The 132,220-nt window shown below is 42.4% G+C and overlaps 2 protein-coding genes, 1 long non-coding RNA gene and 1 pseudogene across 5 annotated transcripts; 3 read left to right on the forward strand and 1 right to left on the reverse strand.

Annotated features, from left to right (window-relative positions):
• Window positions 1-33,613: 33,613 nt before the first annotated feature.
• Window positions 33,614-45,897, forward strand: LOC122123122 (THO complex subunit 7 homolog). The gene is made up of 8 exons (XM_042697522.1): window positions 33,614-33,765; window positions 37,214-37,331; window positions 38,860-38,987; window positions 39,277-39,363; window positions 41,242-41,299; window positions 42,694-42,760; window positions 42,842-42,911; window positions 45,661-45,897. The coding sequence occupies exons 1-8, from the start codon at window positions 33,747-33,749 to the stop codon at window positions 45,726-45,728; spliced, it is 615 nt and encodes a 204-aa protein (XP_042553456.1). The 5' UTR covers window positions 33,614-33,746; the 3' UTR covers window positions 45,729-45,897.
• Window positions 45,898-59,825: 13,928 nt separating this feature from the next.
• On the forward strand, window positions 59,826-108,960 carry Znf75d (zinc finger protein 75D). Of its 3 annotated transcripts, none has more exons than XM_042697535.1 (5): window positions 59,826-60,171; window positions 63,092-63,623; window positions 66,837-66,963; window positions 106,929-107,015; window positions 107,266-108,960. In XM_042697535.1, exons 2-5 carry the CDS (start codon window positions 63,213-63,215, stop codon window positions 108,105-108,107), a joined length of 1,467 nt encoding a protein of 488 aa, XP_042553469.1. In that variant the 5' UTR covers window positions 59,826-60,171; window positions 63,092-63,212; the 3' UTR covers window positions 108,108-108,960. The 3 variants fall into 3 exon arrangements, with proteins under 3 accessions (XP_042553469.1, XP_042553470.1, XP_042553468.1); XM_042697534.1 differs by lacking the exons at window positions 59,826-60,171; window positions 63,092-63,623 and adding exons at window positions 102,387-102,821; window positions 104,435-104,639 and having other exon boundaries at window positions 66,894-66,963; XM_042697536.1 differs by lacking the exons at window positions 106,929-107,015; window positions 107,266-108,960 and adding an exon at window positions 78,461-80,063.
• A 4,790-nt stretch (window positions 108,961-113,750) lies between these two features.
• Window positions 113,751-115,278, forward strand: LOC122123127. Its single transcript, XR_006150323.1, has 3 exons — window positions 113,751-113,842; window positions 113,923-114,026; window positions 115,201-115,278. It is a non-coding gene; the product is annotated as an uncharacterized LOC122123127 (long non-coding RNA).
• A 2,194-nt stretch (window positions 115,279-117,472) lies between these two features.
• On the reverse strand, window positions 117,473-118,719 carry LOC122123131 (annotated as a pseudogene).
• Window positions 118,720-132,220: the final 13,501 nt, after the last annotated feature.

Genomic DNA, 132,220 nt, shown 5'->3' on the forward strand with positions numbered 1-132,220 from the left:
GACCAAAAAAAACCCCAAACCAAACCAAACCAAAAACCTAGAAGTGGTGCTGTAGCTCAAAGTGGTAGAACACTTGCCTTGAGCAAATGTCCTCAGGGACAGCACTCAGGCCCTCAGATCAAGACCCAGGAGTGACAAAAAAAAAAGTCAGAAGTAGAGCTATGGCTCAAGTTGTAGAGTGCTAGCCTTGAGCAAAGAAACTCAGGGACAGTGCCTAAGCCCTGAGTTCAAGCCCCATGGCTAGCCCTCCCCCGCAATGGTATTTGAGTTGGATTCAGTTCAACAGAGATTTCTAGATATGGGCTTGGCCAGGCTTTGGTTGTGAAGCCCTCATCATTTACTTGTAAGGTAGACATTGAAGGGTCCCACACATCCATCCCAGCAGACCATGCAGAGGCAGGCAGACACAGGAAAAAGGTTATTATAAGGTTTATTAGAGGAGCCGTATTTCCCCCAAGAGGGAGCACATGGTCTCCATCACCATCCAGGTAGCAGGAAGGGTCTGAGGGTTGGAAGTGAGGTAGACGAGGGAGGAGCCAGCTGTATGGCAGGAACTCCAGGGATGGGAGGGCCTCAGGTCTGGGTGGAGCTGAGGACCAAGTGTGAGCTTAGTACTAACAGACATGACCAAAAAGATGTTACTAAACAAAGCTGGGAGAACACTGTTCTGCACTGGGGAAGATTGCCTAGGCCAGGAACTGCTCTATCTGGACTCTATGCCCCTGCCATCCCCTGCCCAACTGGATTTAGAAATAAGAATGGAAGGGGAAAAAAAGTAAAAAATTGAGAGTACTTGTTTAAGTTTCAACTGCCCTGTAACTTGGATGCAAAGAGAGACACTGTCCCAACCACACAATACACCTCCCTATTATAGTGTTCTTAAATGTGAAATTCAGAAGTTGATTTTCAGTTGGTATCCCAGACTCCAAACATCAAACATGTTTGTTTGTTTGAGGAATCCTCAATTCTGTGAGGAAAGGTACATTGGTCTGCTAAGCTCCAAAGGCAATTTCTTGGTTTCTGTAATAATGCCACCCAACCCCTCTTTTTATGCAGTTCAAGGGCTTGAAATCAGGACCTGCACTGTCCCTGAGGTTTTTTTTGTTTTTTTGTTTGTTTTTTTTTTGCTCAAGGCTAATTAGTGCCACTTGAGTCATAACTCCACTTCTGGCTTTTTGGTAATTAATTGGAGATGAGAGTCTCATGGACCTTCCTACACAGGCTTGAGATGAGAGTCTCATGGACCTTCCTACACAGGCTTGCGTTCAATCAGGATCCTCAAATCTTAGCCTCCTGAGTAGCTAGCTTAGGTACAGGTGTGAGCCACTGGTTTGTCAGCTCCTTTAAGATTAAAATAGACCAAAGTTGGTTAGGGAGGAAATGTGGCAGGAGACAGGTAAATATCCAGTCAGGTAAATATTTTATATTTACATATATTTATAAAATATAAAACAGAAGACATAAAAATTATACATAAAATATAAAATATATTTTATTATACATATCTTAGTATGTTTTATAAAATAGATTTACATATCATACATCATGTATTTTATTTTTAATATATATTTATTAGATTTATATTTGTGTATTTAAATGTAAATTATCTTTTTATAACTTGTATATATTTAATTCAGTGCCATATCTTTTATACTACATGTTTATATAAAATGTTTTATAACTATTAAACACAAAATATTGTTTTAAATAAATATTAAAAGGCTAGAAGTTGGAACAAAGAAACTAACATAACAAGTAAGCTTCCAGCATTTAAATGCTAAGTTTCAAGGATTGTATAGGGAGCTAGCTATGGAAAACTACCCTGTCTTTGATATGATAAAAACTTGGGTCTTTCCTCTTGAATTCCTAGGGACAGAAGCTTCTCTGAAGAAAGGAAGCTCACCTATTGTCCACATGTTTTGGGAAGGCTTAGGGTCATCTCCATATTTTACAATACTAATTAAGGCCCATCTGGGCTAATGTGACCATTGCCTAAGGATTGGGGGCTGCTAGACCTCACTACCAAGTGTATTTATTTCCTCATCTTAGCTCCTTTGAGTATTTAATGTCCATGTACTGCAGGAAACTTTTTTCTCTTTTCTCTGTTATGCTAAAAGTAAACCTTGCTTAAAAGAAAAGAAGGAAAAGAGAGAAAAGAGAAAGAAGGAAAAATGGAAGGAAGGAAAGGGAGAAAGGAAGAAAGGCAGGCAGGCAGGTAGACAAAGATCCTTGTGGCTCTGCTGGTCTCCGTGTTTTTGTATTCAGTACCATACCCCTGTTATTTGGAAAATATATTAATACATACTCACATCTTGGAAATTTTCATTAATACAGGTTCTGTCTCTTATTAGTTGAATACATGGAATATTCAGTTGCAGTTATCAATCATGTTTGCCCCCAAACCAATTCCAAGAACATACCTTCTCTTATCAGTTTCTGGTTTTCTAAGAATACATGTTGAATACGATACTTTGTTCCAAATTTCTGTTTTTATTAACATGCCAAAACAAATGTTTTAATCTCCAGCATGGGACTTTTTTTTTTTGGTCCAGTTGTGGGGCCTGGACTCTGGGCCTGGGCACTATCCCTCAGCTCTTCAGCTCAAGGCTAGCGCTCTACCACTTGAGCCACAGCGCCACTTCTGGCTTTTTTCTGCTTATGTGGTGCTGAGGAATCGAACCCAGGGTCTCATGCATGCAAGGCAAGCACTCTACCACTGAGCCAACTCCCAGCCCCAGCATGGGACTTTTAACACTGAATTTACAACAAAATTCTCATCTCTAGCAAAGATATTTCAGCTCTGAAAGGATCAATGAAAGGATCTGTCACATCCATCCCAAGGGACCATGAGAGGCAGGCAGGCACAGAACGATTATTAGAAGGATTATTAGAGGAGCTATATTTCCCCCGGAGAGAGAGCACATGGCAGCGTCCACTATCTAGGTAGCAGCAGGGTCTGGAGGGGTTGGAAGTGAGGTACATGGGAGCTCAGATGGGTATGGGTGGAGAGAGGGAAGGACCAGTTGTTTGGCTGGAACTCCAGGGCAGGGAGGAGCTCAGGTCTGGGTGGAGCTGAGGACCAAAGGTCAGCATAATACTTAAACTCCATGCTCTGTTGTTTAATAAAAATAGGGGGTACCAGGCTGGGATATGGGCAGAGGTCGTTTCTTCTGGAGCTACTTCCTGCTGTAAAGGGGCAAAGTAGTCAGGGGTCCCTGTATCATTGCTTAGCCGGTACCGTCCAAGAAGCATCTGATTGACACTGGTTGGTAAAGGTCCTCCTTTTTCCATGGCAATAGTTATCTAAAATGCAAGACACAATTAATAAAAGGCAAAATTGCTGTTAGAAGCCCAAGAAAGGAAAGGGCTCTTGGCTACTTCCTGCTGGTCGGGGGCATCAAGGAATCCCTGGAGCTGGGGTCTTTAGGATCTGAGCTGGGTAAGGCAGCGCAGTGTAAGTGATGTCTCCAGTTGCCTATAGGAACAGGATGGCCTTGACTTGTTCGCAGATGGTATCCTGGCCAGGGGATGTTATCCTGTTGAAAGAGACTTTTGGAAAGATCAGGCAAAAATCTGACAAGGTGACAAGGTCAGTTAACATGAATGACATAGGAGAACACACATTGACAATGGGCCAGAAACGTTCCATTTGGAGGATAAGCCCAATTGCAGCCCATTACAGGGAAGGCAGAATAACGACTCGGGGCAAGGAAGGCAGGAAGTGGGTGTCTAGGTTCTTTTGGGTAACTGGGTAGGGGGAGTACCAGTCAGAAGCTACTATAGATACAAATAGCAGGCAACAACAGCAAGATCGTTAACTTTCTGTCCAGTTAGAAGGTAGACAGGTACGGTCATTGGGTGGGCAAGCAACTATTTCTCTTGATCTCGGGCTCTGATTAATTTGAAAGGGCAAGCATAAAGTGACTCCATTTAGAATGTCATCTCCTCTTACTCCTCTCCATGGTTTTCCATTGTCAGGACTGACTTTGTCCTGGCGGGTGTCTCAGTGTACGTTGATGGGATAGCTTGTCCCAGTGGCACCTACCGGGTTTGGACTCAAGGCCTGGGCACTGTCCCTGAGCACTTCTTCTCCAGGCTAGTGCTCTACCACTTAGAGTCACGATGCCACTTTCAGCCTTCAGCTGGATACTTAGAGGTGAGTCTCGAGCTATGTCTCCAGCCTGGCTCTGTGCTGATTAGCTGGGAGATGGAATTTTAGAGGGATTTTATTTTGTGCTCAGGATGACTTTGAACTGTGGCAAAAGGGAGTCTTTGTTACAAAAGACCTTTCAATTTGCAATTAAAGCCACAAGGAGACCATTGAGATAGAAGTTACCTATAACTTATTAATAATTGAGTAACAATTACTTGCCAACAACAAACTTTTAGTAAACAGGAGACAAGAACAGACATGTGACATGATATAATGACACCACTGGTCAGGTCAGAGGGGGGAAGGTCACAGAATCAAGTTGAATTGGCACGAAATCGAGTCAGCTCGAAATAGCAGCTGAGCTCCAACAATGCCAAGATGGTGGATCTGCCACATGGTCAATGCTAGAGAGAGCTAAAGATTTTGACAGTGAGGGTGCATTGCTTCTGACACACTGGAGCTTCAGGTTCCACCCCCACTACAAAGGCAAAAGGGGGGTCCCTCAGGGGAGTGGGGGTCTTGCAGAGGAGGCCCTTCAGGGGAGGGGGCCTTGCAGGAGGAGGCTGCAGAGGATGGGGGGGCTTCACATGGGAGGCTGCAGAGGGGGTACCTTGCAGTGGAGGTTGTAAAAGGGGGTGTACCTCATGAGGGAGGCCGTAAAAGATGGGGCACCTCACAGGGGAGGCCACAGAAGTGGGAGTGCCTTGTGGGGGAGGCCGCAAAAGAGTGGGTACATCGCAGGGGAGGCTGTAAAACATGGGGGGCCTCACAGGGGAGGCTACAAAATGGGGGTGCCTCTCAGGGGAAGTCACAAAAGAGGGAGTACATCACAGGGGAGGCTGCCTCGCAGGGGAGGCTGCAGGGGGGATGCCTCGCAGGGGAGGCCACAGGGACACCTCACAGGGGAGGCTGCAAAAGAGGGGTGCCTGGCAGGGGAGGCCACAAAAGAGGGGGTGCCTTGGGAGAGGCTGCAGAAGTGGATGTGCCTCGAGGGGGAGGCCGTAAAAGAGGGGGCGCCTCGAGGAGGAGGCCGCAAGAGTGGGTGCCTCGCAAGGGAGGCCACAAAAGGGGGAGCGCCTCATGGGGGAGGCCAAAGAAGTGGGCTTACCTCATGGGGGAGGCCACAAAAGAGACAGCACCTTGCAAGGGAGGCTGCAAAAGAGGGAGCACCTTGTGGGGGAGGCCGCAGAAGTGGGGGTACCTCGCCGAGGAGGCCACAAAAGAGGGAAGGGCCTTGCAGGGGAGGCTGCAAAACAGGGGGTATGCAGAGGAGAAATTTAAACTTAAACTCATCCATACTTTTACCTTCAGTTGGAAGGGAGAGGTAGAGAGACAGAGACAGACAGAGAGAGAGTTCTACCTGCCCAAGTGCTCACATAAGTGGAGTTTTAAACTTGGGGCCAAAATTGATTGTACGGAAATTTAGTTCTGTTCTTTTCCATGATAAGTGACCAGAGCCAAAAGCTAGCTGTGGAGCGTCCTTGGCAGTGCAATGTAGCTCAAACAAGGACCTACTAATGGGAAGGATCATCACCCCTCTCCACGGTGGTCCCCAGCCACGGAAGGTTGGGGGGGGGGTGAGATCCAGGCACTTGAAAGCCGGAATTCCTGTCAACTGGTCACTGACCTGGGGTAGGACTTAATTAGCCAGTGTTGGGCAGCAGGTAGAGTGTTTGGTTAGGAGAAAGTTACCTTATTGTTCCTCTGGCGATCAGAGTGTAGGATCTGAGACTAGGTCCAGGGGAAGCTGGTCGGACCCCCATCCGAAGTGGAGTGGGGAAGCAAATCCACCAGGGAACCTATCCCCGTAGAGCCACCAATGAAAGGATCCGTCACATCCATCCCAGGGGACAAAGCAGAGGCAGGCAGGCACAGGAGAAAGATTATTAAAAGACCTATTAGAGGAGCCATATTTCCCCCGGAGAAAGAGCACAGGGCAGCCTCCGCTATCTACGTAGCAGCAGGGTCTGAGGGAGTAGGAAGTGAGGTAGATGGGAGCCCAGGTGGGTCTTGGCGGAGAGAGGGAGGGGCCAGCTGTATAGCAGGAACTCCAGAGCTGAGAGGAGCTCAGGTCTGGGTGGAGCTGAGGACCAAAGGTGGGCATCATGTTTACAAACTCTGCCTAATAAAGCCTGTGATGCTCACGGAAGGACTAGCTTCAAGCACAGTTAACACTTTTACCTCCTGTGAATTTGTGGAATTACTAAAGGAGAATCAACAGCTGAAGGATTATAAATTTCCATAGGTTAAAGGGGTTCAAAGGTTCAAAACAAGCCATAGATATAGTAGACACTGTTTTAGGCGTTATGACAAAGCAACTTGTGATATTGGACCTTACAAAAAGGAATACATTTATTCCAACTTGATTTCTCCCCATGGCTGTTTTAGATTTTGACCCTTATGAGGGTGACCTGATGGAAGTTGTGTTTTCCTTCAAGACTGAAATGCAGGACAGGAAGATCATCTCTGTGAAGCCTCTGAGATACAATCACGTGAAAGAGGTATTCCCTGTGCATGAAGTATGGGCTTGTTATTTCCTGTACAGAAACTAGTGGTCCTTTGTGTCTTTCTTATCTTTCCTATAGTGATGTTTTCTGTTGCTCAGGCTTCTACCAAGTGTGTTGGGACAGCTAAAATAAAATAGAGCCTCTGGCTGAGCACAGGTGGCTCATAACTGTAATCCTAGCTACTCAGGAGGCTGAGATCTCAAGATTGTGGTTTGTGCAGAGCCTGTTCGGATGGATGATGCTTTCCTACATTAAATCTCATCATTTCTCATCACAGGTCTTCATTACCAGTATATATGGAAAAGAAGGGGTGGTGGACAGCAATATCTTTTACACCTTGGAGTCTCTGAAAGTTCCTGCTGGATACCAACCTCAAGTCCATGACCTTGTCAACGTGCTGGTAGTGCAGACTGCTCAGCCTGGCTTCTATTGGAGAGCAATCTCCATGACCCCAGTGTACATGGGATAGAAACCACGCCTTTCATTTTTCCTTTTAGGCGTAGTATAGGACCTCATTTAATGAATATGTTTAGGTTAGCCAAGTCAAAAGGAAATGTTAACTTCAATTGTTCTTGTAAACGTCCCTTGGGACCATGAGCAATCTTAAGGGAAATGCATTGTCAATAAGAAATGTTTTAAAGTTTCTCTTGATTGTAAAAAAAAAAAATAATAACAAAAACAAAAAAAAATAACAAAAAAAACCCTGAAAAAGCAGCCCTGCCTAAGGTAAATCTTGGTTTCCAGGCTCATAGTGAATTCTGTGCTGGCAGTGCTAGCTTTGGCCTTTGATCATACACCTGCAGAGACAAAGCATCTAACTCCAAGCACAAGGGCCAGCATGTTAATGGGCATGGTTTAAAGTGACAGTCTTTCTTTAGATTGGAGTCCGCCTTATGCTGTGTGTGCAGTGTTTCCTTATTTCCACGGCATTTTCCATCTCCTAACGACTCCTCAGTTTATGAAATTTAGTGTCTATCTCTGGCCCTTCTTTCCATGCTATTCATAATGTCAAGATGAGGGATATTTTTTCAGAGCTGCGTGTTATCTTTTCTTCATTAACTCAGCAGCAAGTACTTAGTATGGTGCCTGGCTGATACTAGGGCAGAGTACATGTTACTAACTTTAATAAATTACTTGAGCAGCAATAGAGCTTCTGTGTGCTTAATTCATTATCCAATCCATAATAATCAAGTTGTTGAGCATACCATGAAGACCTCAGTTTTTTTTTCCTAGTTGTGAGGCTTGATTCAGGGCCTGGGTGCTGTCCCTGAGCTCTTTTTGCTCAAGGCTATTGCTCTATCACAGTGCCATTCCAGTTTTCTGGTAGTTAATTAGAGATAAGAATCTCATGGGGACCTTTCTGTCTGAGCTGACTTCAAACTGCGATCCTCAGATCTCAGCCTCCAGAGTAGCTAGGATTATTGGCCTGAGCACTGGCGCTGGGCCTCAGTGTTTTTTTTAAAACAAAAACATAGCCATGTATGGTGTCCATAAGCCTCCGTGGGCACTTTATGGGAGAGGTGCCAGTCCATCTGCAGATTTGTATCAGGGCAAACCAGGGCCACTTGCAGGAAGGGGAAGTTGCTTGAGCTTGGGGAAGGATCTTAATAAGAAGTCCATGAATCTCCTTGATCTCCCTTAAGAAAACATTCAAGCCATGACCCTGCCCTAGGGGAGGGGCTATTTCAGAGCTTTGAGCATCACTGGAATGTGGCTTGTGGCTCAGCCCCAGTCCTGGGATTCATGGTGCCACTAAAAGCCTTTGGTTCTGAGTTTGCATTGTAGGTGTAGGTGATCCATCCAATCTTCCAGTGCCCCAGTTTATAATAAAAGAAGTCAGCTCAATATTTTGGTGTTTTCATTTGCTGGTTCACTCTAACTTCCCATTTGTGTGCCAGGCACTGTTGTAGGCATTGGAATTAAGCATAAGGAACAAAAATGTTAATCTCTGAGCTACTACTGTCCACAGAGCAGGGGGCAGAGAAGACTGCTCCCAGAGAGGACCTAACGCTCAAAGAGAGGACCTAAGTGACAATAAGGATTACCCAACATAGATGGAGAGGCCTGAGGGCTTGGGGAAAGACTTTATAGGAGTGACCATGTGTGTTAGAACACCTTCAAGTCAGAACTACAACCTATAGGACAAGAATCTAAAGAAAACTTAGTGAAACACGGGTGGTTCTTCCATATCTTTTCAACTCTGGGTCAGTAATATATATATACCAAATAACCAGTAAAACCACAGCGCTCTGTACTGTCATGGCTAGAGCGGCACATTCACCACCTCTGATAGACCGTGTTAATGCTAAGCATTAGTGCATACCATCTTCCTTCATGCTCATGCTAATCTGGACAGCCAGTTCCCGAGTGTCAGAGAAGCCAAGTCTTTTGCTCAAGGACACAACGCTAGTGGGTCACAGAAGCAAGATTGAAGAACAAGATAGCCTGTGTGCTGCTGACAACCATGGCCCCTAGCATGGTATGGAGCCGATTTCCATGTGGGAGATGGTAGATATTCATCAAGGGGAATTTGCAACAGACTAGTAAAAATTACCACCCTTGTTATATGTTAAATGCGCATGATTATACAGGACTGAAACCTGAGTACTTGGGAAGTTCCAGTAGGAGGATTCTGAGTTTGAATTACAGGCAAGTTCAAGGATAGCTTGTGCTGTATAGTGAGAGTTTACCTCAAAATAAAAAGGCAAAAACACCTGCCACAACATTCTTTTCAAAGTCTATTTCCAATTAGTCTCCTTTTCATAATTCTATTGTACATCCAATTCATTTTCCATTGTTTTGGTGGTACTGGGGTTTGCACTCAGGGCCCCATGCTTTTTAGCCAGATGTTTTATCACTAAGCAATGTCCCTTTTTGCTCTGGTTATTTTAAGATGGGGTCTTGTTGTTTTGGACCATTTCTGGACCATGATCATCCTATTCTGCATAGCTTGGATGACAGGCTTGTGCCACCATGTCCAGCTTCTTTCCTTGAGATGGAGTCTCACAAACATTTTGCCTGTCTGACCTGGAAACATGCTTCTCTTGATCCTATTCTCTCATATTGTTGTGTTGTAAGGTGCTCACCATCACTGCCAGCTACTGATTAAGATAGGGTCTTGAGAACTTTCTGCCAGTAATGGCCTAGAACCTCAGTCCTTTCAGTCTCAGCTTCTCAATTAGCTAGGGTTACAGATTTGCACTACCTCCCATTTCTTTTAAATGATTTTTGTAAGACATATCTTTTTTGATAAGAAAAAAAATCTATAGCTTATTGTATTACTTAAATTTTTTGTAACATCCACATATTCATTTCCCCAAAACAACCTTGTTGTTTACAAAAAATGTTCTTTCCTACTTCAAAGAACTTGTTTGTTCCTACTAGCACAATGGAGAAAGTAATAAGGTAGAAATAGAATGTCATTCAACCAGAGAGAACAATCATATTTTCTTTTTTTGTGTGTGTAAGGACACGGTGAGCAGAGGGAGAGGCAGCAATTATCCTAGTTTCGGTTGGGAGCATCAGAGCAAAGATGTGTCCATTGTACCTGCTCCTATCGGAGAATAGCACTTCCCCTTCTCAGTTCTGTGCTTCCTTCTGATTCCTGGCGTCTGCATATGACAGGTAGGCTGAGAATTTCATGGATGTTGGGGGTAGAATGATCTCCAGATAGCTGGTGTGGCCTGAGGGCACTGCCCTCTTAGATGTTGTGTCAGAAGAAGAAGCAAAGAAAAGAATGTCCTTTTGACGACATTCAGGACCCATTTCAGGTCAGTAGGTATAATGTTGAAAAACGTATTTGCTCTTACTCCTTTACCAATGTCACAAATTTGTATTACCAATGTGATCATCACCTTAGTAGCCTTGACAAAAACATTTGTTTGCAGAGGCCTGGTAAGGGGCAAAGCCAGTTGTGGAAATGGTCCTGGGCATAGTCTCCAAGTGGTATGTACTCTTGCCCCTAGGCCAGGGCAGAAGATAGTGTAAGGACAATTAAATGTTAATAAATGTATTACAGGGTTTGGTGGCAAAGGACTGTAACCTAGCACCGAGAAGGCTAAAGCAGCAGAATCAGGAGTTCCTGTGTTGTCTAGTGTATTTTTTTAGTCCTATCCAAAAAGAAAAATCTTTTAATGTGCTATATTGGGACTAAACATAATCATTATCTCCACAGATATTGAAATCATAAAGTAAGAAGAGTTTTATTACTATACTGGGGGCATCATATATATGCATTTAATATATAGTTTATTTAGGGTAATGAGTTACAATGATGTTCCAGTTTTCTTCATAAATCCTGTGTGATTAATTTGATAAGGCTGCAAGTCAGTCCCCTAGGAGTCTACAATGTTCCACACAAAGGCAAAGGGTTTCCTGTTTTTCCAATTAATTTAATAATTTAAAATGATTAGATAATTTGAAATTATTTAAAATTATTTAAATTTAAATTTAAAATAATTTAAAAATGAATAGAAACATATTGCTGGGTATTAGTGTTAAAGTTAGAATTTTAAGAGCGATTCAAGTTTATAAAAATTTAAGGGAATTTAATGTCCACTGTTTCTTTTTTTGTTCCAGTCTGGGGCTTGAACTCAGAGCTTCATGCTCACTAGACAAACTTTACAACTTGAGCCATGTCCCCAGTATAGTTTTGGTCTGTTTAATTTTGAATGTCACTTAATGATGTAGCAGTTGTGAATATTTATTTAGTCAGTTGTATGGCTTGAACTAGTGTTTATTTATTTATTTATTTAGTTGGTCATGGGGCTTGAACTCTGGGCCTGGACACTGTCCCTCACCTCTTCAGCTCAAGGTGAGTAATCTACCACTTGAGCCACAGTATCACTTCTGGTTTTCTGGTAGTTAATTGGAGATAAGCATCTCACAGACTTTCCTGCCCTGGCTGGCTTTGAACCATGTACCTTAGATCTCAGCCTTCTGAGTAGTTAGAATTATAGGCATGAGCCTCCAGCACTTGGCTGAAGCATTTATTTATTGATGGATTTTTTAAACTCCCCAAATCTTCTGTCTTTCTCATCTTGTATAGGTAGCAACTGTTCTTTTCACATTACTCAAGCTAAATATTTTTCTCTCCTCCAAGAATCCTGTTGCTTTTATTAGTCTACTTAATTCCATCATGAAAACCTCTGATCTACATTCAACATACCACTAGAACCTGACCAATTCCTTCCTCTTCTGTTACTACTCTTGTTCCAACTACCATTACCACTCTTCTGAATTGCTATTTATTCACTTATTTGTTTATTTTTGTTGTACTGTGGTCTCAATATGTTGCCCAAGCTGGTCTTGCACTCAGGCTCAACTGATTCTCCTACCACGTCCTCCCAAGTTGCTAGGAATATATATTATATACCACAGCACCTTGCCCTCCTCAAATATTCTAATAGTTCTTAACTAACATCTCTTAATTCTTCTGTTACTCGATACAGTCAGTTCCTATAACATATTTTATGTTGAATACATGTATGTATTTTAAATAGGCAAAGAGGCCTTCCAAAACAAGCAAGTATGGGTAGTTGCTGTTCCTCTGGCCTACTGTGTATTTGCATATAATGTTTCATGGAAAATTCTGTATACAGGGCTGGGAAGTTGGCTCAATGATAAGATTACTTGCCTCACATGCATGAGGCCCTGGGTTTGATTCCTCAGCACCATATAAGCAGAAAAGGCCGGAAGTGTCTCTGTGGCTCAAGTGTTAGGGCACTAACCTTCAGCTGAAGAGCTGAGAGACAGTGCCCAGGCCCAGAGTTCAGGCCCCACAACCGACTAAAAAAAAAAACAAAAACAAAAAAACAAGAAAATTCTGTATACACAATTGGAATGAGCAATAAATGCATAAGACTTTGCTGTAGGTAGTTTAAATTAATATACTGAGCAGGGTGCCAGTGGCTCACGCCTGTAATCCTAGCTACTCAGGAGGCTGAGATCTGAGGATCAAGCCAGCCTGGGCAAGAAAGTCCGTGAGACTCTTATCTCCAATTAACCACAAGAAAACTGGAGGTGGTGCTGTGGCTCAAGTGGTAGAGCGCTGGCCTTGAGCTGAAGAGCTGAGGGACAGCGTCCAGGCCCAGAGTTCAAGACCCATGATCAACAACAACAAAAAATAATAATATACCGATGCCAATGCTTTTTTGCAAGGGAGGGTACTAGGAGTGTTTCTCCACCCCCTCTCTCTCCCTCCCTCCCTCCTTCCCTCTTTTCCTCTCATCATCTTAGTTTTTTTGTTTTTTTTTTTTTTGAGTTGTGGGGCTTGAACTCTCTGTCCCTGCACTCTTCAGATCAAGGCGAGTGCTCTACCCTTGAGCCACAGCACCACTTCCAGTTTTCTGTTGGTTTATTAGAGATAAGAGTCTCACAGACTTTCTTGCCCGGGATGGCTTTGAACCACAATTCTTAGATCTTGGCCTCCTGAGTAGCTATGATTACAGGCGTGAGCCACCAGTACCTGGCTTCATCATCTTAGGTTTTTTTTTTTTTTTTTTTTTTTTGGTGGATCTTTGATTTAAACCCAGGAACTTTCATGTGCTAAGCAAGCAATCCACACTAAGCTACATCCCAGATACTTTAGTAATCAGAATGAGCAGAGCTTTGATATCCTCCATTTGTTGGAGGTATAATCTCTATGACCTTAGATTAACATCACCTGATAGAATTTTTCAGGAATTTGATTTCATGTAGAGGAACATAGGTGTATATTACCCTTACAGAGGGTATATACAATGTGCAATTTCATCCTCCTGCAGAATTTGGATCAAGCCTAGATCCCCTTGGATTATCCCTCAGCCCATTGAACTAACTCCAGTAACACAATCTACAGGTTACTCCCTGCTCGTCTATCACAAGTAAGATTTGGCTGAGCTTACTGGACATGTGCTGACATACTATGAGGCTTCTGATCCATCTGAGAAAAGAACAGTGGTGGGCTATCTTACTCAATCAAATGAAGTTAGACTTACAAGACACTGAAAAGCCTGCAGGTACAGTCCACTACATTGAGTTTGGGTTTAGTATGGTCAGGACACGGTTCCCCTGTAGTGCAATGTGATTTTGGCAAGAATTAGGCTCCCAGGCTTCTCTTTCAGAAACTAGGATAGATGGCTGTGGGAATCTGTGGCCTAAGATCCTTTTGGTGTATTCAGCAGTGTGTGTGTGTGTGTGTGTGTGTGTGTGTGTGTGTGTGTGTGTGTGTGTGCAGATCCTGGTGATTGAACTCAGGGACTGGGTGATGCTGATCCTGATTCTTTGTTCAAGGCTAGTGCCTACCTATGGCTCTACTTCTGACTTTTTGGTGGTTAATTGGTTATAAGATCCTCACAGACTGGCTAGCTTTCAACCTCAATCCTTAAATCTCAGCATCCTGAGTAGCTAAGATTACAGGTGTGAGCCACCAGACCTTGGCTTTGAGCAATATTTTTTATGGCTACAATAATTTTTTTCTTGTGTCTTCATTTGGTATATAATGCTTTGTATCCGTTGTTTACATTTTATATTTGGTCCCAAAGTTTCTGAATCTCAAACGATAACAGTATTTCTACAGAAGCCATTAACTCCACATATATTATTTCAACTCAGTGGGTGTCTAGAAGAGATCAGATATGTACTGATATGAATAGATTTGTCTTTTTAGACTATAGACTTTGGGATTGGTTTAGCTTGGACATAATCAGCAATTATGCTCACACAAGTAATCTCATAATTTCATAAATGACCATGTGAGAACTTGTCAACTGTGTATGGACTGAGTTTATGTCCTGGGCATAGCAGGAAGGCTTACTGGACTGTTCTGAAGGTAGCTCTAGTCTTGGAGCTTGAATTCATCCTTTAACATCACCCTAATTGACCCAATCTGTCTTTGTTTTACTAAAGTTTTAATTTTCTGCTGTGTCTCATTAATGTTCTGGGTTTGTTTTCTTGTTTGTTTCATTGGCAGTGAATGTATTTAACCAAGCAGCCGCTGAGTTTTCTTTTTTTTTTTTTTTTTTTTTATTTATTTTGGTCCGGTCATGGGGCCTGAACTCTGGGCCTGGGCGCTGTCCCTCAGCTCTTCAGCTCAAGGCTAGTGCTCTACCACTGGAGCCACAGCGCCACTTCCAGCTTTTTTCTGTTTATGTGGTGCTGAGGAATCGAACCCAGGGCCTCATGCTTGCAAGGCATGCACTCTACCGCTGAGCTTATGTGGTGCTGAGGAATCGAACCCAGGGCCTCTGGCATGCAAGGCAAGCACTCTACCACTGAGCCACCTTCCCAGCCCCCCGCTGAGTTTTCTTGAGCTAACTGCATCTTACTGCTCCAGAAGTTTGCTTGCTAATCTGGTAATCAGATTTTGTAAAATATTTGTGGTCATGGAAGACAGTTTATTAGAGAAACTCCCACATGGGTTATTGACAATTAATTCATAAATAATGAAGTTGGAGCTCTCCCATGGAGTATCCATAGCAAGACTGAAGTTGTCTGCTTCTTAAAAGGAGGAGAGTATTAAGTAATTATGAAGCTGTGCATGACATGCATAAGTCTTTTATAATGCTGTTGCTATTGCCGCTGCCCATGATTCTCCTGATTCTCATGGCTATAGAGAGGACAATCATTCATGGCACTGCTGTTGCACAACTCAAGCCTTTTTCACTCATAATCAACTTGCTACCATCACTAAGATTTCCTTGCCACCAATGGCCTATCATGTATATCTCAGCTTTATAAAAGGGCAATCTTCTTCACCTTCTGTCTCTTGCCAGATGCCACAGTGATGAAGAACCCTTTTGGTCATATGCAGAATGCTCTTAGGAATAACTAAGAGGCGTCAGAGACACTTATTTGGTAAAGACTTGGAAGAAGTCTGAATGGTAAGTAAAGCGTCTCTCAGCTTAATAGTGGAAATATAGCCATCACAGTCATCCTTTTCTCTTCCTTAGTTCCTTGGGGCACAGAGCATCTTCTCAGCACGTGGGTGGACCAGAGTCTCAGGACATACAGTAGACAAGTCTCCCCTTCCACCAGAGACAAGAAGAGAGACCAGACCTATTCCCCTCCACTACGTGCTGTCCACACTCTACATCTTGGGATGGGAACCTAGTTGGGAAAAGATGGCTGAGAAACCACATCCACACAGTGCAATGCCAATTACAACCAGAAGGTCACTCTCAAAGCAACCCTCCGAACTTTTTCAAGTTTCCCTGGGACTCTGATCTCAGTTGTTATTCTCATTGGAGTAGTGGGGATGAAGTACTGTCAGTGTCTCTAAAGAGAAACACATGTGCTGCAAAAGACTAGAGAAGAATCAAAGGTTGGGCCCAGGCTTAAGCACTGAGCTGTGGTTACTTTTGAGAATTGTCCCACATAAGAGACCATGACTGTGAGAGGGGTTAGGACTAAGGCTCAAGCGGTTTCCTGCAGGTACTCTAGGCTGTTTTCATCCAAGCTACCTTGGGGGCAGCAAATCCAAGAGACAGAATGGAAGAACTCTCTTACACCACCTAGTGGTGAGACCTGACTCCTGTATTTTTTTCCATACTTCTACATTTAATAACCATTGGCACATCCTGAAACAACCCTGATGAATGAGGATCCAGTTGCCAAAAACTTAGAAAGACTGCTGAGAGTTCTCATTTCTAGAGGTTTTCGGTAGTTAAATTTCTAGTGGTTAATTGGAGATAGAAGTCTCATGGACTTTCCTGCCTGAGTTGGCTTTGAACTGTGATCCTCAGATCTCAGCCTCCCAAGTAGCTAGGACTACCAGCACCCAGTTTGGAGAGATCTTTATTACACAGCAAGGAAAAGTCCACAACTTAAAATTCCCACATTAGCTGAACTCTAGGCCTGGGCACTGTCCCTCAGCTCTTCAGCTCAAGGCTAGCGCTCTACCACTTGAGCCACAACGCCACTTCCGGCTTTTTTTGTTTTGCTTATGTGGTGCTGAGGAATTGAACCCAGGGCCTCAGGCATGCAAAGCAAGTGCTCCACCACTGAGCCACCTTCCCAGCACACCATTTCCAGCTTTTTGGTTGTTAATTGGAGATGAGACTCTCATAGACTTTCTTATCTGGGCTGGCTTTGAACCACAATCCTCAGATATCATCCTCTAGAGTAGCTAGGATTACAGATGTGAGCCACCAATGCTTGGCTGGGTTTGTGCTTTCACACAGCTTTTTCTGTCACAGCTGGTGCTCTACCACTTAACTCACATATCCACTTCCACCTTATTGCTGGTTTATTAGAGATGAATCACTTGGACTTTTCTGCCCTGACTGGTATAGTACAAGTATCCTCAGATCTTAAGCTCCCACATACCTAGGCATCTGGCTTTTGGTTGTTCTCTTCTAGATGATATGAAGGTGGCATTGCTTCTTTAAGAATGTTTGTCTTTTTTTTTGTCAAAGATGCTTATTGTATCCTGTAATCTTCTTTCTGGAGCCTAAGTGACTATAAGGAATGGCTGAGATCAAAGAACATGAACACAAAGTATGTGTGTAGGGGGCAGGTTTGCATTAATTTGCAGGGCTAGCAAAAGTATCTTTTAAGTTACGTCTTACATTTGTACATGTTTGTGATATTTGAAGTAACTTTATCCTAATGAGTGATAGGTTCTCTAATTATGGTGATGGCCATCATTTGACACTACAGTTTTAATCACCTGAGTTACTTCTCTAATTGAAGAGACTGGTTACATTAATAAAACAACTCTCTAGGCATTGTTTAAAAAGGAATGATCACATTCTTTAAAATGAACAATTACATACATCTCCTTTTAAAATTATTTGGAATTTGAGAAGAATGCAAGCAGCATTTCAAGGGTCAAATCAGAGTATGTTCAATGGTTTTGAAATGTCTTAGTATTGGTACTATATTCAGAAAATACCTAGCTTCACTCAGTGGCTTTTTATTTTTTATTTTATTTTTAAAATTGTATTGTAAAGGTGATGTACAGAGGGTTTAAAGTTACATGAGTCAAGTAATGAGTACTTTTCCTTTTGAACAGTGTTGTCCTTCCCTCATTCTCTCCCAAATTTCCCCTCCCAAGTCTCTCCCTCCAGGCCCAGTGGCTCTTAATGTTTGATGTGACCTTTGCAATTGGAACAACTATAGCATAGGGATACACATGAGTATTTTCCAAAGCCCATGCGATATATGTTTACTATTTGTTAAGTTTCTTGCCTCTTCTTTCCTCCTACAAGAAATTTACCTGGGGGCTGGGAAGGTGGCTCAATGGTAGAGCGCTTGCCTTGCATGCCTGAGGCCCTGGGTTCGATTCCCCAGCACCACATAAGCAAAAAGAAAAAAGCCGGAAGTGGCGCTACAGCTCAAGTGGTAGAGTGCTAGCCTTGAGCTGAAGAGCTGAGGGACAGCGCCCAGGCCCAGAGTTCAGGCCCCATGACCGGACCTTCCCCCCCCCAAAAAAAGAAACTTACCTGCACCAGGCCAATATTCTTGTTTGTACTAAGCACTGATTAATGCCAAGCATGAAGAATGGTGTGTGGCTCATGATCAGTCCTCAACAAATATTTATGAATGCAATAATACAGTATGTAATGTAGAGAGATTGGATGGATTAGGTAAAAAATGAATAAATGATAGAAATGATTGGGAAATAATTCTATGAGAAATGACTGTGGGAAGTAATAGTGTCATAAGATACAAGGGTTTTATTTTTTTGTGCCAGTCATGGGATTTGTACTTAGTACCTGGGCCCTCTGTACTTGCACTTTTTTGCTCAAGACTGGTGTTCTACCACTTGAACCACAGCTCCAATTCTGACTTTTTGCTGGTTACTTGGAGATAAGAGTCTCACAGATTTTCCTTCTCGGGCTGACTTTGTATTATAATCCTAAAAATGTCAGTCTCCTGAGTAGGTAGTATTACAGATGTGAGGCATTGGCCTATTGCATAAGCCTCAACGCCATATTTTTGCATTCTCCCTATAGGTGCTCCCAGACTGAATGGGAGGAGCCAAGTTCCCCCGCTCACTGCCTCTGATTGGCTAGAGGAGTCAGCAGTATGCTGCAGTGAGTGGGAGTTGGGGGGTGGCGGACTCACAGTATGCGAGTTCACCTTCATAAGCAGTAGCGGCCGTGAAGTTGGTGCTGACAGTGAGGTGGGCTCCTGTAGGCTCCCTAAGAGACAGACTGAGCAGGAGCTGAAAGGGAGGGGAGGTGTCGTTGGCTTTTCTAGAAAGGGGTCTACCTATGGTCTTGCCTCATGGCGACTGAGGAAGAGGGCAGAAGGCCAGACTCTGGCTGTAAACGGTAATCTCGGGGCCACTAGAGAGGCCTTGTGCGTTTGATGGAAGCCATGTTGGCCCTGACTGGGCTCCTGAGCCCGACCTTATTGTTATTTCAGATGAGGGCGGACACTAACAAGGGGGCATCAGACTGCTGGAAGATATTCCCCTGCCATTCCCCATCTCCTAACCCTGCCCTGGAACCATTGGAGATGGGGGTGTGAAGAGTGTGGGAGTGTGGGTGGTCTAGGGAATGATCGCTGCCATCTTGAGAGTCCCCTATCCGGAAGGGAGAGGTCTGAGTGAAGCTTCAAGAGCTCAGCCAGCATTGAGTGTATACTCAAAGCCCTCAGCTTGGTTCAAGGCAGGGAGGAACTTGCATCAATACCTGAAAGTTGTATGTCTGGTGTGTCACACATTAACCTGCATTGTTCCCTTCATACTCCCCTCATGCGATGCCGTTTTCTGTTTCTGAGGAATCTAATCTGATGGTGATTTTGGTCTGGTCACGTAAAGGTCATGCTTGACACTTTATTTTAAAGAAGAGTTGAGTGTTTAAAAGTTTTTACTCCATCAGACTTTATTTCTGGGCAATTCGTGTTTGTCCCATCAGCAGTTTTTATATCATCTTTCATTAGCTATAAAGAAATGACTGCTTGAATAGGCATAGTGTTACTTGCTTAAAACAGTGGTGGGGCCCAAATTCTAGAAAGCCTAAGCATTAATGTTATTTTACCACTAATTTGACTTTCGTTATCATCATATAAATATTCTGATTTGGGGGGTGATGGTTCTTCTATGAAACTGAAGACATGTTTTATGTTTCTAATGTAAAAGTGTACAGCTTGAAAACATACCTTCCATACGTTACACCTGAGAAGGCATTTCCACTACCCATGTACACACCCTGTAATGAACTAGATGGGGTCTAGGCTGGGGTTCCTACTTGTAGCCATGTCTTCGAAATGGGCAGAGAAACTGTATCTTCCTTCAGCAACCAGTGTCCAATCAAGGGAGGAGATGCAAGTGGGAGTCCCAGGATGCCCTCCTAGAAGGATTACCCCAGTGTCCCAGTGCCACTGAGGGGACAGAGGTTATTGCTAGGTAAACCTTGTGAGCCAGTTTCCCAGATTCCTTACAGGCCTAGTTCCTCAAGTGAACTTCCTGTACTTAGGATAAACCTCCCAAATTTCCTCATAGCATGACATAGGCCTCCAGACACAGCACTCAGGGACCATGACACATGCTACTTCCCTGGTAGACTTAATGCAAGATTTTCAGTCAATTTTGGGTGGGCCAGGGTAGTTTCTGAGCTTTTTTGCTCAAGGCTAGTATTCTAGCACTTGAGCCACAGCTCTACTTTCAGTTTTTCTGCCTAGACTGTCTTTGAACCACAATCCTCACATCTCAATCATCTAAGTAGCTAGGATGATGGGCATCACCAGTAGCCATTGGTGAAAGGTTTTACAAAAAAGTTCATGAGACTATAGATCCTAATCTTACCATCATTTCTGTCTGACATTTACCATGGTACTATGGTCAACTTAATTCTACCTTCCTGGTTTTGATGGCCTCCTTACATTCAGAAAGACTGCCCTTGTTAAACTGCAAGTGTGTTTTCTGGTCCATATATCTGTAGGAGGCAGATGCTACGAACCTGAGATCCATGGAATTCTGCAGCAGGGCTGCTCAATGCTGAATAGCTCCCTGAAGTGATAGCTACTGAACAGCTATAATGTAGCTGGGCACTGAATACAGGCTATTCCTTATTTCCCACTTTAATGGACACATGCAGTGGTCAGTGGCTTACCTATTTGGAGGGCACAGTTCTAAAGTGTCTGTGGGTAGGTTTGGATATTTTGTAAGTTGTTTACATGCTGGATGGACACATATGTATATCTTTCTGGGAAGAGTCTCAATTGTTAAGTTGTTACCACTACTGTGGCTCCTGGTTCATGTTTTCCTCTATCTCCACTTAGGAGAGTACAAAGAGAAACATCTTGAAATCTGAGACCTAATATGCAAGTACAAATGGAAGTACCCATCCTGGCCCCCTTCGGGTACACAGGGGATTCCATGCTGCTGGAGTATGAAACAAACACTGAAATCTCCCGCCAGCTCTTCAGACAGTTCCAGTACACAGCAGCAGCTGGGCCTCGGGAAGCTTTCACAAAACTGTGGGAGCTCTGCTGTGAATGGCTGAAGCCAAAGATGCGTTCTGTGGAACAAATCCTGGAGATGCTTGTGTTAGAGCAATTCCTAAGTATTCTGCCCAGCAACATTGAGACCTGGGTGAGAGCTCATGGCCCAGAAAATCAAGAAAGACTTTTTTCCCTTATAGAAGATTTACAAAATCAACATGGCAACAGAGATTACAAGGTGAGAAAAGTTTTGAGTTTTTGTTCTCAGACCAAAACAGGCCCAAAGACTGCTGGGTCTAGAACAGATACTGTGTATCTGTGTCATTCCACATCCCCAAGACTTCTCTACTGTCTTTTCAATTTTCTTTTCAGTGGGTCAGTGGCTGTTAACCCTATCTGACCCTGTCCTCTCTCTGTCACACACATACTGCAGTATCTCCTCTGCTACCATTAAATGAAATTCACAGATGATAAAGCATTAATGTATTGTTCTATGGCCTGCATGCCAATGCTATTAATGGCCTGTGTATGTATATGCCTTGTAATCTCATAATTATTTTTTGTCAGTCATGGGGTTTTAACTCAGGGCCTATATGCTTTCCTTAAGTATTTCTGTATAAACACATTGGAGTCTGCCTCATCCAATAGTATCATGAAGTGTTCACATGCTTGTGTCTTTGCTTTGAGTCACTGTGATAGATCACTGAGGAATCTAGACTACATCTCAAGTGCTATCAGCAATGTTATTGCTTATCATAAAATTTCTCAAAGTGGCAAACAAGTCTTGGTAAAAAGATAAAATGGAGCAATAAATTCAGCTTTCCTCTGATATGGACAGGATTGTGTTCCTGGAAAATCTAAGTCATGCTAATAGGTACAAAAATGTTTTGTTCGGAAGTGGTGCTGTGGCTCAAGTGGTAGAGCGCTAGCCTTGAGCTGAGGGACAGCGCCCAGGCCCAGAGTTCGGCCCCACGACCGGACCCAAAAAAAAAAAAAAAAAAATGTTTTGTTTCTAGCCGGGCGCTGGTGGCTCACGCCTGTAATCCTAGCTACTCAGGAGGCTGAGATTTGAGGATCGTGGTTCAAAGCCAGCCCGGGCAGGAGAGACCGTGAGACTCCTATCTCCAATAAACCACCAGAAAACCGGAAGTGGCGCTGTAGCTCAAGTGGTAGAGTGCTCGCCTTGAGCAGGCCCAGAGTTCAAGTCCCACGACCGACAGAAAAAAAAAATGTTTTGTTTCTAACTGATTTATAGGATGTCATTCTTGGTAGGTCCTGTTTACTCATGTGAATGTTTGAAGAGAATTCCTCATTTGGTAGAGAGCATGAACAGCTCTGCCTTTTTAAGCTCTCATCTGCAACCCACTAAATGCCAGGAGCAATAGCTACCATAATATCCAAACTAGACTATGGTGGTGGTGACATTACCTTCTGTTCACAAAAGTTTCATAAGACCTCTGTTTAATTGCTGGACACTGGTGGCTCACCCATGTAATCCTAGCTACTGAAGAAGCTGAGATCTGTGATCACGGTTTAAAGCTAGCCCAGACAAGAAAGTCCACGAGACTCTTATCCATAATTAACTACCAAAAAAAAAGCTGGAAGTAGGATTATGGCTCAAGTGGTAGCATGGTAGGCTTGAGCACAAAAATTCAGGGATAATACCCAGGTCCTGAGTTCAAGCCCCAGGTCCAGTACAAAAAAATTTACTTTCAGTGTGCCTAGACTTTGAAGTGATGGGTTCTGGTTTTTTCCCTAGATCAACATAGATGATATGCTCCTTAAAGAACAGTCTGTATTGGAATCTGAATTCATCCCAGCAAACAGATGCATAGAACAACCTGTATTCCAGATAGTGGAATATGTCCAGGATCCTCCATTGACAGAGGCCAAGAAACAACAGGCAGAGCCACAGGAGCCAAACTGCAGTGCTGCTGGTGAATCCCAGACCATTGTGAATCCTGGTAAGGCAAGGGTTTACTTTCTGTGCTTTGTTTTTACTTGATAGCTCAAGAGCTCTAGGGGTTTAAATTGGGAAGAAAATGATCAGCTCTCCAGTCAAAATGGACCATTTGAAGAAAGGGGAGAAAGTGGAGAAAGAGGAGAAGGAGGAAAAAAATCTTTGGGAACACTAGCAAAGATAGGCACTCAGAAGTAGATGAATTATCAGCCTTATTCGAGAGACTTTTTTTTTTTTTGGTTACTTGTGGGGCTTGAACTCTGGGCCTGGGCACTGTCCCTGAGCTCTTCAGATCAAGGTGAGCGCTCTACCACTTGAGGCACAGTGTCTGGTGTCTGGTGGTTAAGTGGAGATAAGACTCTCACAGACTTTCCTGCCCGGGATGGCTTTGAACCACGATCCTTCGATTTCAGCCTTTTGAGTAGTTAGGATTATAGGCGTGGGCCACCAGCACCACACTCTCACTTTTTTTTTCTTGCTATTTCTAGTACATTCAGTAACACTGTTCTTGAATTATGTACCTCTTAGAAACTTGTGAAAGTGTTTGCAAGTTATTGATTTTCAAACCAGAACTGACTCCCAACCATTCCACATTTAGAGGATAAGGGTCTGCTATTGAGCACAAGGGGGTCCTCTCTTTGTATTGCTTTTGATGGGCTCCCAGTGAAGCAATCCAAAATGAGAAAGAAGTAGATCCAGAAGGCATGTGTGCTAGAAGGTAGCCTCAATTCTGAGATAACCAGTAGTGACTCGGGCTCTTCCCCTATTCCTTTCCCCTGGCCAGCACCTGCAACCCAGAAGCCAGACTGGAGTCTTCCACTAGAGAAAGGAGGAGAGCTATGGATAGAAAACCTGATGGACTTGGAGACTGGTAAGTGAGGGGTGGCTGCAATGCCTCAGAAGAAGGAGGAGAAAATGTAGCTTTCCTCAGGGACAAGAAGGGTGGGGATGCCACCTTTCCTCTGGGCATGGGGTATAACTCTTCTTCTTCCCCTGTCTCTAAGTTCCTTGAATCAGGGTGACATCTACTATTTCTATTTCTTTTCTTGGGTTTTGATTTGGGGAGGGGAAATGAAAAAAAAAGTCAAAGCAAAAGTCTAGAGTGGTGTGTGTGTGTTTGTGTTTGTGTGTGTGTGTGTGTGTGTGTGTGTGTGTGTACTCTGTTTCTGTAGATGGGAATTTCTGCCAAGGACCCAGCTCATCAAAACAATGTGGACAGCTGGATCTTCTCTGTGAAGAGCCCACAGAAGATATATGGACTGCTTGGGAATCACCTATAGAGCTCCCTAGGCCCTGCTTAGGAAAGAGTGTCCAGAAAGAGAGATTTGTCAGCAAGAGAGTACCCAAACAGAAGGTTCTCAGGGAGAAACCCTACCACTGTTCTCAGTGTAGAAGGTGTTTTGTTCATGCTAAGGAACTTGCTAATCACTTAATAATTCATGAAGATCTATTTTATGTGTGCAACACTTGTGGGAAAGGGTTTATTCACAAGTCAGAGCTGTGTGAGCATAAGTTCATTCACATAAAGGAGAGGCCCTATGAGTGTTCTGTGTGTAATGAGCGCTTTACACAGGAGGAACAACTAACCATGCACCAGAAAAGACATTTCGAAAGAAAACACTACCAATGCTCGGAGTGTCACAGGACTTTTTTGCATAGGTCAAGTTTTTCAGAACATAAGAAAACTCACACAGGGGAAAAGTCTCACAGGTGCCTCACCTGTGGACGGACATTTCTTCGGCGGGCAACACTTACTCGGCACCAGGTTACACACACAACAGAAAAACCATTTCCATGTGAGCTTTGTGAGAAAAGATATAGACACAAATCCAGCCTGAGGCTGCACATAAAAACACACATGGGGAATATACCATTCAAGTGTAGCTGTTGTCCTAAAAAATTCCTAAAGAAATATGACCTTGTCCTGCACCTTGCTGCACACCTTAGGAAAGGATTCTCTGCCAGTAACTATTAAGGGCAGCCCTTGTGGTGGGTCTTGGAAGAACAGCTTTCTTTGAGCTCAGTGCACAGAGGCCTTATACATTGTATTATTTTGAAAACTCACCTTCCAAACAATCTGAATACAATGTAGTTATTGTTATTAAAACCCATACAAACTGGTGTTCCTCTCAGAGGTGGAATCTCAATCCCAATAACCAAGAGAGTGCCCATTTGTTCTGCAGATACACAGTGTTTGCATGCATAAAGGTCTAACCTGTGAAAGAAATGCCTCCTGTTGCAGTCCTTCGGGCTCCTTGTTTGAGCAGTGGGACCTTCAGTCATGGACCATGGTGACAAGCACTTTGCTTGACTCCTGCCACAGCACACAGCACAATTACTGGCTTCTGTGAGCCTCTGTGTCATTTGAGACTCAAACGTGGTTCCCTTTTGACATGCGGACCATTTCAAGGAAATAAAGCCCATTCATAAGTAGTATGAAGAGCAGCACACAGCACCTGCCACATAAATACTGTGAACACTTACTTGGAGGTTACTGACATGCAGGCCCTGCCCTGGTATAGGTTCCTGTAAATATTAGTTTACTGTATTGCTTTTCTTTACTGTGAAGACATGATTATCAAGGTTTTGTTTTGCGTTATGCATAGCTTTGGTTACCTTCCATCAATCTGAAACAATGTTCTTGTTTGTGACTTTGCTATGGTTTCTGATGGCACTTTTCTTTTTTTCAATTATATTTTTCTTATCTTTAAGTTGTTTAAGGGGTTATAATTCAATATATCACTTTATGAGTACAATGCATCCTTTTGTTTTGAAAGGCCAAAAATTTTATTTCCCCTCAGTTCTGGAGGCTAGTTATTTTACCGACATTTCAAGGCTCTTGCATTGATACATGTATTGTGTGTATGAGTGTGTGTGTGTGTGTGTGTGTGTGTGTGTGTTGGTACTGGGGCTTGAACTAAGTGCCAGCATGCTATCCTTTAGATTTTTTGTTAAGGCTGATGAACACTTGAGCCACACCTCCACTTTCTGCTGTTTTTTGGTTTGGTTTGGTTTTGGTCTGGGTCTTGGTGTTGCATCTCAGGGCCTGCACATGGTCTTTGAGCTTTTTCCTCAAGGCTCATGTTCTATCACTTACCACACCATTTCTGGCTTTTTGGGTAGCCGATTAGAGACAAAAGAGTCGCACAGGCTTTCCTACCCAGACAGGATTCTTAACCTCCTAAGCAGCTAGGATTATAGGCATAAGCCATTAGCAACTGGCTCACTTCTGGCTTTTTGATGTTTAATTTGCAATGAGTCTCAGGAAATTTTCTGCCTGAGTGGGTTTAAGCCTGGATCCTCAGATCTCAGTCTCCTAAGTAACTAGGATTACAGATGTGAGCCTCAGGTGTCCAGCAATACATGTACCTTAAAATTTTTATTAAATTGTTGTACAATAGGATTTTAATTGCAGATGTCAGATTATGAGTACATTGTAACTCGATCACTGTCATTCTGCACTTTTTATTTCATTCTCTTTTTTCATCCCAAGTTCTAAATCATGCTGACCTTTTCCTGTTGTTGTTTTTTTATTCTTTTGTGTTTGGATTAATAAATAAGGTTTCTTCTATTTCTGTTCTGTGTTCATTTTGATTTGTGCACAGAAAAGAAGGGTCTGAGTCCTTGGGTGCATACTTCATCTCTGGTGCTCATGTAGGACCAGCGACAGAGATGTTGGTTGCCTTGCTCCTCATTGTGAAGGTTTACAATTTTGTGGTCTCTCCTTTGTGCATGTTTTGGGCACCATTTTTCTCTAGTCTTTTTTTTTGTTATTGTTGGTCATGGGACCTGAACTCTGGGCCTGGGCGCTGTCCCTCAGCTCTTCAGCTCAAGGCTAGCGCTCTACCCCTTGAGCCACAGTACCACTTCTGACTGTTTCTGCTTATGTGGTACTGAGGAATCAAACACAAGGCCTCATGCATGCAAGGCAAGCCACCTTCCCAGGTCCTGGGCACCATTTTTATCTATGTTAAAGGGCATTGTTTGGGAGAGAGTGAAGGAAAGGGTGACATTGTCCAAAAAGAGGAGTGCTCATTACTTGACTTAAAAAACTGTAACCCGGCTGTACATCACTTTTATAATAACAATTTTTAAAAAGGGCATTGGTGGGGCTGGAGGTGTAACTCATGTGGTAGAGTGCCAGTCAATATACAAAAGCATGAGCTATCAAGTTCAAGTCCCAGTTTCAGACAAAAAGAAAAAGAAAAAAAAGAAAGAGCATTTAATTTTTTTTTCAAATTATTCTTATAGAAGTGATGTACAGAGGAGCTGCAGTTACATAGCTCAGGTAAAAAGTGCATTTCTTTTTGGACATTGTCACCCCTTGCCTTACGCTCTCCAAGTTTTTCTCGCCCATCCCCACTCACAAGTTTTATAGTTCATTTTCAATAGTGTCTAGTGAGCACCACTGCTACCTTTGCCCTTTATCCCTTCATTTCTATGTCTCCAAGGCATTTTTAAAAAATTTTTTTAGAAATACTGTACAGAGGGGTTACAGTTATGTGAGTAAGGTAATGAGTACATTTCCTATCGAGCATTGTTACCTCCTCTCTTGTTTTTCCCTTACTATCCCTTCTCTCCCCATCTCCCCAACTCCTCCCTCCCCCCCTCAAGTTGTAAAGTTCATTTTCAACATAGTGTTTTGTCCATCTCATTGTTACAATGGGTCAACCTGTATCCTTATGTCAGCATTTTGTTATTTCCCTTTCCCTCCCCAAATGAGAAAAATGTATATACAAGATGCAGGACACCGACATCAAATACAGTGAAAACAGAGTTTATACTGTGGGAAAAGAACATAAAAAGAAACCAAAAATCACATAGTACATTTTAAATACATTAAAAACAATAGCAAGAAAGAAAAAAAATCACTTGTGTCCCTATCTTTGGGTTCATTTCACTTAACATCATCTTAAATGATCATACGTACATAGCCTTTGACCCTTTCTGCATGTCCTAGACTTATACTAGTTATTGCATATAAGGGGAACCATTGGACTTATGTTTCTTTGGGCCTGGCTTACTTCACTTAATATAACTTTTTCCAAGTCTTTCCATGTCCTCTGAATAACAAAGTTCAACTCAAGTTCTTGTCCTACCCACACTTTCACTGTTCCATTTGAGCACTGTCCCTTGCCTTTTTTGTTTTCATTATTTTTCTAATAGAGTCTTACTTTTTGCCATGGATGGGTCTTTCAATTTATGTGTGCTACATAACTGGGATGACAGTCACATGTCACTGCACCCATCATTTTAGTGGTGGAGATTAAGGCCTCACCAACTTTGTGCCTGGGCTAGCCTGGAATCATGATCCTCTTGATCTTAGCCTCCTGAAGAACTAGGCTTAAAGAAGATTTTTTTTGACAGGCACCTAGCTTTTCAGCTGGCAGTAAAAACAGAAAGCTTTTTTTTTTCTAGGTAGGAGAGGATTTGCTTCCTCAAGCCACACTGAGAACACTCAACATCAAGAGTGTACCAAGGTTGTTATTGTGGGGTACAGGGGAACCAAACCAAACCAACAAAACAAAACAAAAACAGGGGAATCAGGCACATGTGGCTTACCACTAGGTGACTGTCTCTTATTTGTTGCTCCTTATGGCATCTTGGATGGAAACAGCCTAGGGCATCTGCAGGATACGCCTTGAGCCTTATTCCTCACCCCTCTCACTTATGACTTCCTGGTGTGGCCTGAATATTCTTTAAAAAAATAACCACAGGTCATATTTAAGCCTGGATCTAACCCTTGCTTTTTTTCTACGAAAGTGCTTGGAGGGGCTTTATAATAATTCAGACTTCTGGGCTCCAGAAATTTGTCCAAAATCCTGGTGCACTTGGAAGTCACAAAGGTCTTGGGATTAGCACTTTAATAAGCTATCCTGGAGATAGCTTGTCTGCGGGTCACAGTATCCTTGGATTTGTTTCCCAGTTTCTTCTAAGAGCCCATCTATTTTTCACCACTTTCTACTGCCTGCAGAGGTTTGTAGGGTTAGGGATGTCTTTCTGCCTCTGCCTCAAGTCTTTTTTACCCACATGTTACCAGGATTTGTTGTTTGTTTTCTCTCCCCCCAACCCTCTCTCTCTGTGTTTGAACCCAGAGCTTTTTCACTCAAGGCTAGTGCTATACCACTTGACACACTGTTCCACTTCCGGCTTTTTGGTGGTTAATTACCTCCAATCAATCACCAGAAAACTAGAAGTGGTGCTGTGGCTCCAGTGGTAGAGTGCTAGCCTTGATCGAGAAAGCTCAGGGACAGTGCCCAGGCTCTGAGTTCAAGCCACATGACCAACAATAAATAAACCAACAAATAAATAAAGCATCTCAAAATCAGTGACTAAAATTCTATGTGCCATGTTTTGTACATTCATTTATCATTGCCTCTGTTGGCTTTTAAGTTATTCCTTTCTCCCTTTTAAAAATTTTCGGTTTTATTTACTTACAAATGTCTTTCAGTAATACTTAAAAACATTCCTGCAGGGCTGGGAAGGTGACTCCGTGGTAGAGTGCTTGCCTCACATGCATGAGGCCCTGGGTTCAATTCCTCAGCACCACATAAACAGAAAAAGTGGGAAGTGGCACTGTGGCTCAAGTGGTAGAGTGCTGCCTTGAGTTCAAGCCCCACGACGGACCAAAAAAGTTACTGCAATCTTTAGAAGCCAGATGTTTCTCTTCTTCAGATTTCTAAGCCTTTACCAGTAGTCTCCTTTTAAAAATGTCTGATTTAAGCTGGACACTAGCCTGTAATCCTAGCTACTCAGGTTGAGATTTGAAGATAATGGCTGGAAGCCAGCCTGGGCAGGAAGGAAAGAATGACTATGAGACTCTTACCTATGATTAAGGACCAAAAAGCCAGAAGTGACAGGGTGGCTCAAGTTGTAGAGTACTACCCTTGAGCAAAAAACAACAACAAAAACCCAAAAACAAAGAAACTAAGGGACAGTGCCCAGGCCCTGAGTTTAAGCTAGTACTGGCATACACACACAAAAGTCTGATTTGAGTTTTAGTGCTCCTTTTCCACCTTCAAATAAAAGCTGCTTTGTTGCTTAACATGTGTGCTTCAAGCTAAAATTATTTTTGCATGCTAAACAGTTTGCAGTTAGGCAAAAATCACCCAGAATAAGTTACAAAGTGCCATGATAGACAGTCAATACAGATGTTGTGTTTGAAGGAACTACTTAGGTCCCTGATGGTGATTCCTTCAGAGGAAACAGACGTGGAATAATGCTATTATCAGCTTGACCTTTTCACTAGAACAAGCCATTTTTCAATTTTCAATTGGGACACTCCAGTTACTTCTCCTAAATATCCAAGCAAGTCACTAGCTTCTGGGTTTTCTGCAATCTTCTTCAGAATACTTTTGGCTGTAAAAGAATTCACCATTTACTAACCTTTATACTTTCAAAATGATTTAGAGGAAACCTATACCTAGTGAAAAATGGTAATGGCAGTTCTTATCGGTGGCTTGTGCCTCCAATCCTAGTTCCTAAGGAGGCTGAGGTTTAAGGAACCCAGTTTGAAGCCAGATCAGAAAAAAAAAAGTCTATGAGACTCATATCTTCAATTAATTACCCAAAAGCCAAAAGTAAAGCTTTGGCTTCAATGGTAGAGTGCCAGCCTTGAATGAAAAAGCTAAAGGACAATGCCCAGGTCCTGAGTTCAAGCCCCAGGACTAGCAGCAAACAATTTAGTAACTTCTTTGGTAGTAAGAAAAATTACCCACCATATGTTTGAATATAGTCTTTTATCTTCACAACAACTCTGTGCTCAAAAATGCCATTTTACTAGTGAGGAAACAGAGCAAACAGGTCATAATTTGTTGGGATTGCCTAGCAAATAAATGCTTTGAAATTGCCACGAGGACCCAGGCCTTTCCAATACACCTACCTGCCTAAACATAAACTTAATTTTGTTTTGCAAAACAAAATAGATTAAAAGTTAGACTGGACTGGGTGCTGATGGCTCATTTCTGTAATCATAGCTACACAGGAAGCTGAGATCTGAGGACTGCAGTTCAAAGCTAACCCAGACAAGAAAAGTCCGTGAAACTCTTATCTCCAATGAACTACCAAAAAGTCAGAAGTGGAGCTGTGGCTTCTAGTGGTAGAGTGCTATTCTTGAGTAAAAAAGCTCAGAGAGCATACCTGGGTCCTGAGTTCAAGTCCCAGTATTGTCACAAAAATAATTTAGACTGGGAAGATTTTATTAGAACCACACAACTTGACCAATTAATACCTTCTCTGTAATTAAAATAAATCAACCATAAACATATTGGTTTAAATTTTATTCTTTTTCTTTTTTTTTTTTTTTTTTGGTCCGGTCGTGGAGCCTGAACTCTGGGCCTGGGCACTGTCCCTCAGCTCTTCAGCTCAAGGCTAGCGCTCTAGCACTTGAGCCACAGCACCACTTCCAGCTTTTTTCTTTTTGCTTATGTGGTGCTGAGGAATGGAACCCAGGGCCTCATGCATGCAAAGCAAGCGCTCTACCACTGAGCCACCTTCCCAGCCCCTTAAATTTTATTCTTAAGTAGTTGTACAAAAAGGTTACAATTCTGTAACTCAGGTTATGAGTGAATGCATCTTGCTCATCGTTCCCTCCCATTTTCTCCTTTCCATATCTATTCTCAATTACATAGTTCATTTTTAACATAATGTACACTGAACATAATGAGTACATTTCCTCACTCTTCCTCCCTCTACTCAGGTACCTCTCCCCATTTTTCTTCTTCCCAAAAAACATGTTCCTGCCTTCTGGTATTCACATAAATATAATTTGTAAAAGATTATTTTAAATGATGGTCATTTGTAGGTAGAAGAGAAAGAAATAATAAGAAAAGGAGAAAAGGCAGGACAGTTCTCCGAAGTCCTGAAACACAGAGGAGAGGTTGCAGAAGACATCTTTGTCCTAGAAGTGCTGCATAGCCTACAGAAATTCTTTTTTTCTACACACTATGCAATTTCAACCCCATGCCAAGTCATGTTTGTATGATGGGGGTCTGGTGAATTTGAGTCCCAGTCTCAGACCAAAAAAGAAGGAAGGAAGGAAGGAAGGAAGGAAGGAAGGAAGGAAGGAAGGAAGGAAGGAAGGAAGGAAGGAAGGAAAGAAGGAAGGAAGGAAGGGAGGGAGGGAGGGAGGGAGGGAGGGAGGGAGGGAAAGAAGGGAGGAAGGGAGAGAGAGAGAGGAAGGAAGGAAGGAAGAAAGAAAAAAAAAGAAAGAAAGAAAGAAAAGAAAAGAAAAGGAAAGAAAGGAAGGAAGGAAGGAAGGAAGGTTGGTTAAAATGATCATAGTCAAACCACAACCAGGAACATAGTTTAGCTAACACTGAAGGTAATTGGCTAAAGAAGGAAAAAAATACAACAAAATTGCTATAAATAATTTTGAAATAAAAATTCAAAACACATTCTCTCCTTTAGCGGTTTTTGTTCCAGTAGTTTTCCAGTATAATTCAAATACAATGAAAATCAAAAGGTTCACCAAACATGGTCAAAAGTAAATGCTAGTATGAGGTCACTATTCATTCCACAAATATTTATGAAGCAGCAATTTGGCAATAATTGAATTATGCACCCCAGAACACTCGTTGTTTTTCTTTGATAATGTAAAAGGGGGTATAGCAAGGTGAAAGTAGACTACTCCAAAGTTATGGTCAAAGTACTATTGTCAGAAATTCAGTCCCTGGAATTCAGTATGCCAATTTACAAATACAAGACCTGGAGTTGGTATTGCTTTTTGTCATTTGGGGGGCTTGAACTCAGAGCCTGAGTGGTCCCTGAGCTCTTTTGCTCAAGGCTAGTGCTCTACCACTTCGACTCACAGCTCCACTTCCAGTTTTAGAGTGGTTAATTGGAGATAAGAGTCTGAAGGAGTTTCTTGCTGGGTCTGGATTTGAACCGTGATTGTAGGTACTCAGGAGGCTGAGATGTGAGGATTCCAGTTCGAAGCCAGCCTGGGCAGGAAAGTCTATGAGACTGTTATGTGCAATTAAGTGCCTAAGTGTAGCTATGGCTCAAAGGAGCTAGTTTTGAGCAAAAAGTTTTGGGCTGCCAGACAGGGTGTGAGTTCAAGTCTCAGTACCAGCACAAGAGTAGGAGGGGGGGGGAGGGGGAGGAGGAGGAGGAGGAGGAGGGGGAGGAGGAGGAGGAGGAGGAGGAGGAGGAGATGATGATGATGATGCCAGGCACCAATGGCTCATTCCTGTCATCCTGGCTACTCAGGAGGCTGAGATTTGAGAATCGAGGTTCAAAGCCAGCCTGGGCAGAAAAGTTGGTGAGACTCTTCTTGCCAACTAACCACTCAGGGGAAAAAAGTCAGAACTGGAGCTGTGGCGCAAGTGGTAGAGTGCTAGCTTTGAACAAAGGAGTTCAGGGATAGTGCCCAGGCCCTGAGTTCAAACCCCAAGACCGGTGCACGCATACACCCAGAAAAAGAAAAAGAAAAAAAAATAACTCTCCCCACACCCCCCCCCCCCCGACCCCCGCCCTGGCCCCCCAGCGCTGCGCTAGGTTACCGCAGCCCTGATAGCTCTGCGTGAACTATCCGGCCTTGGGAGGAGGAACTCCAGATGACCAGTCACAACGCAGCTGTCACCGCCCTTGGGAAATGCGGCTTGCGCGGGTCCTGCAGCGGCAGGCGCTAGAACGCCTGCGTCGTAGCGGGCAGCGGCGGGCGTGGGTGCCTCCGCCTTGTAGGCCTTTTTACCCCGCTGCATTGTGGGAGTTTGACCTTCACCGCCACCGAGAAGACACGATCGGAGACGCCATGGGAACTTCCACGGATGGTGAGGCTCGCTCGCTACACACATCCGCTCCCGCTTCCCTAGGTCCTTATGGAGCGCTTCTTGGGCGCAGTTATCTCCCGAACTTCTTGGGTTTTTAGGCCCCAGGGCTTCTCCCCGGAGCGCTGGGCCAATATGGCTGTTACTCCCAGCCTGACGTCCCTCTCTGAGCCTCCTAGTCAGGCGCTAATGTTTCCGGCTGGTGTGATCCGGTCGGCAGGCAGTGGAGCATAGTTGCCAACGAGTTCAGGGCTGTCGTGGGACATCGGGAGTGATGGGCTTTTCAGAACTGCATGTTAAAAGAATTTACTGAGATGAGGGAATAGGCGAAATCGAGGTTTAATAGGATGGCATGTAAAAGGAACACAATAACAGGTCGCTCAGTCTGTAGTGTTTAATACCCCGAGTTACGCTACTTTTGATTGGCTCTTTTTTGGTGGACCTTATTGATTGGCTGTCTCTTACTGGATTGTGGTTAGCTTTGAATTTCTAGTGGAAACATCTCAGCTTAGTTTTCAATTCCATCTGGTCTCTTTTGGGAGATCGGCTAATCTCAGCATGTCACCCTGCCCTTGTCCTTTTCTTTCTTTTCTGTCGACTGTGTGTGTCTCATTTAAAAAGGTGGTGTGTGTGTGTGTGTGTGTGTGTGTGTGTGTGTGTGTGTGTGTGACCCCCACTGGGAGATCCTATGCCTCCCATCATATAGAGGTGTAGAGGAAAGGTAGTTGGGTCCCTAGAGCTGTACAGTTCTGAAGAGGTAGGTGCTACTTTAGTGGCAGCAGTTTCTCGAGCCCAAGGGCTACAGGTTTGCACTACACAGTATTGCCACCTGGAGGAATCTTCACGGAAAATTGGGAAAGGCCTACAGATAATGAGATGCTGGCCAACAGGCTTTGAACTAGGAGTGGATTGGAGGTGGGGAGGGGAACCTGGGGACACATTTGAAAAGGAATAGATTAGAATGGAGTACCCTACTTGGAGGACAATCAGGAAGTGTACTTAGGAGATTTAAGTTCAAACTAATGCAGGATAAGGTCACCAGCACGAAATGAGCACAATAGAAGGGATGTCTGTTGGGGGGGGGGGGGTGTCTTGTCAGCCGGAATGAATTGGAGAGGCACTGGGTTTATGGGCAGTTGTAAAGAAGATGATCTGTGGTCTGAGAGCAGAAATAAGGAAACAGAACGCTTTGGGGAAAGATGGACAGGCATAATGGGCAGCTACACAGAAAACCTGGGAGAAAGGAGGTCCTTTTACATTTGGGAAATGAAAGACTAGATATTGAGCCTAATTTGAGGAGAGGATGACTGGTAACTAACATACATACCCGTGGAGGAACTATTTCTGAAGAGTTGAGGGCCCATTGGGTCTCCACATTATGGAGTCAAACAATAGGAGGAACAATGACCACCCTATGAAAAGTACAATTTGGGTGATTAGAAAACCTTTCTAAGATTTGGAAAAAATTATATTAAATGAAGTAAGCCTAGCCCAAAGAAACATAGGTCCCTTATTTGCAATAACTAGTACATGTGTAGGACAAGTAGAGAAGGTCAAAAGCTATGTACATATGACCATATAAAATGATGTTAAGCGAAATGAACCCCAAGATAGGAACACAGATTTTTTTTCTTGCTTGCTATTGTTTCTAACCTATTTATAATGTATCATGTGATCTTTTTGTTTCTTTGTATGTTCCTCCCCCACGGTATAACCCCTGTATTTGATGTTGGTGCCCTGCATCTTGTATGAACACTTTTCTAATTAGGGCAGGGAAGGGAAAAAAACAAAATGTTTAAATAGGGATACAAGTTGACCCATTGTAACAATGAGATCTACAAGACACTATGTTTCTGGAGAACCGGGCTCTGGTGGCTCACGCTTTTAATCCTAGCTACTCAGGAGGCTGAGATCTGAGGATCAGGATTCAAAGCCAGCCTGGGCAGGAAAGTCCATGAGACTCTTATCTCCAATAACCCACTAGAAAACCTGAAGTGGCGCTGTGGCTCAAGTGGTAGAGCGCTAGCCTTGAGCTGAAGAGCTGAAGGACAGCGCTCAGGCCCAGAGTTCAAGCCCCATGATCAACAACAAACAAAAAAAAAAAAAAAAGAAAGAAAGAAAGAAAAAAAGAAAAAGAAAAAGAAAACCTTTCTGAGACTTGGAAAAAATTATATTAAATGAAGTAAGCCTAGCCCAAAGAAACATAGGTCCCATGGTTTCCCTTATTTGCAATAACTAGTACATGTTTAGGACAAGTAGAGAAGGTCAAAAGCTATGTACATAAGACCATATAAAATGATGTTAAGCGAAATGAACCCCAAGATAGGAACACAGATTTTTTTCTTTCTTGCTATTGTTTCTAACGTATTTATAATGTATCATGTGATCATTTTGTTTCTTTGTATGTTCCTCTCCCACAGTATAACCCCTGATGTTGGTGCCCTGCATCTTGTATATACACTTTTCTAATTGGGTCAGGGAAGGGAAAAAAACAAAATGTTTAAGTAGGGATACAAGTTGACCCGTTGTAACAATGAGATCTACAAGACACTATGTTTCTGGAGAACCGGGCTCTGGTGACTCACGCTTGTAATTCTAGCTACTCAGAAGGCTGAGATCTGAGGATCAGGATTCAAAGCTAGCCTGGGCAGGAAAGTCCATGAGACTCTTATCTCCAATAAACCACTAGAAAACCTGAAGTGGTGCTGTGACTCAAGTGGTAGAGCGCTAGCCATGAGCTGAAGAGCTGAAGGATAGCGCCCAAACCCAGAGTTCAAGCCCCACAACTGACAAAAAAAAAAAAAGAAAGAAACTCAGGAACAGTGTGCAGACCCTGAACTTAAGTTCTAGCACTGGCAAAAACAAAAACAAAAGGATAGAAAGTGTGGAAATTACCAGGTACTGGTGGCTCATGCCTGTAATCCTTCCTACTCAGGAGGCTGAGATCTGAGGATTGTGGTTCAAAGCCAGTCCAGGCAGCAAAGTCCCAGAGACTCTTGTCTTCAATAAACCACCAGAAAACCAGAAGTGGTACTGTGGCTCAAGTGGTAGAGCGCTAGCCTTGAGCTGAAGAGCTGAGGGACAGCGCCCAGGCCCAGAGTTCAAGTCCCATAATGGACAAAAAAGTATATTTTTTATATATATATATATATATATATATATATATTTGTGTAATGTATACATAACATTGGCCATTTTTTCTTGTTTTTAATCGACCATGTCAGTAATTTTCTTTTGAATGAGCAAGTTGAGTAGTGATATTAGTCTTCTGTCCTTGAATGTTACCAAGGACCAAATGGTGTTAGCATACATTGGTCACATGAAGGAGTTTCATTGTGATAATAATCCCATACATGTGCACTGAGTACTTTGAGTACCCCTGCTTTATATCGGCATTCCCCTCTACCCCTTTCAAATTGTCATTTCAATTCACATTCTTTCTTTCCTTCAGATGAAGTCATACGGAAGCGTCTCCTAATTGATGGAGATGGAGCAGGTGACGATCGGAGAATTAATCTGCTAGTGAAAAGTTTTGTTAAGTGGTGCAACTCTGGATCCCATGAAGAAGGGTACCTCATTTCTCTGTTGTTTCTGTTTTTATGTAGGAAATTGGGACCTGAACTCGGTATCTTACACTTGGGCTCATTGGCCATTGCTCTACCACCTAAGCCATGCTCTAACCCTGCTTTGTTGTTTATGTATTAGTCCTGTTGTACTTTCATTAAGTTTCTACAATATTTCCTTTGCCTTAAATGCCAACGGAATTAACTTTTGATTAGTCAAAAACAAACTTTATTTTATTTTTTTGTGCCAGTCCTGGGCCTTGAACTCAGAGTCTAGGTGCTATCCCTAGGCTTTTTCACTCAAGGCTAACTCCTCAATACTTGAGCCACAGGTCTACTTCTGGCTTTTTTGCTGGTTAATTGGAGAAGAATGTCAGGCTGGCTTTGAATTGGAATAATCAGATCTCAGTCTCCTGAGTAGGTAGGATTACAGGAGTGAACCACCAGTGCCTGGCACAAACTTAATGGCTTTATTTTATTTTCTTGGGGACAGGGTCTTGCTATGTAGACCAGGCTAGTTTTGAACTTACAATCCTCCTGTCTCAACCTTCCTAGAACTGGGATTACAGGTGAGTGCCACCACACCTGGCTAAGATTGTGTGTGTGTGTGTGTGTGTGTGTGTGTTTGTGTGTGTGCATATAAGAGAGAGAAAATAGAGAAAACATAAAGAGAATATGAATACTTGGGGATGGCAGTACTGTGATTTGAATTCAGGACCTTTTGCTTGCTAGGCAGATACTCTCCCACTTGAGTCATATTCCAGCCCTTTTTTATTTTAGTTTTTAATAAATCAGTTCTCCCCAGGGCCAGTGTAGACCATGATTCTCCTACCTATAACCTCTACATGATACTCATGCCTAGGTTATAGATTTACATGGTCTTCCTAATTTTCCCCATCCTAGGCTGGCCTCAAATGGAGATCCTACAGACTCTACTTGCTCTGGAGCTGGGATTATTATGGGCCTCTGTGTGTGTGTATGTGTGTGTGTGTGTTTGTCAGTCATAGGGCTTGAACTCAGCCTGGGTGCTGTCTCTGAGCTCTTCAGCTCAAGGCAAGCACTCTACCACTTGAGCTACAGCGCCACTTCCATTTTTCTGGTGGTTAATTGGAGATAAGAGTCTCATGGACTTTCCTGCCTGGGCTTTGAACCACAATCCTCAAATCTCAGCCTCCTGAGTACTTAGGATTACAGGCGTGAGCCACCGGCGCCCAGTGTTAATGTATGTGTGTATTTTTAACAGAATTTTTCTCTCATGTGGATTCACTTTCCACATAAAAGTGATTTATTCAGGAAAATAGTTGTTTAAGTTAAGCCTATTTTGATAAGAATATAGTCTCATCTTGCACTTATAACTAAAACGTTTTATAGCATCAAGTATACCATATTTAAATAAATATAAGGGAGAGTTATTCTAACTATTCTAGTTATTTGAAATATGATTTTCTGAAGACTTGTTATAATTTAATTAGCAAATCTTTTCCTGTCTTATAATCACTGAACTTTAGCAAAAATATTTATCTTCTTTCATTAGATATGGCCAGTACCAACGTATGCTCAGCACCTTGTCTCAATGTGAATTTTCAATGGGCAAAACTTTGCTGGTGTATGATATGAATCTCAGAGAAATGGAAAATTATGAAAAGATTTACAAAGAAATAGGTAAACAAACTTAATCAGTTTCTTTTATTTTAGTAGTCTAAAGGAAAAATTCTAACATTTTTCTTTGGTTAGTAAAAGAATGACAATTAAAATTGTAATAGAATCTATTAAATGTTAGCTACAGAAAAGGTTATTTGAATATGATATAGTGCTCTGGGTTACAGCTATTTCTCTAATGCCAGTTTCTATTTTGTTTGCAATGAAACTTCAATTTAGAAACACATTTTTAAATTGAAAACATGGAGATTGTATGTGTTGTTCTAATTTTTTTTAAACCCTTTTTATTTAGAAGGTAACATTGCTGAAGCACATAAAAAGATTGCTGAGTGCAAAAAGGAGATTCTTCAAGCAAAAAGAATACGGAAGAATCGCCAAGGTAAGGGATTGAGTTTATTGATGTACAAGTGATTTTATTACTGACTGCTGTATTCATTCAGTTTTTAATATTATGAAATAAAATCTCTGTTCAGTGTCCATCTATTTTATGATTAAGAATCAGGAGCCATGTTTAATTCTTAAACTATATTCTTTAAAATAGAGAAGGAAGGCTAAAATGGAGAAGGAACGCTATACTATATTTTTTGCTGAATTATATTAATGATCTAATTATTTCTTAGTATTAAACTTTTATTCTCTTCAGCTTCTTTATTTATTGTTTTATTTCTTTGTCAGTCATGGGGTTTGAACTCAGAACCTGGGCACTCTCCCTGAGCTGTTTTGCTCAAGGCTAGTGCTCTACCACTTGGAGCCATAGGCCCACTTCTGGTTTTCTGGTGGCTAATTGGAGATAAGATTGTCACAAATTTTTCTGTCCAGATTGGCTTTGAACCACAATCCTCAGATCTCAGCCTTCTGAGTAGCTAAGATTCCAAGTGTGAACCACCAGCACTTGGCTCTTCAAATTATTTTTCCTAAAAATGTTATAGTTATTCAGCAAAGGTGATTTATATAAATATATTAGACGTGGGTTTTGTTTGTCGGTTTGTTTAATGGAGCTACTTTTTTTTTTTCAAAAACAAACCCAGGAAGTTTTTATTAAATACAAAATAAACAAATAGTTATAGATTAATTAGTAAGAAAGAGGTTAAACTTTAGTTTTGTTCAAGTCCCTTTTGGTTTTCGATTAAGCGGTGCCATTGTTTACTTCATAGAAACTTCTAGAATGATTTTCTTTTGGGTAATTCTAAGGAGTTGAACTTGGGGCTTTGGAATTGCTAGTGAGGTGCGCTACCACTTGAGCTATGTCCAAAGCCCTTAAAGTGATTTTTAATGAAGGGGTATATTGCCCTTCCTATAATGTAATTCAGAAAAGTGAAATAAAAGCTGTACAATCACAACTTTGGCAATTATATGAAGAGAAAACGTTACTGATTATTTGGTGGTTGTAGGATTTTATGGCTTAGATTGTTTTGTTCAGTTCTGTTTTTTTTTATACTTAGCATGTTTTTTTTTTTTTTTTTTTTTTGGTTGTTGTGGGCTTGAACTCTGGGCCTGGGTTCTGTTCCTGAGCTCTTCAGCTCAAGGCAAGCACTCTACCATTTGAGCCACAGCGCTACTTCCAGTTTTCTGAGTGGTTTATTGGACATAAGAGTCTCATGGACTTAACTGCCTGGGCTGGCTTTGAACCATGATCCTCAGATCACTGCCTCCTGAGTAACTAGGATTACAGGCATGAATCACTGGTGCCCAGCTGAGCATGTTTTGTTTTTTTTTTGTAGTGCAAAAAATATCTAAAAAGATCAACTTTATTGAATATGCTGAGTTCTAGGACAATGAACTTCACACTAGTGAACTAATAATTAAGATGGCAATTTTACTTTCTCTTTTTAAATGCTCAATTTAGCCTTCAGGTAAAATGTGCTCTGAGGTTGTATGTGTGAGGTTACTAAGGCTTGAATTCAGGGGTTACTAAGGCTTAAATTCAGGACCTCAAGTGCATACTCAGTTCTCTTGGTCATGGCTAGCACCTCCAGCCCAACTTTTGGCTGGTTACTTGGAGATAGTCTTACAGACTTTTCTGTTCTGACTTGCTTTAAGCTGCAGTCTTATCCAGGATCTGTAAATGAGAAAACAGAAATGGGACCTCAAAGTCCCAGCTTGAAACACTTTGATAAACTCTCCATCTATTACTGTCTTCATTTCTTTATGTACTAGGAAAGTTAGTTGAGGAGATGTATGGTATTATACATTTTATATTAATAGGTGCAGTTTCAAAATAACCCTTTATTGCATAAATATTCTTTTATCTTTTCAGAATATGATGCTTTGGCAAAAGTGATCCAGCGTCATCCAGACAGGCATCAGACGTTAAAGTAAGATTAGAGCTTTTAAGAACTAATCAGTGTTTTTCATTTTTATAGAAATATGTAATGTGTGTCAAAGGAGTCATATATTCAGTAATATTGTGTGTGTGTGTGTGTGTGTGTGTGTGTGTTTGTGTGTGTGTGTGTGTGTGTGTGTGTGTGTGTGTGTGTGTCTTAGGGCTTGAACTCAGGGCTTGAGCACTGTCCCTGAGCTATTTTGCACAAGGTTAGCATTATGTTTTGTGTTTTGTGAAACTTTGGAAGCTGATTTCTTCTTAAGTTGTAAATACATACAATTTTCATTGAAAGTATATTTATTTTTTTCTGCCAGACCAAGGGCTTGAACGGGGAGTCTGGGCATTGTCCTTAAGCTTTTTTTGCTCAAAGCTAGCATTCTACCACTTAAGCGTCATCTCCACTTCTTGTTTTTTGTTGGTTCTTTGGAGATTCCTGCAAGGCTGGCTTCAAACCAAGATCTTCAGATTTCAGCCTCCAGAGTAGCTAGGATTATAGGCTAGGCTATTTTTCAGTATATATTCAAATACTGATGATCTATAGGTCTTTTTCTTTCTCCAACCTTGCTACATATTTGTCTAAAATAAATACATACAGTGTGCCTCAATAGGAAATACACAAATTCAATATATTCTGGGTTTTTTTTTGGTATAATACTAAGTAACAGAAAAAAAACACCAAGGACAAGTATAGTGGCTCATGACAGTAATCCCAGCTACTTATGTGGAGATGGGAAGGATTGCATGACCCCATCTGAACCAACAAGCATTCAAGAGGCATAGGTAGGAAGATCATGTTCTGAAGCCCACCTAGGAAAACACGAGAAAAAGAGATTAGAATGACAGTTCTTTATTTCTTTTTCAAAAAAGCCTTTATGTTAGTATGACAAAGTGTATCAGTTCTTAGATTTGTTTATTCTCTTAATTTTTTAAATTTAAAGGTATACTTTTGCTGGATGCTGTTGGCTCACACCTATAATCCTAACTACTCAGGAAGCTGAGATCTGAGGATCATAGTTTGAAACCAGTCCAAGCAGAAAAGTCTGTGAGATACTTACCTCCAATTGGCCACCAGAAAACTGGAAGTAGTGCCATGGCTCAAGGGGTAGAGCACTAGCCTTCAGCACTAAAGCTCAGGGACAACCCCTAGGCCCCAAATTCAAGCCCTAAAATAAGCAGAAAAAAAAACTGTAGTTTTAATGAAAATTCTACATATTTAAGATTTAAGAAGAAATAATTCATCAGCTTCCAAGGTGTCACTAAACATAATGAATTGTTATAGCTCAATATTTTTATTTTAATATACTGTTTAATAGCTACAGCATTTGATATTCATTGTAAATTCTCTTCCCCCCAAGTATCATAATATAAGAGCATATTTTTTTTCAGGGAACTAGAGGCTCTGGGAAAAGAATTAGAACATCTTTCACATATTAAAGAAAGTGTTGAAGACAAGGTATTTGTATATGTATGTTAGCATTTTTGTGTTTGTATGTTTATAGATCAATTTATATAATTATTTTCTTTGTTAATTCAGCTGGAATTGAGACGGAAGCAGTTTCATGTTCTTCTTAGTACTATCCATGAACTTCAGCAAACATTGGAAAGTAAGTAGAAATATTTCAGAACGCATGTTTACGAAGATTTTTAAAAGATTGAGGAGTACGATTTTTTTTTTTTTTTTGGTCCGGTCGTGGGGCCTGAACTCTGGGCCTAGCTGCTGTCCCTCAGCTCTTCAGCTCAAGGCTAGCGCTCTACCACTTGAGCCACAGCGCCACTTCTGGCTTTTTTCTTTTTGCTTATGTGGTGCTGAGGAATCGAACCCAGGGCCTCATGCACGCAAGGCAAGCGCTCTACCACTGAGCCACCTTCCCAGCCCGAGGAGTACGATTTTGGAATGTACATGTTGGAGAAAATATACCTTCCAATTCTGAATAGAAATATAATAATAACATTAGAAGATAGGCATTTGCTTAACTTTCCAAATACATGCAGGAGAGTCTCATTATGTAACAGTATGTAATTGAAGTTCATATCTAGTAGCTTAAGAAAAATCTGGAAAATAGGGAGATTTTCTTGGTTTTCTAAAGTTTATGCCTATAAAATAGTTCAGTACCCAGGCAGGAAATAAATGATCACTGTATAAAAAAAATTTGACACCAAGTGAATGGTGGATGCTTAGAAGAACTGAAGACTTAGTCTTCATATTAACTGTAGAAAATTTGAAATTTCTGTTACTTGTTCTCTGGTCGTTTACCTAAAAAAGCCTAAATCTAGATTCTTTTTTTTTTTTTTTTGGGTTGGTCATGGGGGTTGAACTCTGGGCCTGGGCGCTAGACCTGCACTCTTCTCTACTGCTTGAGCCATAGCACCATTTCCAGTTTTCTGATGGTTAATTGGAGATTAGAGTCTCTGGGACTTTCCTGCCCGGGCTGGCTTTGAACCATTATCCACAGATCTCAGCCTCCTGAGTAGCTAGGATTACAGGCATGAGCCACCGGCGCCCAGCTCCTAGATTCTTTTTTAGTGAAATTCAAATCTAAATGCAAAATTTAAATTTTGATGAAACTAATAACAAAAACAGTATTTTTATTATTGTCTTTAAGTAGTTGTACAAAGAAGTTCCCATTCTACAAAACAGTATATGAATACAAAGTGTCTGCCAACATTGTCACTCATTGCTCCTAACCCATCCTGTCTCTCACTTTTTTTCTTTTTTCTTTTCTAATGACAATATTTTAAAGGCAAGCCTTTATATGGACTGTTTACAGTTACGGCCTGCCATTTTGCCATATTTGCTTTGAATGTATTAGCTAATAGAAGATAAAAACATCTACTAGATACCAGTGGCTCATGCCTGTAATCCTAGCTATTCAAGAAGCTGAGATCTGAGGATTGCCACTCAAAGACAGCCCAGGCAGGACAGTCTATGATACTCTTATCTCTAGTTGAGCACCAGAAAGCTAGAAGTGAAGCTGTGGCTCAAGTGTTAAGAGTACTACCGTTTTTGACATAACGACTTGTACATCTCATTGTTGCAATGGGTCCACCTGTATCCCTTGTAAACAATTTTTTCCCTTCCCCTCCACAAATTATACCAACATCAAATACAGTGAAAGCAGGGATTATACCATGGGGGAGGGACATACAAAGCAACAAAGAAATCATTTTATAAATACGTTAGAAACAATCGCATGAAAGAAAAAAAACATTTGAGTCCTTATCTTGGGGTTCATTTCACCTAACATCAACTTATCTGACCTTTTCTGCTTGTCTCAGATATATACTAGTTATTGCAAATAAGGGAAACCATGGGACCTATGTTTCTTTGGGCCTGGCTTACTTCACCTAATATAATTGTTTCCAAGTCTTTCCATTTCCTAACAAATGGGGCAATGTCATTCTTTCTAATAGAGGCATAGAATTCCATTGTGTATATATACCACATTTTCTTGAGCCATTTATCTACTGAGGGGCATCTAGGTTGGTTTTGGCTGGGGGAGGAGGGGAAGGGAAGGGATGGGAAGGGGAAACAAGGGAGGAGGCAACAATGCTTGATAAGAAATGTACTCATTATCTTTTTTTTGGGGGGGGGGGTCCGGTCGTGGGGCCTGAACTCTGGGCCTGGGCGCTGTCCCTCAGCTCTTCAGCTCAAGTCTAGTGCTCTACCACTTGAGCCACAACGCCACTTCTGGCTTTTTATCTTTTTGCTTATGTGGTGCTGAGGAATCAAACTCAGGGCCTCATGCATGCAAGGCAAACGCTCTACCACTGAGCCACCTTCCCAGCCTTGTACTCATTATCTTGCCCGTGTAATTGTAACCCCTCTGTATGGTATTTTTACAATAAAAAAAAGTACTACTCTTGATCCTTGAGCAAAATTTCTCAGAAACAGAAGCCAAGGGGCCAGAGTTCAGACTCCACGACTGGACCCTCAAAAAACAACAAAAATAAAAAAACAACAACAAAAAAAAACAGAAGCCAAACCTTGAATTCAAACCCCAGGACTGACTGGCACTAAAAAAAAAGGTTAAAAATTGTTTTCAGCTGGGCGCCAGTGGTTCACGCTATAATCCTAGCTTCACTCCAGAGGCTGAGATCTGAGGATCGCAGTTCAAAGCCAGACCAGGCAGGAAAGTCCATAAGACTCTTATCTCCAATTAACCACCAGAAAACCGGAAGTGATCTTGTGGCTCAAGTGGTAGAGTGCTCACCTTGAGCTGAAGAGCTGAGGGACAGTGCCCAGGCCCAGAATTTGAGCCCCATGACTGACAAAAATAATTGTTTTCATGTATACATTAAACATGAAATTTAGGTGAAGTTAACTAAGGTTTTATATTTCTTTCTCAATTGCAGGTGATGAAAAGCTCTCTGAGGGAGAAGAAGGTGAAGAGACTTTCATGGATATAGAACCTAAGTCATAGACAGGCTAGTCATTCATTCCCAAGGATATTAAAATAGTTACATGACTGGTGTATGTAGAATATATATTCTTGAAATATTTAGTTTTGGCAGTGAAATATTTTGCTTTTTTTGTCGGTTGTGGGGCTTGAACTCTGAGCCTGGCCACTGTCCCTGAGCTCTTCAGCTCAAGGCGAGAGCTCTATGACTTGAGCCACAGCACCACTTCTGGTTTTCTGGTGGTTTATTGGAGATAGGAGTCTCATGGACTTTCCTGCCTGGGCTGGCTTTGAACCACCATCCTCAGATCTCAGCCTCCTGAGTAGCTAGGATTATAGGCATGAGCCACCAGTGCCCAGCTTCGATATTTTGCTTTTAAATATTTACATTTTATTCATATTCACAAAAAGAAAATGATTTTAGTATATATTTGGTTTTACTGAAATGTGGGGTTTTTCTATTAGTGTACTGGGGTTTGAGCTTAGGGCTGTGCTTGCTAGTCAGGCACTCACCAATATGAGCTTCAACCCCAGCCTGCATGTTTTATCCCCCTCCCCCACTTGCTTTTTATTTGTATCAGACATTCAATTCAGGACTCTGGGCTACCTGTTCTTACTCAAGCTTTCTTGCTCAAGAGTGAGCCATGCCTCCAGTCCAGAATTTCTTAGTGTTTCACTGAATTTGTAGTTTTCCAGATTTTTTTTTTTACTCAGGATTGCTTTGAACTGTGATCCGGAGATCTCAGCTTTCTGAGTAAATCAAGTTGCAGTCCTGAACCACCAGCACCCAACTTGTTTTTTAGTCTTGAAAGTAGGAAACAACATGTAGAAATGTTTTAAAGCTGCATGATTTTGTTGCTTAGTACTCTCGGTAGTTTTTAACTGGTAACATTGTTTTATAAAATAATTTAGACTATAAGAAGGTGGTATTTCTAGTATATACATAAGAAAGTTAAGTCCATGAATAAAACTCCTGGGGGACCATGAACCTATGAAATTATGTGAATGACACTTGTGATCTGTATTCCTTGTGGGGAAAGGTTCCATGATGTTAGGAATCATTGATATAAGGAGAGAAATCTTATGTATTTTAACTTAAGTGTTAAATACTAATACTAAATTTTGGTATTTAATACTTGCTTTAGTATGTAATACTGGAGAAATGTGGTTATTAAGTGTTTTGTTATGTTTTCTCTCTATGATTCCTTAAAATTCATTTTTAGTAGAAAAATAATGGAATAAAGAGTTGTTGGAGATAACAAGTTTAGATTGTCTTGCATAAATGATATCATAATCATTGTAACAAGTAAGCCAATGCTGTCATTTGTGATTTTCTGAAGTGTTGGTTGACATGTGCAGTCCTTGGTTAGATTCCATCCTCCATTTATTTTCGATTATGACACTTGAATGAATCATACTTTAATAATGTTCCATTTATAATTTTTTGTGCCAATCATGGGGCTTGAACTCAGAAGCTGGGTGCTGTCCCTAGCTTTTTTGCTTAAGGCTAGCAGTCCGCCACCTGAACCATATTTCCACTTCCAGCTTTTTGGTAGTTAATTGGAATTAAGAATGTCATGGACTTTCCTGCCCAGGCTGGCTTTGAACTACCATCTTCATATCTGTTTCCTGAGTAGCTAGGATTACAGGTATGAGCCAATGGGGCCCAACTCATTTGTTTACCTTGTCTGACTATCTAGTAAGTCATAGGGAAGTTTTTTTTTTTTTGCAGAATCACTACACCCTCTATAAGTTTCTAGTGTTCATTATTAATGAGAACTATGAGAACTATAAAGACTAGAGCCATGGCTCGGTGGTAGAGCTCCAACTTAGCAAAAGTACATTCCTAAGTTCAAACCCAAGTACCACAAAAATTATGAAGTAAAATTTGCTAATGTGGACTCAGAATTAAAGTCAATTTTTTCATAAAAATGGCCTTTTTTCTTCCAAAAAGATTGTTAGGCAGAAATTCCTTTGTTTTATTTTTTTGTGGTGGTCCTGGGGCTTGAACTCAGGGCATGGACACTGTCTCTGGGCTTTTTTTGCTGGAATCATAGCTCCACTTTTGCCTTTTTTGGTGATTCTTTGGAATTAAGAATCTCATAGACTTTCCTGCCTGGGTTGGATTTGATACATGATTCTATAATTTAGTCTTCTGAGTGGCTAGGATTATAGATATGGGCCACTGGCTCCTGGCTTTATTATTTATTTATTTTATTATTACTGTTTTTTGTACTGGTATTTGGATTTAGGGCAGTTGTGTTCTTACTTAGCTTCCTTGCACACAGCTAGTACCACTTGAGCTAAGCTTCCAGCCCAACATTTTGTTGGTTATGTAGAGATGGACTCTCACAGACTTTCCCCCCCATGCTGTCTTGAAACCATAATCTTCCATTTTCAAGTCTCTTGAGTAGCTAGGATTATAGGCATGAGCCATCAGCACTGAGCTTGCATGTTTTTTTTCTTTTTGTTTCATTTTGGCACTGGTAATGGGTCTTGAATTCCTGGGCTTGAATACTGTTGCTGAGCTTTGTCATTCAAAGCTGATACTGAATCACTTCTCCAGTTTTTTGAATGGTTAATTGACAATAAGAGTCTCACAGACTCTTGCCCTGCCTGGCTTCAAACCACTACTCTCTAAGCTCAGTCTCCAAGTAGTTAAGATTACAGATGTGAGCCAATAGCAGCTGGCTGCTTGTTTGTTTTGAGACAGGTTCTCTCTTTTAGCCCAAGCTGGGCTGGAACTCGTAATCTTGTTCCTCCCAAGTCCTGGAATTTTACACAGGTTATGTGCCACCATGCTTGGGCAGAATATTGTTTTAAAATGCCCTCATTGATTAATTCACTGAAGAGATTTGTTCAGAACTATTCATCTAAAGATAAGGATCTCTATCATTCCCAGAGAGGACAAAATTAGAGCAGCAACAGGTACATGGGAAATACAAAATTTTCAGTTTATATTTCAGACTCTTGGATATCCTTTAGACTTGTCTTGATTACAGAGTTTCTGCCCTTAGAAACTTCCCATGGTAGCTCAGAATGTCTTGGCCAGTAGCTTCATGGATTTATCAGTCACTTTCTGTGTCATCCAACAATGACAGACAAATACAAAGAAATTAAAAGTATTGGGGAAAACTGGTCTAAACCAAAGAGATGGTTGCAAGTCCAAAGTTTTATTCTAATTCATAATAGCAAACAAAGCTTGAAAATATAAATTTACTTCCTCATTTCTGTACAAAAAGCCCATGTTAATAGAATCTGCTTAATATTTATTAATATTTATTAAGCACAGAGCATCATCCTAGATGTCCCTATCAACTCTCAGAATGCCCTCCACTAACAATTCCATTTGTTTCTTTCTTTTTTTTTTTTTTTTGTCAGTGGTGGCGCCTGAACTCTGGGCCTGGGCACTGTTCCTCAGCTTTTCAGCTCAAGGCTAGTATGCTACCACTTGGGCCACAGCGCCACTTCTGGCTTTTTCTGCTTATATGGTGCTGAGAAATTGAACCCAGGGTCTCATGCATGCAAGGCAAGCACTCTACCTCTGAGCCACCTTCCCAGACGCTTGTTTCTTTTTTTAAATTGTTATTGTGAAGGTAATGTACAGAGGGGTTACAGTTACATAAGTCAGACAGAGAACATTTCTTTTTGGACAGTGTCACCCCTTTCTTTGCTCTCTCCCAGTTTTTCCCTCCTGTCCCCATCCACAAGTTGTGTAGTGCATTTTCAATAGTATGACTGCCGCATTTGTCACCCTTTGTCCCAACATTTCTGTCCCCCATTGCTCTCCCAAAGATATATAGGCTAACAAGACAAAAAGAAAAGAACAAAAACAGAAAACAAAGGAAAAAGAAAACCTCAGCTGGCCACCGGTGGCTCACGCCTATAATCCTAGCTACTCAGGAGGCTGAGTTCTGAGGATTATGGTTCAAAGCTAGCCCAGGCAGAAAAGTCCGTGAGACTCTGATCTCCAATAAACCACTAGAAATCTGGAAGTGGTGCTGTGGCTCAAGTGGTAGAGCACTTGCCTTGAGCTGAAGAGCGCAGGGACAGCGCCCAGGCCCAGAGTTCAAGCCCCCCTGACCGACAAAAAAAAAAAAAAAAAATTAAAAAAAAGAAAACCTCTTGTTTCCATTTTTGGAGTTCAATCCTTTCTTTTGCTCTTTTTCTTTCTTTCTTTGTTTCTTTCTTTGTTTCTTTCTTTCTTTCTCTTTCTTTCTCTCTCTTTCTTTCTTTCTCTCTTTCTTTCTCTCTTTCTTTCTTTCCTTCTCTCTTTCTTTCTTTCTTTCTTTCTTTCTTTTTTTGCTGGTCCTGGGGATTAAACTCAGGGTTTAGGCACTGTCCCTGAGCTTCTTTGGCTTACAGCTGGTGTTCTACCATTTGAGTCACAGTGATTTTTCTGAGTAGTTTATTGGAGATAAGAGTCTCACAGACTTTTCCCGCCCATGCTGGCTTTGACCTGCTATCCTCAGATTTTGGCCTCCTGAGTAGCTAGGTTATAGGCATGAGGCACTGGCTTTTGGAGTTCATTTCAATAAATATTATTTTGTGCTGGTTACTGGTGGCTCATACCCATAATCCTAGCTACTCAGGTGCCTGAAATCTGAGGATCACGGTTCAAAGCCAGTCCAGACAGGAAAGTTCCCATGAGACACTTATCTCCAATTAACCATTCAAAAACTGGAATTGGCATTGTGGCTCAAAGTGGTAGAGTACTACCCTTGAGCAAAAAAGCTCAGGGACAGCACCTAGGCCCTGAGTTCAAGACCCATGACTAACAAAAAATACCTTATATGATCAGATGAATATAGCTATTGGTTTCCCTCATTTGTTGTAACTAGAATATGCCAATACATCAATAAATTAACACAGTAGATGATAAAAAAATACAAAAACAAAAAACACGGGGACAAGATAAATTATACAGGTCTCTAAGCATTCACACATTGACACCAAAGGAGAGTATCCACTAACTATTCTTTATGTTAATTATTAATTTGTGTCCCACATCCAGGCTGTCCAAGTGACATATGTGAATTAAACCTGGATCTCTAATCCTGACACTTGGTAGGTAGAGGCATGAGGATTACAGGGGTTTTATTTATAGGAGTGAGGTACCTTAGCAGGACTTCAAGTTTGAGGCTAACCTGGACTACATAGTGAGATCCTGTCTCAAAAACAAAAACGCACACAAAAAAACAGCAAGAAAGTAGAGACTTGCTTTAGATGGATAAAGGAGATGATACTGAACCAGAGCAAGCTAGTAGGGTAGTACTGGTTCAGCAGACTAATTAATTAGAGATAAGAGTTTCCCAGGGACTTTCCTGCCTAGGCTGGCTTCAAACCTTGATCCTTAGATCTCAGCCTCCTGAGTAGCTAGGATTACAGGCATGAGCCACTGGTACCCAGCTTGAGCTTATTTTAAATTGAGCTAATTCTCTTTTTTGTTTTTCTGTTTCTTTTTTTGTTTTTTTTTGTACCCATCCTGGGGATTGAACTCAGGGCCTGAGCACTGTCTCTGAGCTTTTTTGTTAAGACTAGCTTGAGCCAAACCCCCACTTCTGACTTTTTTAAAGTAGTTAATTGGAGAGAAAAAATATAGAAGTAAACCTAAAGATTAATATTTCTATACATGAGGTAGACTGAAGAAGGAAACTTAAGTTTAGCCGTTGCTTTCTTTCCCCCAAGCCAGTTTGTTTTATATGCCTGGGCACTCAGGAATTCAACTATTAGGTGCTAACTGCATGAAGGAGCAATAAGCACTCCCTCTTGTGGTTATATGTAGGATCACAGCTTAACAGACTGAGCAACAAACTGGTCTTTGGAAATGCTTAGCAAATACAACTAAAATTTTCCTTTAAAATCTAAAGCACAGCTAACGATTTCTTTATGTGTCAGACAAGTCACTAGGTACACATAACTATTAACTACATGCAGATACATATATGTATATATATATGATTAGCAATTGTTTTGTCTGTAATTTCGTATGCTATTTTGAGATATATACCTCTCTCTGTGTATATATATACATATATATATATGCCAGATTTCATATTTTAATTTTTCCCTCATGATTCAAATGAAAATTGTCAAAGCAGTTCTTTAAATCACAGTAGTGCAACCTGGCAGGCAGCTTTGTCCAGCCTTCATGTGGTGAATCAGTATACTGAAACACTGACAGATGATGGCAAAGCTGGATAATTTTCAAAAGCACTTCATATTGGCTCAGCAGCAGATTACCAAAATAGCAATCACGAGGCCCTGCAATCACACACACACACACACACACACACACACACACACACACACTACATAGAGAAATACAATACTGTAAATATTAATGTGACATGACATTGTTGAATTAAAATCCACTTACAAGATAGAACAAAAGTCTTTAAAAACAATACAGCAGAGCAATATACATTAGAGTGTAAAATTCAAGATTAGGCTGGGCACTTGTGGCTCATGACTATAATCCTAAGCTACTCAAGAGGCTGAGATCAGAGGGTCAGTGTTGGAAGCCAGTCTGAGCAGGAAATTCTGTGGGACTTATCTTCAATTAACTACCAAGGGCTTGAAATGGAGCTGTGGCTCAAAGTGGTATAGCACTAGCCTTGAGCATAAAAGCTTGAGAACCCAGGCCCTGAGTTCACACCCCAGGACTGGCACAAAAGAGAATTTTGTCCATCTGCGTACTGGTAGATTCAGAGGATTGAGACTCCAGGCCAGCATAAGCAGAAAAATCCATGTGACTCTTTTTTTTTTTTTTTTTGGGTCCGGTCATGGGGCCTGAAATCTGGGTCTAGGCACTGTCCCTCAGCTCTTCAGCTCAAGGCTAGCACTCTACCACTTGAGCCACAGCGCCACTTCCGGCTTTTTTCTTTTTGTTTATATGGTACTGAGGAATCAAACCCAGGGCCTCATGCATGCAAGGCAAGCGCTCTACCACTGAGCCATTTTCCCAGCCCCTCCATGTGACTCTTATCTCCAATTAACTAACAAAACTCCTCCACACAAGTGGAGGTGTGGCTCAAGTGGTAGAGTGCCAGTCTTGAGCAAAAGGCCAAATGAGCCCCAGTACCAGCAGCCAAAAAAAAAAGTGAGAAAAAAACAGACCAGATAATTTGTGACACAGTTCATAGTTTGCTAAACTCTGACCAAGATCATTGTCTTATTTCCTTTTGTGCAAAGCATGTGACCCTAAATGAGCTGAAAGGCATCTGTGTCCATTCCTAGCAGGCCAGTTGAAAACAACCTGAGGAAACTAGTACTAGATACTTGTGCTTGTAGCTCCCTGAATTTTTTTTTCTTCAGTTGTGGGGCTTGAACTCTGGGGCTGGGCGCTGTCCCTGTGCTCTTCAGCTCAAGGTGAATGCTCTACTGCTTGAGCCACAGCTCCACTTCCAGTTTTCTAGTGGTTTATTGGAGATAAGAGTCTCACAGATGTTCTTTCCTGGGCTGGCTTTGAACCGCGATCCTCAGATCTCAGCCTCCTGAGTAGCTAGGATTACAGGCGTGAGTCACCGGCGCCTGGCAGCTCCTTGAATTTTTGTGTCACTTCTTTCTCATCTGGGGCAAGCAAATTTGTAACCCAGATTTCAAATTCCTGCTTCTGGTATCCTTATGCCAATTAATGAGGCCAGCATGGTACTCTGATGAAGGAAAGATGATCAAGGACCTGCCTTCCAAATTAAAGTTGACATATCCCCAAGGCAAAATGTTCAAAGTCTTGCTTGACTGGGCGCTTGCTCTAAGGAAACAAATGGATTGTGTTGTCTGCTATTCAAAAAAATGAAGGAAATTTACCCATCCCCACAACTGCTGTGACCCACTCTGTAAAGAGGTCACCTGGAATATAACAGCTGTGATTGAGTTCTCCTGATCAGACTGACTATGCCCAAGGTGCTCCCAGGGAACTTCCTTCCACATCAGCCAAGCAGAAGAACGAGATGGAGGTAGTGGCATGTGGCCCATGCACTTGGTAGAGGAATAGGCTCACTGAATGGCAGCTGGGAAACTAAACAGTCTTGTTGCGTACCAGTGGCTCAGGCCTGTAGTACTAGCTACTTAGGAGGTGGAAACTGAAGATTGAGGTTTAAAGCCAGCCAGAGCAGGGAAGTTCAGGAGATTTATCTCCAATTAACCACTTAAAGGCCAGAAGAGACAGCACCTAGGCCCTGAGTTCAAGCCCCAGGACCAGCACCCAGAAAGACACACACACACACAGAGATCTCCCAAATCCATGAAGCTATGTACTCATCAATAGGTTGTTAATTCATTAAGTAATCAGATTTGTACAGGGGGAGCTCTAGAGTGCCCCCTGCCCACTGAAAACTGGTGCATTAGGGACCAAGCCTTCAATACATGAATTTTGGAGGATATTTAAGATCTAAACTATAAGACAGAATGAGGTCTGGGCACTGGTAGCTCACACCTATAATCCTACCTACTCAGGAGGCTGAGATCTAAGGATTATAGTTGTTTTTTGTTTGTTTGTTTGTTTGTTTTTCTGGTTGGGGGGTTGAGGGGGCTTAAACTCTGGGCCTGGGTGCTGTCCCTGAGCTCTTCAGCTCAAGGCTAGCACTCTACCACTTGAGCCACAGCGCCACTACCAGTTTTCTGAATGGTTTATTAGAGATAAGAGTCACACAGACATTCCTGCCTGGGCTGGCTTTGAACCACTATCCTCAGATCTTAGCCTCCTGAGTAGCTAGGAATACAGATGTGAGCCACTGGCTAGGATTACAGTTTGAAGCTAGACAGGGTAGGAAAGTCTGAGACTTTTTTTTTCTTTTTTTTGGGGGGGGGGGGTCCGGTCGTGGGGCCTGAACTCTGGGCCTGGGCACTGTCCCTCAGCTCTTCAACTCAAGGCTAGTGCTTTACCACTTGAGCCACAGCGCCACTTCCGGCTTTTTTCTTATGTGGTGCTGAGGAATCGAACCCAGGGCCTCATGCATGCAAGGCAAGCGCTCTACCACTGAGCCACCTTCCCATCCCCAAGTCTGAGACTTTTATCTCCAATTAACTACAAAAAAGCTGGAGGTAAAGCTGTAGCTCAACTGGTAGAGTGCTAGTCTTGAGCAAAAGAGCTCAGGAATAGTGCCTAGGCCCTAAGTTCAAGCCCTAGGATCAGCCCTCTCCCCTCCAAAAAAATGAGGGCTATAAATAATAAATGCTTACTTGAATATTGTGGAGTGGTAGAGTAATCCTGCTAAGCAGAGGTGGAATGACTAGCAAGGCTCTGCAGAATGTCAATTTAGAAGTCATGAGCCAGTGCTAGAAGCAGGGGCATCAGGTAGTTGGTTCCTGGTCTACTCTGGCCCCTTGAACCTAGGAATTTCTCATTATACCACACTACCTGTCATTGAATGGACTGAGTAAAAAGAAGCCAACCATGGCAAGATTCTTTATGGCATCACCTATTCCTTAAAAATACCAATATTCAGCCGGGCGCTGGTGGCTCACGCCTATAATCCTAGCTACTCAGGAGGCTGAGATCTGAGGATCACGGTTCAAAGCCAGCCCGGGCAGGAGAGACCGTGAGACTCCTATCTCCAATAAACCACCAGAAAACCGGAAGTGGTGCTATAGCTCAAGTGGTAGAGCGCTCGCCTTGAGCTGAAGAGCTGAGGGACAGCACCCAGGCCCAGAGTTCAAGCCCCACGACCGACCAAAAAAAAAAAAAATACCAATATTCAACTCTGAGCATTGGTGGCTCATGTCTGTAATCCTAACTACTCAGGAGGCTGAGATTTGTGGATGGATGTTCTAAGCCAGCCTTTCCAGGAAGGACTGTGAGACTATTTTTTTTTTTCTTTTGGATCTGGTCGTGGGGCCTGAACTCTGGGCCTGGGCGCTGTCCCTCAGCTCTTCAGCTCAAGGCTAGCGCTCTACCACTGAGCCACCTTCCCAGCCCCTGTGAGACTCTTATCTTCAAATAACCACCAAAAAAAGCTGGAAGTGGAACTGTGGCTCAAGCAGTAGAGCACCTGCTTCAAACCAAAAAAGGTCAGGGACAGTGCTCAGGCCCTGAGTTCAAGCTCTCATTTTTGCACACAAAAAATGATCAATAGGGGCTGGGAAGGTGGCTCAGTGGTAGAGTGCTTGCCTTGCATGTATGAGGCCCTGGGTTCGATTCCTCAGCACCACATAAGCAAAAAGAAAAAAGACGGAAGTGGCACTGTGGCTCAAGTGGTAGAGCGCTAGCCTTGAGCTGAAGAGCTGAGGGACAGTGCCCAGGCCCAGAGTTCAGGCCCCATGACTGGACCCAAAAAAACAAAAAAAAGATCAATACTCTTTAGACTGTGTGCAGTTTCTGACTAACAATAATCACATGTTCTTTGGGAAGCTGAATATTATTAAACAGTGTATTGGTCACAAGTTTTAGTTGATAACTAGGTACTATGACCAGGCATGCTGATACACACAGTACTAGGGAAGCTGAAGCAGGAAGGCTGAGAATTCAAGGCCAGCCTGGGCTACATGACAGTTTCTAGAGAGACTCTGTCTCAAAACAAAACAAACCCAATAATAAAAATACTGAAGTATCTATGAAAAACGCATAGCTCAGGCCAGGCCCTCAGAGTTCATGGCTTTATTCCTAGCTACTCAGGAGACCTGAGATTTGAGGATTGCAATTTGAAGCCAGGCTGGGCAGTAAACTCCATGAGACTCTTTTGTGTGTGTGTGTGTGTGTGTCCGGTCGTGGGGCCTGAACTCTGGGCCTGGGCGCTGTCCCTCAGCTCTTCAGCTCAAGGCTAGAGCTCTACCACTTGAGCCACAGAGCCACTTCCGGCTTTTACTTTTTGCTTATGTGGTGCTGAGGAATCGAACCCAGAGCCTCATGCATGCAAGGCAAGCGCTCTACCACTGAGCCACTTTCCCAGCCCTCCATGAGATTCTTATCTTCAATAACTACTCAGAAGTGGCCCTGTGTCCCAAGTGGTAGAGCGCTAGTCTTGAGCAAAAGAAGCTCAGGGACAGCACGTAAGGCCCAGAGTTCAAGCCCCAGGATCATTGAAACAGCAACAACAACAATAAAACCCTCATAGCTCACATCATATATAATGGTGAAAGAGTAAATTATTTCCCCAAGATCAGGAAAAAGACAAGGATACCTGCTCCTGTAAGTTACATTTGATAATGTGGTAGATGCATTAGCTAGGGCAACTAGGCAAGAAAAGAAGTGAAAAGAAAAGATATCCTGTTTAAAAAGGAAGATTTAAAATAATATTTATTTGCATATAATGGAAATGTACTAAAATTCTTTTTTTTTTTTTGGGGGTCCGGTTGTGGGGCCTGAACTCTGGTCCTGGGCGCTGTCCCTCAGCTCTTCAGCTCAAGGCTAGCGCTCTACCATTTGAAACACAGTGCCACTTCCGGCTTTTTTTTTCCGGCTTACGTGGTGCTGAGGAATCGAACCCAGGGCCTCATGCATGCAAGGCAAGCGCTCTACCACTGAGCCACCTTCCCAGCCCCTAAAATTCTTATGTAGAAAAAATACTAAGAAATTGCTGAAAGCAACGTACAATTAATACATAAGACAAACAAGGTGTCAAGACCCAAAATAAATGTACGAAATCAATTGTTTTTTCTACAGTAAGCAAACCAAAAAAGGACCTTAAGGAAATAAGTTCACTTATAATGGCATCAACTATAATAAATATCCAGGAATAAGCAAGCTAGGTGCTGGTGACTCCTGCCTGTAATCCTAGCTACTCAGGAGGCTGAGATCTGATGATGGTTGTTGGAAATGAGCCCAGAAAGGGAAGTCCATGACACTTACCTCCAATAACCAGCAAAAAGCTGGAAGTGGAGCTGGGGCTCAAGTGGTAAATCACTAGCCTTGAGAAAAAAAGCTCAGGAACAGCACCCAGGCCCAGAATTCACACCCTAGGGCTGGCACGCGCGGGCGCGCGCGCGCGCATGCGCACGCACACACACACACACACACACACACACACACACACACACACACACCATCCGCTTCAGAGAGGAAGAATTAAAATGATCTCAATTTGCATAATATGATTTATAAGAAGGAAATACTAAGAATCAACAAAAGCAAACCATAATATGTAAATTTAGCATAGTGGTAAGACCCAAGATTCTACAGTAACAAAACAAAATATGAAATTAAGACAAATCCACTTATAGTATCAACTGTAATAAATATCTGGGAATAAATGGGCCACTGATGGCTCACCCATATAATCTTACCTACTCAGGAGGCTAAAATCTGAGGATCAAGGTTTGAAAGTAGCCTGGGCAGGGAAGTCCATGAGAATCCCAGTTAACTATCAAATTGGTCAGAAGTAGGGCTGGGAAGGTGGCTCAGTGGTAGAGTGTTTGCCTTGCATTGCATGAGGCCCTGGGTTCTATTCCTCAGCACCACATAAACATAAAAAGCTGGAAGTGGTGCTGTGACTCAAATGGTGGAGCACTAGCTTTGAGGTGAGGGACAGTGCTCAGGACCAGAGTTCGAGCCCCATGACCAAGAAAATAATGGTCAGAAGTGGAGCTGTGGCTCAAGTGGTAAAAGTGCTGCCTTGAGCAATAAGCTTAGAACAGTGCCCGTTCCCTGAATTCAAGCCCAAGGACCAGAAAAATGATGATGATGATGATGATGATGATGATGAGATGATGATGATGATGACACAGTTTTTAAAATCACAATATTCTTGTAGGCTTCAATTGAGTAATTCCTTTTCCCCCCTTAATCTTGTTCATCATGACTTTATTCAAAATTTAATATTCTCTCCAAATTGCTTCCACTTACAAAATTGTATGCAGCTCAGGATTAGACCTTAATTGGTGAATTCAAGATGGAAGTGTTTAAAGGAAGACAGTGTCTTTTTTGTGGTGCTTTTGATGAAATACCGAGCTTTAGGTGCATTAAGCAAGCACGCTACCTGTTAGCTATATCCCCACACCAGAAAATGCCATTTATCTGACTATCCTTTCTGGCTAGTGGTAAGTCTGGAAACTATCAGACTTCCTTTTCATTAAGTAATAAAATGTTATGGTGAAAAAGCCTGATGTGAGAAATATATTTTCTTTGTACGTGTGCAGTTTAAACTCAGATCATTATGCTTGCTAGGCTGGTGCTCTACCACTTGAGCCAAACTTTCAGTGTGTTTTTTTGCTGTTTAATTTGGATGTGGAGCTGTTGAACTGTTGAACTGCTGGACAGCTCTTGAACTGTTCTCCTCAGGTTGCTATCAAACCGTGATTCTGTGGCTGTCAGCCTTCTCCATAGCTAGGGTTTCAAGCTTGAGTGACTGCGGCCCAGCAGGAACACAGGTTTGAAAGAAGCATTCTGAAAGAACCATGCTGAGTTAAAGTTTACACTCACAGATAACCCTTGGGGTTTGGCAGTTTTACTTATTGACAGCCTTACTTTTTGAATTAGCTTCATTTGCATGTATACAGGCAAACTCGTGCTTTTTGTGTATTTTCCTACTTAGCAGTCTGATAGCTGTTGTTTTGTGTGATTTCCCAGCAAGACTTCCTAAAGATTGAGGTTTGATCCCCTTTCATACAAATGAGCTATAGATGAACCATTTTTATCCAAATAGTAAATACTGCATAGAGAGAGTGGAAATTTTAGAGAATACTGACAATAGACAATCTCATGCTCTTAAAAAGATGGTACAACTAATACATAGGCTATAAAAAATGGTGAAATCATTTATAGGATATATATGGTGCCCAGAAATAGCATTGTTGGTGGTACAAGATGAAATGAAAAAAATCAAATGCCTGAAGTTCAGAAAAGCATTATGTAGTAAACAGAACAAAAACCACCCATGACGGATATGACAAAGAGGCAGAAATATGTGTGTAAATTCTGCCACTGGTAATTTATGTAACTTCTTCAGAAGTCACATGCTATACGTCAATATCCTCCTTCCCTCTCTCCTTTCCCGTGCGGGGTTTCTTTAGGCCTGGAGCCTCAGGGGCAGTAACCGTTTCCAATGGCCAAGCGGGACAGGAGGTCGCTTCCTCTGTAATTACAAGGAGTCACTAGACCGGTTTGTTCCGGGACTAGTCACAGCGGACACTCCACAGGTAGACATCAGGAGATGGTTGGGCGTGGTTGTCACGAAAATACCGGAAACTCATCTTTCCTTTTCCGGTTGGGGTTCGGTTCCGCAGACCGCGTGCCAACAATGGCAATTTGGGGTGCGGTCTTAGGGAGGCTGAAGGATCAGGTGGAGAAGTGACCTTTAGCGGCCCCCCGCGCTCCTCAGATCTTGGGAGCTTCATTCCCCAAGCATCGCGCGATTTCCGGACGACATAATCTCTCCCCCCCCCCCCCTCCCCAGTCTCTTCCGCCCCCCTCTCCCTGCTAGGCTCGGCAGCGGACTTTCGCACAGCAGAACCTCGGGGGAGGCGTGGCGACCTTGTTTGCCGAGCTGACGGAAAGAAAAGTGGCCTCCGCCGAAGCCAGAGTTGACTAAAGGTAATGGAGAAGCTTCTTTTACCTTTAGATTCGCTTAAGGGAAGCCCCAGAAAGAAAATGGCCAGTTACGATCTTTTTATTTTGGGGAGGGGGATTGCTGCTGCGTCTGAGTGAATGGGAACCGGAGGGGGAGGGCGGGGACACTTCTCAGTACCTGGTGGCGCCGTTGCGAGGCCGCTGGTCATGGAGAGCGTGCGTGATCTGTCCGCAGCAAGGCCTACACGCAGTCTTCTCTAGCCACCTCTCATCCCCAGAAGCATCCTCTTACCTGGTGTAGGAGGATGGAATCCAGCGAGCGATGCTGGAACTCACAACCGACTCACACACAGAGTGCTTAAAAGGATTTTCTGTCGTGTACGTAGACCTTATGGCGATTTAGTGATGGGAACTGAGGCAGTCACATCAACCGCTGCCCCAGCAAAACTGACCAATCTCCACGCATTTATGATTATACTACTGCAGGAAGAACCATTTCTACCTTTAAACACATTGGCTTCTGCTCCCCCTACAAAAAAGCTGGAAAATATCCCCTCGACCTCCTGAGCCACCATTTCTTGGAACACCTTATCATCCTCTGGTAGATCATTCTACTAGATCATCTTTTTGGAAACTTAAGGGAGGTCAAGGCTATGCCCAGCCTTCCTTGACAATACACATTTGATCATATCCTGAGAAAAAGTACTCAAACCTTTCCTGTCTACAAGAATCTTAATCATTACCAACTCAATGTCTAGCTTGAAATTTCCATTGTGTGTGTGTGTGTGTGTGTGTGTGTGTGTGTGTGTGTGTGTGTGTGTGTGTGTTGGTACTGGGATTTAAACTCAGAGCCTGAGCACAGTCCCTTAGCTTTATTGCTCAAAGCCAGGGTACTACTTGAGCCACAGCTCGACTATCATCTTTTTTTTTTTTTTTTTGGTGATAAATTGGACATGAAAGTCTCAAAGACTTTCCTACCCAGACTGGCTTCAAACTGCATTGTTCAGATCTCAACCACCTGAGTAGCTAGGATTATACGTGTATGCTACTGGCAGCTAGCTTCAGTGTCATTTATGTGTATTACAAAGACGTGCATCCCTTGATGATGCAGGGTCATGTGACCTGCTTCCCTAGTGGTAGGACATTTGCGGAGACATTTTTATTTTTCCCCTATTTATGACTAATCTCACTGTCTCAGTTTTCCTCTGATTATTAATACAATGGAAATGAGAATATTAAATGGTCCATGAAACAAAGTTTGTCTTTTTTTTTTCTGTTAGTCATGGGGCTTGAACTCTGGGTCTGGGCGCTGTCCCTCAGCTCCTCAGCTTAAGGCTAGAGCTGTACTACTTGAGCCACAGTACCACTTCTGGTTTTCTGGTGGTTTATTGGAGATAAGAGTCTCACAGACGTTCTTCCAGGGTTGGCTTTGAACCGAGATCCTCAGATCTCACTCAGCCTCCTGAGTAGTTAGGATTACAGGCGTTAGCCACCGGCACCCGGTTAAGTTTGTCTTTTTGAGACCTGAAACAGAATAGAAACTGTTTTTGCACTAATGACAAAAGACTGAGATGATCTGTTAATTTGTGTGTGTGTGTGTGTGTGTGTGTGTGTGTGTGTGTGTGTGTATGTGTGTGTATGCGTGCGCGCGAAAGCGAGCGCGTGCCTGCCAGTACTGGGGCTTGAACTCAGGGCATGGGTGCTCTCCTTAAGCTTTTTTTCAAGGCTTTTTTTGCTCAAGGGCTGAGAACCATGATCCTCAGACTTCTGAGTAGTTAGGATTACAGGTGTGAACTCCCATTTCCAGTAATCTGTTAAAATTTTGAGAAATGCAAAACTAGATATTGTCCAGGAAGCACACAGATTAGGAATTGATTTTTGCCAATTGATTCCTGCTTTCTTTCTCTCTTTCTTTCTCTTTCTTTCTTCCTTCCTTCCTTCCTTCCTTCCTTCCTTCTTTCTTGTCGGTCATGGGGCTTGAACTCTGGGCTTGGGCGCTGTCCCTGTGCTCTGCCACTTGAGTCACAGCGGCACTTCCAGTTTTCTAGTGGTTTATTGGAGATAAGAGTCTCACGGAGTTTCCTGTCTGGGCTGGCTTTGAACCGAGATCCTCAGATCTCAGCCTCCTGAGTAGCTGGGATTACAGATGTGAACCATGGGTGCCCAGCTCGTTTTTTAAAAATCAGTTATAGAGCCTGAGGGTTTTTTTTGTGGGTTTTTTATTTTGGTCGGTCATGAGGCTTGAACTCAGTACCTGGGTGATGTCCCTGGACTCTTTCACTCAAGACTATTGCTCTATCACTTTGAGCCACAGCACCACTTCTGGTTTCCTGATGGTTAATAGAGAAAAGAGTGTCATGGACTTTCCTGCCCCAGCTGGCTTTGAACCTGGATCCTTTAAGATCTGAGGATCCTGAATAGCTAGAATTATAGATGTGAGCCACCAGCGCCTAGCCCCTGAAATTTTTTGCTTAAGGCTAGCACTATACCACTTGGAGCCACAGCTCCTCTTCTGCTATTTTTGGTGGTTAGGTGGAGATAATAGTCTCATGGAATTTCCTGCCTAGGCTGGCTTTGAACTATGATCCTCAAATCTCAGCCTCCTGAGTAATTAGAATTATAGGTATAGGCTACCAGTACTAGGCTGGATACATGTTTTCTGACCCACCAGTGTTTCCATTGTTAAATAAAAAAACCCAGAAGGAACTGTTCAATATTTTTTTTTTCTGACCTGTGGTTTGTTTCAATGTTGAGGGAAACTCCCAGAAGAATAGAAATATACCTCATGAAGTGATCTACCATCCTGGGTGTCCTACCACCTGGCTGTTGATTTTAAAGTGGGAGCAAGAGCTTTTCTGTGTATTTTTCTCTGATAGTAAATACCAAATTATGTGTCATATGACTTTCTTTTTGACATGTAGTGTTTTTCTGCTTCCTTTCTCAGTGCACTTACAAGAAGAGCCATTCATTGGTTTTGCACCAAACCTGATGGGGCCTCAGTTGTCTAAGGTGGCACCAAAAGGGTGTTGGTGTCACATACAGAAGTAAAACTGTTCCTAGACCAAATGATGATGAGAGAGCTGAAGACAAATGTATGCTTGAGCCCCCGCAGGGGGGCTGTGTGGGAGACTAAGAAATCTGCGGAAGACAACGCCAGTCAGATTAAGAAATCCTGTCCACAAATAGAGAGTCTTCGTCCTGAGAGCGCTCATCATCACTTCCGAAGCTTTTGTTACCATGAAGCAACTGGACCACTAGAGGCTGTCCACCAGCTTCAGGCATTGTGCTATAAGTGGCTGAGACCAGAAAGCCACTCAAAAGAACAGATCTTAGAACTACTGGTGCTAGAGCAGTTCCTGGCCATTCTGCCCAAGGAGACCCAGAACTGGGTGCAGAAGCATCATCCACAGAACATCAGACAGGCTGTGGATCTGGTGGAGCGCTTGCAGAGAGAGCCTGGTGGAAAACAGAATGGGGTGAGCACAAAAATGGTTCTTGCATGTACAATGAGATAGGATAGATTCAGGTGCCCTGCATCTTGTATATACATTTTTCTAATTTGGGGAGGGGAAGGGAAATAAAATGTTGAAATGAGGATATGGGTTGACCCATTGTAACAATGAGATGTACAAGACACTATGTTGAAAATGAACTTTACAGCTTTGGCAGGGGCGGGGCAGGGGATGTGGTAGTTGGGGAGGTAGGGAAAGAAGGGATGGTAGGGGAAAAAGAAAGGAGGGGGGTCACAATGCTCGATAGGATGTGTACTCCTTACCTTACTCATGTAACTGTAACCCCTTTGTATAGTATCTTTACAATAAAAATATATATATTAAAAAAAAGGAATAGGACAAAGATGGACATGTCTGGGTTGTAGATTGTAAGGGAATAAGATAGTTTAAATTGCACTTATTCCTTTAGGATAGCCAGACAAAATCCAAATCCTAAGGCATTTCACTAAATCTATAGTTTGACCTGTGGCTATGTATACATGCTTCTAGATTTGAAGGCAGTCAAAAGAAGTCACAGTTATTTTGCAGTTTGTCTTAATTTCCCTAGATTCTATATAGAGTTCTTGATGAGAACAGAGTGACTCAGTGTCACAGCTTGTGTATGTGTGTGTGTGTGTGTGTGTGTGTGTTTAATGTGTGTATGTGATGTGTGCCAGACCTGGGACTTGAACTCATGGCCTACGTACTGTCCCCAAGCTTTTTGCTCAAGGCTAGTGCTCTACCACTTGAGCCACAGCTCCACTTCTAGGTTTTTAGTGGCTACCTCATAGACTTTACTGCCAAGGTTGGCTTTGAACTTTGATCCTCAGATCTCAGCCTCCTGAGTTTTCATTCCTTTAATATGATATTCATCTCCAAATCTGGGCTGTATTCAACTGCTGCCCCAAAGCCAAAACAAGTTTCATGCTAATGAGGATGGGGATTATTTCTAGGTAACAGCCCATGAGCTGGAAAAGGAGTCAGTGCTCTTGAGAGGAATAGCAATGGCTCCTGGCTGCCAGTGGAAGACTAAAGAACTCCTAGCCAATGGGTACTGTTCCAGAAAGGGTGTTGAATACATACTAGGTAGTAATAGAACTGTTCGGCTGGCAATATACACAGAGAAACCCATTTTGTATCTAAAAGAGGTGAGGAGCAGGGTGCCAGTGGCTCACACCTATAATCCTAGTTACTCAGGATGCTGAGATCTGAGGATCACAGTTTAAAGCCATCCTGGGCAGAAAAGTCAATGAAACTCTTACCAGAAAACTGGAAGTGGCACTGTGGGTCAAGTGGTAGAGCACTAGCCTTGAACAAAAAAGCTCAGGGACAGTGCCTAGGCACCAGGTCCTAAGTTCATTCCCTAGGAACAGAACGAAAAAAAGGAAAAAAAAGAGATGAGGAGCTTCATAATTCTCTTCTGGGAGCTGTGATAGTAATTAATAGCAGTTGGAATGTCGTAGAGTTTTTCAGGCACTCACCTATGCTAGCAGTTAGCCTCTTTTCCAGGTACGAGTGTAGTAAGTAGCAATAGCCTGACGTCCAGATACTTCCAAATCATAGAACCCCAGTATTCACCTCATATTTTCTATTCCTTAGACATTTCAGAAGAAAGAGGAAGATAGAAGAAAGGACAGGTGGGGTCACCACAGCCTTTGGATTTATGGGAGGACTTGATATCAGAAATGGGCAGTTAAATGGCAAAGTGTGACAGGGCACTGCTGGCCCACTCCTGTCATCCTGGCTACTCGGGAGGCTGAGATCTGAGGATTGCAGCTCAAAGCCAGTCCAGGCAGGAAAGTCTATGCATCTCTTATCTCCAGTTAATTAGCAAAAGCCAGAAGTAGAACTGGGGCTCAAGTGGCAGAGTACCAGCCATGAGCAAAAAAGCTAAGGGACAGGAATCAGGCCTTGAGTTCAGGTTCCAGTACAGAGAGACGGGGGGTGGGAGAGAGAAAGAGAGATAGAGAAGGGGGATAGAGAGAGGGAAGGAGGGAGAAAGAAAGAGAGAAGGGGGGCATTGGTGGCTCAAACCTGTAAACCAAGCTACTCAGGAGGCTGAGAATGAGGATCGTGATTTGAAGCCAGCCTTCGCAAGAAAGTCCAGGAGACACTTATCTCTAATTAACCCCCCAAAAAAGTGAAGACATGGCTCAAGTGGTAGAATGACATCCTTGAGCAAAAAAGCTCAGGGGCAGTCTCCAGGCCCTGAGTTCAAGATCTCTCTCTCTTTATTTTCTCTCTCTTTCTCTCTCTCTCTCCCTCTCACACACACATAAAAGTGTGTAGAAAATTGTGCACCAAGGAAAAAGATATTCTCCCGTGGTGCCTTCTGTATACCACAGGAGTTGAGTCCTTCATTTGCAAACAATTTTAATTATTGCCCAGCTCAGTGAACAATTTTATGAAGTTTAAATCTATTCTATAATTTCCTTTTATTAATCCCCTAGATTTCATGAGATAAATTAATGTGATAAAATAATGAGATAAATTAAGTAATCTGGGGAACTGACTGTGTGTGATAGCTATTGGGATTCTATTTCACAGGATAGTGCACACACCCTTGTTAAAATGATCCATCTTTTGTTTTTGTTTTTTGTCGGTTGTCGGGCCTGAATTCTGGGCCTGGGCACTGTCCCTCAGCTCTTCAGTTCAAGGCTAGCACTCTACCACTTGAGCCACAGTGCCACTTCTGGCTTTTTCTGCTTATGTGGTGCTGAGGAATCAAACCCAGGGCCTCAGGCACACAAGGCAAGCTCTCTACCACTGAGCCACCTTTCCAGCCCAAGGAGATCCAGCTTTAGTGAAAGTATCCTAAAGCTGATATTCATAACCAAAAAAAGGAGAGATGGTTTGCTCTTTCTGAGCAGAAAAGGTACACGAAGAAGATGGCAACTGAATTCATCTTGCCTGAATCCCAGGCAAGCTGTACTTTCACGTTTTTCACACAACCTTTTCTCTACTTTTACCTGTTGCTAGCATCTAGCAGGAGTACTGGGTGTGGTTAACTCCAGATGTTCTCTAAGCAGCTAGGCTTGGCCCAATGGAAACTTGCATCTCACTTCCTACCCCACTAAATCTTCTAGTCTGGTAGTTTATTTTTTTTTTTAACACTTGGCCCACCATGTAATTCAGATATGGTGCTAAGACTGCTTCTGTATTGCCAAGTACTGACCTAAAGCCCGTTTTCTTCTTTAGAGTTTGCCGACATTTGAAGATGTGGCTGTGTATTTTACTGAGGATGAATGGCAATTACTAGAACCTTCTCAGAAGAACCTCTACAATGATGTAATGCAGGAAAACTATGAGAATGTCATCTTTCTAGGTAAAGACTTTTTTCCTTCCTTTTATATACAAGCTGAATAATATGCTGAGTCCTTGGTATATGGAAAATGTATCCCTGTGAGAGATACCCTGGGTTGCAGTAGCTGGTTGTTTTCAACTTTATGATGTAGGGAGAAAGAAAGGTATATTCTATATCACTTGGGGTATACATACACATCTTCTTTGTGTGTGTGTGTGTGCTGGTTCTATGGCTTGAACTTAGGACTGGGCACCTTCTGGCTTTTTTACTGCAGGCTGGGGCTCTGCCACTTGAGCCACACAACCATTTCTGGCTTTTTGGTGGGTTAACCGGAGATAAGAGTCTCACAGACTTTTTTTTTTTTTTGGCCTGGGCTAGACTCAAACCACATTCCTCAGATCTCAGGCTCTGGAATGTCTAGGCTAACTATGATTCTTAATGTCACAACTTCACTCTGCAAACATGCTCTTGTTAACATCTTTCTCCATCTCTGTACAAAGATGTACCCAACTGCTCAAGATAGACACCTCTCGGTTATCCTTTATCCACTCTTTCTGTTATATTCCACAGACTCTCTATTAGCAGCTCTCCTTGCTCTATCCTTAATCCATGCCTCTCTCTCTATTTTTTGCCATGCAGGAGATGGAATCCCAGAGCTTTGCATATATTAGGCAGGCATTCTACCACTGGGCTACATACCAGTGTCCTAGTTGATACTCTCTCACCAGCTTAGTTTAGGCAACTTTCATCTTTAACCAAATCTACCTTCAATTAACACTAAGTTCCTATTTCCCATTTCATTTATATCTGTCTTCCTTAGATTTAATTCTTAGCTCATTCTTGCCCATCCACTCATATCCACAGTAGAATATGAAGAAGACATTGGATCCAAGATCTATCCACTTAAACTTTTGGAATAAAGTAATATAAATGTCATTCATTCTTTTTGAAAGAGTCTGAAATTAAGATGGCAGTTTTTGAGCTTAAAGTTTTATTGTCAGAATAGTATTGTACTATAAAGTGATCTATTTAGAGCAAGAAAAGTCATAGACCCAAGGTCCCTAAATGTTTGGGGACAACCTTGAAAAGTTTTCTATAAGGACAAATATACATGAATTGAACCTTTGATAAAACTTTTATAGGGACTTGAACATTTTAGTATTTTGCTCATATTCCTTTCTTTTTATCTGTGCAAATCTTGGGGCTTGAACTTAGGGCCTGGGCCCTATCCCTAAGCTTTATTTTTCCCCTCAAAGCTAGCACTCTACCGCTGGAGCTACAGCCCAACTTTTGGCTTTTTTTGGTGGTTATTTGGAGATTGGAGTCTTATAGACTTTCCTGCCTGGGCTGGCTTTGAACTGTGATAGATGTCAGCCTCCTCTGAGTAGCTAAGATTACAGGTGTAAGCCACCAGTGCCCAGCATATATTTCTTTTTTTGAGCCAAAAATCTCACTATGGAACCCAGGCTACCCTAAAACTTGAGATCCTTCAGTTTGAACCTCTCAAATGCTGAGATTACAGGCCTGTACAACACACCTTGCTTTTTTATTTTTTTTATTTTTATTTTTATTTTTTTTGTCGGTTGTGGGCCTAAACTCTGGGCCTGGACACTGTCCCTCAGCTCTTCAGCTCAAGGTTAGCCCTCTACCACTTGAGCCACAGCGCCACTTCCGGCTTTTGCTGCTTATGTGGTGCTGAGGAATCGAACCCAGGGCCTCATGCATGCAAGGCAAGCGCTCTACCACTGAGCCACCTTCCCAGCCCACACCTTGCTTTTTTAAATTGAACATTTTAAATAGAAATACTTTCGTTAGAGTCACATGCAGATTTAAAATGTAATTAGTATTGAAAGTGGAGGTAGGGCTCATGTGGTGGAGCCCAAGCCTTCAATGAAAATGTGAAGAGAGAGCACAAGGCCCTGAGTTCAAACCCCAGGACTAGCACAAACAAATGTAATACAAAAAATACCCATGTACACATTACTCATTTTTCTCTAATGATAATTCTTGCAAAAGTATTGTGTCATAACCAGAATATTAATGTTGATCTTCCTCCCTGCTGATCTCCCTCAGATTTCTCTGGTTTTACTTGAATTCATTTGTGTGTATGTATGTGTATGTGTGTGTATTAGTTCTGTACAGTTGTATCAAATGTTTGGATCTGTGTGACCATAGTTAAAATACTGAACAGATTGAGTCTTTTTTGCTGCCTCTCCTTCCACACCATACTAACCCATGCCATTATTAATCTGCTTTACATTTCTAAAATTTTGCCACTTTGAAAATGCTATGTGAATGGAATCATAAAATATATGTAACTTTGGGATAGAATGATCAGCTGTAAATTCCTTTAAGCTGTTGTTTGTATCAATAGCATATTCCTTTTTAACTGTTGAGCAGTATTCCATACCACTGTTTGTTTTAGCCTTCACTCCTTGAATGACATCTTTGCTATCTCTAATTTTGGACTTTTACAAGTAAGCTGCTATAAACATTCATTTATAGGTTATTGTGAAGAGTTTTCATTTCTCTGGGTCAACTTCTTCAAGGGCTCAATAGATATTTCATTGTACTCTTTTTTTTTTTTTTTTTTTGCCAGTCCCAGGGCTTGAACTCACTCCTTGAGCCTCTTTGTGCTCAAGACTAGTGCTCTACCATTTGAGCCACAGTGCCACTTCTTGCTTTTTCTGAGTAGTTTAGTGGAGGTCAGAGTTTCATGTCCGGACTGGCTTTGAACCACAGTCCTTAGATCTCAGCCTTCTTTTTTTTTTTTTGTCGTTTGTGGGGCTTGAACTCTGGGCTTGAGTGCTGTCCCTCAGCTCTTCAGCTCAAGGCGAGCACTCTACCACTTGAGCTACAGCACCACTTCCTCAGCCTTCTTAATAGCTAGGATTACAGGCATGAGCCACTGGTGCTCTTAAACAGTGGTTCAATTGCAGTTGTAATGGTATTTACATATTTATGATAATTGCCCATTTAATTTAGAAGATACTTTTCAAGTACTGGCAGCAATATATTAGTGATTCAGTTTCTCCACATCCTTGCCAGTTACAAATTGGCAATAGTGTCAGTATATTAGGACATTTTTAGCCATTCTGATAGGAATGTAGTAATGCCTCTTTGTGGTTCTTATTTGCATTTCTTAAAAGATGATTGGGTGTATAGCTTCTCATTTGCTGATTTGCCATCTCTATATTCTCTTTAGGGAAATATGTTTCTGGCATATATATATATATATATATATATATTTGTTTTGTTTTGTTTTTGTTTTTGTATTTTTTTGGTCTTGGGGCCTGAACTCTGAGCCTGGGTGCTGTCTCTCAGCTCTTTAGCTCAAGGCTAGCGCTCTACCACTTGAGCCACAGTGCCACTTCCAGCTTTTTCTGCTTATGTGGTGCTGAGGAATCAAAGCCAGAGAGTTATTTACATATTCTAAATTCTAATTGTTGGTTGGATGTATGGTTTGTGATTAGTTCTTCCAAATCTTTTTTTTTTTTTTGGTTGGTCGTGAGGCTTGAACTCTAGGCCTGGGCACTGTCCCTGAGCTCTTCATCTCAAGGTTTGCACTCTACCACTTGAGCCACAGTGCCACTTCCAGCCTTTTCTGTTTATGTGGTGCTGAGGAATCGAACCCAGGGTCTCATGCATGCAGGGCAAGCACTCTACCACTGAGCCACCTTTCCAGCCCCAGTTCTTCCAAATCTTTAGATCATCTTTATCCTCTTCCCATGGGTTTTCCCAAAGGGGGAAAAAAAAACTTTCAGAACAGGTGTAGGTCACTGGCGCTGAGCTTTAGCAGGAATAAAATTTGTTATCTTGATAAAGATCAATGTTTTTCCTGCTACAGACGTTTTGGTGTCAAGTCTACAATTCTTATTGATTTAGCCCTAGAACTCTATGATGTATCTTTTTTTTTTTTTTTTTTGCCAGTCCTGGGGCTTGAACTCAGCACTTGGGTACTGTCCCTGAGTTTCTTTTGCTCAAGACTAGCACTCTACCACTTGAGCCACAGCACCAGTTCTAGCTTTTTCCTTTTATGTGGTACTGAGCAATTGAACCTAGGACTTTATGCATGTTAGGCAAGCACTCTACCATTAAGCCACATTTCCAGCCCTATGATATCTCTTAAAACGTTTATAATTTTAGGTTTTATTCATTAATTTCTTTATTTTTGTGCTGATACTAGAGGCTGAACTCAGGGCCTAAGCACTGTCCCTTTAGTTTATGTGCTCAATGCTGGTATCCTATCACTTGAGCCACACCTCTACTTTCATCTCTTTGTTGGTTTACTGGAGATGAGTCTCAGATTTGTCTACTAAAGCTGGATTCAATCCTCGTTCCTCAGTTCTCAACCTCCTATCAAAGATTACATGCATGAGCCATTGACACTGGCTTATAATTTTATGTTTTGCTTTTAAGTTTGTGAACTATTGCAACTTTTTTTAATATAAAGTATGAGGTTTAGGTGGAGTCTATTTGCTTACTTATTTACTTATTTATTTTTATTGACTGATTTATTGCTTATGAATATCCAATTGCTTCAGCATTACTTTTTTTTCTTGGTGCCAGTTCTTGGGGTTGAACTCAGGGCCTGGGCACCTCCCTTAGCTTTGTCACTCAAGGCCACAGCTCTGCTTCTGGTTTTCTGGTGGTTAATTGGAGTCTCACACTTTCCAACCTGGGTTGGTTTTGAACCACGATCCTCAGATCTCAGCTTCCAGTGATTAAGGCATGAGCCTGCTCCCAACTCAGCATTATCTGTTGAAAATTCTATCCTCCCTCCATATAATTACTTCTGTGCTTTTTGGCAAAGATAAGATCAGCATGTTGTGTATGTATAACTATTCTATTCCTTTGAGCCATGAATTGGTTCCTCTAAATACTGAACTCTCTTAATTATGATAGCTGTACACTAACCTATAATACCTTTTGGGCAAAGTAGTTTTGCTGTGAATATTCCACTTTCTTTGTTATGCTAGCTGTATACTATGCTTTAATAAATGTTGAACAGAATGATTTTTCTTAATTTATTCCTATTTGTCAAGATTCTTTTAAGTAATATAGTTCCTGTGCCTTCCTTTAATGTAAACTTAGCTATTTCTACAATCAACTTTGTTGAGATTTTGCCAGGAGTTACATTAAGTCTACACATCAGTTTGAGGATTGACATCTTTATTATGTTTTGTGTTCCAATTCATGAACACATAATGCCTCTGTTTATTTAGGTCCTTTTTGATTTCTTTAATCGACTTTTTGTAATTTTCACAGTATGCATATTCTACATGCTTAGTTAAGTATATTTCCTAACCTTTTAATTTTTATTTTTTTAATATAAAACTATCAGGAATTTTGTATTTTGATACTGTGTTTTATGACTGTACTGAACTCACTAGTTCTATTTTTTTAAAAAATTTTTTTGGTGCTGGTCCCGGGACTTGAACTCAGGGTCTGGGGTTCTGTCCTTGGAGATTTTTTGCTGAAGGTTAGCACTCTACCATTTGAGCTGTAGCTCCATTTCTGACTTTTTGGGGGGCTATTTTACTAGAGATAAGAGTTTCATAAACTTTTATGTCTGGGCTGGCTTTGAACCGCAATCTTCAGATCTTAGCTTCCTGAGGTACCAGATGTGAGCCACTGGTACCTGGCATAATTGGACATTTTAGTAGATATCTTGGGATTTTTCTACATAGGCAATTATATCTTCTATAAATTCCTTTTTATTTTTCTGTCTTATTACATTTGTTCCAACTTCTAGTACTGTGTTAAATTAGATTGTTGAGGGAAGGCATTTTTGTCACAATCCCAATTTTAGTGTAAAAACATTCAATCTTCACGATTATAACATTAGAACTGGGTGTTTTGTTGATACTCTTTTTTTGTTTTTTGGTAGTATTTGGGTTTGAATTTAGGCCTTGCACTAGCTAGACAGGCACTCTGCTTCTTTTTTTTTTTTGTCAGTTGTGGAGCTTGAACTCTGGGCCTGGACACTATCCCTCAGCTCTTCAGCTCAAGGTGAGCACTCTACCACTTGAGCTACAGCTCCACTTCCTGTTTTCTGAGTGGTTTATTGGAGATAAGAGTCTCATGGAGTTTCCTGCTTGGGCTGACTTTGAACTGTGATCCTCAGATTTCAGCCTCCTGAGTAGCTAGGATTGCAGGCATGAGCTGCCAATGCCTGGATGAGGCATTCTGCTTCTAACCTATTCCTCTAGCCTGGTTTTCTTTTGTTTGTTTGTTTGTTTTGGTTTTGTTTTTGCAGATTAGTTTTTTAGTTTTTCTTTATTGCTTATTGAGAAATCAAGAAGAATATCTGTGAGGAAAAAAAGGTGAGGAGAGAGAGGGTAGAGAGGAGAAATGATTGCAGGTTATTTTAAAGATAAACTCTCATCTGTCCAGGCATACTCCAGGACCTTAATCAACCTATTTTAGGCCTGTAGTTGGTGGGTTGATAATTGTGCACTACTACATACAGCTTCTTCCGTTGATATGTACTCTCTTAGACTTTTCTGCCCAGCTAGCCTTAAATCTCAGTCCTCCCGTTCTCAGACTCCTATATATTGTTAATATTTTAAATTAAGTTGATATGAATTAGATTTTTTTTTCTGATCCTGGGGCTTGAACTTGGGCCCTGGGCACTGTCCCTGAGTCTCTTTTGCTCAAGGCTAGCACTCTACAATTTGAGCCAATGTGCCAATTCTAGATTTTCCTGTGATTAATTGGAGATGAGAGTCTCACAGACTTTCTTGCCTGGGCAAGCTTTGAACTGTGATCCTCAGATCTCAGCATCCCGAGTAGCTAGGATTACAGGTGTGAGCTCTTACACCTGACATAATTTCTAATTTTTATGAATGCTTTCATCATGAGTATATGTGAGATTTTGTCAAATAATTTTTTGTGCTATTTGATAAAAGAATATCAAATAAGAATTTTTTTTTGCCTCATTACTCATTCAGCTTGCTTGTTCAGCTGGTGCTCTACCTATTGAGTGACACCTCAAGTTTGGACTTTTGCTGTTTATTTTGGATATGGAGTCTCTGCCTAAGCTGGCTTCAAGTTATCATCCTCCAGCTCTCGGTTTTTCTGAGTAGCTAGGATTACAGGTGTGAGCACTGGCATCTGGCAAGTTTTGTGTTTGCCTTTGTTTTGTTTCTTGTTTTCTTTCGAGGGAGATTGTTTATTCATTTGTTTGTGGCATTCTCATTATGTAGTCTAGACTGGCCTTGAACTTGTGATTCTTCTGCCTCCACCTTGCTGATTTTTCTACTTTAGTTTGTTGAAATGCTCAGTTATGTTGATTGATTTTCAGACGTTAAATTGGCCTTGAATATCTACAATGAATCCCACTTTGTTATGATCTATACTTCTGATTCATTGTTCCATTCAATTGTTTGTTGATAAGTTTTGAATTTGAGTTCATGGGAGATGAACTGTTATTTTTTTAATGCTGTCATTGTTTGGCTTTGATATCAGCATAATATTCGTCTTACAAATTGATGGGTGCTATTTCCTGCTATTCTCTTTTCTGAAAGAGATTTCATGAAACCATTAATTTTTTTTAATATTTACTAGAATACCAAATGATACCATCTGTATCTGGACATAGTTTTGGGTATGGAAGAACCTTGAAAAATTATGAATTCAGTTTCTTTAATGGTTATATTCAGGTTGACTATTTCATATTGCTTAAATTCTGGTAGCTTCATTTTTAATGCATTGTTCCATTTTACTGACTTTTTAAATTCATGACAAAGTTCATACATTTCCTTACCATTATTTTAATTGAAGGATAACATTTTGTAGTATGCCTTACTTATTTGTTTGTTTCTTTGGGACAGGGTCTTACCATGTAACTGAGGATGGCCTAAAATTTGTGAAATAACCTAGGCTGGCCTTGAACTTGTCATCTTTTTGCCTAAGATTCTCAAATGTCAAGATTATAGGTATGAACCACCATGCTCAGCCAGCCCTATATTATTCTTTTTTTTTTTTTTTTTGTAGCAGTACTGGGGCTTGAACTCAGGGCCTGGGTGCTATCCCTGAGTTTCTTTGCTCAAGGCCATCATTCTACCACTTTAACCACAGCTCTTCTTCTGGATTTTTTGGTGGTTAATTGGAGATAAGAGTTTCACAGACTTTCCTGCCCAGGATGGCTTTAAACCATGATCCTCAGATCTCAGCCTCCTAATTAGCTAGGATTCTAGCATGAGCCACCTATGTTCAGCTTTTTAGTCATTTTTTTGTACGTGCTCTCATTTGAACTCTGGGCCTTGTTCTTTTTTGACTGGTGCTCAGCCATTTGAACCGTGTTCCCAGCCTGGCTTTTTGCTGGTTATTTGGAGGTGGAGTCTATATTGCTCAGGCCTTGTTTCAAATTGTAATCTCTGGGTCTTGTTCTTTTTTGGCTGGTGCTCAGCCATTTGAACCATGTCCCCACCCTGGCTTTTTGCTTGTTATTTTGGAGGTGGAGTCTTAGACTGTGTTGCTCAAGCTTTATTTCAAACTGTAATCTTTCTCAGCTTCCTGAATAGCTAGGATTAGGGGTGTGAACCAGTGCTCAAGCTGTTTTATTTATTTATTATTTTTAATTTTTTTGGGGGGGTCCGATCATGGGGCCTGAACTCTGGGACTGGGTGCTGTCCCTCAGCTCTTCAGCTCAAAGCTAGTGCTCTACCACTTGAGCCACAGCGCCACTTCTGGCTTTTTTTCTTTTTGCTTATGTGGTGCTGAAGAATGGAACCCAGGGCCTCATGCATACAATGCTAGCACTCTACCACTGAGCCACCTTCCCAGCCCCTTTATTTTTGATATTAATGATTTGTATTAGCCTTTTATATATGATTTCTGTTCTCATCTATATTCTTTTCAACTTGCTTTGGATTTTTGTGTGTGTGTTTTTCATTCCTGTGGTTTGAACTCGGGGTCTGGATACTGTCCCTGAGCTTCTTTTTTCTCAAGGCTAGCATTCTACCACAGCTCTACTTCCAGGTTTCTTTTGGAGGTAAAAAGAGTCTCACAGAATTTCCTGCCCAGGCTGGCTTTCAACTGCAATCCTTAGATCTCAGCTTCCCGAGTATCTAAGATGAGAGACAGGAACTCACTAGTGCCCAGCTTTTTTTTCTTTTGCTTTCTTTTCTCCCCTTCCCCTTTTATTTCTCAGTTGTGGGGTTTGAACTCAGTGCCTGGGCACTGTCCCTTCCATTTTGAGCCACAGTGCTACTTCTGGTTTCCTGGTAGTTAATTGAAGGTAAGAGGCTCATGGAATGTCCTGCCCACGCTGGCTTCAAACCATCATCCTCAGATCTTAGCCTCCTGAGTAGCTAGGATTACAGATGAGAGCTGCACAGCTTCTTCTTTTTTTTTTCATTCCTGTGTCACAAACTCATGATGTTGGCACTGTCCCTGAGTTGTTTGTTTTTTTTTTTTTTTGGTTTTTTTTTTCACGAGATTGAGCTCTACTACTTGAGCCACAGCTCCACTTCTGGCTTTGTTTTGCTTGTTAATTGGAGATAGGAGTCTGGTGGACTTTCCTTTCTGGTCTGCCTTGGAACTGCAATCCTTAGAACTTATTCTCCAGAGTAGCCTCACATCTATTGCAGATGTGAGCTACCAGTGCCCAGCACATTCCGTGTGTGTGTGTGTGTGTGTGTGTGTGTGTGTGTGTGTGTGTGTGTGTGTGTTGTATTGTGCTAGTCCTGAGGCTTGAAATTAAAGCCTACATGGTGTCCCTGAGATTTTTTGCTCAAGGTTGGTACTCTACCACTTGAGCCACAGCTCTGTTTTTGGCTTATAGAGTGGTATGTTGCAGATAAAAATGTCACAGATGTTCCTCCTCGGCAAGGCTTTGAACCATGATCCTCAGAACTCACACTCCTGAGTAGCTAGGATTATAGACAGGAGCCACCAGCACCCAGCAACATCCCATGTATTTTGATATATCCTAATTTCATTTTTGCTTGCCTGTAAGTATGTGCATGTTTCTTTTGAATCCTTTCATTTAAACAGTAAATTATTTACAAGTGCTTTCTTTCATTTTTACTTTACTTTTTACATGTTCATGTTTCTGTTTCCAATTTCTAGTTTGATTACATTTTTGTCACTCAGGTTGTGATTTGTTTGGTTATCAGTTGAATTATTTCATTAGCTATCTCCTGATGATTTTATTATGTTAGAAAAGTCTAGGCATAATTAAATATCGTATTTTATTGTGCAGACACCTGTTTTGAGTTTGTCATTCAGGCTCTTTATTAATTTTGTGATGGATGCTTTTAGTCACAATTGAATTTTCAGAGCTTTTAGATTGTTACTTTGGTCTCCTTGGTTTCTCTGATACTATTGGGGCTGCTATTGGTTGGAATTGGTGCTGTGTGAGGATATGGAAGACATTTCCTTAGGCCAGGGTGTCTTTCTTCCAGCAGATGTCTCAGATTCCTGAGGATGAAGAGGCTCCTAAGCTGGACCACTTGCTAGTTTTGTGACTTCATTTTGGTGTCTCCTATTAAAAGCAAGAATCTCATGTCTGTCCTATTAAGAGATTCTTGTTCATTTCCCTTGGTGTGATTGGCTCTCCCTTGCCTTCTGCTTTTACACTTCGCTATTGATCTCTCAATTTTCTTTGGGAAGAGTCTCCAGCCCATTATGGAAGACAAGTACCTTCCTGGCTGCTTAATGCTGACAGATCCTAAGCGTGTTCCCTTTGTCAGTTGTATCATGTCAGACTGGTTTTTCCATTCACTCTAGGAAAGGAATATGCTTACCTTCTGTTGATTGAGGGCTGGGAAAAATCCTTGATCTGACACTTTTTTTTTCTGCTGGGTATTGAGATATAAGGCACCTTGCTATATTATTCTAACATTTTCCAAACCAGCTCTGTGTGTGTGTGTGTGTGTGTGTGTGTGTGTGTGTGTGTGTGTGTGTGTGTGTGTGTGTGTGTGTGTGTGTGTGTGTGTGTGTGTGTGTGTGTGTGTGCGCGCGCCTGTCATATGCCTTGAACTCAGGGCCGGGACACTACCCCTGAGCTTTTGTACTCAAGGCTAGTGCTCTACCAGTTGAGCCACACAGTTCCACTTCTAGCTTTTTGCTGGTTAATTGGAGATAAGAGTCTCATGGACTTTCTTCCCTGGGCTGGCTTTGAACTGAAACACTCAGATCTTAGCACCCTTAGTCGCTATGATCACAGGCGTGAGCCACTGGCACTCAGCTATCTTAGCATTTTTTACAATTCTGTTTTGGTTGATTTTTTTCATTACATAACAGTCTTGCTGTTGTGTCTAGCAGGGAGATCAGGGAGAATCTGTACCATTCTTTCTGAATGGACTAGGCATCAATTGTTGCTGTTTTATTTATTTTTTTTTTAGCACCACTGTTGCCTTTTTTATGGTACTGAGTATCAAACCTGGATAGGCGAGCACTTTTCCACTGAGCTACACCTCAGCCCCAACCACCATTGCCTTTTCTCTCCATACTTGTAGTTTTCTTACTCTGGGAAGCAGATGGTTGATTCTTCTGTTTATTCTAACAGGGTTAAAGCTCAAAAAAAACACTGGAAATGATCAGCCTAAATCTGTTACTGCATCAGAAATACAAGCACCAAAGAAGACAAGAGCGAAAGTTGCCCAGAAAACAGCAGGCAAGGAAAAGCATGATGACACACACATTGTACAGACACAGGGTCAAGATTTTACAAGGAAGAAAAGAAAGAGAGTTTCAACTTGTGAACAAGAGGTTGCAAAACGTCACAAGAGAAGCCATACAGGAGAGAAGCCTTTTAAGTGTCAGGAATGTGGGAATAGCTTCAGAGTTAGCTCTGACCTTATTAAACATCAGAGAGTTCACACGGAAGAAAGGCCCTATAAGTGTCAATTGTGCGATAGGCGCTTTAGATGGAGTTCAGATCTTAATAAACACTTCCTGGCACATCAAGGAATAAAACCCTATAGATGCTCATGGTGTGGGAAAAGCTTCAGTCATAACACCAATCTACACACACATCAAAGGATTCACACTGGAGAGAAGCCTTTTAAGTGTCACGAATGTGGGAAAAGATTCATTCAGAATTCCCACCTTGTTAAACACCAGAGAACCCACACAGGTGAGCAGCCTTATACTTGTAGTATGTGCAGGAGAAACTTTAGCAGGCGATCAAGCCTTCTTAGACACCAGAAACTCCACAGGAATAGGGAAGCACAGCCTGAGTCCCTAGTCTGAGGAAAGTCACCATATGAAGTAACAGAAGTGTAGCAAAATTATGTGGTGCACAAAAATCAGAATCTGTTACTGCCAGAAAATTTGGAAGAGGTGTATTTCGTATATCAAAAAAAGCAATCTATACCACCTCACTTATTCATAAATATTGTATCTTCAGTGCCTGACAGAAGACTGACACATAATGGGGTACTTTACAAATCAGAGGATGAAGATATGAGTATCAGATATATCTGTAGCTATTTCTATGTTTTTGTCTGGTTACTCAGAACTTCCTCATTCCCAGTGACATAAATTCTTCAAGTATCAGGTACTCAGAAAATGTAAGCTGGCTATGGGTCCTGCTTTTATTTTTCATTCTCAAGAGATATAGTAAATAGTATTTTACATACCCCCACTCCTTCCCCCCCGCCACATACACACTTCAGAGAGAAATCAGAATCCCTAAGCTCGGGAAGTTTTTGAGGGCTCTGATTTGATTTCATGGAAAACCAAGCCAGAGAGCTCAGGGAACTTTACTCTGAAACAAATAAGATAATTCAATATTTCCCCTGGGAGAAGTATACCTATTTAGTTGTCTTTTTTTGAGTACCTAGTACTTCATTGTCTTTTATAAAGAAATTCCAAGCAGCAATGGAAGGCCTGGCCTGAAAATCAGCATAGGCCTAAGAACCTTGGAAGCACTTACCTTTACTCTGTTGATTCTTTCAATACAGACATAGAATGCAATGAAGGAGACAATTTGAGCCCTTATCCAGGTATCTGTCTGTATGTAAAAAAAGCATAAAGCAGTGGTGAAATAGCCTTTTAGGCTTTAATTAAATGCACTAATGGCTCTCAAAACCTTCTTAAAGGAAGGTTTTTGTTTTTTAAAAATTTTTGTGCTGGTACTGGGGCTTGTACTCAGGGCCTGGGCACTGTCCCTTAGCTGTTTTGCTCAGGACTAGTGCTCTACTACTTGAGCCACACCTCCATTTCTGGCTTTTTGCTGGTTAATTGGAGATAAGAGTCTCATAGACATTTTATTTTATTTTATTGCCTGAGCTGGTTTTGAACCATAATCCTCTAAGGTTACAGGTGTGAGCCTCTGACGCTTGGCGGGAGGTCCATTTTTATGGCTGGTCACCCTTAACTTTATATACCTGAATGTTCTACAGAAAGGCCTGTGCATTTACTTGCAATAGCAAGGAGAGCCCTGTATGACCTCTGATTCTTGGTGCATAGCTGATACTAGAGGAAAACATTCCAAAGTGTCCAAGCAAAGTAGGGCTTACAGCTTAGTTCAATGGTTCCAGTCAGAACTGGGTTAAATATGAACTGTTTCTGATGTACTTTAATTCTTTGCTTCATTTGGCCCAAGTGGTTATCTCTTATGATAATGTGATTATCATAAGAAGTTGGAGGATAAGGTTTGTATCTATGTCAGAGTCTGCTTTATGATGTTGGCCAAGATTTCTCTATATTTATTTAGTATTTCATAAAATTTTGCTGTTTCCTGAAAATTACATGTTTCATATTACATTTAAATATTGAATAAAACTTCTTTAATACTAAACTGCCCAGACATAACCTATGTTCATTTTTGTGGAATGGAGGTTGTCATGTATTTTTTTTTCTCCCATGAAGAGACTTTTCTGAACCTGTAGTGAGATTTGTAAATTGGGAATAATAGTTCCTACCGCAGAGCTGCTGTGAGGATTCAGTGAGATACACATCTAAGCATGTCGAACACAGTGACTGCTGTTTATGGCATTCCATAACCCTGGAAGCATTCTTTGTTCCTCATTCACCTAGTTCTTTCACAAATAAACTTTGAATGTTTGCCTAGGTTAAGCATCCTTAGTTCATGTGTTTTCATCCCTTCCACATGGTTTTTAGGTCTGCTAATTATGTCAGAGGAATGGCCTTCTGGCAGGAGGTTTTTGTTTAGAGATGATCCTGTCTGGTGACCGGTCAATGATAAGAAAATGTCCCTTTTCAGCATGATATATCGCTCATTACTGACAGAAGTGAAATGTACTAGAAACCCTCAACTTGAGGTACCTGAATGGAAGGGAGATGATGGCAAAGGTGGAATTTTGTGAACAATATTTATGCTATTAGAGAACATCCAGAGGAATGAGGTGACTTCATAGAATACCCACAAAAATTGCTGAGCCAAGAGGAAGAAGTGACTTGAGAGGAAAGATTCCCAGTATATTTCCAAAAGCTTGAGAGACTGGCCATCACACCCATACTAACCCCTACCTGAACTATCTGAGATAGTATATTTGGAATAAAAAAGAGGAAAGTGGTTGGGTGTTTTGGTAGCTCACATCTGTAATTCTAGCTACTCAGGAGACTGAGATCTGAGGATTGTGTTTGAAGCCAGCCCAGGCAGGAAAGTTTGTGAGACTTTATCTTCAGTTGACCACCAAAAAAAACCCTGCAAGTGGAGCTATGGTTCAAAAAGTAAAGCTCCAGCTTTGAGCACAAAAGGTCAGAGATAGTTCCTATACCGAGTTCATGCCCCTGTCCTTCCCTTTCATTCCTCTGACAATCTTCCAGAACCCCACTCCGAATACAGTCCTCACCTTTTCTGAAAAAGAAAGGAAGACATATCCATGGAGACATGGATATTAAAGAATGAAATGGCAGAATGGAATCAAGGGAAAAAAGTCATTCCACTTTACATCTGCCTACTCTATCCCCAACACATGCCTAAGAGATATAAACTCCTTGACCTTTCTGAGGGTACACAGGAAGACAGCATACAAAGACTCAGGGACTCAAGAAATGGATCAATTACTCATTCGTGAGAAAGGATAATGAAATCAGTATTTTAAATCCCAAACCTTGTAGGTGGAGACCATGCTGAGGAGACAAAAGCTGACCTGAACCAATTGGGAGCGTGATAGATTTATATTCTAGTCTCTATGCTCCTACAGAAGATGGACTGAGACGAGAAGACAGTCTAGAATAATAGACGCTGAGTCCTTTTTCAATTCAGTGTGCTTTTTTTTGTTTCTTGCCAGTCCTGAGGCATGAACTCTGGGTCAGGAGCTTCTTTGGCTCAAGGTCAGTGATCTACCACTTGAGCCACAGCACCACTTCTGGCTTTTTCTGAGTAACTTATTGGAAGGGAAGGAGCTATGGGTGAGAAACAAGACTATGTCACTCTCAAGTCTGTGCTGCCCAGGGAAAGGGGTGTAAAAAGGAGGTGTGGTCAGCTTTTAGAAACCTCTGCCCTATGTCTGGCAACTCCTCATGTAGTAGAGGAAGAACTAGGCAATGCCAAGAAAGATCAGTTGTTTTCCATCCTCAGAAGCCGAGTTTTCTGCTGTGAGCCTTGGGGAAGCAAGGAAGCTTTCTCTAACCATAGACCCACAATAGACAGTCCATAGGAAGTCTGAGTTCAGTAGCATCAGCTCGTATGCCTGAGGGCATTGTCTGCTCAGTTAGGACCCAGGTATTTGTCCAACCCAAGTCCTCCCAAAGACTCCCTAGGTTTCCATAAAGGGAATGATTCTGGCTTTTTTTTCACCTTGTGGCCCATTTTCTGTGACTGAAAATGGTGGCATTCATTCACCATGTTAGAGGCTGGTGCAGGTAAAATCTCTTGGCTGTCTTTTAGAAGGCCAGGAATCCTTTCTCAGGATATTCTTTCTTTAGAGGTTCTACTCCTGAATTCTTTAAGAAATAGCTGATCTAGCTAGGTCCTAGTGGCTCATATCTGTAATCTTAGCCACTCAGGTGACAGATCTGAGGATCATGGTTTAAAGCTAGCCAGGAAAGAAGAATCCTTGGGACTTTGTTTTGCTGGTCCTGGGGCTTGAACTCAGGGCCTGGGCTCTGACCCTGATCCTCTCTGTGCACAAAGCTGGTGCTCTATCACTTGAGTCACGGCGCCATTTCCAAATTTTTCTGATTAGTTTATTGGAGATAAGAGTCTCATGGACTTTCTCCCCTGGCTGGTTTTGAACCATGACCCTCAGAACTCAGCCTACTGAGTAGCTAGTATTACAGGCATGAGCCACCAGTGCCTGGCCAAGACTCTTAATTCTAATGAACCACCCCCCCACAAAAAAAAAAACAAATTGTGGCTCAAGTAGTGGAGGGAAAAAGCTAAGGAACAGTGCTCAAACTCTGAGTTGAAGCCCCAATATTGTCACACACAAAAATAGTTTAATGTCCAGAAAATTGGTGTCAAAAATATGTACGAAGGGAAGAGAGAGCATGAAAATATAAATGCTCAGTATGACCAGCAATCGACTTGCTCCATGTCACTGGTCCTACATGAACACAAGACTAAGGACTCCAACCCAGTTCAGAGCCTATGAACTATCTCTATAAGTGTGCTCCACACCTCAGGCCATTACTTTCTATGGTCCATACCATATAAGACTTCAAGAAGGGGCTGGGAAGGTGGCTCAGTGGTAGAGCACTTGCCTTGCATGCATGAGGCCCTGGGTTCGATTCCTCAGCACCACATAAGCAAAAAGAAAAAAGCCGGAAGTGGTGCTGTGGCTCAAGTGGTAGAGCGCTAGCCTTGAACTGAAGAGCTGAGGGACAGCTCCCAGGCCTAGAGTTCAGGCCCCACGACCGGACCCCCCCCCCCCAAAAAAAAAGACTTCAAGAAAATCAAAACAAAAAAGTAGAAATAAACAGAAGCAGCTTTATTAATACAAATGTATTATAATAACAAATTAACAAGAAAATGATAATATAGTTCAACTTTGGGGATAAAAGAGGAAAAAATGAAAAGTGCCATTGAGAACTAAAGTGAAAAAGTGACAGGGGAACGTAAGTACAGATTGATAGAAAAGCCACACATAAAACACAACTCAAAACCCAAATTATAATCATCATTTCCAGGAGCAAATAAAGGCAATACAGTAATCTAGTATTTATAGGAAGCTATACCAGTGTTGGCCTGCATGTCAATACATAGTAATGAACAGTTACAAGTCTCAAATGACACTGAACGAGAGTACCCTGGCTCACAGAAGCCAGTAATTGTGGTGAGTGCTGTGGCAGGAGTCAAGTAAAATGCTTGTCACCATTGTCTATGACAGAAGGTCCCACTGCTCAAACAGTGAGCCAAAGAGCTGCAACAGGAGGCTTTTCCTTCACAGGTCAGACCTTTATTCGTGCAAACAGTGCTTATCAACAATTGGGTATATCCCTGCTTACTGGGATTGAGGCCCAATCTCTGAGAGGAACAGCAGTTTGTATGCACTTAATGACAACTACTCATATGTAGATTGGAACCAAAATATTTTCATAGCAACAGTTAAATAAGATCTGCCTAGGACCAGAAAATCAAATCGAACAGAGTAGAAAGGGTCAATGAGTGCTTGGGAGGTGGGTTTTCAAAACAACAAAATGTAAAATTCCTCTCTGAACTGAGGTCAAAAGACGCTATCTTCTAAAACAGCCCATGACAGGGGCAGTTTCTCAAAGAGTTTTTGGCAGAAAGTTCTCCTCTAAGCTGTCCAGCAAACCTGTTTCATAATGTACTCTTTTTTTTTGGTTGGTCGTGGGGCCTGAACTCTGGGTCTTCAGTTCTTGAGCTCTTCATCTCAAGGCTAGCGCTCTACCACTTGAGCCACAGCGCCACTTCCGATTTTTTCTGCTTACGTGGTGCTGAGAAATTGAACCCAGGGCCTCATGCATGCAAGGCAAACGCTCTACCACTGAGCCACCTTTCCAGCCGCAACGTCCTCTTTTTTAAGGGAAGTGTGAGGACACTATCTGCACATGTATAGTACACTCTCTGTGTGCATTTTTATGTGAACTTTAAGGCTGGACTTGTGTCTGAAGATTTTCTTACACTATTCACATACAAATAGATGCTCTGTAGTGTGTATAACCTCATGCTGAGCAAGTTCTGCATGGTGAAGAAACTGTTGCCTACAGGTGGGGCATTCATAATTTTCTTCTACTGTGTGAAGTTTATGTTTTCTCATACTTGTCCTAAGCAAATTTGTTTTTGTTATACTCCGAACACTGTTAGGGTTTTATTCCATAATATATTGCTGGTGCATGATAAATTGTGCCTCCTGAGTGAATTGCTTCTTAAATATATTGCACTCATAGGGTCTTTCCTCCAAGTGATTGAGCTGGTGCATATGAAGGTGTGAGCTGTGAAGGAATTCTTTCCTACAGATATGACATTTATGAGCAGGCTCTGCTGCTCCATGAATTAGTATGTGATTATTAAGTTGCTTAGCATGAGCAAAGCACTTTGCACACTGAGGACAATAGTGGGTTTTCCAACGGGGAGCCCTCTGTGTGAAGATCTTTGGGTTGATGGGTCCTTTCTGCTTGGACCTCTATCCTTAGAAGGGACCCTGGTGGGCCATGAGCTCTTCCAGGGACCTTTCATCAAGAACTTCCTGCTGTATATACATATAGATATATACATAGATATGTACATATATACATATATACACATATGTACATATCTATGTACATATCTATATGTACATAGATATGTATATATGTGTATATATGTATATATGTATATATGTTGTTGGTTGTGGGACTTGAACTCTAGTCCTGGGTGCTGTCCCTCAGCTCTTCAGCTCAAGGCTAGCGCTCTACCACTTGAGTCACAGAGCTACTTCTGACTTTTTCTGCTTATGTGGTGCTGAGGAATCAAACCCAGAGCCTCATGCATGCAAGGCAAGCACTCTACTTACTGAGCCTCTCTACCACTGGGTCCTGGCTGTGGATTCCCACCTAGAGAAACACACAAAAAATGTTTGCACAGTTTAGGCTTTACACACACACACACACACACACACACACACACACACACACACATATATTTCATTTTCCCCTCCCAACATCAAAACCTAAAAGAAGAAATAGAAATGGAAGATGTTATCCTAATTCAGCAAATTAGAGACAGTGGAAGAAGAGTTATTATAGCCCATGCCCAGAGGGAAAGTGGCATCCTTACCTCTCTTGTTCCTAATGAAAGCTGCATTTTCTCATCTTTCTTCCAAGGCATTGCAGCCAGCTCTCGCCTACTAGTTTTAGAGTCCAACAGGTTCTCCACCCCTGGCTTTCCTCCTTTCTTCAGTGGGAAACTAAAATCTGGCTACTGTATTTCAGGTCCTGGGAAACTAGTGACATGGGAAGCTGAAGAGTGAAGAGTTATACCCCATACGTAGATGGGAGGTGGCAACTCCCAAGTGGCATCCTCATCCCTCTTGTCTCTGATGGAAGTTGCATATTCTCCATGTTCTCTGCTTTCTTACAAGGCATTCAGCCACCCTTCACCTATCAGTTTCCACCCTCACCTACCAGTCTCAGGGGCCATCAGCTCCTCCATCAATAGCTCGCCTCCTTTCTGACCATGGGTAAGGGGTGGGGGAAGAGTCTGAGTCACCACCTCAACTCTGTCTCAGAAGTGAGGCTTCCTTCTAGCCTGCATGCCTTTCTGCATCTCTTCCTCATCACTTTGGATTGCTTCAACCAGAAGCTTCTATTAAATTCTCTTTGTGTGTGTGTGTGTGTGTGTGTGTGTGTGCACGCGCGCGCGCGCGTGCATGTAACAGTCCTGACACTTGAACTCAGGGCCTGGGTGCTGTCCCTGAGCGTTTTTTTCCTCAAGGCTAGTGCTCTATCACTTGAGCTGAAGCTCCATTTCCAGCTTTTTGCCCAGGCTGGCTTCAAACCATGATCCTCAGATCTTAGTCTCCAGAATAGCTAGGATTATAGGCATGAGCCACTTGCACCTGGCTTTTTATTTTAATCTAAAAACCAAAGGAAAATAGAGGGAGGACTCCTTTGTGCTTATTAGCAAGCCATTCTCTAATCTACAGAGAGGTCAATAGTCACTTCTGGGTTTGAAAGCAGAATTTATCTTTTATGAGTATCATGAAGTGAACATTATTTAACGGAGAATAAAAATATGGGGTCAGTATCCCTATTTATTAGTTTATGAAAATCCTCACTACTGAGGAGTCAGACTGGGAAAATTGAAGAGCTAGGACACCTCACACAAAAAAGATGATGCTACCCTGGAATAAGAAATAGGAGGCTCACAGTGCTATGTGTTCAAGATACTACTGCAAAAAATAATTAAACCAAAAAGGGCTAGAGGCATGATTCAGGTGGCAGAGTACTGACCTACCCAGCACCAGGCCCCTCAGTACTGCCAATAATAAGAAAAGTTTCTAGACAGGAGTTGGTGGCTCACCCCTGTAATCCTAATTACTCAGAAGGCTGATTTGAGGATCATGGTTCAGAACCAGCCTGGGCAGGAAAGTTTGTGAGACTCTTATCTCCAATTAACTATGAAAACCCCAGAAGTGGAACTGTGACTCAAGTGACAGAGTGCTAGTCTTAGCAAAAAACCTCAGTCCCTGAGTTCAAGCCCCAGGACAAGCATACACAAGCACAGACATAATTACTCAGCTCTGGGACAGTGCCCAGTCCCTGAGTTCAAGCTTCAGGAGCATCACATGCATGCACACACGCACATACCACACACACACACACACACACACACACACACACACACACACACACGTTTCTATTTAAGATTTTTTTTAAGGTGGTTATTGAGTGTTAACATTGTTAAAATGGTATGGACTAGTTAGTTGGCTTCTAATGTTAACCCAAAGAAAATTAAAATATCATAACATATTATCAAGACTTGGGATACTCAGTACTATACTCCATTTTGTATTTTCATGAAAAAAAAATAACCAGTATATTTCTGATTCAGAAATCTGAACCTTGTTTGAAAAGAAATGCTGTTTGGATTCACAGTTATGTTTATTTTTGGCTTTAAAGCCAATAGGATCTGAAGGTATGGAGGAATATCTCAAATAACCCTGGAGGTCATATATCAAATGGAAACAGACAGAAACATGGGAGAGTGAAAAGTTGCACAGTCTTGGGAAGGGGGTGTCAAGAATATTTTCACAAAGGGAGGTGAGTAACAGAGTGAGCAATGGCAAGAAATGTACCCGTGCTGTTTGCCTCCTTCAGTGTGGACTTGAAGCCCTTAAGGCTGCAGATCTCACTAGACATCACATTAAAAGCTGGCCATATACCTGCTCCTTGGTTGAAAGAGACTTAGAGACCTATTCAGGGTCCAAAAGTAGCCTCCTAGACAGCATCTAGTAGCCATCAGAACAATCTAGTCCCGGAACTGCTTTCTGCCCAGAGCCCCATAATGAGGCCTCAGAGATTTCCTTTAAGTTCCTCTGCCCCAACACAGATTTCCAAGGTGCCAAATTTGAATTCAGAAAGTGGTCCAAACCTGTGCTTGTCTGTGGGCACTAACCCATGTACCTCTGTCAGGTCTCCCCAAGTGACATTCAGATCCCTAAGATTCAGGTGCATATAGCTTCCACTTCTGTGAGAAAAGCCCTATTTATGATAGTTCTATGATTTCCCATAAACCAATCCTCTGCTCACACCCCATGCCAGCTAAAGCCATAACCAGTCCCCCTTCTTGCCTCAGTTTCCATCCTCTACTCTTTTACACTGAGTACATTGAGTAAAACACCGTCACTGAAGCTGAATGAATTTTGTAGTTACTGGAAAAGTTTGCATGGATTTGCCAGGGTGGTGAGGAAAGTCATGGCTCTAGTCACAAAGCAATGATCAAAGCATCTACAGAGACCAAGGTTGGCAAAGGGAGCAGAAACTAGCCATTATTCTAATGTGATAGCATACATGAGGACAATATTTGGAAGGATAAAGCCGGGTGCCAGTGGCTCACACCTGTAATCCTAGCTACTCAGGAGGCTGAGATCTGAGGATCGTGGTTCAAAGCCAGCCCGGGCAGGAAATTCATGAGACTCTTATCTCCAATAAACCACTAGAAAACCGGAAGTGGCACTGTGGCTCAAGCGGTAGAGCGCTGGCCTTGAGCTGAAGAGTACAGGGACAGCATACAAGCCCAGAGTTCAAGCCCCACAACCGACCAAAAAATACATATATATTTGGAAGGACAATATATATATATATGAGCTTAACATGTCTTCTTTATACTGCTAACAGCAGATTGAGACTCCAACACTTAAAAGGTACGTGCTGCTGGGCATCACTGGCTCATACCTGTAAGTCTAAACTACTCAGGAGGCTGAGATCTGAGAATCACAGTTTGAAGCCAGCCTTGGCAGGAAATTCTGTGAGACTCAACTTCAATTAAGTATCATGAAGCCAGAAATGAGCTATAACTCAGAGTGGTAGAACACTAGCCTTGAGCACAAAAGCTCAGGGACAGTGCCCAGGCCCCAAGTTGAAGCACCAAGACCAGCACAAACACACAAAAAAGGTGCCATCAATTACCAGACTATTCATGTCCAATTATATGACAATTAGCCCCCTCCATCATATTTTGAGGCATTTAGAACTTTCTTGCTTTGTATCCTCTTTAATGGATTATTGAGAGAAGTATCTAGAGGATTCCATCTCCTATTGGGGTTTTTTCCAAATAATTTTCCTATTCAAAGCTTCCTGAGAAGAGCCAATATCTTAACCAATTCTCCATGCTAATTGATACAAAGTGCATCAGTCCTTGCTTATGTTCACAGAGCAATTTCATTCTTTGTCTTTCTCCTCCAAATTCACCTTCTGCATCTACTCCTCTACCACTTCCAACTTTCCAAGCTCTTAAAAAATTTGAGTAGTCCATTTCTACTTGGGATTGACATTTCATGCCAAACAGAAACCCCTGAGAGCTCTTTTTATTTAACCATAAAATTTTGTAATGCAAAATACAGAAAACCTTGGGCTTTCCATTGTGGAAAATTGTATATAAAGTGGTAAGGCAACCAATGATAGTCTGAAAATAATAATTTTAACTATAATATTAAAATAATAATTAAGATAGTAATCATTTCAATGATAACATTATATAATATTTTATAATAACATTTTACAATATATAATATAGTATATAATGTATAATATAATAATATGTTATAAAATTTAATATATATTATATACATTGTAATAATATAATATAATATGAGCTAACAATATTATAGTGTTATATTATAATATATTATTATCATAACTATTTGTAATAATAATAACACTTAAGTCCAGAGTGAAGTGATTTGTAAAATTTAAATGAAGGGTTTGATGGACTGCAGGCAATGCCTCTAACCATATTTTTTTTTCCTTATTTTCAAGAACAACTAGCTGGAATGAGCTCTCTCCCATTCATTCATTGAGATTTTACCTCCTCCAGAAAGTCCCTCAGAGCTCTTGAGCTCTCCAAAAACCAAAAAGAAGGCAGAAAGTAAATCTTTGTCTTACCAGGATCCAGAATGGGCTGCCCTTGGCCAGCAGCACCATAGTCCATCTCCTGTGGCCCTGGCTGTGGGATCCAGGCCTCTGGCACTGGGGGATCCTGGACAGTTCCCATTACCTGGAGTACAGGTGATTCTAGGTGCATGTTTGGTGGTGTGGGTACTGTTCCCATTGGCATCGGTTCTTCCTGAGTATATCCTGCATGTTGACCTGTGGGAAAGGCCAGAACTCATCATTCTGAAGTCTAAACTAACTGGAAGCAAAGTTAATGTCACTTCACTCTAAGCTGATATCCATGAGGAGGACAATGAGCCACACGTGTCAATTTTCCAGTGGTCATAGAAAACAATACATAAGAATAAACTGGTGTACTAATATACTTAATCCAAAATACGCAGACAAGCAGCATGTTCACATGTGATCTATACAATTATTAGAGAGCTATTCCACCTGCTTCTTTCGTTCTTCATATAGGGGACGTGAAACTCACAGCAGACTTCAAGCTGCACTGGCCACATTTCATGTGCTCAGGAGCCAGCAGCGGCTGATGGTCTGTTCTGGACAGGACATGTTCAGGCCCTCAAAGATAAAATCTCATTTACTGAACAAAACCAACAGGACAGAAAAAGGAAGAGAACCACACATGCACTCATGCTACCTTAAGGAGGCAGGATGCTGGGAAAGCCTCCTGTCCTGGCTGTCACCTTCCATGACCAACCACAACAGCTCTAGAACAGTGCTCCCCCCCCCCCAAGAAAACACCTCAGCTGAAAACACCTGTTTCCTCATGGCTGTGTGTTCAGCCATGGCTTATGTAAACAGAGGCTTTATGTCATGAGCAGAGGGCACAGCCCTGCCCCCATGGGCTCTTCTGGATATGGCAGCAGGTATTGACATGGGAATATAAGGGTCAGAGATGGCAGCGTCTCTCACAAAGTTGTGTAGTTCCAGGACCCACCAAATGAGGACTCCCCCTCAAACTTTGACATAGAAAAAAGGGACATACCAAGAAGCACATTGTGTAGAGGAGTTAGAGGGAAAACATTTTGCACATTTTAGTATTACATGGATTTCACAGGAATGCTCCCCTGTCCAAATCAAAGGAAGAACATTTTACTTATTGGTCCTTTTATTGTGTGTGTTAGTTTGTGTGTCTCTGAGCTTTTTTGCCCAAAGCTAGTGCTCTACCACTTTGAAACACAGCTCCTCTTTTCTGGTGGTTAATTGGAGATAAGAGCCTCACAGACTTTTCTTCCCAGGCTGGCTTTGAACCACGATCCACGATCCTCAGATCTCAGCCTCCTTAGCAGATAGGATTATAGGCATGAGCCACACCTGGCTTATTGTTCCTTTTTTTTTTTTAACTAAGACTTGTTTAACACTTTGAGAAATCATATGGTAAGCAGCAACACTGCTCCTAACACCTGAGCCATGATCTGAATTCATGGCTGACCCATCATAGTGACTCTAAGCAGATATGCAGTCACATGAACACTTCTTGAAGCAGCATGGATGAGGCAGAGCTCAAAAGTGCTTATGCAAAAATGAATATGAGATTGGACTGCACTATTTTCATAAGCTTTATGTCCTTTCTGGACTGTACTCAAGGAAGAGTGAGCAAGCTGTTTGTGCCAAATAGTAATTATTTTTGAACCAGCAGTCATTTATCCTGGCATCTTTTTTGCTTCTTCCTATATTTTTTTTACACAAGGCTTTAATGCAGTAAAAAACTATTATGAACTCAAAAGGCACATACACACAAGCCATTAATGAAGGTGACTCACAGGTCATGGAGAAATGTTATTGATGATTTTGTTTGATGTATGTAGATCAGTTATGCTCTCTGGAAATTCCATTTAATGATAAGAGAGGGAAGGAGGGTGGAGCCCAAGTGATAGATCATCAGCCTTGAGAAAAAAGGCCAAACAAGAGTACAAGGCTCAGTGTTCAAGCCCAGTCCAGGTAGGAAATAACTTGAACAGGGCATTGTAGGAGATATTACAGGGTCTTATACGATTGAGAGTCACTGAGCCACATGCTGTTCCAGCAGAAGAGAAAAATGGAAGGACAGTGGAGAAGTCTGGGGTTGTGCAATGTGCTAGACAGAAAATATTTGTTTTAGACCCATCTGCTTCTGGCCCTGTTTTAGTTTAAAAACCAATACCCCAATCCTTTCTTACCTGGAAGTGTGATCCCTTATATTGTCTCTGTAATCCTTCTATCAGATCAAAAGGCTTTCTTTGTTTCGTGGTCCATAAGCCCTCCCCTGGCTTTCCATGTCACTTCGCAGAATACTTAGGAATTGCTCCAACACAAGTGTTTCCAGGATTTGTTTCTTGGAAGATTTCTTTGGCTTTCAGCCATTCAGAGCAAGGCTGCCAGAGTTTTCTGAAAGTTGCTCGAGGCCCAGCTGCTGTTGAATACTGCAACTGCCTGAAAATCTACTGGGCAGTTTCAGTCCTTGTGTCATGCTCCTGCATTATAGGATACTTTATGCACAGGAAGGGGGCCAAGGTAGCATAGCCCGTGGGTGTATTTCCATTGCACCTGCAGTTTATCTGGGGTCTGAGGTCTCAGATCCAAAAAGGTTTCTTTCTGAATTCCATATGGCCGAGCCACTTACAGCAGAGAACAGGAAACCATAAGAGAAGAGGCACAGCAGTGGTTACAAGTAGGCATGTTCAAATTCTAGGTCTTTTTACAGAAAGGTATTAAACTTGGGGATTTACGTATCCCAGCATTCAGCAAAAAAAAACCCTCCTTGCAGAAGAAAGGACTAGTCTAGCAGTAACAGCTCATGCCTATAATCTTAGCTGCTCAGGGAGGATGAAATTTAAGGACAATGATCAGCATGCTCAAGGAAAGTCTGTGAGACTCTTTATCTCCAATAACATACTCCCAAAAAGCTGGATGTGGTAGAGTGCTAGCTTTGAGCAAAAAAGCTCAGGAACACTTCCTGTCCCAGAATTTAAGCCCCAGGACTGGCAATAGAAAAAAAAACCCTGAACTTTCTGGTCACTATTCCTTTTGAGTGTGCTTCTATTTCCTCACCACCCCCTAAATCACTTAGGTTTCAGGTTGGGGGCATTGGGCCGCGTGTCACCCATAAGTACACTTCAGACTCACATCTGACACCTGCTCCCCAAGCCTGAAACATTTCCACAAATTCTACCAGAGAAGTGGAACAGTGTAGGTTCCACCAGTGCTATGCCAGAGGTAACCAAACTAACCCTAGGGAAGCTCCTCCCTCTAAGAGGGTACAAGGGATGCCGGGAAGTTCAGTGGAGGACATAGTCCTGACAGGAATATCGCACGCCTGCCCACATGTCTTACCCCAACATGACAGCCTTCTCCCCCTTAAGGCAGTTTCTGGAGCCTCCCCAGAACCTGTGAATGTGTGGTCTCTCAGAGATGCAGAAATATCACCTGCAGGAGGAGTTCCCTACTCCATTTGCCTCCTCAGAGATCGACATGGTCAGTGCCGAGGTCCTGAAGGGAGGTGGCCAGTTGTAAAGAACCAGGTCTAAAAAAGGTGATTCCTGCCAGGCGCGAGTGGCTTGCACCTGTAATTCTAGCTACTCAGAAAGCTGAGGTCTGAGGATCATGATTCAAAGCCAGCCGTGTATGAAAGTCCCTGAGACTCTTATCTCCACAAAAGTACCAAAAAATTCCGAAGTGAAACGGCGCTGGTGGCTCACACCTATAATCCTAGCTACTCAGGAGACTGAGATTTGCGGATGGTGGTTCAAAGTTAGCCAGGGGAGAAAAGTCCCCATGAAACTCTTATTGCCAATTAAATAATTTAAAATACAGAACTGGGGTCTGGGAAGGTAGTTCAGTGGTAGGGTGCTTGCCTTGTATGCATGAGGTCCTGGGTTCAATTCTTCAGCACCACATAAGCAAAAAAAAAGCCGGAAGTGGCACTGTGGCTCAAGTGGTAGAGTGCTAGCCTTGAGCTGAAGAGCTGAGGGACAGCGCCCAGGCCCAGAGTTCAGGCCCCACGACTGACAAAAAAAGAAGCGATGCTGTGGTTCAGGTGGTAAGAGTGCCATCCTTGAGCACAAAGAGGCTCAAGGACAGCACCCAGGCCCTGAGTTCAAGCCCCACAACTGACAAAAAAAAAAAAGAAAGCCAGAAGTAGAGCTGTGGCTCAAGTTGTAGAGCCCTATCTTTGAGCAAAAGCAGCTCAGGGATAGCACTCAGTCCGAGTTCAAAGCCCAGGACTAGCGAGCGCGCACACACACACATACACACACAAATTCGGGTTTTAAAAGGGCGATCACTAGGGACTCAAGACCAGGGAGTGTTATCCTAGCTACTGCTGCCGAGGCTGAGATCAAAGCATTGCAGTTCAAACCCAGCTCACGCACGATAACCTCTGGGAGACTATTCAATAAACTACAAAAAATTAAATTAAAAAAGGAAAAAGAAAAGAAAAAAATATAAGAGTTAGAAGTGGAGCTCCACAGGTAGAACACCAAACTTGTGAGGGGAAAAATAATTTCAGGGTCAGCACCCAAGCCTTGAGTTCAAGGTTCAGGATCAGTGTGCATGCGCACATGCATACACACGCACACGACCCCAGTCCCCATCCCGCCTTGCTGCAAGAAGCCATGCTGTCCCTTCACCCACCTCAACGAGCCAGAGTCCTGGGGCACTAATGACCCCTATCTTTATTCAAGGGGACAGATTGTTCAAGGGTCCCAGCTGTTTCAGAAATCGGGGTCTTGTGAGGTCTGGAAGCGACTCTCAATGTCTCTAGTGCAAGAGCACCAGAAAGGCGTTTGAGTGCCACTGAGCACTCTGGCTGTTGTGGTCACTTGGGGCGGGCTTCTGGCACCTCCGGGCGGCTAGACCAAAACTTTCTGAGCATTCCCGCAAAACCTTACGCCCACCCGTGAACAAGAACAGGTGCATTTATTTTATTTCACAGTCTGCCCCCTCCAGGATGCACTCCTTCATGTCCCAGTTACCGAGGGCCTGTGGGGCATCCGTGCAAGTGGGAGCCCTCCATCCCCAACCACACCCTGTCCATTCTAGAGTAGGGGTGCAGGTGGTGGAGATCCCTTCTCAGGCTTAGGCAATGGGAAGCATGTGCGATTTCAGCCCCAAACTACAAATACAAGCTCAGTTTAATAGAAGTAAGAAATGGCCTCCCCAGAATAGTTAACAGGTAATATAGTAAAGGAGATATTAGGGCTAAAATAAAAATGTTTGGGTCACCCACTGTTTTGAGCGGCAGGTCCTTATGCTCATTTCAACAACGTTTTCCTTAATCCCAATGAAAGACGACATGAATATTGCTGACAGTAAAACTGCCCGGGCTGTTGGAATAAAACCGATATCCAAATCTCAACTCTTCTTTAAAAAACAAAAACAAAAAAACCCTGTCAACCATACCCTTTTGGGAAAGACCAAATTCACCCTCAAATTAGGATGTTTCTTTTTATTCAGAAACAGCAAAAGTCATTCCGTGTGAAAGGGAACAGCACAGATAAATGTGCAACCAGATTATTTTATTTATTTATTTTTATTTTATTTATTATTTATCATTTTATTTTATTTTTCTGAGACCAGGACTTAAACTGGGTGTCTGACACTTACACTCATTGGCTGGCACTCTAGCACCTCAGCCACACCTCGAACCCCACATAAAATCTTTTGCTACACAACTTCTGTGTGTTCGTGCAAGTTCCTCCCCTCCTTGAACCAAGAAGAGTTTTGATCGTGAGTCGATGCTGGCCGAACTCTTGAGGACTCAAAGATCCCTCCCTCACAGAAAACACTCAAGATGGCAAGGATCTCTCCTAGCCCCTCCCCTGTGCCCCTTCTGAATCTTACACCCTCTTCACACCCTGACCTTCCAAGACCCAGCGGCACAACTAGAAGAGCCGTTTTGATGCCTGCAGGACCGCAGCCTTGTATGCCCATCATTAGTGGCCTCCCTTGTCTAGAAGTATATTAAAGCCTGCCTTAGAAGCCTGATCATGGTGGTGTCACCATCGGCTTGGGTGACTTTCATACCTTCCCCTCTGGGATCTTCAGTCAGAGTTGGACTCTTGCCCTCTTCCCCACCTCCTACGACTGGGACCAGAGGTTGCTCCGTGGGCCACACAGCTAGAGACACGCCCTCCCTCCCCTTTCCAGGAGTCAAAGATACCTCTCATTCATAAGAGTTTGCACCTGTCTTTTCAGTCCCCGCCCAGCAACTGATCAGTGGGTTAATTATTCTTACTTTATTTTAAGAAAGGGAAATTCCCAGTGCCTGTGGCTCACTCCTGTAATCCTAGCTACTCAGGAAGCTGAGATCTGAGGATCATAGTTCAAAGCCAGCCCCGGCATGAACATCCAGGACACTCTTATCTCCAATGAACCATCAGAAAACTGGAAGGGGCGCTGTGGCTCAAGTGGTACAGTGCTTGCCTTGAGATGTAAGAACTCAGGGACAGCGCCCATGCCTTGAGTTCAAGCTCCATGACCAAAAAAAAAAAAAAAAAAAGAAAAAAAGAGGCGGCCTTTAGGTGCCTGTGGCTCAAGCCTAGCTACTTGGGAGATTGACATTTTATGATTGTGGTTCAAAGCCAGTCGGGGCAGATAAGACCCTGAGACTCTTTCCTTCAATTAACACTGAAAAAGTTGACAATGGAGGTGTGTCCCTGAGCAATAACGCTCAGGGACAGCGCTCAGGTTTTGGCAGCACACACACACGCACACACACACACACACACACACACACACACACACCACACACACACACACACACACACACACACACACGGATTTAAAGTCTCAACCCAGAAGGGATTGTGAATAAAATCATCGAGAAAGATAAAGTTCCAAGTTTTTGGAGTAAAGTGCTCTATCCTTTTTTTTTTCAGCCATATACAATAGATTTCATTCTCTCTGCCCCTCTATGGCAGTCACCACTGAGGCCCATCACATTCTGCTTTGCACATATGTACCACCTTTGTGGAGAAGTTTCTTGGGTTGAGAGATGGTTTTGTTTTTAACTGCATTTCTCCTACTGCAATAATAGTACCTGGAGTGACGAGAATCACATGGACTCAGAGCATGTACAGATCTGTTCCTAAGCCAGAGGCCAAGGGGTAAATCAGAAATTCAGCCCAATGGTCCCCCACTTCCACCCAATGCTCACAGAGTGGATCCTGACCCAGTGTGACCCAGGTAGAAACCAGGGGTCCTGCACAAACATGAGTAGACATACTGATGATGTATAAGGGGTAAGCAAAGCACTTAGGCACTGAAGAAGAATCTTGCACTTTGAGTCTTTGGGCTCTAGAGCTGCTGGGCATGTGTCCTTCAGTGAGCCTTAGCGTAGGAGAAGGGCTGGAATGCCACTTGCTTTGTCCTTGGTGAGTCATGAGGCTCCTGTATCTATTACTCTCCTCCTTTCTACTGAGGAAAGGCCTACTTGCTGTCTCCTGTCACGTTTGAGCTCAGTTAAGCTCAGGGAGACAAACCTTCCAACACTGCTTATCTATAAGCCTCTAAAAGGCTCCAGGTTTATGATTTATCTGCTTGGCTTGGCTTCCTGAAGACATTGTTAGGAAACTGTCCTGTTCTTCAGGCCTCTGGTTGGCATCAGTGGGGACTGGGTGTGATCTCATCTTTTCTTTTGTTAATGCTGAATTGAAGAACTAACACTAGGAGTTTGGGCCACTTATAGGAAGACTGCTCTGATCTCAATGCTTTTCCATTCCCCACCCCCATCATCATTAAGGGGTGATCTGATAATGGCATAGACTCAAGGCTTTTGCCATCAACTTGTTTTTTTCAGTGTTAGACTGAGTAAGTAACCCAGGGACAATAGATAGTGTTCCCTCCAGGGGTGTTGGTCAAGCAAATTGGCCTCAGGTGGGTCTGTGATAAGCAGAGACGTGCTGCTGTCCAAGCAGAGATGACATGTCTGGGCAGACTCAGAGTCTGTGCTTCCTTCCAAGCTCTCCCACTTCACCAAGAAAATCATGTTATTTCCTCCTCTGGGCAGTGTTCACCTTGCACCTGAAGTCCTTTCCACAACAGTCCCCTTTCTGCTCTCCCCAGTCTTGCTAACATCTTTGTCTTCTGTGTCCCCTCTGTTTAAACCAGAGGACAGGGTTTCTGTGTCTTTAAGGGTCATATACGTTGTTTCATTTGTGAGTGATTCTTTCTTATATGTATTGCAGTGTGAAAATATGACACCTTTTTAATACAATCACCTCACAGATATCAATGTTACTTCCACTTTTGCCAACTACAAAGAAAACCACTATCATTTCTTTTCCTTCGTTCTTTCTTCTTTCTTTCATTCCCTTTTCTTTTTTTTCTGGGGATTGAATGTACAAGCAATAACTTAAAGGTACCTGTGTTGGGTCTATGATTTCGAAAAGCTGGGCATTCAATGCTCTTTGATCTGAGAATACATCAAATCTCCTTGGGATCCAGAATAGGATTTACTGACTAGCATCTTGTGACAAAAGGCAAACTGCCCCCCAGACAGTCTATGCCTTCTTACCATCTTGAAGCAAGCATCCAAAAGCAACAGACTACCTGCCAGGCCTCCAGAAACAAAGATTCAAGTCATGGTCAACAAGGTCAAACCTGTGACCATACATACCTCCTTCCTTACATCCTGAAACCAATTCTTCCTATTTAACCTGAAGCCAATGTCTGTACCCCTAAAGACAGCTAAAGATATACAGAAGTCCTGATTATAGACACGAAATGTAATAAACCTTTCTCTGCCATTCGCCATGTCATTTTTGTGTGTGTGCCAGTCCTTGGGCCTGAACTCAGGGCTTGAGCAATGTCCTTGAGCTTTTCTTGCTCAAGTCTAGCACTTTACCACTTGAGCCACAGCTATACTTCTGGCTTTTTGCAGATTAATTGGAGATAAGAGTGCTGTCTTTCTTGCCTAGGCCAACTTCAAACCACAGTCCTCACATCTCAGGCTCCTGAGTGGCTAGGATTAAAGGCATGAACCTATAGGTTTGTGTGTATGTGTTCCTAATTGAAACAAAGAGAGCCTAATAATGATATGGTAATATAATGTTACCTGTCAGTATCTCAGAAGACCCCTCAGAATAGACAGTGGCTCAGCCCCCAAGCCATTTTCCTAAGATATTCCTACTGGTATCCTCAGATGAGAAAGGAGGAGCCATATTTTCCTACCCCAAACCTCTTATTGGCCATTGTAGGCTGCGTGACTACTGGCAGCCTACTCATTGGCCCTCTGGAGGAAAGGCGGGCTCAGTACCAGCCTCTGAGGAGGTGGAGTTTAAAAGGTAGCTGCTAGCTCCTGTATGGTGCAGAGTCCTGTCAATCATGAGTTGCTGGGTCGACGTCACACTGACAGAATGCTGTGACATCAGGGCCACCAGACAGAGGGGGTCTCGTGTACGGAACTTGCGTAGGCAGGTAGTGACAGAACCACGACCAGGTTTCTCAACCGTTTAAATTTGTTTCGGAGGAGAGCGATCACTAACAAGGGGCAGCAGGGGCTGCTTTAAGGTATTCCTCCTCATGTTTCCATCTCCTAACAGTACTCTTCACTCCTGCCCTGGAAGCACCGGAGATCCGGGGTGTCGAGGATGTGGGAGGCGAGATTGCACGGGAGATCAGGGGCTGTTGAGAGTGACCAAGGGGAGATCACTAGGGGAGATCGCTGTCCTCTTGAGTGTCCGTTATGGAGGAGAGGGGTCTCTGAGTTCTTAAAGTCTAGCTGGCATCAATTCACACTCCAAGTTCTTTTCTTGGTTCAAGGCAAGGAGTAACTTGCTCCCAACACAAGTTGTGTCTCAAAAGGTCTGTGGTGTTGCACATTGACCTGGGTCCTGCCCCCCAACCCCCCCCCCACACATACCCATCCCACGATGTCATTTTCTAGTTACGAGGTAAGCAAAACAGCCTCATCTAGGGGCGAATTTTAGTCTTTTCTAAAAGTGTATTATTTTATTTTCTAAAAGTGTATTATTATTTATTTTAAAGAAAAGTTAGGCATTTAAAACTTTTTATTCCGTTAGTCTTGCCTCCCGGGGAATTCTTTAGTCAGCACTTTTCGTACTGTCTTTCATTAGCTATAAGGTAATGATTGATGTAATGGCTATAGTGCTGATTGCTAAAAACAGTCACCAGTCTCAAAGTGCCAGAGAGCACTAATTTGTGTTTCAGTATCATGTTCCCTGTTAAAGCTCCCAACTCTGGGAGTGATGTTCCTTCTTTTAAACTGAAGTTGTATAGTCTAAGCCTGAGAAGGGATCTTCTACACCTGCACCCATACTCTAGAATGGATAGGGTAAGATTGGGGTGGCGGACTCCTACTCACAGAGGTTAGCAGAGACTCACAAGCCCTTGGTAACTACTGAGGAGTGCGTCCTGGATGATCAAACTGATATGTAACACCGGTTTGCCTGCTCTGCTTTCCCAGAAAGGGTGAAAGGATTTATTTATTTATTTATTTTGCTAGTCCTGCGGCTTGAACTCAGGGCCTGGGCGCTGTCCCTGAGCTGCTTTTGCTCAAGGTTAGCACTCTACCACTGAAATTACAGTGTCACTTCCGGCTTTTTCTGTTTATGTGGTGCTGGGGAATAGAACCGGGAGCTTCAGGCATGCTAGGCAAGCGCTCTACCACTAAGCCACATTCCCAGCAGGGCCATAGTTTTGGAGGAGTGCTCTTGTAGTTCCTGTCTCGCCCGCCAGAGGTGCCAGAAGCCCGCCAAAAGCGTCCAGAAGAGCCCAAGCGCTTGGTGGCGCTTACGCGGCTTTCCTGGCACCTTCTGCTGGCGACATCGATGAACGCTTTCCCGCCTTACCAGACCCTAATTTCTGAAGTAGCTGGGACCGTGGAAAACATCTCTGTACTGGGTAAAGAAGTAGGAGTCGTTGGCACCGGAGCTTGTGGAGGCCCGGGACGCCGGTTGAATGAGGTGGGTTATGAGTTCCCTTCGCACAAGGCCGGGAGACATGGCACCTAGCAGCCAGAGGCCGGAAAGACCTACAGGTCATAAGGAAAAATTCTCTGACATCCCAGACCTAACAGAAGCAGAGGCAGCTCTCCTTTGATGTCCTGAGTAGTGGGTTAACGACCGCCTTTTTTAGACCTGGGAATTGACTATGTCAGTCTCTGAGGAGGCAAATGGAGTAAGGAAGTCCTCCTGCAGGTGATATTTCTGCATCTCTGTGAGACCACCACATTCACAGGCTCTGGGAAACTGACTTAACGGGGAGAAGGCTGTCATGTTGGGGTAAGACATGTGGGCAGGCGTGCGATATTCCTGTCAGGACTATGTCCTCCACTGAACTTCCCGGCATCCCTTGTACCCTCTTAGAGGGAGGAGCTTCCCTAGGGTTAGTTTGGTTACCTCTGGCATAGCACTGGTGGAACCTACACTGTTCCATTTCTCTGGTAGAATTTGTGGAAATGTTTCAGGCTTGGGTGGTTGCCACCTATGACTCAGAAGAACTTTTCTTAAATGCCACTTATGGGGCTTGAAATCAGGGCCTTGAGCACTGTTTCTCAGCATTTTTCCCTCCAGGCCAGCATTCTACTACTTAAACTATAGCTATACTTATGACTTTTGGGTGGTTAATTGGAGGTAAGTCTCACAGGCTTTTATGTTTAGGCTGGCTTTGAACTGTGATCCTCAGATCTTAACCTCCATAGTAGCTAGGATTACAGGCATGAGCCACTACCACAAAGTTGGAAGTACTTTTATGGTTTACCCACAGCAGGTCCACTGTATGAAACTTATATGCTTAGGAAAGAAACAATAGAAGCTCCCTCTCTAGGACCGTGAATACGACAGCAACCAGAAACTACAGTACTTCTCATGCATGGACCGTTTGTTTGCTGAATGCCAAGATACCTAAATCCCCAGGCTCAATACCCTTCTCTCAAAAACCTCTGGAATTTGAATATGCCTACTTGTCACCACTGCTGTGCCTCTTCTCTCATGGTTTCCTGTTCTCTGCTGTAGGTGGCTCGCCCCATTGATTTCAGAGAGAAAACTCTTGGATCTGAAACCTCAGACCCCAGATAAGCAGCAGGTGCAATGGAAATGCCCATGGATTATGCCCCCATGGACTCCTTCTCAAACAGAGGGTTTTCCGTGCTACAGGATAATGAGCGAGGCAGTGAAGTCTCCCGCCAGCTCTTCAGGCAGTTGCAGTACACAGCAGCAGCTGGCCCCCGTGAAACTTTCAGGAAACTGTGGGAGCTCTGCTGTGAATGGCTGAAGCCAAAGATGCATTCTATCGAACAAATCCTGGAGATGCTTGTATTGGAGCAATTCCTAAATATTCTGCCTCCTGATATTGAGACCCGGGTGAGAGCTCATGGCCCACAGACCAAAGAAAGACTTTTTTCCCTGATAGAACACATACAGAGGAAATATGACAAGTCAGAATTCCAGGTGAGATATGTTTGCGGGTATTTCTTTGTAAACCAAAACAGGTACAGAGGCAGCCGTGTCTAGAACAGATATGTTGTGTCTGGGACATTCCACAGCCCCAAACTCCCACCATCCATTTGTTTTCCATTGTCTCTCTTCTGTTGGAATGAGCATGTGTATCAGTGGCTCTCAACCATATCCAACCCTGTCTCCTCTATATTACACACATATTATAATATGCCTTCTACTTTTAGTAGAAGAAATTCATAGTGTAATTCATCTTCTTACATCAAATAAAAGCATTACTATATCCCTTTATGTTTGGCAGGCCAGCTCCAATGCCTATATGTGCCTTATGAATTTGTACTAGTTTTTACCTCACTAAAGATTTGGGTAAAAAAAAAATCTTAGAAGAAGCAAAAGAGATGCCAGTGTAAATGACCCTCTGGTTCAAAATTAGTTACTATTTGGCCCTTTGCACAAACAGCTTGTCCACCCTTCCCTGAGTACAGCCCAGAAAGGACATAAAGTTTGTGAAAACAGCGTATTTCAATCTTACATGCATTTCTGCATAAACATGGTCTGCCTCTATCAGTGGCTCCATGAAGTGTTCAGTGCCTGCATGTCTGCTTGGAGTTATGATGGGCCAGCCAAAATTCACATCAGGGCTCAGGTGCTATAGTAGAGTTGCCACTTATCATATGATTTCTCAAGATGGCAAACAAGTCTTCGTATAAAGAACCAATAAGTAAAATGTTCTTGCTTTGATTTGGACAGGAGAACATTCCTGGGAAACATGTAATACTAAAATGTGCAAAATGTGTTCTAACTCCTCTATGGTATGTCCCTTTTTCCTATGTCAAAGTTTGAGGGGGAGTCCTCATTTGGTGGGTCCTGGAACTACACAACTTTGTGAGAGATGCTGCCATCTCTGACCCTTAGATTCCCATATCCAGAAGAGCCCGTGGGGGCAGGGCTGTGCCCTCTGCTCACGACATGAAGCCTCTGTTTACATAGGCCATGGCTGAACACACAGCTGAAATGCAATGAGGGAACAGGTGTTTTCAGCTGAGGTGGGTGGGGGGAGCACTGTTCTAGAGCTGTTGTGGTTGGTCATGGAAGGTGACAGCCAGGACAGGAGGCTTTCCCAGCATCCTGCCTCCTTAAGGTAGCATGAGTGCATGTGTGGTTCTCTTCCTTTTTCTGTCCTGTTGGTTTTGTTCAGTAAATGAGATTTTATCTTTGAGGGCCTGAACATGTCCTGTCCAGAACAGACCATCAGCCGCTGCTGGCTCCTGAGCACATGAAATGTGGCCAGTGCAGCTTGAAGTCTGCTGTGAGTTTCACGTCCCCTATATGAAGAACGAAAGAAGCAGGTGGAATAGCTCTCTAGTAATTGTATGGATCACATGTGAACATGCTGCTTGTCTGCATATTTTGGAATAACTATGACATGCTATTACAATTGATCTCACCCATATCTTCTTATGCATGATTTCCTGTGACCACTAAAAAATGGATATGTATGGTCTTGGTACTGCTGCTAAACAAAAGCTTATTTCGAGTAACAAAAATTTGTCCTTGCTTCCATTGGGTGTATACTTTGGAGTGATGAGTTCTGGCTTTTTCTCTAGATCGATTTTGATGACATAATCCTTCAAGAGTTTCTGCCCTTGGAAACGGAACTCATGCCGCCAAACTTTCACCCAGAGTCACCTGCACTCCAGGCAAAGGGAACTCACCAGGATTCCCCAGTGCCAGAAGCCTGGAAGCCACAGGCAGGGCCACAGGAGCTGAACTACAGTGTTGGCGCTGAATGCCAGCCCTTTGTGAATCCTGGTAAGGCGAGGGTTTCTTTCTGCCATTGTTCCCCTGACAGCTCTTGGAGATTTTCATTAGGTAGAAACTATGAACTTGCCAGTGGAAAGTCACCACCTGGAAAAACAATATGAGGGTGTGGGGGAAGGTCAGAAAGAAAGGAAAGAGGTAGCACAAGGTGGAGGAAGGAGGAATAATTCTCTCCGGGCACAGTAGAACAGGAAAATGTCCTTTGCATAGAATGGCATTGGGAACTGGTTATTGTTTCTATTCTGGGTGATTTTGCACAATAACATTATTAATTAAAATCTTGAGTGGGAATCTGGGTGCCAAAGGCTCACATCTAATCCTAGCTACTCAGGAAGCTGAGATCTGAGGATTGTGGTTTGAAGTCAGGAGACTTATCTCCAACTAAGCACCCAAAAAAAAGCCATAAGTGGAGTTCTGGCTCAAGTAATAGAGTACTAGTGTTCATCAAAAATAAGGGACAGTGCCCAGGTCCTGAGTTCAAGGACTGGCGTGCACACACACACACACACACACACACACACACACACACACACACACAATCTCCAGTGCGAGATGGTTTCATTTGGATGAGGACTCATTTGTGTACCAAATTTTGAGCACATGATGTGTAATGTTGTGTGTCATAGAACCATTTTTTATGGCATAATGGCCTCATTCAAACTGAATACTTGCATAATGTTGTCTCTTCAGATTCTTGCAAAGAGTCCAGTCACTTACAGAGGATAAAGGTAATATCTCATTAAATCCCAACCTAGAAGAGTGTTTCTCATAGAGTGGTAAGCAGGCCTTCCATGTCAACGTAATTCAGGGTGCATGGGAAATATGCTGTCCAGGTGGGTGTTGCACACACTGAAGTTTGACATTTCACTGTTCCTGACAGGACAAGGTGAATTCAATAAGGAGGAAGTCCAATGGAGAAAGGCAGCTGGATTGACTTAGTCCTACACACTTGGTCAATGTGTTCTGGCACATTAACCAAGAACATAGAATTGAGATAACAAATGAAGATTAATAAAACAGAATTGAACCAAGTATGCCCAAGTTACATAGTAGCACAGGGCCAGGGTTTAGCAACAACGTGCCTTTTCTCATCTTAACAATTATTAAGTCATCTGACATCATGAGCCCCTGGGAAGAACCAGGCTCTGTGCTAGATTTTGGGATTTGGTAGGACTCAAGGCCGAAAAGCATAAGGATTCTCGGGCTAGTGGACAGTTCAGCTATGTCCATAGGAGAGCTTGTCGTATGTGTGAAGTGGGAGGTGCATTGGAGGGTGTGGGATGCTGGGGAGTGCATTGCAGGGCCAGCTCGACAGCTTTATGTGGAGACAGGGGGATGTGGATAAACACAGGATGGACTGCAGGGCTAGTAGTTTGACGGGTACAAGTAAAGATGGGAGAGGACTCTGGGCAGGAGGACCACCATGTGCAAAAACCCGGATTCTAGAGAAAAGAACTTGTGCTGCTCTGAATGGGGGTGGGTGGGGGTGGACAGGAACAGAGCTTCTGTGTTGAGAAGATTGAGAAACGAATGATCTGAAAGTTATTTAACAAGTGTGAAATAGAAGATGATGGACAAGAATATGTGAATGTGGCATCCAGGTCTCTGCCCACATTTCACTGCCGAGCATTGTACTTGTCCAGTTGTAATGAAGTAGGGATGGGCAAGATAGCTCTGCCAAAAGGGATAGGTCCCAGCTTCACCGGATTAACTTTAGATTGGCACACAGAAGTACTGTCTAGTAGATCTTTGGGTTATTTACTTTCCCATAACCCACAACTACACTTTAGCTGCAATCGATTTTAATTTCTTACTGAAGAGTTATTTATTCTAGCAACAGTGTTCCAATTCTCATCGTTACCTCTGAGTCACTTTTTCTTATCAAAGAAGAGTTTTTCTCATTCTTCACACACTGATATAATAGGAGTACTGACCTTGTTTTGACCCTCAGTGTAATAATGTTCATCCCACGATACTTAGGAAATATTCTCTGGTAAATTCTGCTCTTAATCAGTATTGACTGTTGATTCTTCCACACATTAGAGCAAGTGGAAAATCCTGCTATGGAGCACAGGGGGCGGTGGTCTTCATATTGCTTTTGTTTTTAGAGATTAAAAAAGAGAATTCGTCAGAGGCTTTTGGTGAAGCAATCCAAAGTAAGGAGGAAGTAGATGCAGGGAGGCACGTGCGCTAGAAGGGCACCTTCACCTCTGAGATGTCTGTGGTGACTCAAACTCTCCACCCCCCCCCCCCACCCTCCACCCACTTGCTCCTGGCCAGGTCCCGAATTACCGATGTCTGACTGCAGCTTCCCAATGGATAAAGTAGAAGATCAATGGGCAGACGAACTGATGAACTTGCAGACTGGTATGTGAGGCTCAATGTGTGGAAAGAAGGGAAAATGCAGCTTTTATTGTGGACGAGGGTGAGGATTCCACCTTTCCTCTGGGCAGGGGGTATAACTCTTCTTCTTTTTCCGTGAGTCAGAGTGACACCTGCTATTTCTGTTGCTTCTCCTGGGTTGGGATATTGGGAGGGATAAGGAAAAAAAAAACCGATGTGAACATGGAAAAGCCTGAACTGTGCACAGCCATTCTTTTTTGGTTTGTTTCTCTAGACGAGAATCCACATCAGGAACCTGATTTATCAGAAGAACGTGAACAGCAGGAAGCACTGTGCAAAGCACTCCCAAATGAGCTACTGGATGTTTTAGAAATACCTTTGCACACCCCGAGGTCCTGCCTAGAAGAGAACTCCCAGCAGGAGAGGCCTGTGAACCCGGGAGATAGCACGCAGAAGACTCCCATAAGGAAAGCCCACCACTGTGCCCAGTGTGGGAAGTGTTCTGTGTATGCTCATAAGCAACCTGGTAGTCCCGAAGTGATTCGTGCAGAAGAGCTCGTGCACAAGTGTACCCTGTGTGAGGAAGGGTTCTTTCATAGCCCAGACCTAGATGAGCAGGAGGTCACTGGTGTGAAGGCGAGGCACTATCAGTGTCCCAAGTGTGAGGAGACATTCACTCAGCACATTCAACTTACCACACACCAGGCGATGCACATTGAGATGAAGCCCTTCCAGTGCCAGTACTGTAGCAAAAGGTTCCTGCATAGGTCAAGTCTATTGGAACACAGGAAAACTCATACAGGGGAAAAGTCACACGAGTGCCCCACCTGTGGGAAAAAGTTTCTTCGGCGGGCAACACTTAGCCAGCACCAGGTTACACACACTACTGAGCGTCCATTTACCTGTGAATATTGTAAGAAAAGCTACAGGCACAGGTCCAGCCTGCGGTCTCATATAAAAACGCACGCAGGGGAAGTACTGTACAAGTGTAACCTTTGTCTTAAAAGTTTCCTCAACAAAGAGAACATCATCTTGCACCTTGCTGCACACCTTAGAAAGGGACTCCCCGCTACAGGGCAGGAAGCAGGTGCTGCAGGACCTGCCAGTAGCTCCTAAGCCCCTGCCATGGGCTGTCTTGGAAGAACAGCTTTCTTTGAGCTCAGTGCACAGAGGCCTTTTACATTTCATTGTTTTGAAAACTCACCTTCCAAGACATAAAAATTCTAGAGTATTCCCCCTACGCTTGCCATTGTCCTAGATTTGATTTACTGGCATTGGGCAGATCTTATTTAACTGTTGCCATGAAACTGTTTTTGCCCCAATCTAAACCCAATGTAGTTGTAATGAAGCATACAAACTGTGGTGTTCCTCTTAGAGGTGGCGTCTCAATCCCAATAACCATTTGTTCTGCAGATACACAGTGTTTGCACGCATAAAGGTCTAACCTGTGAAAGAAATGCCTCTTGTTGCAGTCCTTCGGGCTCCTTGTTTGAGCAGTGGGACCTTCAGTCATGGACCATGGTGACAAGCACTTTGCTTGACTCCTGCCACAGCACACAGCACAATTACTGGCTTCTGTGAGCCTCTGTGTCATTTGAGACTCAAACGTGGTTCCCTTTTGACATGCGGACCATTTCAAGGAAATAAAGCCCATTCATAAGTAGTATGAAGAGCAGCACACAGCACCTGCCACATAAATACTGTGATCATTTGTCGTGATGTATTGACATGCGGGCCCTGTCCTTGTGTAACTTACTGTAAATTCTAGCTTACTGCATTGCCTACCTTTGCTGTTGATCAAAATAGCAGTTTGGGTTTTGAGATGTGCCTTATGTGTAACTTTGGTCACCTCTATCAATTGGAAGTAATGTTCTTGTTTGTGATTTTGCTGTGATTCCAATGGCACTTCTCACTTTTCCCTCCCCCCGCCCCCGCCCTCTGTTTTTCCCAAAAGGTTGAACCATCCTGACCTTTTTCTATCCATTTTTAATTATACTGCCTTAAAATGAAAAAAAGGAAGTTTTGTCTGTTTCTTTTTGTGTTCATTTTTTATTTTCGTGCAGTCAAATTGGTTGGGTCATGGAAAGCAATGGTGTGAGGTGCGGGGAGAACTTCTAGAGGGTAATCAGCTGGGTTGACATCCTTAGTTTCTGGTGCTCATGCAGCACCAGTGACAGACAGCAAGTTGACTACCGGGCTCCTTAAACACAGTTGACGTTTTTGTTCTCACCCTTATCTTTGTGAAAGTTGTAGGGACCAATTTTCTGGGTTTGTATTTGTGGCAAAATCGAGAGTTTGAATCAAGACCTATTAGCTGTTTCTTGAGTCATACCTCCAGCCATTTTTTTTACTTTCATTGTTTTTTGAATAACGTCCCCCTTTTTTTTCCTGAACTTGGCATTCTTACTTATGCTTGGTGTTTCACTCTGGTGAAAGTGCCACTGAGACACTTTTTTCTTTTCTTTTCTTTTCTTTCTTTCTTTTTTTTTTGGGGGGGGCGGTCCGGTCGTGGGGCCTGAATTCTGGGCCTGGGCGCTGTCCCTCAGCTCTTCAGCTCAAGGCTAGCGCTCTACCACTTGAGCCACAGCGCCACTTCCCGCTTTTTTCTTCTTGCTTATGTGGTACTGAGGAATCGAACCAAGGGCCTCATGCATGCAAGGCAAGCGCTCTATCACTGAGCCACCTTCCCAGCCCCTCTTTTCTTCTTCTTTTTTTTTTTTTTTAAAGTGGGTGAATTTCAGTTTTCACAAACTTTTTTGCCCTTGCCTATCCTAGAATTATGGTTCTTTTGATCACAGCCTGTCAAGTACTAGGATTACAAATGAGAATCATCTGGCAAGACTTAAAGGACAATTTGTTTTGACAGGTACATAGCTTTTAAGCTGACGGTGAAAACAGATGGCTTACTTTCAGGCATAGGAGAACCCTCACCTCCACAAGCTAGGCTGAGAATGCTTACCGTCTAGCTATTCCCTCTCTTCCTGAAAGGAAAGAGAACCCACAGCAGTTCCCGAAAGGTTTTGGCAACCCTGATTAACAGGGTTCTTTCAGAGTGTCTGGAGGTTGTTAATGTAGGAGTTTGGGGGGAGAAAAAGACAGGGAACTCAGGCCATATGTCATTTACCACTAGGTGGCAGAAGAGAGCAGTTGCACTGTCCCTTTCATTTGCTGCCTGCGTGGTAGCTTGGATGGAAACAGCACCTACAGGAAACTGCTTGAACCTTAGTCCTCACCCCTCTCACAGTCATGGCTCCCTTGTGTGAGACAACTATTCTCAAAAGTGCTTAAGCCTGGGTCCAACCCTGATTCTTCTCTAGTCTTCTGCAGCATATATGTTTCTCTCTAGCCTCTAACACTGACAGTACTTCATCCCCACTACTCTAGTGAGAATAACATCTGAGATCAGAGTCCCAAGGAAATTTGAAAAAGTTCGGACGATTTCTTTAAGAGTGACCTTCTGGTTGTAATTGGCATTGCACTGTGTGGATGTGGTTTCTCAGCCATCTTTTCCCAACTAGGTTCCCATCCCAAGATGTTGAGTGTGGACAGCGCGTAGTGGAGGACCATAGGTCTCTCTTTTTGTCTCTGGTGGAAGCGGAGACTTGTCTGCTGTATGACCTGAGACGCTGGTCCACCTGCGTGCTGAGAAGATGTTCCATGCCCCAAGGAACTCAGGAAGAGTAAAGAACTGTGATGGCTATATTTCCACTATGAAGCTGAGCCATGCTTTACTTACTTACCATTCAGACTTCTTCCAAGTGTTTGCCAGTAAGTGTCTCTGATGCCTTAATCCTAAGAGCATTCTGCATAAGCCAAAAGGGTTCTTCATCACTGTGGCATCTGGCAAGAGACAGAAGGCAAAGAAAATTACCCTCTTATAAAGCTAAGATATACACAATAGGCCATGTATGATTGCATTGTTTGGCAAAAAAATTTAAATGCTAAAATACACCAGAACATGAAAACTTATGGACAAGTCTAAGCATTCACAAGTGTGACCAAAAAGGATACTCTTCGGAGAGGAACACAAAAGCTTAATGCCTATGTGCCTCTGATCATATAAAATAATATTTATCAAAATGTGCTCCAGGAAATGGGAACAAGAGATTTTTTTCTTTGATGTTGTTTTTGTTTCCTTTTCGTCTTGTTTATCTGTCTTTGGGAGGGCAAGGAGGGATACAGAAATGGAGGGACAAAGGAAAAAAAATACAGCAGTGCTACTCACTAGACACTAAGTTGAAAATGAACTATGCCACTTGTGGGTGAGGATGGAAGAGAAAAACTGGGAGAAAGCAAAGGAAGGGGTGTCATTGTTCAAAAAGAAATATACTCTTTATGTGACTTCTGTAACTGTTACTCTTCTGTTCATCAACTTTATAATAACAATAAAAAAATTTAAAAATGTTAAGTAATGGTAGCAAGCTGAATATAAGTGATAAAGGCTTAAATTGTGCCCTAACAGTGTCCCAAATGCTTGTTCTCTCTATAAGCTTGAGAATCAGGAGAATCATGGGCAGCTGCTACAGCAACATTATTTTAAGTGTTTGGTCCTGAGGCTCCATATTAGGACTTGGGCACAGTCTTTGTTGTTGTTGTTTTTTGTCCCAGTCCTGGAGCTTGAACTCAGCCTGGGTGCTATTCCTGAGATTCTTTTCATCAAGGCTAGTGCTCTACCACTTGAGCTATAGCTCCACTTCTGTTTTTTTGGATGCTTAATTAGAGATAAGAGTCTCATAGACTTTCCTCACTGGGTTGGCTTCAACTGATGACCCTTAGATCTCAGCCTCCTGAGTAGCTAGGATTACAAGTGTGAGCCACCAGTGCCCAGCTCCCTGAGTCTTTGTGGCTCAAGGCCAGAGCTCTACCACTTGAGCCACAGCTCTACTTCTGTCTTTTTAGTGGTTAATTGGAGGTAAGAATCTCACAGACTTCGGCTTCAACCCGTGATCCTCAGATCTCAGCCTCCTGACTAGCTCAGATTATAGGCGTGGGCCACCAAACGTCCAGCTGCAACAACATTTAAAGGGTCCTGGTAAGGCCTTTGCTTTTACAAATGTAAAGTGCACATATTATGTGATAACTGCTCTTTGGAAGACTACTAGCTATACACATGCATTGCACAGGGCATTATTCTTTCCAGTGAGATGTATAGAATGTGGATCAGTGCCTGATGGAGACACAGCCAGTGGTAATGTGGAGAGTTGTTTTTCTGAGCCTAGTGACAGTCACACTTTATGCTGTGATGGAGACACATAGTGGTTGAGAAACATATGTATGCTTGGAATGACACACATGATCCAGAGTCATTTTACAACCCCAAACCCATATTTTTGAATCCTAACAACTCATGGCTGAGATTTCCATTAGGCTAGCTAGTTCAAGCAAAGTTTGGTAAAATGCATCAAGTGCAGAGCAATGTAACATAAAGAACAAGATCTTTAAAAGAGAAACAATTCCCTGTATGTCTCTTCTATAGGCAATTAGATCAGTGAGGAAATATGAAGGGCTCAAGAAAAGAGCATCTGGATGGCAAGTTTAAGGATATGAGTTTAACCCCAGTATTACCTTAAAAAAAAAGATACCAGTGATCGATGACTATAGGCATTGACTAGTCAATGTGTCCTTGATCTTAGTACCATCTGCAACCCTGTAGAGGTACACTGGATCCTTTCCTGCAAGGATCCTGACTTGCATCTGTAGACTGATGCTGCTATACAAGGAAGCGGGTGGTAACATGAGGCTTTCTGGGCAAGCTTCTCAAAATGGAGACAGAAACTTATCATCAAAGAGCCACAATAGAATCAGATGGCCAGTGACAAACATCCTTTTTTCTTTTTAAACATTTTTATTAAAAAATATTTTTATCAAGCCTGGTGCCTGTGGCTCATGTCTATAAAAACTGGCTTCTCAGGAAGCTGAGGTCTGAGAATTGTGGTTTGAAGCCAGCCTGGGTAGGAAAGTCCATGAGACTCTTATCTCTCATTAAACATCAAAAAGTCAGAAGGAGAGCTGTGGCTCAAGTGGTAGAGTGCTAGCCTTGAGCTCAAAATCTCAGGGACAGTGCCCAGGCCCTGAATTCAAGCCCCAGGACCAATACCCCAAAAAATAGATTTATTATTTTTAAGTAGTTTTATGAAGAGGTTTCAATTCAACATATCAGTTTATTAGTACAATGTATCTTGATCAATGTCACCCCTTTCCATCATTGTCCCCTAAGCTGTATGACAGGGGTAATTATGACCTACTTTCCAGATGAGAAAATGAGGCTTCAGTTAAGTCAGCACCACAAGCCTAAGTACAACTTTATAAACACCAGCAATAGAATTTGAACACACATTTACCTCCTGTTAGTAATTACATTTGTACCCCAGGCCAGGTAAAGCACAAAGTGTTTGGCCTGCTAACAAATTGATTTCCAAAGCAAAGGAATAGTCTCACAATATTTGGATTTCTACAAATTAGTGACAAATGTTGCACCAATTAAATGTGCTCTCTAATTACCCTTTAAAATACAAAACATTGCTGCTAATGTGCTCAATCTTGCTCCAGTTTGGACAATTTTTCATAAATGCTTCTTGCTGCATTCATAAAAATGCAGTTTCTTGCCTGAGGACACACCCCTCCCTGCCACTGGCAATATTGTAGTCAGAGGCTAAAGGTCAGTGTGTCTGTAGGCTATAGGATCTCATGATCCTGTGTGTCACACAGGGCAATGACTCATCCCAGCTCCATCAATATCACCAGCAGCAGTGCTTTGGGCTGAGATGTGAGACTGGGCTCCACTGGGCTCAGAGGCAGACCTCAGGATCCCAGTCTCGGGAGGGAACTGGTACTGAGTTCACTCACTGCCGGTAGGCTCATTTTTTCCCTCCTTAGCTCTCTGCAAGTACAGTATATGATGCATTAACCCAGATGATGTTCTTAACCGCAGATGCTGGGAGAATTTAAGAGAGACACAAAAGGAACTGCAGAGCCACAGACCTGCGTGGGACAGAGATCAGCTTGAGACCGAAGAGCCCTTCCTCTTCTGATCTTGTGAGTACCAAGAGATTGGCCTTATCTCACGAACTCTTCTTTGGAAGTGGGGGGAAAGTGGGGAGGAAATAAGCTCACCATGGGGCAAACTTGGAAGGAAATGAACAGATCTAATAGGAACAGCTCAAACCAGCATGTGGCTGACGGAGATAAATGTGAACGAGTACTTTGCAAACCAGCCACTGTTTCTGACTACTTTAATATTATCTAATTTATGTCACAAAGTAAAAGTGCTGCGGCTTACAGTTTACAAAAGGGGATGTATACAGCAGTTTAGGAACTTGCCCCAATTCACGCAGAGCTGGGATTAGAAATCAGACACTTGCCCCTGAGTTTATGTTCCTATTTACTTCTTTAGCCAATGACTCTGTGTGTGTGTGTGTGTGTGTGTGTGTGTGGTTGCTGGTCCCAAGGCTTGAACTCACAGCCTTGGCACTGTCCCTGAGCCTTTTTGCTCAAGGCTAGCACTTTACCATTTGAGCTACAGCTCTCCATCTAGCTTTTGGAGTCTCATGGACTTTGTTGCCTGGGCTGGCATTGAACCATGATCTTCAGAGCTCAGCCTCCTGAGTAGCTAGGATTAGACAGCAGCCAATTGCCTGGTCCAATTACTTTTTTTTTTTTTTTTTACTAATTTGGACAAATGACAATCTCTGCCGTGCCATTGTACAGCAGAGTTGGTGTTCATAAGTTCAATTAGTTTGTTAGTGGTAAGCAAAGATGAAACATTATATTCATTTATCCAGATGTTTTATCATAACCTCAGACCATTAAGAAGCCATGTATCTAAAGTTGCAGCAGCATTGGTCTGGGAAAGATAATAGGGAGAAAGAAAAATGTCCTTTCTTCTCATCCCATGTGTTTCCTCTAAGCCCCAGGACCTGATTGGTTGAAAGAGTCCTAGTGACCCATAGTAACTCTCAGAATCTTCGTTCCACACACAATGGAAAGATCTAAATTCCAACTACCACCACTTAAGTTACTTCCAATTCAAACCTGAGTGCCGCGAGAGGAAAGTGGTCGGAGAGGAGTAGGTGTCACCTGTCTCTGTACCATCTCTATATCTGTTCTCGAGGCACTCAGCTATGCTGACTTCAGCTTATACAAACTTACTCCACGTTCACTTTGGTGGTAGGAGTTAGAAAAATGTCCTAACAGTATTTACTTTCCACAGGTGCCAGAGCCTAGATCAGAGATTTTGACCTCAAGATTTCATCACCTAGTGAATGCTTTAAGAGCCTTCAGTACCAGGTAGGATTCAATATTCTTAGTCTCTGTGTTAGCCTTGGTCATGATTGGGCAGTTACTATACTTATAATGCACAGTTTGTATCCTGGGATGTTTCACTGCAGAAACTTTGGCTTGTGAGCAGGAATACTTTTCCAGCTCTAGTACCTTCCATGTCTCTTATTGAGAGGAAGTTACTGACAGTATTAAAGGGTAACTCACATGGATAATGTGTGCAGGTAGCTAGGGGTCAGTGGTTAAACATGGCTTTATAATTTTGACTGCTTGTTCTGCTGGAACTAAAATAGTCATTATAAAGAGATGTAGCTTGCACCAGTGGCCAATGTCACATATCAAGTGAGGGAATTGAGGCACAGAAACCTGTGAACAGCACCTAGGCCAGAACATTCTCTCCCTTTTGAGGCTCAGTAATCCAGATGTTTCTCCTACTTAACACAGAACCATAGAAAGACAATGATGCTGTGTTTACTTTTTAAAAAAAGGAAAGCCAGGCACTGGTGGATCACGCCTGTAATCCTAAGTGCCCATGAGGGAGAGGCTGAGGATTGTAGATAGAATCCAGCCCAGTTAGGAAAGTCCATTAATCTCCAATTAATCATCAAGAAGCTGGAAATGAAGCGGTGGCTCAAGTGGTAGAGATCCAGCCTTGAGCAAAAATCTTGGTTTCAAGCCCCAGAACTGACACACACACACACACACACACACACACACACACACACACACACACACACACACACACACAGAAATATTTCTAGTTCAAAGTGATCACCAAACTTATGTGAATGATTTTTTTTAAAGGATAGGAAATATTATGATATACTTTTATTTCCCATTTGATACTAAAGTATCATTATTTTCTATGTAGTAAAATATTTCATCAATTCTTGCCCCAAATTTGATTCAATGTATGAATTCAGTGTAATCTCATTTATGAATGTCAATAGGACTTTGTCATGAAAAAAACATGAGCAGATTAGCAATTAAAAGGAAGAGAAGATGTATAGGGGGATAGCCTTGGTAACTTGACCTACAAGATATGAAAACTTACCCGATAGATTGAATTGAAAATGCATTTGGAGGCCTGGCACTGCTGGTGGCTCACACTTTTCATCCTAGCTACTCAGGAGGCTGAGATCTAAGGATCACAGTTCAAAGCCAGCTTGGACAGCAAAGTCTGTGAGACTTAGTTCCGCTAAACTATCAAAAAAGCCAGGAGTGGAGCTGTGGCCCAAGTGGTAGAGTGCTAGCATTGAGCAAAAGCAGCACAGGGACAGTGCCCAGGCCCTAACTTCAGGGCCCAAGACCAGCACAATCAAATGCATTAGGCAGAGCAAAACAAATTCCAGATACAGACTCATGTCTGTCACTCATTTTGTCAAGATTGACAAAATGAAAGAAATGATAATATTAGTGTTACAAATGTGATGATACTGACATAGCAATCCGTATGATTACAGTAGTATGTTGTCACTGATCTCTGCCTCTACCTTAGATAAAGGGTGATATTTTTTAAAAAACAGTTTTATTGTAATGTACTATGTGATTTTTTTCTTTATTTCTTTGTATGTTCTTCCCCCATGGTATAACCCCTGTTTTCACTGTATTTGATTCTGGTGTCCTGCATCTTGTATATACATTTTTCTAATTTGGGGAGGGGAAGGGAAATAACAAAATTCTGAAATAAGGATACAGGATGACCCATTGTAACAAGGAGATATACAAGACATTATGTTGAAAACAATCTACAACTTTTCGGGGAGGGGTGAAGTTAGGGATATGGGAAGGAAAGGGATGGTAGGGGAAAAATAAAGGAGGGTGTAACAATGCTTGATAGAAAATAGACTCATAACCTTGCTCATGTAACTGTAACCCCTCTCTACAGTATCTTTACAATAAAAGATATTAAATTAAAAATATTTAAAAAGTTTTATTGTAAAGGTGATATACAGAGGGGTTATAGCTATGTAAGTCAGGAGTATATTTCTTTTCTTTTCTTTTTTGCTGGTCCTGGGGCTTGAACTCAGGGCCTGGGCACTGTCCCTGAGCCTCTTTGTGCTCAAGGCTAGAGTTCTACCACTTGAGCCACAGCTCCACTTTTTGCTTCTTGGTGGTTAATTGGAGGTAAGAGTCTCACAGACTTTTCTGTCCAGGCTGACTTCAAACTGCGATCTTCAGATTGCAGCCTCTGGAGGAGCTAGAATTGATTACAGGCATGAGCCACTGGTGCCTGGCTTCTAGTTCAGATTTCTGTATTATTTTACTTCTTTTTCTTTCCATCTGCTTCCATCTTAAGCTTAACTTCCTCAGCTGTAAGAGCTGCCAGCTTCTTCATCTTTGCTTTCTTAACCTTTTCTTTGATGCTTACCATGTCAATTTTAGTTTCAGTAGAAGCTTCCTTTGGTTTCACAACTGGGTTTTCTTTAGGTGGAATAAATGCTTTGTTTCTTTCCTCTTGTCTCTTACTAAGAACTTCTGTTAGTTTAGCCTTTACTGCTTCCATTTTGTCGTTTATTCTGATTTGCCTTCAAAAAGTAATCACTACTAACCAGTTCTTTATCAATCTGGCTTTCTGGCTGGGGTGGTGGGAATGGTGTATACTTCTTTTTAACACTTTTCTTCTTTGGTTCCTTGCGTTTGTTCACATTTTTGTGTTTGAGCTGTGGCAAAAATCTCTTCCAATTTTGTGATCTTTCTAATTCTCATTTATTTATTGTTTATTGTTTATTGTTATAAACTGGATGAATATTCTTCATGGCATCTAGGACTACTTTTTGAACCTCCTTTAAGCCACTGAAAGGTCTGATGGCTGAAACTGTATTTCCTTGAACCATGATGTAACAGTTTGTTAGGAGCTCCAATGCCTTCAATGTAGATCCCATGGCACCAATAAGCCATTGTCTTCTTTTTACAATGCTCTATTTCTTACTGAAGAACCTATTTTAATAATATCATATGCAACATCATCCTGAAGAATTCATACTGCCTGTTCAAATGAAACGCTCCTTGCTAATAGTTTTATTAGGTTTCTGGCTCTAACAATAATGTATGGATCAAAAGTCTTCTTTGTAGTACACACAGTCATACTGCCTTCAGTCAGGTCCAGGGTAGCATTAACATGTTAAAAGTAATGCCATAAGTAAGAGCAAAATCTCAAAGAAATGTACAAAATATGCATCCATGTTCATTCATGACTTTCTGCACCAAAGGCCAACACTCTTTCAAGTAAGCCTCTTTATATTTTGGAAACAAAGTTCCAAAACTGCTTTCCTCCAAAAGTCCTCTGGGGTTGTCTTCTTTAGAAAAAGGGGGTTCCTTCCAACCATCAGGAACAGTAAGGAGTTCTGATTCATCTCTGTTCTGTATCTGGCTTCTGATTTTGAATTTTTTTTTCTGTAGCTCCTTCTGTAGCTCCAGCTGCAGGACTGCCTACCGTGGAGGATGCCATTTTCCTCTTGTCTCTATTTCTTGGAGGTCATTTCAATAAGCATCATGTTATATGATCATATGCCCATAGCTATTGAGCTCTTGTGAACTAAAGGGTGATATTTTCTAGGACCCGTCTATTCTGTACTTTTTCCAATATAGCCTGAAGCATGGCTACAAAATAGCAGAGTTAATCTATTTTTTCCCATGTTTCAGGCCTTGCTTTTTCTTTTCCACTACTGCTGTTATGCTTTGGAATCATTGTAAAATAAAATAAGGCTCACTTGAACACAAGCTGTCAACTATCAGACAGGTCACATGTAATATGCATGCGGATATGCTGGACAAACAATTCATGTGGCTCCCAGGCAGGACAGAGTGAAATGGAGTAAGATTTCAGCATGCTACTTCTGAAGGGTACATACTTTAAAAACTTAGTAACTGTTCATTTTTCAAGTGTTCCTTTAATATATTTTCAGACCACAGTTGACCACTGGTAACATGGCTAAGTGTTTGTGGGAGAGATACTGTACTGCTGATACCAATTGTGGAGGGGGAGGGCAGCAGGGAGAGGACTACGAGGCAGAGGGTCCTTGGTCTACTTGGTTCACCCGATTTCTTCATCTTTTTTAGGCTTGCTTGGTTCTGTTGCCTCCCTGATTACCAGTCATGGACAAAGAACAATCTGCAGTCAACCCCAGAAGACCAAAGCTGACTCCCAGAAGGAAGGCAGATGAATACTTAAAACCCAGCCTAGGTTCCACCAACATGCTAGGTTTCTTAGTAGGCAGACAACTGGGGAGACATAAAGGAGATGTGGATCTGACCAAGTGGCTGTGGATGCTGACCAGAACAGCCCCAGGGTGGAGTTGGCCTTTACCAAAACACCATGTGTCTTACATGTTGATGCCAGTCCAGAATCATGGAAACTCTCCCAAGAAAGATTTGGAATAAAGTTTATCTTTTATGTTAGCCATTGAAATAAAAGCTGTATTTTCAATTTCTTTCAGCTTGTGTGTGTGTGGTTGCCTTTTTTGACATAGTGTTTTGGGGTTCCACTAGACAGGGGCTCACTCAGAAATGATATCCCATGCGGTAACTCAACTGAACACTGCCTCTCTCCCACCAGTAATATGAAAGATAAGTGTATATGCTCAGTTCTGCAGGATTTGGTCACTCAATACCAAAGACCCTTCTCCCTCACCATTCTGGAGAAACAACCATAGTATTCTTCTCCTCAACCTAACTGCCCACCCAGGGGAAAAGATTGTGATGAAGAGCAAACCCAAACTGGGTGTAAGTTCTAGGACACCTGTTAATATCCCACAGGGCCTCTCAGACTTAATTCTTAAAGAAATGTGGCCAGAAAGTGTCAGTACTGGCACCATGTTAAGCAAATGTGTCAGGCAACAGTACATTGAAGAGAATTCCATTGATCAATGTAAAGTCAGCTCAGAGTCAAGAAGACTTATGAGATGCCTCCCATTCAAAAAGTGCTATTCCCTAGCCAGGTGCCGGTGGCTCACACCTGTAATCCTAGGTACTCAGGAGGCTGAGATCTGAGGATTGTGGTTCAAAGCCAGCTAGAGCAGCACAGTCTGTGAGACTCATATACACAATTAATCACAGGAAAAGCCAGAAGTGGATCTGTGGCTCAAGTAGTAAAGTGCTTACCTTAAGCAAAAGGAGCCCAGGGACAGTGCCCAGATCCAGATTTCAAGCCCTAGGACAGGTTAAAAAAGTTCTGAGCAAGTCACATATTTACTTTCAGGAACTTGAACCAGGCTCGTGTATGGAACTGGGTGAGAAGACCTGAGTGTTAATGCAGATGAGAGGAAAAAGTGAGCTGCTGGGCACCTAGTCCTAGCTACTCAGGAAGCTGAGATCCGAGGATCACAGTTCAAAGCCAGCCCAGGCAGGAAAGCCCATGAGACCTAGCTCCAATTAACTACCAAAAGGCTGTAAGTGGAGCTGTGGTTCAAGTGGTAGAGCTCTATTCTTGAGCACAAAAACTCAAGGACAGTCCCTAGGCTCTGAGTTTAAGCCCCAGAACTGGCAGACACACAAAAAGAGCTAAGAGGTAGAACAACAGGGGTTAATGGCAAGACCAAGTGATGAGAAAGATGGGAAGTTCATGAGGTCCCACTGTGAAAGTAATCACAATCTCCAACCATTACTCTTGTCCTTTGAAGAGAGATGCAAAACAAGTCCCACAGCTTCCCTCTCCTCCCCAATATTCTACATCCTTTCCACCTCTACAGAGTTTCTACACCTACTTCCTGAGCCTTCTCCCATTCCTCCATCTTCAGAGCTGTTACTTTTTTCCCATCAGCCTGAACAATTTAGCTGCTCTTTGTCCTTTCTACCATTCTCTCTATTCATATTTCCCTTGCCATCGATATTCTAATTTCACAGTGTCAAATATAACCCCTACTGTGTCCTCAGACACACAAGTAAAATTGAGGGGACAGAGGAAACAGTGTCATCTTATACTTCTGTGCCCATGACCACTTGCTAGCCATGTGCCAACACTTCATGGCTCTGAGGCGAAAAGCCAAAGGAGGAAGAACTAAAGTTGAAATAGCAGGAATGCTTCCAGAGAATTAGCCTCCCTCATACCATGACATCCTAGGGCAGAGAGGATTGAACATGGAGAACACCAGGAAGCAACCAGAAGAAATCTTACAACAGTCACACTGATAGGAAATAGCAAGCAGAGGTAGGTGCTGAATGGTAGCTACAGGAGGCCCAGCAACATGGAGAATATATTAGGGCTTCACATTAGTACAGCAGGATGCTTGGGTGGACTCACCTAGTCTCATCAGCTTAGCTGAGCCCTCAGAACAGTTGGGAGCAACAATTTTGTACTGCACTTCCTATCCTTCCATAAAAGACTCATAAAGAAGAGGATCACAGCTGGGCGCTGGTGGCTCATGCCTATAATCCTTTCTATTCAGAGGGCTGAGATCTGAGGATCATGGTTCCAAGCCAGCTCAAGCAGGAAAGGCCATGAGACTCTTATCTGCAATGAACCATCTAAAAAATGGAAGTGGAGCTGTGAAAGTAGAGCACTGGCTTTGAGCAAATAGAGCTCAGGGGCAATGCCCAGGCCCTGAGTTCAAGCCCCATGATTGACCACAAAAGGGGGGAGGTGGAATCACAGAAAAGGATGGGAACTTTACACCCGCACAGCAGATTGTGTGCTCACATTGAGATCTTGATGAGTTGGAGGCCAGAGTATCCCTCCTCATAAAGGGTTGGTGGATGTTAGACTGAATTTACAGGAGGAAAATCCCAGATACCCCTAATTTCCTGGAGGAATAGGGCTTCTATGTATCCATTTGGAGGACTGTACTGTATCTTCTGAAATCAGAATCACACATAGAAGATCTAAAAGGTGTAAGGGAGAGACACAGACACAAACAGAAATGTGGTTTTTATGGGAGCATTTCCTAGTAGGAATTTTCTCAAGAGATAGAGATTTAAGGCCATATGAAACTTCACAGTGAAATTCTGGATGCAAGTGACCACTGTAGCTGATTCACACAACGTTTTGCCTTATGCCACCTAAATGAATTCACCTTCTGCACCATCATTTCCACCTGTTGCCTCACATTGGCCAAACCCATATTAACAGTCCAACAGCAAGGAAGGATGGGGTATGAAGCCTTTATGTTTCAAAGCTGTGAAGGGAAGATAGTAGGCTACATCTTATTACACAAGCAGAAGAACACAAACTTTCTGCCATTTCCTTCCAAAGCCATTATCCACTGTTGCTTTGATTAGGTGAAGGAACCCATGAGGGTGGTCCACTTTCAAAACAAGGCATCTGACCCTTTGCGGAAAGTCACTGGGAGATTGCTTACAGGGTGACTTAACAGCTTATTGATGCGACGATCTTAAAGTCCATGCCCCTGGAAAATCCCTAGACAAACAGAGTAGGCAAACAGGACATCAGCAAGGGGACAACTAGGAGGGGGAAGGGTGGGCCACAGTGAAAGTAAGTACAAAGTGTGCACGTTTGCAGAAAGCGCATATCCAGATATGCTTTCATGCCACGAGAGGACAAGATGGGGATGGGGTCGAGATAGATAACCAAATCCTTCTTCTAAAATTCACCCAATTCTAAGAAATGCATATATTAAAATTACCCAGCAGAAAATGATAATTTTTTAAAGATGTCCAAGAAAACTATACATCCTATAGCACTGAATGAATGAGGAACCAGGGCAGGGATTTGCACATTTTGCTTGTTGGAACTACTGTGCGTGAGCCCTGCCTAGCAGACATCCAGTCTTGTATGTCAGGCATTGAAGCCTTGCTTCTGCTGCACTTCTTGTCCCTGAGTCCATTCTTCCCGCTTGGACAGGTGAGTGTGTTTTTCACACCCTTTTCCCAGCATGGGGTAACATTTGAATTCCTGTTAGCCTCTACCTCATCATGAGATGAGGTCACTGTTTTGTGTGCTGGTCCTGGGGCTTGAACTCAGGGCCTACGAGCTGTCCCTGAGCTTCTGTTGCTCAAGGCTACTGTTCACTTGAGACACAGTTCCACTTTGGCTTTTTGGTGGTTAATTGGAGATGAGTCTCACGGACTTTCCGGCTTGGGCTTGCTTCAAAACGCAATCCTCATATCTCAGCCTCGTGAGTAGCTAAGATTACAGGTGTGAGCTACTGGCACCTGGCGATGAGATCACTTTTACCATAATTTCACTTGGGGTCTAAGTCGTAAATTGGAACATGAAGGCTAAGACATTTTTTCTATACATTATTATGCAATGAATGAGGAAGAGATCATCCTATCTGCTTGGGGGGAAAAAACCCAATTCTGCTAAACTCTTACATTGTTGGTGGGTCTTTACCTGGTGAGATAACCAAAGCTTTCATTCTTAAAGAATATCTGACTTTCCTTAGAAGTGATATGATTATGGAATTTCATCAGTTTTCTGTTGAACATTAGATGTGGACCCAGGAGTTCTAGGAAGGTATCTCAGTGAGTCCCATCAGTTCCAGAAGAAAAAAGAGTTGTCTTACCATACTCATGCAGCAGCAACAAACCAATGTTTGTTCTTGATAGTCCAGGTCACGTAGTCAGTTCCTCTTCTCAGCCATGGGCTTTATTACCTAAACAGCTGAAATGGGACAGGGAACAATAGATCGGCAGTTTCCAATTTCATGCAAGCTTGGATAGATTCCATGGAGAAGGCATCTTGCACGAAGTACTTTAACCCCTAAATGATCCAATGTAAATTTTGGGGAGAATGGAAAGAGAGAATCTGTATATTATGGAGTGGAAGAGATCATTCTACCCCAAGCAGCTTAAGGTGTCATGTCCTCAGTTCAGGTCGGCGGGGGAGTATAGGGCAGCTATTGAAAGGAGGGAAAGAGAAGGCGTCATCTCCTTCCTTATTTTTATTTCCACTGTTGCTGCACAGGGACAACCTGTGTGAACTCACCTGCCTTAGGATGTCTCCTTCCCTTTGGTTTCCTTATATTTATCTAGAAGCTCCCCACCCTCCTCTGGTGAATCCACTTTCCTGTGCGGCTTGACTACCATTCTCTGTCTAGTACCTGGAAAGAAATAATGCAAAGGATCTAAATGATCCCGAAGGTTCCTGAAGAAAGTGGCACAATGTCCACTCTTCCATATCCTTCCTAAATTAGAGAGGACTAAAGAACAAGAAGAAACAAAACAAAGAGGAGATGATTTTCCCCTCTCCCTCCTTTCAATGGCTGCCCTATTCCCCTCACCCACTCTTGGCTCACTTCAAGTGAGCATCGGCTTGGAGGAAAGGGAGAAAGGGGCTCCTTGATGTGTGCAGATGTCTGTACTCTGGGCATGAAGACCAAAGACCCTGTACTGGAATAATGGAGCTGTATGTCATGCATATGTATTATGTGTATATATTTATGTATACATATATAATATATACATATATATTTATACATACAATATATTTATATACATGTGTATGGAGATACGTATATATTGTATATATGTATATATATTGAAATATCCTCTCTTTAATCACACACTTATTCTTTTTTTTTTAAAGGGCCAAAGCTTCTTTTTATTTATTTATTTATTGGGTCCGGTCATGGAGCTTGAACTCTGGGCCTGGGCGCTGTCCCTCAGCTCTTCAGCCCAAGGCTAGCACTCTACCACTTGAGCCACAGCGCCACTTCCAGCTTTTTTTCTGCTTATGTGGTGCTGAGGAATCGAACCCAGGGCCTCAGGCATGCAAGGCAAGCACTCTACCACTGAGCCATCTTCCCAGCCCCATCACACACTTATTCTTAGGAAAAGTTATGAAGTAGAACATGATCCAGGGAAGAATGAGAGCTGAAAACAGAAATCTTTATCTTCACTGTACTCTGCTACTCCTGGTGTCAGACCAACTCCTCATCTCTAATTTGTTTTTCTTTGGATTATTTTTCTCTCTCCTTTTCTTCTCATTCTTTTCTTTGGTTTGTTTACCTTCCCCTCAGCTTCCATCCTCTCCCCTGACCTCCCCTTCCATCCCTCCCTCATTCCTTTCCTTCCTTCCTTCTTACCTACCTACAGACCTACCTACTGACCTAGTAAATTCAGGGCCTTGCACTTGCCTGGACAAGCATGCATTTTACCATTTCAGTCATACCCAAGGCCTTTTTCCTTTAGGTATTTTTTAAAAAGATAAGATCTACCCTTTTGCCCAGGGATGGCCTCAAACTGATCTTACTACTTACACCTCCCACATAGCTGTATTTAAGACATATTCCAACATGCTCATGTAGCTTCTTTTTGATCTCACAGCAAGTCAACAAACCCTTTCATCCTAATCTCTGAAGATATTCTTGGCTTCGTAAACTTTCCCAACCCAAGGAAAGAACACGCCTGTGTAAAAGAGTGAATGGTATTGAAGGAATAGGAATGCAGAATGGCTGCAGCAGTGATTAGCTGAGTCTATGGAGACAAAGAGGTTGCAAGTTGGGAGAGGTAGGTAGGTTGAGGTTCTTCTAGGACCTCATTATGTCTGGAAACAGTGATGGAGAGCATTAAATGCCGTCTTACCCTTATTGAGTACAGCACAGGGAACAGCTCCCAGGTGCCTCTTCTCTGGAAGGTACTACTTTACTTACTGGTTTGCCCCAGCTAAATCACCACAGCTTACCTGATCTGATGACCTTTGTGAAGTTACCCTCTAAATCAGCTCCTTCCCCTCTGGTTAATTTAGGCTCCAGGACACCTTCCCTACTTCAAAGCTAGGATATCATAGGATTAACCGCAAGTGGTTTCAAGGAAATGAAGTGTTTTCTCCCCTTGGTAGGACAGATGAGTTGTGTTATAAGTATTGAGAAGAAAAACATCTCCTTACCTATAGATGAATACAGAGTCCTTGCTTCTTCCAATCCTATTTATTGGGAGGCCTTCAGTCAAGGTTTTCTCCAGGTGTACCTGCCTAAGTCTGTGTCTGAAGAAGAATAATCTTGAAGATGCTTTTCTCCAGTTTAATTCAATACTCAGCACTCCAAGGTCTGCCTCTCTCCTTATTTGTGGGTCCACAAAACTGCAGCCTTTTTGTTCAGGGCTTCCTTGGCTGTGAGACTATTCCTGAAGTCTTTCCTGATCCACAGAACCTTTAATCCAATACTATTCCGTGCTTCCTCTCACATGTCCTCTCCCACTCCTCTCCAGTTTCTTTCTTTTTAAAATTTTAATTTTATTGTCAAGGTGATGTACACAGGGGTTACAGTTACACAAGCAAAGTAGTGAGTACATTTCTTGTTGAACTTGTTATCCCCTCTCTCATTTTTCTCCCACTTTCCCTCCCCCCACCGCCACAAGGTGTACAGATCATTTCCAACATATTGTCTGTGAGTATCGCTGTTGCATTGGTTCCCCCTTTGTCCTTTGTCTCACCATGTTTTGATCTCCTTCCCTTCCTTAATTCAGAGAAATGTATATATAATACCCAGGGTACCAAAATCAAATACAGTGACAACAGGGGACAACAGGAAAATAGGAGGAAAAACACAAAAGAAAAAAGAAATTATGCAGTACATTAAAAACAACAACAACAAAGAAGAACCTCTTGTGTTCATGTCTTGGAGTTCATTTCACTTAGGATCATCTCATATGGTCATATGGACATAGCTATTGAACTAGTCTGCTCATCTGCTAAGATTATCCTAGACATATTACAGATAAGGGAAACCATGGGACCTATGTTTCTTTGTGTGTGGCTTATTTCACCAATACAATTTTTACCAAGTGCTTCCATTTCCTTACAAATGGGACGGTGACACTCTTTTGATGGACGCATGGAATCCCAACTTCTTCTTTCCTCTGTCCTCTTACCTCTTCTCCTTGCTTCTTTACTCTTTTCTTTCCTCCTCTTCTTTTCATAAGATATCTTTACCTCCTTCGATTCCTCTTCTGACACCCAATCCCTTTTTTTTCATTTTTGTCCTGTCGTGGGGCCTGAACTCTGGGCCTGGGCACTGTCCCTCAGCTCTTCAGCTCAAGGCTAGCGCTCTACCACTTGAGCAACAGCGCCACTTCCGCCTTTTTTCTTTTTGCTTATGTGGTACTGAGGAATCAAACCCAGGGCCTCAGGCATGCAAGGCAAGTGCTCTACCACTGAGCCACCTTCCCAGCCCACCCAATCCCTTTTCTCATCATCCTCCTCCCAAGAAATTATCTTACTACAGATAGTGGGCAGATGAGTTTGTACCTTTGGCTCACATCTCCCTGGGTTCTTGGATGTTTGCTATTTCCCAGTAAATCCTTAATGGACAGAATTGATTCTTCCCAACCATTGACACTCATCAATATTTGATGCCTGTATCTGTGGTACTTGTTGTAACTTACAATTTGAAGAGTTGTATAACCCAGACCTTCCTCATCCATGTCACAGAACTTGTCTTGTTGACCAGTCTTGTTGACCAGAACTTTGATTGAATCTCTTTCTAGGGTCTACAACTGGAACTCACCAATGATACAAATAAGAGGAAACCTAATACCACCACATGACAATCTCTTTCCTAAATGCCATGCTGTCATTTCTCACTTCCTGTTGGAGTGAGGTGATAAGAGTCAGTCACCCCTTTTAGATATCTAGATAGGATATGGGACCATGTGCCATTCTGCTTTAGGATTCCCAAGCTTTTCTATCCAAATGTCCCTTCTTTCCTTTCAAAGCCTCCGTGAGTACTGCATGCACTTAGACAGGCTGTATTTAATCTCTAGCTAAAGTGAAACCCTTCACATGTGATACACCTTGGAGTTTTGCAGCCTGTCTAACAGTGCACATCTAATCCTCTTTAGTCCCTCCACACACAGCTTAAGAAGAGCTGTACTCCATGATAGGGGAGAGAAATCAGTACTTATATCTTACCATTATCTACAAACTTTGGGTTCAGGAGGAAAAGAGATTCAAAAAAAAAAAAACCCAAATTCTTATTGGTCTGCTATGGTAAAAAGAAAAACTATAAAAGTCTTCACTGCATTTCCAGTAAACAGATTTAAACCCAAGTCTAGCATCAAGAAATTGTTCTCTCAACTATTGTCCAAATTCAGTGCTCATTAAGAGAGTTGTGATTGAACTTTTGGCATCACAGTGGTTAAAAAGTAAAATGGGTATTGGTGGTTCACACATGTAATCTTAGCTACACAGGAGACAGAGATATGAGGCTCAAGGTTCAGAGACAGCCTGGACAGAAACCATTATGTCTCCAAATATCCACCAAAAATGTCAGAAGTAGCACAAAAGGTAGAACACTAACCTTGAGCAAAAAAGTTAAGGGAGAGTACCTAGGACCTGAAGTAAAGCCCCAGTACTGGTGCCCCCCCCCCAAAAAAGAAAGAAAGAACAAAAGAAAGGAAGGAAGGAAGGAAGGAAGGAAGGAAGGAAGGAAGGAAGGAAAGGAGAAGAGAATGTGGTAGACATAATCTTAACAAAAAGGAAACAAATTCAGAATTAGTGTTAATGTTTTTGCAGTTGTGACTTGCATGTACTTAGTATATAAAAACAAATTGAAGTATTGCTATTCTTTCCAAATGTGCTTCCACATAGGATATCTATCATATCATACACAATTTTTGTGTTGTTTTCTCTAACTTTTTGTCATGATTTTCTACATACAAAGAAGTTTGCCTATATATGTTCCACTACAATTCAACAATTAGGTCTTGATCATATCTTATAGACATCATTTTTTTTGGAGACAGCTTTTTACTATATAGCAAAGGTTGGTCTGAAAAACAAAATCCACCAGCTTCAGTCTCCCCAGTGCTGGGATTACAAGTATAAGTCATCATGCTAGGCCTAATAGACATTATTTTTAATCTCTGTTACTTCTCCGACTATGTTACATCTCCTAATTTCCACATAATACTTTACCAAATCAAGGTGTCTTTATTAACATAGTTCTCTATTTTGGACACATTCCTGGGTTCAAACTTTCCAAAATTCTAAGAGACCACAGTACATAGTAGTCTCTTTTTTCTTTAATCTTAGGGTTTCTGATCCCTGGTAAACTAAAATTTTTGGTACCAGTGTCCCTGAACTTTTGGTCTCTGAGGAAGGGACAAATGATATCAAAGGAAAATAGAAAGGTTGTGAGAATTCAGAACAAGTACCTTGCAAGGAATCAAAGCCTTAGAGCAGGCATGTCCCAGAACTGTGTATGTGGGTAGGTTAGTGGAGGAATTTTCATCTGAGTCTAACTCTTCTGCCTTATGAAGCCCTCTAGGTTCAACCTCCTTTCCTTAATGTCTGGCAACTGGCTCTAGAAGTCTGAAAGCATTGTGCTGTTTGGCCCACACTCAACTAATTCCAGTTATAGGGATGTATATCAAAGGATGCCTCATGTAGAGATCTGATAGCTAAAACCAGAGCTTATTATTGGGAGGTTAGTATGTAAGGAACAGGGTCCTAGCTAGAAATACCATTCTTCATCCTTTGAAAAGAAAGCCTTACCACTGAATCCATAGTCCACTCATCTATCTACCTGTCCTTATGGGGAGTCCTTATTGACAGGATCTGATACCCATTTCTCCTGAGTGATGGGCAAGGTCACATCTCCAAGCCCACAGGTACCTAAAAGAACACAAGATCTCCTTCAGTTTGAGAAGTATCAAGAAAGAACACCAAGAAGAATTACAAGCTAGGAAGGTGGATATATGGCTCAGTTGGTAGCGCACTAGCCAAGGAGCAAGAGCAGCTGCACATCCTGAGTTCAAGTCCCAGTCTCAGACCTAGGGAAAAAAAGAATTATGGGTTAAAGTGAGGAAATGTGGATGTTGACAATGTGCTAGATATGGATGGAGAAAAAGACAGGAGGCACATCAAGTGGGTGGTGGAGAAGACACATGGAGACAGATGTGTGGGTGAGAGGGAGATACACCTCTGCAAGTGGCAGAAAGAGTTCTGTAAGAGAAATGCTCAGGAAGAAGAAAGGCGCCTACGGTGGGGATGATAATAGGAATTCTCAAATCATCTGGAGGTCCTGTCATATCTCCATCTCCCATCATTCCCTCAGGAGAAACGATAGCAAGGCAAGGAGCAGGTAGTGCTGAAGGCAACGGAGATCACAATGAGGACAACATCTCAATTCCTGACATCCTGTGCATTATTACACCATACTACCCATCCCCATGAACTTTGAAACTAGTAGCATGGGCAACAGAGATCTTGCGACAACCAAGTGGCTATTCCAGGGACTCTCTCCATCACCTTTCAGCCTCAGACAGCTTCCTAAACCAGAGACATCTTGTTACTGTAAAATACAGTGCAATGAGTCAGGTTACAAACAGCAGGCTTGGGAAATGGTTCCCCCGCCGTCTGATAAGGGCACTTCAGCTTCTAGAAGCTCTGAACATTGCAAACATTCCTCTTACAGAAGTCATCAGAATCCTTTCTCCTACCTAGAGCTACAACGTAGCCAGGGGAAGTGTTTTTCGCCTGTTCAAGCATCAACAACAGCTAATACGTGATAAACCAAGCATAAGAGTAGAGCACCACATTACATCTGAGTATTAGATGGTCATTAAAATCACATGCCAGAAAACTAGATCAGAACTTACAAACCAAATTGGAATTGATGACAGTTTGCTAAAATAAAAACTGTAAATAATATATATCCCAAATGTCTGATAGAATAAAAAAATCTCTCATATAAAGAATCAGATAATCAACTGACTCAAATCAGTATCAAAATTATATGACAAAGATTTTAAAGCAACTATTCTTCATAAAAAGAATTGTAAATTCTCTTGAAAACAAAACCAGAAAATCTCAGAAACTTAACAAAAGTTATAAAGAAACTTAAGGACCTATCAATCAAATTTACACAAAGCTGAAAGATAAAGAAAATAAACTAAATAAGGACCTGGAAGATGATAATAAAACATTCAATAATCATCCCATTAGAATCCCAGAGGAGAAGAAAGAGAGGCTAAAAGGGAAGTCAGCGAAATATATTTGGTAAAAGATAAATACACAGATTCAGGAAGCTGAATGAATCTCAAGTAAGATGAATACTAAGAAATCTATGCTAGTTTAACAAAATCACTACCAGGAAGCTGGAACTTCTGTGGGGGATGAGGTCAAAAGGAGGGTGAGCAGATAAATGGAGAGTGAAAGGCAAACATATTATAACATTCAATTTACAACTGTGAAAATGGAACTAGGTAGATTGGTAAGGATGGGAGAGATGAAGGAGAATGCTGGGAGGAATGACACTGATCAAGATACACTGTACTTATAAATTGATATGCTGAAGTGAAACCCTTTTATCACTACCTATGGTGAAAAATTTAAAAGAAGAAATCCTTGCAAAGACCAAATGAATATTAAATTAAAAAATTTAAGGCCAAGAAAAATCTTCAAAGTAGCTAAACTGTGCTGGGCACTGGTGGCTCACGCCTGTAATTCTAACTACTCAGGAGGCTGAGATTTGAGGATCACCATTCAAAGCCAGCCTGGGCAGAAAAGTCCATAAGACTCTTGTCTCCAATTGACTACCAGGAAACCAGAAGTGGCACTGTGGCTCAAGTAGTAGAGTGCTCACTTTGAGCTGAAGAGCTGAGGGACAGTGCCCAGGCCCAGAGTTCAAGCCCCATGACTGACAAAAAAAAAAAAAAGACCATTTTTTTCTACTTGAGTTTTGTCTTTTGGCCGTTGTCAGTTAAGAATAATTTCTTCCTCATCTGTACCTTCACTGTTCATTTTCTTTACCCTTTTTATCCTTATTTTTTGTCAGGCAGGTATTCTGCCACTTAACACATGCCCCCAGCCTTTCATATTCTTAATGCTGTCATTTAATGAAGTCTTTTTTTGTGCCAACAGGGGCTGTCCCTGAGTTTTTGTGCTCAAGGCTAGCGCTCTATCACTTGAGCCACAGCTCTACTTCTGTTTTTAGTTGGTTAAATGGGGATAAACGTGTCACAGACCTTCCGCCCCAAGCTGACTTTGAACCATGACTCTCAAATCTTAGCCTTCTGAGTAGCTAGGACTACAGGTGTGAGCCCCTGGCTCC

The sequence above is a fragment of the Dipodomys spectabilis genome, unplaced genomic scaffold (assembly GCF_019054845.1).
Source record: "Dipodomys spectabilis isolate Male_0828 unplaced genomic scaffold, ASM1905484v1 ptg000221l, whole genome shotgun sequence".
Lineage (NCBI taxonomy): Eukaryota > Metazoa > Chordata > Mammalia > Rodentia > Heteromyidae > Dipodomys > Dipodomys spectabilis.

What these genes read in the sequence shown, in the direction of transcription:
- LOC122123122 (XM_042697522.1), top strand. An exon ending in AATACGGAAGAATCGCCAAG is followed by an intron (nt 39,364 to 41,241) that starts GTAAGGGATTGA and finishes TTATCTTTTCAG; the next exon opens with AATATGATGCTTTGGCAAAA. An exon ending in AAGAAAGTGTTGAAGACAAG is followed by an intron (nt 42,761 to 42,841) that starts GTATTTGTATAT and finishes TTGTTAATTCAG; the next exon opens with CTGGAATTGAGACGGAAGCA.
- Znf75d (XM_042697534.1), top strand. Translation starts at nt 102,462, where the DNA reads ATGGAAATGCCCATGGATTATGCCCCCATGGACTCCTTCTCAAACAGA. An exon ending in ATGACAAGTCAGAATTCCAG is followed by an intron (nt 102,822 to 104,434) that starts GTGAGATATGTT and finishes CTTTTTCTCTAG; the next exon opens with ATCGATTTTGATGACATAAT. An exon ending in CCAGCCCTTTGTGAATCCTG is followed by an intron (nt 104,640 to 106,928) that starts GTAAGGCGAGGG and finishes GCTCCTGGCCAG; the next exon opens with GTCCCGAATTACCGATGTCT.